This window comes from Lepidochelys olivacea, assembly GCF_965140295.1.
Source record: "Lepidochelys olivacea isolate rLepOli2 genome assembly, chromosome: 13".
Taxonomy (NCBI): domain Eukaryota; kingdom Metazoa; phylum Chordata; order Testudines; family Cheloniidae; genus Lepidochelys; species Lepidochelys olivacea.
The window spans coordinates 30,145,186-30,248,675 of NC_140423.1; the positions used below are offsets into that span (position 1 = coordinate 30,145,186).

General features: G+C 44.1%; 1 protein-coding gene across 6 annotated transcripts; it reads right to left on the reverse strand.

Annotated features, from left to right (window-relative positions):
- Window positions 1-21,661: 21,661 nt before the first annotated feature.
- On the reverse strand, window positions 21,662-102,658 carry RBL1 (RB transcriptional corepressor like 1). Of its 6 annotated transcripts, XM_084645911.1 has the most exons (22): window positions 102,320-102,651; window positions 93,155-93,288; window positions 92,043-92,243; window positions 81,190-81,251; window positions 80,971-81,099; window positions 80,722-80,882; window positions 79,006-79,055; window positions 78,203-78,389; window positions 71,952-72,118; window positions 69,710-69,822; window positions 67,733-67,836; window positions 65,004-65,141; window positions 59,237-59,401; window positions 58,882-59,017; window positions 57,233-57,499; window positions 44,599-44,816; window positions 41,207-41,383; window positions 38,843-38,914; window positions 38,573-38,663; window positions 24,380-24,546; window positions 23,603-23,767; window positions 21,663-23,084 (listed from the first exon to the last, which is right to left on the reverse strand). In XM_084645911.1, exons 1-22 carry the CDS (start codon window positions 102,467-102,469, stop codon window positions 22,914-22,916), a joined length of 3,225 nt encoding a protein of 1,074 aa, XP_084502037.1. In that variant the 5' UTR covers window positions 102,470-102,651; the 3' UTR covers window positions 21,663-22,913. The 6 variants fall into 6 exon arrangements, with proteins under 6 accessions (XP_084502038.1, XP_084502037.1, XP_084502041.1 ...); XM_084645912.1 differs by lacking the exon at window positions 41,207-41,383 and having other exon boundaries at window positions 21,662-23,084; window positions 102,320-102,653; XM_084645915.1 differs by lacking the exons at window positions 92,043-92,243; window positions 93,155-93,288 and having other exon boundaries at window positions 21,664-23,084; window positions 102,320-102,453.
- Between the last annotated feature and the right edge of the window lie 832 nt (window positions 102,659-103,490).

A 103,490-nucleotide genomic window follows, 5' to 3' on the forward strand; every position in this document is an offset into this window, starting at 1 on the left:
CTGCTCGGGAGGCGCCTTCTTTTCGCTGTGCGCCTCCTGAAGCCCAGGGCCTTACCTCTGCCCCTGCCCCCACCCCTATTCCGGTTCAGTCTCCCTCCTCCTGCAAGGCTACCGCCGCCCCTGGGGTTATTTCTTTTCCGCCTTTTGCAGATTCCCCCCAGGGAGCAGTCTTTATGTTTTCTAGTTGCGACTCCCCAGGAGTTGCACCTTTCCCCCTGCCATCCCCGTCCGCCCCAAGGCACGAGATGGAGTTAATAACCCCAGCCTGTCAGACACCCCGTCGGCGGTCCGCACCCTGCCTACCCGCCTTAGCGGACCACGAAGCTGCATCAAAAGCCCCACCAGGGACTGCTCTGGGAGTTGTAACCCTACCCCCCCATGAGCTGCAGCATGCATTACGGGAGTTCTTGAAACGATGCCGTGGTGCCCGCGATAGGGCACAGCTGGCTCTCCAGCAATGGGGGGACTTTGATCGACTCCTTCGGGCCGCGAGAGCCCTTATGAGGGAGGGTAGAGGGCAAGGGAGGGGCGGTGCCGCGGCCTACGAGCGGGCCCGCAGCTTCCGGAAAGAGTTATTTACTCACGGGATGGGACACGGGTTGCTACGCGACCCGCCGGGGGCCATGAGTACCCCCACCCCTGAGAACTCCCCACCCCCCCAGCCCTCCGCATGACACCTCTCATCATTGTAACCCTGAACACCAGGGGCTGTAGGATGGCTCTCCGCAGGTCCCAGGTGCTCTCCTACCTTCGGGAGGGGAGGTACTCTGTGGTTTTCCTGCAGGAGACCCACACGGACCCAACCGCCGAGGATAGGTGGCGGCTGGAATGGGGGGACGGGGTATACTTTAGCCACTGCACGGCTTGGCAAGCTGGAGTGGCGACCCTGTTCTCCCCCACCCTGCGGCCCGAGGTGCTCGGAGTCACTGAGGCCGTGCCGGGCCACTTGTTGCACCTCCGAGTTCGTTTGGAGGGGCTCGTGGTCAATTTTGTTAATATCTATGCCCCGCAAGTGAGCTCACAGCGGCCGCAATTTTACCAGCAGGTGTCCGAATTTCTCGACACCCTGGATTCACACGAGTGCCTGATCCTGGGAGGGGACTTTAACACCACCCTCGAGGAACGGGACCGCTCGGGGGCCGAGCCGAGCCCGGCCGCCGCGACCATTCTTCGAGACATAGTCGATTATCACTCCCTAGTGGACGTCTGGCGTGACCATCACCCAGATGATACTTCCACGTTTACCTTCGTTCGGGTGGAGGCCCGTCGGTCGCACCGCTCTCGGTTAGACCGTATTTATCTATCCCGTCTCCATCTTTCACAGGCCCACTCCTCCACCATTCGGCCGGCCCCTTTTTCCGACCATCATTTGGTTGCCGTCACGGTCTCCCTCCGTGCAGAGGGACCGGGGCCGGCTTACTGGCATTTTAATAACAGCCTGTTGGAGGACGAGAGCTTTGTGATGTCCTTCCGGGAGTTTTGGCTGGCCTGGCGGGAGCAGTGGCGTGCCTTTCCCTCGGTGCGGCGCTGGTGGGATTTAGGGAAGGTGCGCGCCAAGCTCTTCTGCCGCAACTACACTCGGGGCACCAGCCGACGGAGAAATGCGGCGATAGAGCAGTTGGAACGGGAGGTCTTAGAGCTGGAGAGGCGCCTGGCCGCCAGCCCCGGGGACCCGTCCCTCTGCGGAGCGTGCCGGGAGAAGCGGGAGGAACTTCGAGCCCTCGAGGACCACCGGGCCCGAGGTGCCTTTGTCCGGTCCCGCATCCGCCTCCTTCAGGAGATGGATCGCGGCTCCCGCTTCTTCTACGCCCTGGAGAAAACGAGGGGGGCCAAAAAACACGTCACCTGCCTTCTAGCGGAAGACGGCACCCCCCTCACGGATCCGGAGGAGATGTGTGGGAGGGCCCGTGACTTCTACGCAAACCTTTTCTCCCCGGATCCGACCGATCCTGGCGCTTGCGGGGTGCTCTGGGAGGAACTCCCCACGGTCAGCGTGGGCGACCGAGACCGGCTAGAGCTGCCTCTCACCCTGGCCGAGTTCTCGGAAGCCCTCCGTCGCATGCCCACCAATAAATCTCCGGGCATGGACGGGCTGACCGTGGAGTTTTACCGCGCGTTCTGGGACATCCTTGGCCCAGACCTAGTCACTGTCTGGGCTGAGTCCTTGCAGGGCGGGGTCCTCCCTCTCTCGTGCAGACGAGCGGTGCTCGCCTTGCTGCCGAAGAAGGGGGACCTCCGCGACTTACGAAACTGGCGTCCCCTCTCACTCCTTAGCACGGATTATAAAATCGTAGCGAAAGCAATCTCGCTGCGGCTAGGGTCCGTGATGGCGGACGTGATTCACCCAGACCAGACCTATACTGTCCCGGGTCGCAGCATTTTTGACAACCTCTTTTTAGTCCGAGACCTTTTGGAACTCGGGCGGAGAGACGGTCTGTTGTTCGCCCTCCTGTCTCTCGATCAGGAGAAAGCGTTCGATAGGGTAGATCATGGGTACCTCCTGAGCACCCTGCGAGCGTTTGGATTCGGACCTCAGTTTGTGAGTTTTCTCCGGGTGCTGTACGCCTCCGCGGAGTGTCTGGTTAGGCTCAACTGGACCCTGACCGAACCGGTCAGCTTCGGGCGAGGGGTGCGGCAGGGGTGTCCCCTCTCAGGCCAGCTGTACGCTCTGGCGATCGAGCCTTTCCTCTGTCTCCTCCGCAGGAGGTTGACGGGGTTGGTGCTGCGGGAGCCGGAGCTGCGGCTGGTCCTGTCGGCGTACGCCGATGACGTCCTCCTCGTGGTCCAGGACCCGGGCGACTTGGCGCGAGTGGAGGCATGCCAAGCCATCTTTTCGGCAGCCTCCTCCGCCCGAGTCAACTGGGTCAAGAGCTCTGGCTTGGCGGTGGGGGGCTGGCGGCAGGTAAGCCCCCTCCCACCCGCGCTTCAGACCATCCGGTGGAGTGCCGGCCCTCTGCTCTATCTCGGCGTTTATCTTTCTGCCACGCACCCTTCTCCGCCGGAGAACTGGCAAAATTTGGAAGGCGGCGTGATTGAGCGGATCAGGAAATGGACGAGGCTACTCCGATGTCTCTCCCTTCGGGGGAGAGCACTGGTGCTTAACCAACTAGTCCTGTCCACGCTCTGGTACCGGCTCAACACCCTAGCCCCGGCCCCGGGTTTCCTGTCCCACCTCCGGAGATTGATTCTGGAGTTCTTTTGGTCAGGATTGCACTGGGCCCCTGTCGGGGTTCTCCACTTGCCCCTGAAGGAAGGAGGGCAGGGCCTGAAGTGTCTGTACACTCAGGTCCGCGTTTTCCGCCTCCAGGCCCTGCAGAGGCTCCTTTATAGTGCAGGTAGTTCGCCGTGGAGCATATTGGCGCATGCCTTTTTACGCCGCTTCCATGGGCTCCGCTATGACCGACAGCTCTTTTATCTTTGTCCGAGAGGTTTTCCGCGAGACCTCTCCGGGCTGCCGGATTTCTACCAGGACCTCCTTCGGGCCTGGAAACTGTTTTCAACGACCAGGTCCGTGGCGGCCATCGTGGGGGCAGATCTCCTCACGGAGCCCCTGCTTCACAACCCCCAACTTTGTGTGCAAGCGGCGGAGTCCCGCACGGTGCGCCAGAGGTTGGTCCTGGCGGGAGTTACGAGGGTCGGGGACCTCCTGGACTACGACCGGGGGGACTGGCTGGATCCCCTGACGCTCGCTCGACGCATGGGGCTCTCCAGCCTTCGCACCCCCCGGCGCGTGCTTCAGGAGGTGGAGGCCGCTCTGACCCCCGCCGCTCGGGCTTATGTTAGCCGAGCCTTGTGCGAGGGCGCGCCCCGCCCATCCCTTACCCCAGGCCCGCCGGACCTTTCCATCGGGCCCCTACTCTGTCGATCCCAACACACCCCTCATCCTTTCACTGCGAGCCGGCTGCATGAACTGCAACCGGTCGGTTTTCAAGTTGCATCACGGAAATATCTATATACACTCACGCTCCATACCCTTCATGCCCGCACCCTGGTGTCCCGCCCCGATACAAAGTGGCGAGATCTCTTACCACCTTTGGAGGGTGAGCAACCTCGGTGGGCCAGCCTGTACTCCACCTTGGTCCCGAGGCCCGTCGGGGACATCAGTTGGCGGCTCCTTCACGGGGCTGTGAGCACGGGCGTGTTTTTGACACGTTTTACCTCCCTTCCGGAGACTTGCCCTTTTTGCAACGTGAGGGAAACCCTGGCGCACGTCTATTTAGAGTGTGCCAGATTGCAGCCTCTTTTTCGGCTCCTCACAAATATTCTTTTGCGCTTTTGGCTTCATTTTTCTCCCCACCTCTTTATCTATACACTCCCCATCCGTGGCCCCACCAAGTCGCGGGATCTCCTGGTTAGCCTCCTCCTAGCCTTGGCTAAAACAGCCATTTATAAGACCAGAGAGCGGAGGTTGGCTCATGAGGCGTCCTGCGATTGTGAGGCCGTTTTCCGACTCTCAGTACATTCACGTATCCGGGCGGAGTTCCTCTGGGCAGCGTCCACCGACTCCCTTGACACCTTCGAGGAGCGGTGGGCGCTGTCCGGGGTTCTCTGCTCGGTGACCCCGTCCGGTTCCCTCCATCTGACCCTCTGATTGAGGGAAAGAGCGAGAGCCGCCAGTCACAGCCGTTAGTTGCTGTGAATACCATCATTACTGTTTTCTAGGAGGGGTCCTATAATATATGGGTGTACCCCCCTCCCTCCCAACCACCCACCCCGCAGCCGTGCCCATCTTGTCGGGCACTCTCAGGAGAGGGAGGGTCGGTGACCCTGGGCGCGGCGCTAGGTAACTCGAGAGGGTGGAAGACCACGAGTGTCGAGGAAGCCCCCCCGCTCTAGGCCACCAGGTAACTCAGGAGGGTGGAAGACCACGAGTGTCGAGGAAGCCCCCCCGCTCTGGGCCTGGGCTAACCTGAACACCTCTCCCTCCTGAAAGCTGTTGTGTTATACCTTTTGATTGCGTTGTTTTGTTGCTAAGTTTTTTTTTTATCCCTTTGTATTCTTTGTAACTGTTACAAATAAATTTCCTTTCTGTTTCAAAAAAAAAAAAAAAAAAAAAAAAAAAAAAACCTTCCCTGTTACCTTACCCAGGGAAAAGGGACCTACTTAACCTGGGGCTAATATATCTGCCTTCTATCACTCTCCTGTAGCCATCTGGCCCAACCCTGTCACAGTATGCAAATAGAGGGTTCAAGATTGGGACAAATTATTAATATATTTCCTGTTTACTTATAGGGAGGTATCAAGAATCAACTGGGTTCTCTCCCATTTGTTCTCCTATACAGCCAGAAAGTCAGGGAACCCCTAGATCTCAGAGACTCCTGGGAAGGGGAAATTGAAGCAGATGAAGAGCCAGTAACTAAATATGTACAAAGGTTCAGAAACGAATTAAAAGACATGTTGGGTATTGTACAAACTAACCTCAAAGACAGTCAGTCCAGACAAAAGGCATGATACGATAAACATGCTTGTAAGCACCCTTTTGAAATAAGAATGGTATTGATATTATGGCCTGTGAAAAAGTGCAAAATGCAAAATTCTTAGACTACATTTAAAGTCTGATGCGTATCCTGTATGCAGTGTGGTTGTATCTATGTTGGTTGCAGGATATTAGAGAGAGAAGGTGGGTGAGTCCTGAAGAAGAGCTGTGTGGCTCGAAAGCTTGTCTCTCTCACCAACAGAAGTTGGTCCAATAAAAGATATTACTTCCCCCACCTTGTCTTTTTGGTATGTATCCTGCAGCTTTTAATTTTATTTCAATACTTTAACAATCAGAAGAAAATTGCAACATGGATAAAAAACGGTTACTTGTATAACACCACAAAAAAACCTATGCTGGATGACTTCCTTTCCCCTCTCAGTTAATTTATTTTTGTCCAACTCCTGTCTCTGACATCCTGATAACACCTTACTACATATTCACAAGACACTTGGAGAATTCTCATTGATTAGGATAATTATAATTGGTATGATCCAGCAGTTCTCAAACTGTGGGTCATGACCCCAAAGTGGGTCATGCGTTCATTTTAATGGGGTTGCCAGGGCTGGCATTAGACTCACTGGGGCCCAGGGCAGAAAGCTGAATCCTGAGTCATGCTGCCGCAGGCTGAAGCCAAACCCCAAACAACTTAGCTTCATGGGGCCCCTGTGGCGTGGGGCCTCAGGCAACTGCCATGCTTGCTACCTCCTAACACTGGCCCTGATTCTAGAATAAAACAGGGGCACTGGGGTCATGTAGTAATTCCTGTTGTCAGAAGGGAGGCACAATGCAATGAAGTCTGAGAACTGTTGTATAATCTACTGTTTTGTATGTGTCATTCTAAAGTGTAGAACAAACGGTTAGTAACCTTTCTGTAACTCTTGTTCTTTGAAATGTGCTGCATATGTCCATTTCACTGTAGAAGTGTGCATGCCCCAAGCACAGTTGCTGGAAATTTTCCCCTTAGTGGTACTCATTGGGTTGACTCTGGTGCTGCATACTGAGAGCATCAGTATAAAGGCCCAGTTGACCCTGCACCCCTCAGTTCCTTCTTTCTGGCCAACTCTGAAGAGGGTCCTGTAATGCTCTTATTGAGAGGTAGGGCCACTTTTGATGGACCCGCAGTGGCCGGGAGGTAGATAAGGATATGAGAGGACTCTTCTACTACCTCCGCTTGCAAGCCTAAGTTCATGATCACCCTCTTCAACAGCTCTTGGTAGGCCTTGAAGTCATCTTGAGGGGGTGACACGCCCACCCTCGACCACCTCATCTGGGAAGGTGCCCACACCGGCAGGGAGCCTCTCTCTCCTTCTGTACCAATGGGAGCCAGATCCTGAAGGTCAGCACCAGGCTTGATACCAGAGTGCTGGTCGGGCACTGCCCGATGGGACAGAAGAGCCCTTCTCTAATAGGCCCCAAAGTAAAAGAGTCTTGTGTGGGATCCTGGCATCGGGAAGAATCCTCACAGGTTCCAAAAGGGTCACTGCATTGGCATAGGCCCGTGACCACTGGGCCCAGCAATCAATGGCATTCTTGTGCCCAGGTCCATGGCAGGGTAGGGTTGACAGAATGGTTTACAAGGGTGACTCCTCAGACGGGAGTATGACCCAATGATGAGTCTTCCCCTAGGGACCACAGAGGTGTGGTTCCTATTGGTGCTGGGGCAGGGAAGTTTGTGTTGTGGCCAGCAAGGATGGTTTCCCTCTGGATGTTACCATGGGTCCTGGAACCAGATAAGAGCTGGTAATTATGTGCTCCCTCTGCCCACCACCACAGACGCTGCTCTCTGTATTGCTGGCAACAGCAGTACTGAGAGCGCTACCAGGTCTCTGGCCGCAGCAAATGCCTGCAGCGTGGACAGCCCCTGGTGCTGACGGTTCATCCAGGACCAGATTGAACAGTATCTGCAGATGGGCCGGAGTCAGCTGTGCTGCCTGCGATGTGGAGGCAGAGGAGTGGCCTGACTTCGTTTGCACTTTGCTCTGCTCTCCATTCCTGGCTTCTTCAGAATAGGGAAATGCCCCCTGTCAGCCAGCTGCTTCTTATGCTTCTTTCCCAGCACTAGGGATGATGAACGGTACTGGGCCTCCTGTATGGCAGGATGAGTGCTCCGCACCAACAATGAGATACTCAGGGCTGAGTTCAAATGGCTTGGCTCAGAGGAAGAGCTAAGCACTGTGTTCATCAAAAGGACTGTCAAGGTTCCTCCCCCACTCTGAACTCTAGGGTACAGACGTGGGGACCTGCATGAAAACCTCCTAAGCTTACTTTTACCAGCTTAGGTTAAAACTTCCCCAAGGTACAAATTAATTTTATCATTTGTCCTTGGAATATCCACTGCCACCACCAAACTCTAACTGGGTTTACTGGGAAACATAGTTTGGAAACGTCTTTCCCCCCAAAATCCTCCCAAATCTTGCACCCCACTTCCTGGGAAAGGTTTGGTAAAAATCCTCACCAATCTGCATAGGTGACCACAGACCCAAACCCTTGGATCTGAGAACAATGAAAAAGCATTCAGTTTTCTTACAAGAAGACTTTTAATAGAAATAGAAGTAAATAGAGGTAAATGAATCACCTCTGTAAAATCAGGATGGTAGATACCTTACAGGGTAATTAGATTCAAAACACAGAGAATCCCTCTAGGCAAAACCTTAAGTTACAAAAAAGACACACAGACAGAAATAATCATTCTATTCAGCACAATTCTTTTCTCAGCCATTTAAAGAAATCATAATCTAACACATACCTAGCTAGATTACTTACTAAAAGTTCTAAGACTCCATTCCTGGTCTATCCCCGGCAAAAGCTGCATACCAACAGACCCAGACCCTTTGTTTCTCTCCCTCCTCCCAGCTTTTGAAAGTATCTTGTCTCCTCCTTGGTCATTTTGGTTAGGTGCCAGCGAGGTTACCTTTAGCTTCTTAACCCTTTACAGGTGAGAGGATTTTTCCTCTGGCCAGGAGGGATTTTAAAGGGGTTTACCCTTCCCTTTATATTTATGACAAGGACCTTTAACCTGGCCTCCCAATCCTTCTTTGTACGAGGTTTAAACGCACGGCAGATCCAACAGTGATCCCCGATGAGAGCCTCACCTAAGCACTTTAAGAAACTAGAGTGCGCGTTGCTCAAAGGCATACCTTGTTGCAGGAGGCATGAGGCTTGAAGCCCGGTGACCAAGGCTTACCTCTGCACTGGGAGTGGATGAAACTCTGCTGATGGAGAAGCACCAACTAAACTATCAACTATTTACACTCTAACTATACAAAGTATTAAGAAAACAAAGATAAACAAAGACCACGGAGAACAGTTTGCTATAGCAAGGACAGCAGTTCCAGTGACTGTCATGGACAGTAAGAAGTAGCTGAGGGTCACAGGGTTGACCAGGCCCTTATACCAACGCTATGCGTGTGCAGCACCAGAGTCGACCCAACTGGTACCACAGAGGGAAAAGCTTCCATCAACCGTGCTTGCGGCATGCACACTCCTACAATGGAATGGACAGGTGCTATCACTTGAAGAACTGCAAGCTCTTTAGAGCAAGGACTATATCTTTTGTATTTTCACAGTGCCTAGTGAATCTGCCTCTCCAGTAAAGCGAACACTTAGAACATTTGTGGTGTTCTTCAGAAGTTAAAATGCATATTAATGGAGGAACAAGAGAAGGCTACTTACTGAGGTTCTTCGAGATGTGTGTCCCTGTGGATGCTCCACTCCAGGACACAACTCCAGGACACTCCAGACACAACTGCGCTCAGTTGCTGTCTCGCGGCATTGTTAGAGTCTGCCTGAGCATGCGCATCCCACACCCCGTCGGTTCCTTCTCTACCGTAGAGATATCAGAATAGTACTCCAAAGTAGAGGGGAGGAGGGTGGGTAGTAGAGCACTCACAGGGACACACATCTCGAAGAACCTGCTACTGCAAGGTGAGTAACCTTCTCTTCTTCTTCGAGTGCTGTCCCTGTGGGTGCTCCACTCCAGGTGAATGTGAAGCAGTACCCACTATGGATGGTGGGACTTTGGAGTTGCAGCAGTGACAACTGTAGACAGTACTGTGTGGCCTACTATGGTGTCTGCTATGGTATCCTGTGTGATAGTGTAATGTTTGGCAAATGTATGGTCAGATGTCCACGTGGCCACTTTGCAGATGTCAGTAATAGGTATGTTATGGAGGAAGGCAACAGATGTTGACATCACCCGAGTAGAATGAGTTCTGATGCCCTCGGGCGGTTGGCTATTCTGAGTTCAGTAACAGGATCTGATGCAGTCAGATATCAACTTGGAACGTCATTGCTTAGAGATGGCCGCCCCCTTCGATCTCTTGGTAGTGGAGACAAATAGCCGAGAGGATTTACAAAATCGTTTAGTCCTGTCTAGATAAAAAGCGATTGCTCGTCTGACATCGAGGATGTGCCGCTTCTTGCGAAGTCTTATGAGATTTGGGATAGAATGCAGGTAAGTATATTGGTTGATTAAGGTGGAAGGTAGACACCACCTTAGGGAGAAATTTAGGATGGGGTCACAAGATAACCTTATCTTTAGAAAAGGTTGTGTAGAAGGGTAGGCCATCAGGGCGCTTATTTCCCCTACTCTTCTCGTTGACGTTATGGCGACTAAGAAAGCTACCTTCATAGACATGTGGAGAAGGGATGAGGCAGCTAAGGGTTCAAAGGGAGGTTTCATAAGACAGCGTAGAACTAGATTGAGATTCCAGGCGGCTGTCAGTGGATGAAACTCAGGGTAGAGATTTTGCAGGCCCGTGAGAAAGCGTTTTATTGTGGGGTGGGCAAAAAAGTGAATATCCGTCCACTAACTCATGAAGGTGGTGAGGTCCGCGAGGTGTACTCTGATGGAGCTAAGCGAGAGCCCGTTGTGTTTTAGTTTCGGAAGGTAGTCTAAGATGTTAGGGAGGGTCACAGCATGGGGCGTTAAGCGTTATGGGAGCACCAGATGGAGAAGCGTTTCTACTTTTGCAAGTAAGTCTTAAGAGTGGAGTCTCTTCTACTGTGCAGGAGGATATACCGGACCTGCTCAGAACAGGCTAGTTCATGGGTTTGGAACCATGAAGGAACCATGCCATCAGATGGAGCTTCTGGAGCTGCGGATGAAGAAGTCGTCCCTTGTCCTGAGACAGCAGGTCTGGTCTGTTGGGGAGAGTCCTTGGAGGACGGGTGGAAATGAGCAGCAGTAAGGTACCATGTCTGTCTGGGCCAAGCTGGGGCAATAAGTATGACCTGGGCCTTGTCATCGTCTGATCTTGTGGAGAACCCTGTGTATCAGAGGGATCAGTGGAAAAGCATACATGAGGGAGTTGTTCCACAGGATGAGGAATGTGTCTCCTAGGGATGCAGTCCCAAGTCCCACTCTGGTGCAAAAGAGGTGACATTTGTGATTCTGGGTTGTGGCAAAGAGGTCAATCGATGGAGTGCCCCCAGAGGGAGAAGAGCTGTCATCGTATCATGGGATGTAATTCCCATTCGTGTTCCTCAAAGAAGTGTCTGCTGAGCGTGTCAGCAGTAGTGTTGTGACATCCAGGTAGGTAAGAAGTGGTAATTTCTATGTGGTGTTGTATGCACCAATTCCATAACCAGGTGGCCTCCATGCATAGGGAGTGCGATCGTGCTCCCCCCCCCCCCCGTGTTGATGTAAACCATACATTCTATATTGTCCATTAGGACCCAGACGGATTTGTTCTCTATTAGGGGGAGGAAGTGAAGGCAGGCATGTCTGACTGCCCTGAGCTCTAGGAGATTTATGTGCAGACGCGTCTCTGACAGGGACCAGTGACCCTGTGCCATGTGTCCCCCGAGGTGGCATACTTGACCACGAAGGTGGTGGCTGCCATGTGGCCAAGTAGCTGTAGGCAAATTCTTGCTTGTATCCTGGGGCGAATGGAGAGTGTGTGTATGAGATGTGTAATAGCTAGGAATCTGTTGTGTGGGAGCGAGGCTCTGGTTTGAATTGAGTCCAGGTGAGCACCGATGAATTTGATCTGTTGTGGGGTGTCAGGGTGAATTTTTGAAAGTTTATTTGTAGACCTAAATTACGGAAGAGAGAGATGGCAAAATGGGTAGCTTGTAATGTCTTGTCGTATGAGCCACCTTTGATGAGGCGGTCGTCCAGGTAGGGGAAAAGAATAATCCCATGCCTGCGAAGGTGGGCCACAACTACAGCTAGGGTCTTGGAGAATACTCTCGGTGCTGTGGAGAGTCCGAATGGGAGTACCCTGTATTGAAAATGATCGTGTCAGAGTGTGAATCACAGGAAGCGTCTTCGTGCTGGGTAAATGGATATGTGAAAATAGGCATCCTGTAGGTCGAGGGCTGTGAACCAGTCCCCTTGTTCCAGCGTGGGTATTATTGTGCCCAATGTGACCATCATGTGACCATGTGAATTTCTGGACATGTACGAATTTGTTCAGTTGGCATAGGTCTAATATAGGTCTCCATCCCCCGCCCTTCTTTTGGGTCGGAAAGTACTGGGAGTAGAACCCTTTCCCTCAGTATTGTGTCGGCACAGTTTTCACTGCACCTAGCTGTAGGAGACGAGCCACTTCTAGGCGAAGTAGGTCCTCGTGAGAGGGGTCCCTGAAGAGGGACGGGGAAGGGTGAGTGGGTAGGATAGAAAAGGGATGGAGTAACCTGACTGAACTATTTCCAGGACCCAACGGTCCTGTGTGACCTGTTGCCAGGCATGGTGGAAAACCTGGAGGTGGTGGCAAAATGGGCAAATAGGCGGTGGAGTCAAGGGTTGGTCACGCAGACCCTCAACCAACACTTCAAAATTGCTGTTTGTTTCCCGATGGGTGGGAGGTAGCTGGTTTCGCCTGGTTTTGTCTGTGCCTAGGGAGTCTAGCATGATTCCTGGCTATATCATATGGTCTGGGCTGGGGTCAGTGATATTGGCATTGGGGGAGGTTTAGATTGGATATTAGGAAAAACTTTTTCACTAAGAGGGTGGTGAAACACTGGAATGCGTTGCCTAGGGAGGTGGTAGAATCTCCTTCCTTAGAGGTTTTTAAGGTCAGGCTTGACAAAGCCCTGGCTGGGATGATTTAACTGGGAATTGGTCCTGCTTTGAGCAGGGGGTTGGACTAGATGACCTTCTGGGGTCCCTTCCAACCCTGATATTCTATGATTCTATGATTCTATGATATTGGTGTGTGCATGGCCTCTAATAAGGTTGATACCTTTCTCTCTTGGGGAGGGACGGGTATATGCCCAGCATGCGCAGGGTTGCTCTAAAGTCTTTCATCGTGTGAAGGACTTTGTCTGTGTTTTTGGAAAAAAGCTTATCTTTATCAAAGATAGGTCCTCCACTTCAGTCTGCAGGTCTTTGGGGATACTGGATGCAGAAAGCCAGGAAGATCTGCACATAATCACTGCAGTTGCGGTAGTGCGGGCTGCTGTGTCGGCCATGTCAATAGATGCTTGTAGGGCTGTTCTGGACATCAATTGGCCCTCGACCAGGACTGACTTAGTCTGCTCTCCTGTCCTCTGGGATATGGGAGGTAAAATCAAAGAGCTTATTGTAATTGTCCAAGTCGTAGCTTGCAAGTAGGGTGAAATAGTTTGCGATTCTGAATTGCGAAGTGTAGGAGGTATAAACCTTGCGGCCCAAGAGGTCAAGGCTTTTGAGGTCCTCGTCCTGCGGGGTGGGCCGACACTGTGGCTGTTTCATCCTGTGTGTCACCACATCCATTACAAGAGAATTAGGCTGTGGATGAGAAAATAAGGAGTTTTAAATAAGAAAGGAACTGATGGGCAGGATCCCCTGGGAGAATAACATGAGAGGGAAAGGAGTCCAGGAGAGCTGGCTGTATTTTAAAGAATCCTTATTGAGGTTACAGGGACAAACCATCCCGATGTGTAGAAAGAATAGTAAATATGGCAGGCGACCAGCTTGGCTTAACAGTGAAATCCTTGCTGATCTTAAACACAAAAAAGAAGCTTACAAGAAGTGGAAGATTGGACAAATGACCAGGGAAGAGTATAAAAATATTGCTCGGGCATGCAGGAGTGAAATCAGGAAGGCCAAATCACACCTGGAGTTGCAGCTAGCAAGAGATGTTAAGAGTAACAAGAAGGGTTTCTTCAGGTATGTTAGCAACAAGAAGAAAGTCAAGGTAAGTGTGGGCCTCTTACTGAATGAGGGAGGCAACCTAGTGACAGAGGATGTGGAAAAAGCTAATGTACTCAATGCTTTTTTTGCCTCTGTCTTCACAAACAAGGTCAGCTCCCAGACTACTGCACTGGGCAGCACAGCATGGGGAGGAGGTGACCAGCCCTCTGTGGAGAAAGAAGTGGTTCGGGACTATTTAGAAAAGCTGGATGAGCACAAATCCATGGGGCCGGATGCGCTGCATCCGAGAGTGCTAAAGGAGTTGGCGGATGTGATTGCAGAGCCATTGGCCATTATCTTTGAAAACTCATGGCGATCGGGGGAGGTCCTGGACGACTGGAAAAAGGCTAATGTAGTGCCCATCTTTAAAAAAGGGAAGGAGGAGGATCCTGGGAACTACAGGCCAGTCAGCCTCACCTCAGTCCCTGGAAAAATCATGGAGCAGGTCCTCAAGGAATCAGTTCTGAAGCACTTAGAGGAGAGGAAAGTGATCAGGAACAGTCACCATGGATTCACCAAGGGCAAATCATGCCTGACTAATCTAATTGCCTTCTATGACGAGATAACTGGCTTTGTGGATGAGGGGAAAATGGTGGATGTGTTGTTCCTTGACTTTAGCAAAGCTTTTGACACGGTCTCCCACAGTATTCTTGCCAGCAAGTTAAAGAAGTATGGGCTGGATGAATGGACTGTAAGTTGGATAGAAAGCTGGCTAGATTGTCGAGCTCAACGGGTAGTGATCAATGGCTCCATGTCTAGTTGGCAGCCGGTATCAAGTGGAGTGCCCCAAGGGTCGGTCCTCGGGCCGGTTTTGTTCAATATCTTCATAAATGATCTGAAGGATGGTGTGGATTGCACCCTCAGCAAGTTTGCAGATGACACTAAACTGGGAGGAGAGGTAGATATGCTGGAGGGTAGGGATAGGATACAGAGGGACCTAGACAAATTAGAGGATTGGGCCAAAAGAAATCTGATGAGGTTCAACAAGGACAAGTGCAGAGTCCTGCACTTAGGACGGAAGAATCCCATGCACCGCAACAGACTAGGAACCGAATGGCTCGGCAGCAGTTCAGCAGAAAAGGACCTAGGAGTAACAGTGCATGAGAAGCTGGATATGAGTCTACAGTGTGCCAAGAAGGCAATGGCATTTTGGGATGTATATGTAGGGGCATTGCCAGCAGATAGAGGGATGTGATCATTCCCCTCTATTCGACATTGGTGAGGCCTCATGTGGAGTACTGTGTCCAGTTTTGGGCCCCACACTACAAGGATGTGGAAGAATTGGAAAGAGTCCAGCAGAGGGCAACAAAAATGATTAGGGGAGTGGAACGCATGACTTATGAGGAGAGGCTGAGGGAACTGGGATTGTTTAGTCTGCAGAAGAGAAGAATGAGGGGGGATTTGATAGCTGCTTTCAACTACCTGAAAGGGGGTTCCAAAGAGGATGGATCTAGACTGTTTTCAGTGATAGCTGATGACAGAACAAGGAGTAATGGTCTCAAGTTGTAGTGGGGAAGGTTTAGGTTGGATATTAGGAAAAACTTTTTCACTAGGAGGGTGGTGAAACACTGGAGTGCGTTACCTAGGGAGGTGGTGGAATCTCCTTCCTTAGATATTTTTAAGGTCAGGTTTGACAAAGCCCTGGCTGGGATGATTTAGTTGGGGATTGGTCCTGCTTTGAGCAGGGGGTTGGACTAGATGACCTCCTGAGGTCCCTTCCATATTCTATATTGATATTCTATGATTCTATAAAGTCTACCTTCTTAGCAGGAACATAATATTTACGTTCAGCCTTTTTGCAAGTTGCTGGGATAGAGGCTGGGGTCTGCCAAAGGGTGTCAGCTGGTTCCAGGAGTGCTTCATTTATGGGGAGTGCGATCTTTGAGGGCGCAGAGGGTTGGAGGATTTTGAGGAGTCCGTGTTGTGACTCCTGGACCTCCTCTAAAGGGATGTCCTGACTGCCACCCTTTTGAAAAGTTCCTGAAATTGTTTAAATTCGTCCACGTTTTGTGGAGGCAGCGGCATGAGGGCTCCATCTGGAGCTGATGGATAGTTAGGAGTCAGTGAATTAGGGTATGGTTCATAGTCCATCTCTTCAGGGCGGGTTCAAGATGGAGCTGGAGATAGAGGCACAGAACAGGCTTGTGGTCTGGTGGAAGAACCACAAAAACGAGTGGCAGCAGGAGCTGGCCAAGGGTACCACTGAAGCCCAGGCATAGGATAAGAGAATTGAGGTCTCACCCACGGGGGATGAAGTAGGGAAACTGAGGCTGGTGCTTGTGAGCCGTGTCCTGAGGTGGAGGAGGAGAGGCAGGTGGGGAGAACTCTGCCTCATGCTGCATATCGGGCTTGCTGTCAGTGAAGGTAGAAAGGTCAGGTGGGGAGAGCGGCTGGTCAAACAGTGAGCGCTGTGTGTCAAGGAGCGGAGAATCAGGCTCAGGGGCCACTGAGATGTCGTCCTGATTTAAGAATTGTTGCTGCTCTCTGCGCTGCGATCCAGCCAAGCGGGGTTTGTGATCAAAGCATGTACTGACTTCTGCTTTGCTTTCGCGGGTGCCGCGGGCCGTTTGTAGGTGCCCTGCGGGAGGTCCACTGTTGCTGCTGGAGTGATAGGCAGGCTCAGCGCTGACATTCTTGTCGGCATCGGGTCTATTTTTGGTGCCAAGGAGACCTTCCCGCTATGGGAAGTTGAGTTCCTGCCTCTGCGCTGTGCGAGAGCCATGGCAGAGGTGCTGGGATGGTTGGAGGTGCCTGCCTTTGTCGCTGTCAGCACAGAGGGCAAGGATCTCGCAAGAGACCCTTTACTGTTTTGAAAGTCTCTGCACGGAGACTGTTGGGCTTCCTGCCTTTTCGCTTGAGAGGGTGAAGCTGTGCTCCCAACTGGTTCTGACCTGGCTGGGGAGCATGAGGGAGAGGGTTTGCTATTGCCCATCTCCATAAGCGGCTGTAGGTATTTCTCCATCAGGAGTATTTTCAACCGCAGGTCTCTGTAATGACGAGCCCTTGTTTTCAGGCTATTACAATGGACACACTTGGCAGGGACGTGTGTCTTGCCAAGGCACTTCACGCAGCGTGAGTGTCCGTTGGACCATGGCATAGGCTCCTGACAGGAGTCACATTTCTTGAATCCTGAAGACCCTGGCATTATTGTACGAGTAATGCCTGGGCAGAGTGTCTCAACAGGAGACAAAGTCTAGTCAACTATTCTAAAGGAAGGGAAATAACTGGGATGTTTCTAACTAACTATTTCTATGTCTTTGTACTTATTTCCTTCAGTTACCAGGGAAGAGGATCAGTACTGCCCCGAGTCCTGTCTTCAGCTGAGGATGGTTGAGAAGGAACTGAGGGAGGTCCGGGGGGCGTGTGCTCAGGCAGACTCTAACAATGCTGCGAGACAGCAGCTGAGTGCATTTCCCGACCAGGTACTGCTACTGAAGATCTCCGATCAACAGTGCTGGGACGCACTGTCACCTGGAGTGGAGCACCCTCAGGGACAGCACTCGAGTAAGAATCAGTCTTTTCCCTGTAAACCACATGTGTTTCACATACCTATGTCAAACAAAATGGAAGTGGCTAAAACTTAGTCTCCCTCAGTCTCTCTTATGGAAGCTGTTTCTCTGGCAGGGAGAGGTGACTTGAACGTGGCTATTTCACAATGCATGAGTGCTGTACCCTAGGGGTTGGAAGTTACAAGGTAGGCAGCACTACTTCTTCCCCCCAATCCCCTCGTTTGGGGGAGGTAGACATCTGCCTTATTATTCTTAAATAAATGCCAAGCCACCTGACTCCAGGAGGAGGGTTCTCACTCATGGGTTGCTAGCAGATACGCACCTCTCTGCAGCCTGTACCTATCTCAGAGAGGAGTGGGACTTAGGACACTCCCCTTTGGTCAGCCTCTCACAGGGCCAAGGCCCTTCCATTTTAGGTTTTTACCAAAACATTCCCAGGGTTTACAATAGCTATTACTTAGTTTTTAGCAATTTTCACCCACAATTTGGACCATTAAACTAAATGAAAATACTGATTGTTAAGCAAATCCAATAGATTACATTAGATAGGTGTTTGTTGTTAATAAATTAGTCTGACTGTAAATACAAGGCTAGCTGTTTAAAATAAGGCAATGTAGTGGAAGACACACACACACACACCAGTGCTTGAGTTCTAGAAAAAAGTAGCAGAACTCCCAAGACCCAGCTCCACACTCCAGGAGAGATGACAGCTATGTATCTTGGACAGACCCTCTGGAAGGAGATGGCAGCTTGGTAACCTGGGCTGCCAAGCCACCATTTCATCTTCCCGAATGGAGAGCCTGATCAGAAGTACTCTTTCCCCCCCCCCCCGCCCCCCGTATCCTCCCATCCCACAGTATTAGCCCTGATATTTACCCTGAAAAATGTGAAGTTAACTTTTTGCACCAATTCTCACCCTTTTAAAAAATGTTGTAATGAACACTGAGAAATTTACAGGAAATTTTAAACAAAATAAACTAAAACAAAGGGCCTTGACAATTGGCTACCTTGGTTTCCCCGTATCTAGCCTGCTGGCTTTTGTGTATCAATCTAAGATACCTATCTCTCCCCATTCATGGTATAAGGAGCGTAGGCGTCTAACTCAGGCTTTGTGAATTGCAATGTTGTTTCTGTGATTTTCTAAGTGCCTAAAAGTTAGGCATTGTGATGCCTACCATGGCAATGCCTAAATTCCTTTGTGAATTTGGGCCTAAGTACTCAAGGTATGACAGCCAAAGTATTGTCATGGATCAGAAACTGGCGACAAGCAGAAAAGAAGTAGGTCAGAAGAAATGGTCAATTTTCATCATGGCAGAAGGTTAACTGCAGCTGCTTCAAAGGTCTGTACTAGGCTATTCAATATATTTACTAACAATATGGAAGAGGATAGCCACATTTGCAGACGACAAAATTATTTGGGCTAGTCAAGACCGGAGAGGGGTGTGAAGAGCTTCACCAAGATCTAACTAAGCCAAGTGAATGGCAGCACGATGGGAGATTAAATTCAATTCTGATGCCAAGTAATGCACATTGTAGGGAATAATCGGAACCTCTTAAACACCTTATAGGATGTTCTAAATTAACTATCAGCTCAGTAAGAGACCTGGTCTGCTTAATGAAAACCTTTCTAAGTGTGCAATAGCAATCAACAGCAAACAAAATGTGAGGATGTATAAGAAATGAGAGACTACTGGCATGGTACACCTCACCTGGAACGTGTTCAATTCAGTATTAAGTGCTGTATCCATATAGAAACTGAATCTTGATAGTTTTGTCATATCTCTCAAATTGTTTAGAATGACTCTTGAGGAAGCTTGTGTGTAGTACATGTGACAATTCCACTGAGCAATATTTTAAAGATCAAGATAAATTATTTACATTCTAGTAACTTGATAATTGTAGGAAAGGAAATTAAGCAAAATAATCTGCTTGGCTTTTGTCTGTTGGGGGACAAAAATCTGTCAGTAAAATGAATTTAAACAGTTCTCAGAACTTAAACACTGCATCCTTTTCTCATTCTTATTCCCTGCTGCCATCTATTTGGCATTATTTTACTCACAGGCCCTGTCTACACAGGCAAATTGATCTGTGGTTGACAGATGTCAAACATAGTACCCAGGGTTTTAGTTGCTGAAGTAAATAAAGCCAATTTAAGCATAACATTACTTACAGAAAGCATGATTCAAAGGCAATTTTCCTAGTATATGCAAGGCCACTGAAAACTACAGGATTTTTTTTTTAATTCTAACATTTCACCTTTTTACTATTGTTCAAAGGCCAAAATCCATATGCTGTTTATGTATAGACTATGTCAGCTCTTTTTACAGGCCCAAAGTCCAGAGTTTGGTCAAGAGGCTGGAGGCCTAGCAAATAGTAAACAATATTAGCTAAGAGAAGCAGAACAAACAAAAGACAACCTTGCTTTTTGCTAAAATAAGCTTGGTCAGCAAAATGCCAGGTGGGGAGCCATAACTGGTGTCTTTATTTGAAGCTGCAAACAGACCAAAGGAATGAAAGGGGCCCTGTTTCTTCTGTAGGAAGAGATACCTTCCCACACATCAACCTTGAGTTTATGGAAAAGGTTCAAACATGTCAGGATGAGATATGACATCCTCCCTCTCACAGAGGCACACCCCTCCTCCCAAGCAACTACCAGTGCCTGCCTTAGAAACACAAATGAGCAACTGAAAAACAATTTCTATCACCATATACTTTTCACTGTTTTCCTGTTTTAACCCCCCAGGTATGTATCTGTTGGACAATTAGAGGAGATACTTCATTCCTGTGGACCCCAAATCAGAATTCAACATATATATTTTATACTAATACACTTATACATTGTTTGAAGTACTAATTGTACGTTACTTGTTAACTTGAAACCATGATTATATTATGTAATCTTTGACTATTGGCTACTGTGCTTATCTTGTCTTGCTGCTAGACCTAGTTACTTTTCTCCGCCCACGGAAAATCCATATAATCCACTGTAATCAATTGATTGGCAGTGTCTCTGAGCCCAATAAGCAAGGTGACACTCCACCAGTGCTGTGTGTAATAAACCCACGCGCTTGATTCTACACGGTGTCCATTTTGTTCCACCAACTGTCTTAAACTTAGTTTCTCTCTGTCACTCAGGCAGGAGCATTATACTTGCTCTTTGAGATGGTACATTTATTGACTGAAGTACAAGCAATCTGGAAAAATATGGAAAGAAAATCTGGAGAGATAACTGCATACAGAGGAACCTGAACATTTACCCATTTGTCAGAGAGATATAATTAGACTCTGGAAAGCAGGTGTAAATTACTAGACAGACAGACAATGTCAGTCATCACACAGTTTTAAAGAACTTTTTATGGTAAAATACATATTTACAAATGAAGGCACTTTTAAACCATAACAAAACTTTAAAACCTAACAGCTTGGCAAACTGTTCAAGTCGAAAATTTACTTTGCTCTATCAACATTAGCATCTATTCTGGGTCAAATTTATTATGAAAAGGAATTAAAAATCCAACTAATACTTTAAGTTTTAATAAAAAACATTAAACCTAATCATAACAAACAAATTTCAGAACCATTATTTTAATTCAAGATCAGAGAAACTGAAACAGTCTGCAGGGCATACCTCTTAAGAAATAAAATAGGTTTACACATGATGAGAAATTAAAACCAAGTGACTAAATTATTGCATCATCCAATACTGCTGAGTGACAGCTTTACTGTCCAACAGACTATCCTAGCCTAGTTTTCTTGAGGAATATAACCCTCATGCAGAGATTCAAGCACAACTGGCTCCATTTACGTGAAGTCTAATTCAAGATCTCTTTCCACAATAAGGTAGGTTTTCCAGGGCTGTGCTCAGGACCATGATTACCTATGCACAAATGCATCTTGTCAGTAACTCAAGACTGGAAGTTGGTATTATGTGTTTTTTCAACTGTTAATGTTATCACATATTTAAAAGGAGTTAACTGTAATCTGAGCTAAGATTAGTATATCTTTTGTTATGCCACTTTATAAGACTGCAGTCTTCATTTTCAAAAGGCAAAATACGTTTTTCAGAGCAGTCAAAACAATGGCAGCCTTCAAAAAGTTAATCAAAACCTTACGGGACTTGTGAACTTTCCCTTTACTGCTGATTACCAAGGTGAATATGTAAACCAAAGTGCTCTCCCTTATAATCAATTTCATCCACCAGATTTCCAGTTCTGTTACCAGATTAATTCAGTGAGACTGTAACATGTGACATAACTTCTTCCTTCCACTGAAAATTATGATGCATCAAATCCTGGCGTGCTCAATAACCAAGCTAATAAAAGCTAAGTAAAATAGTCAGAGCTCTAGAAAAGAGTTGTCCATTAAAAAGACAGTTCAAGTTTATAAGTATAAGATGCTTATAGCAACTTTGAACAGAAAAGTACAACACAGAATTACCTTATGGCTCTAAGCTTTAAAAAAAATCTCAACTGTTAAAATTAGACTACTGCTTATAAACAGTATTATATAAACATTAAGTTTTCTTCATCTTGATAAAACAATCCTATCAAAATTCTCTCTAACATTTAAGATGTAGGAGTTTTGCTGGAATTTTACACATTGCCATTGGAACAAATCTAAAGCTACACGTCTGTAATAGCTACAAAAAAAAAAAATGTACAAACATGCCTCATCTGTTCGGGCTTACAATCTGTGTAGATACTACACAACATAGGAGGGTACATGGGTCAGAAAAAAATATAAAAATCCTAAAAAAAAGAAATTTTTAAGTTCATTAAGTGAATCATCACACATTGTGACAGCAGTAACTGATGGCCAAAGCCCAGAACTGTTTAACCATTATTGATACACGCGAACCTTTTTCAGTTAAGATACAGTATCTATGAATATTTAGTGCTGCAGAGGCTGCGTGCAGAAGGAAGGAGTGCTTCAGATCTGCTGCCAGTGGCAGCATTCACTGCTCTGGAGGAAGCTGAATTCAGAAGAGGCTCCTAGAAACATATCCCCAACACTCTAGAATAAGTGTGCATTCAATTTATGCCTCTGCAGTTGTACTTGCTGATTTCTGTCCCAAACCATAAGAAACATACTTAATCCATGTCACAACATTCACTTTAGTTGACATCCTGAAAATAGCTGGAGAACAGCATTTTACCAGTTACACTAAGCTACAAAAGCCAAAAATTAACCCTGGTCGAATCACATTATCAAGTCTTTCATAAAAGGTGACTTTTTTCACGTAATATAGAATGCAGAACGAAGAACAGATGGGTTTATCTAACCCTTAATGTAGTAAAACAAAAGTTGTCTCCTGATCCATCCACATTAAAGTAATGCATAAGATTCTATAATCTTCATGTAAAAACAAAAAGGCACTTGAGGTGTTTCCCTGCAAACAGATCCGCAAACGCTGAGTATAGTGATTGCCCCTTCTGCTTTCCTACATCCAGTCAATTCAATTTCAAAAACAGAACCACTGAAACTAGGAGCTGGCCCTCATGCTCAAAGCAAAACCACTAAACTAGAAGATTAGAGGTGAATATCTGACATGGCTCAAAGAACCATTTCAACATGCTAATCAGCAGATAGTTTCATAGCACGCCTGACAGCAATAAAGTTAATGTGATCATTGCCTCTAATTCCCCACAGTTCAGTCCTTAACACTTCCTTTTTGCATTCCTACTGAAGTCAGGTGACAGTACAATTTTACACATTAGTAAACTGTCTGCACACACTACAGCTGGAAAGATGGAAAAACTGTGTCCCAGGTATGATGAACTCTGGAGGCTTCAGTCCCTTGTAGCTGTTAGTGATTTGCTCTTTCACTGACAACATCCTGAAGACGTTTTAGTAAGACATCATCATTTTCCTGGCAGAGTCGTTTTGCTGGAGACTCACTGTCACTGTCAATTGTAATTGCTCGCTTCTTACTCCTGTGTTCACCTTGTTTTATCATATTGTTGATGTCCTTCAAACTCTATCAATAAGAGGAGATTTATAATTAAAAACAAATATTCAAGCCACTATAATTACTCAGTATGACTCTCGGTTTTCAACATGGTCTGAAAACAGTATTCCTACTCTGGACGAACACAGCACCTTCCATCTGAGAAGCACTAAGTGTTTTATCCTTTACTTCAGGAACTGCAAGACCAGTTTGAAGAAAGTCTTTGCAGCACTCTCTTATGAAAAACCCCAAAGCCAGACAGAAATTTGGAAGAGGGAGAAATCTTTAAGCTTTGCAATCACTAAAAGTCTTATGTGAATGTCTTACCTTAGAAGAAAAGGAGTACTTGTGGCACCTTAGAGATGAACAAATTTATCTGAGCATGAGCTTTCGTGAGCTACAGCTCACTTCATCGGATGCATCTGATGAAGTGAGCTGTAGCTCACGAAAGCTTATGCTCAAATAAATTTGTTCGTCTCTAAGGTGCCACAAGTACTCCTTTTCTTTTTGTGAATACAGACTAACACGGCTGCTACTCTGAAACTTACCTTAGAAGGGCTCCCATTAAACTTGTATAGTAGAGCAGTCTGAGGTGTCAGGCAGGCACCATTCTTGTGTGGTGAAACATAAACAGAGTGTTGCTGGGATATCCGCCGAGGAGACACTGGCTGCTGTTTAACGTAGGGGAATGGGGAAAGTGGAGGGGCTTCCACCTTAAAAAAAAATGGTGCACACACAGTTTGCCTGTAGGAATTTACCAGATGCACATTAAAGAATTAACTTCATAAATAAATGAAACGCACATCCATTTTTATCAGTGTGTCCTTTTGGGCCTTCTGTTCCAGGTTACAGTTACATTCTAATATTCCAATTCAGTATTCAGCCTGGCAATCACAAAAGAAACTATTTTATTTTTCAACTGTTTCACATGGATGAACTGAGGGGCACTTAAATGTGACTCAGTTTCCCATATTAATATGGCACCCATTCATCAGTTTCTGCTCCATTTCAATGGATAGCCTATTAGCAGGACAGACATGCAATCTTGCTGCTGTAGTATGTTATAGCCCAGACTATGATTATTTTCTTTATGCAACCATGTAGAAACAAACACAATCAGATGATGAGGTGGATCCACTTCATGCTGAGTGTCAGAGGGTGGGTTTAGACATATATAAACTACAAAGTTTATGATCTACAGGGCAGTGATAGCAACAGTGTGAGTTTTTAAACGCTGACATTTTATGTCTAAAAGTCAAGAAAACTACCACTAAGCATCCATGCACACTATTAGACATATCCAAAATTAGAATTATGTTACTTACTACATGATCCTGGTTTGTGACATCATACTTGAGTGCAAATGATTTTACTCTTCCTACATAGACTGCATTGTAAAATTTTATCAGATCTCCTCTCTCCTCCTTTCCTGATTCACTGGAGTTCTCTGGTGTTGATCTTACAGGTGAAAGACACACTTTCCCAGGAGAGTCTATCACAGTAGGAAAAAACAGAAATGTCAGATTTAAAACCCTTAATGTCAGCAATCTAAATTAGATTTTTAAGATACAAGCTAATACAAAACCAGTCACACACACTATAGAAATTCCTCTTGTAAAGAGTTAATAAAATGATTAAGAGAAGGTTACTCATCTGGTGCAGTAACTGAGGTTCTTCGAGACGGTTATCCTTGTGGATGCTCCACTTTAGGTGTCTATGCGCCCTAGCTTGTAATTGGAGATTTGTGGCAGCAGTGCCTGGTTGGGTCGCACATGTGCCGTCACGTGCCACTCCAGGTGGTTACATAGCGCTGCATGATCAATCACCCCTTGGTTCCTTCTCTACTGCGGAGAATCTATGTGAAACTCCGAAGCAGAGGGAAGGAGTAAGGGTAGTGGAACACCCACAGAGACAACCATCTCAAAGAACTTCAGTTACTGCACCAGGTGAGTAACCTCTTCTTTGCGGAGTGTCCCTGTGGGTGCTCCATTTCAGGTGACTGTTGAGCACTGCCCCTCTGTGGAAGGGAGGGGCTTTGGAGATGCGTTACTGATGGTGGATAACATGAGTCTAAAGCAAGCATCCGATATTGGCTGTTGCTCTATAGCAGTATTTCATGAATATGTGGGTGTGACGGGTTCCCCACCTCCAGGGTGCCACCTGGGACTGGGATACCACTGAGCCCACCTGACCCACCAGCCTGGGCTCCCTTTCACCCTGTAATGCTGTGACCAACTGCAGACACGCTCCCAGTCTCACACTTTCACCAGCACAGAAGTAGAGACGCACCCAGCTGCAGAAACACACGAACACTGAAATTAGCTCTGCCTGAGAAGGCTCAGTTAAGGAATTGCCCAAGTGCACACCCCCTCTTCTAGGGGATAAACCCAGAATTATACGGTCTTGCACTGCACAGAGAACTGTACAGTGTAAGCTCATGAAATTCACCCCCTCCCTCACCGTGAAGAGGGATATACACAGCTTTCTGCCCCAAGTAAGAATTTTTACACACACTGGTTTTAGATAAAACAAACGTAAGTTTATTAACTACACAAGATAAATTAAGTGATTATAAGGGATAGCAAACAGATCAAAGCAGACTACCTGGCAAATAAAACCAACACACAATCTAAGCTTATAAGCAGAAAATTCTCACCCTAAATGTTGGTCTAGGCAGATTGCAGAGATTCTTGAAGGTAAGCTGCCCTTGCTTGCAGCTTAAAACTCCAGATATTCCTTTTACAGGCCAGACATCCTCTAGCCTGGGCTCAGCCCTCCCCACCCAACTTAGTCTCTTGCTTCTCAGGTGTTTCCAGCAGCCTTCTTTCTTGGGCAAGAGTTAGTGAAGAGTGGCCCACGATGATGTCACTCTCTTAAATAGTTCTTTGCATATGGTGGGAATCTTTTGTTTTCCAGCGATCCCCACCTCTGGTCAGTGGAAAAATACTAGTATTATCATGAGTCCAACACCAGGTGATTTGGTCAAATGACCCTACAGCCATAATTCAGAGGCTGTTTGTAATGTCCCCAGGAAGACTTCTCCGTGGGTGATTAGCATCTTCTAAGACCTACTGTTCTCCCTAATGGCCCTTCCCAGTGAGACACCTAGACGGATTGCATTCTGCCTAGTAGGCATTCCCCAGGTGTAAACGTATCTGTAATAGATGCATAGACAATATTCCTAACTTCAGATACAAAAATGATACATGCATACAAATAGGATAATCAATCAATCTTTCCAATGACATCTCATGACCCATCTTGCATAAAACACATCTTAGTTATGCCATAATCATAACATAACCATATCTCTGTGAAGAATGTGGAGTATAATGCCACAGTGGGCTGATGCCCAAGTTACTGCTCTGCAAATGTTGATAACAGGGACATCATTGAGAAAAGCTACGGATGCTGAAAGTGCTCTGGTATAGCGTATGTGGATGCCCACTGGGGCTTGTAAACGAAGTTTTTGATAAAGGTGGATGCATCTTGATATCCATTGAACGTTCTATTATAGAAGTGGCTCTTAAATTATTGTATTGGTGACGCCTTTCACATAGGAAGCCTCTGAGTGCGACCCCCCCATATAAATTAAAAACACTTGTTTATACATTTAACACCATTATAAATGCGGGAGGCAAAGTGGGGTTTGGAGTGGATGCTGACAGCTCGCGATCCCCCATATAATCTCACAACCCACTGATGGGTCCCGACCCCCAGTTTCAGAACTCCCGTATTATAGAGACAAATAGTTTTGGTGACTTTCTAAATGCTTTTGTTCTTTCAATGTAGAAAGCTGATGCTTTTCTAATGTCCAGTGTGTGGAGTGATGCCTCTCTTTTGTCTGCATGTGGTTTTGGAAAAAACATAGGTAAGTAAATGGGCTGATTCAGATGAAAGGGGGAGGCAACCTTGGGTAGGAATTTGGGATGTAGTCTTAAGGTAACTTTGTCTTTAAAAAAAGTTGTGTATGGGGGGCGGGGGAGGCATTAGGGTACCTAGTTCCTTCATCCATCTGGCGGATGTGATGGCGATGAGGAAAGCCACCTTCTTAGATAGGTGGAGTAGTGAGCAGGTGGCAAGCAGCTCAAACAGTTTTCCCATAAGTTCGCGAAAGATGAGGTTGAGCTACCACGTAGAAGGTGGGTTTCTTATTTCTGGATAAGTGTTCTCAATGCCCTTGAGGAAACGTTTAGTTGTTGGGTGGGTGAATATGGTGACCCCATCCACATTATGGAAAGCTGTGATCACCACCAAGTGTACCTTGATGGAGCTTGTGGACAGCCAGTTTTTATATGTAATCCAGTACTCTTGGTAAAGGGGAGGATGTTGATAAGATCTGTTTATCTTGGCACCAAGTGCTGAACCGTTTCCACTTATGCATATATGCGTCTTTCTCATGCTCTGTCAGGGTTCCTTTCCCACTCTGAACTCTGGGTTACAGATGTGGAGACCCGCATGAAAGACCCCCTAAGCTTATTTTTACCAACTTAGGTTAAAACTTCCCCAAGGCACAGATTCCTTTCTTGCCTTGGGATCGCTGCCACCACCAAGCGATCTAACAAATAATCAGGGAAAGGACCACTTGGAGTCCTATTCCCTCAAAATATTCTCCCAAGCCTACACCCCCTTTCCTGGGGAAGGCTTGAGTATATATCCTCACCAACTGGTTACAAAGGGACTACAGACCCAAACCCCTGGGTCTTAGAACAATGGAAAATTCAGTCAGGTTCTTAAAAAGAAGCATTTTATTTAAAGAGAAAAAGGTAAAAGAATCACCTCTGTAAACTTAGGCTGGTAGTTAACCTTACAGAGTAGCAGAAAATTCAAAGAGCACAAAGAAACCTCCTCTAGCCTTAGTTTCAAAGTTACAACAAATCAGGGATAAACCTCCCTCTAGCAAAGGGAAAATTCACAAGTTGAGAAAACAAAGATAAATTAATACACCTTGCCTGGCTGTTACTTACAAGTTTGAAATATGAGAGACTTGTTTAGAAAGATTTGGAGAATATGGATTGATGTCCAGTCTCTCTTAGTCCCAAGAGCGAACAGCCACAGAAACAAAGAACCCAAAACAAAACCTCTCCCCCCCACCAGATCTGAAAGTATCTTTTGTCCCCATTAGTTCCTTTGGTCAGGTACCAACCAGGTTACTTAAGCTTCTTAACCCCTTACAGGTAAGGAGGAATTTAGGCTACCCATATGCTTATGACACGTTCGTTCTATGGCTGTTCATAAGTATGTCTTTTACTTCCTTTACTTTACTTCTTTACATTTATGAACAGGGTGTCTCAACCCCTCTTTGCCTTGGAGAAAAGCCAGGCCTTGAGATGGAGTATTATGAGGTTAGGATGGTGAACATGCCCCGCATCTTGTGAGAAGAGGTGAGGTATTAGGGGAAGGGTTTGAAGTGAGCGTACCGCTATCTTTAACAGGAACGGAAACCATGTTTGTCTGGGTCATGTAGGTGCTATTAGAATGACTCTGGATTTGTCTCTTGATCTTGTGTATGAGTGAGTTTAGGAGTGCGGTCAGGGGGAATACATATATTAACGATGCATCCCATTTGATGAGGAGAGCATCTCGTAAGGAATGGATGTCCCAGTTCTGCTTTGGAGCAATATTGTGAGCACTTGGTGTCCTGTGCTGTTACAAAGAGGTCTATGAGGGAATCCCCATAGTTTGAGTATCATAAAATTCTGGGATCCATCTCCCATTCATGACTGTGATAACTCTGTGCTTACTGCATCTGCGGTTGTGTTTTGACATCTCGGAAGATAGGATGCCGATATGTTGATGTTGTTGCTGATGCACCAATTCCAGAGCTGCACTGCCTCTGTCCATAGGGAGTGTAACTGTGCCACCCCCTCCCCCCCGCCGTTTATGTAAATCGTGCATACTATATTGTCTGTGAGGATTCTGATGGCTTGGTTTATGATTATAGGTAGAAAGTGGTTGCATACGTTACGGACTACCCTTAGCTCCAGCAAGTTTATGTGCATGTTGGACTCTGATGGGGACCACTGGCCTTGGATTGTGTTGTTGAGTAGATGCACTCCCCAAACTATTAGGGAGGCATCCGTAGTGAATGTCATTGTTGCAGTCCTTTGTAGAAATGGGACTCCTGTTCAGATGTTCTTGGGTTATGTCCACCATTTTAGGGAGTCTTTTTTTACCCTGTGTGGCATCATAAGACATCTGCTTAGGCTATTCCTGTGTGGCATGTACACTGTTTGAAGCCAGGCCTGCAGGCATCTCACGTGAAGTCTGGTGTGCTTGACAACAAATGTCGTTGCCGACACTTGTCCCAGTAGTTGCACATACGTTCTGGCACATATTTGTGAGCTGTCCTTTACCATCAAAATTAAATTGACAAGTGTGATGAAGCATTGCTGATGAACAATCTAAACAAGCTCCTATGAATTCCAATTTCTGGACATGAATCAATGTGGGCTTTTGTGCGTTATTTGTAACCCTAAACTCATGAAAAGTGTTATTGTACTCTGTGTGGCACTTATTGCTTCTTGTTATGTTGATGCCCTTATGAAGCAATCATCCAAATATGGAAAGATCAAGACTCCGTGTCTATAGAGGTGTACTGCTACCACCACCAAAACTTTGGAGAAAACCATTGGGGTTGTTAACCAGTCAAAGGGCAGTACTTTGTATTAGAAGTGTTGTTCCCCTAGGGTGAACCTCAGGAATCTTCTGTGTAATGGATGAATGGTAATGTGGAAATACACATCCTGCAGTTCGAGGGCCGAGAACCAGTTCCACTTTTCTAACGCTGGAATTATGGTTGTTAGTATCACCACTTTGAAATGCTGGTTTTGACAAATTTGTTGAGTTTCCTTAGATCCAATGTGAGTCTCCATCCGCCTGTCTTTATGTGAGAAAATATTTTGAATAGAAACCTTTCCCTCTGTGCTTCATTGGTACAGGTTCCTCAGCGCCTAGATGAAGGAGATGGTTTACTTCCTGTTGCAGCAGTGACTCATGAGAGGGGTCCCTGAAGAGGAACAGAGAGGGAAGGTGGGATGGAGATAAAGGGGATGGAGTAACCAGTTTGGATAATTTCCAAAACTCACCTGTCTGTAGTAATATTGAGCCAGACTCGGTGAAACAGTGACAAGTAATATCTGAATGGTTGGGAAATAATCTGTTTCCAGCATTAGAATGTGCAGTTGTTTCATGTGCTTGACCACACCTTCAAAATTGCGTCTTGTGGTGGATTGTTGGGATGTCCAAGGTTGGTTTTGATTCTGTTGATGTCTGGTTTGCCTTTGCTTGCAGTGTTGGTCATACTGCCTGTATGTTTGTGCGTATGGCAGCAATCAGAATCTCTGGGTATAGCTGCCCTGTTTCTTTTTATTTGCAAATGTATAGATGCCCAGGGATTTTAATGTTGCTCTTGAGGATGTGGAGGGACTCATCCGTTTTGGCCACAAATAATTCTGGGCCTTTGAAGGGTAGGTCCTCGACTGTTGACTCAACCTCCCTGGGGAACCCAGAGAGATGAAGCCATGATGCACAGTGCATGACCACAGATGTTGCAATGGATCGTGCGGCCATTCTGCGGACTCAAGTGAGGCCTGCAGGGCTGTGCTGGCAATTAGATGGCCTTCAGCGATATTAGATTTAACTGTTTTTTTTTTTTTAATCTTCAGGTAAACCATCAATAAATTCTGACATTTTCGAAAAGATGGTGTGTGTGTGTATTTAGACAGTAGAGCCTCGTAATTAGCTATGCAGAACTGAAGTGTTGCAGATGAATAAGCCTTGCGGCCAAAGATGTCTAACCTTCTCCAATCTCTGTCACATGGGGTTGTTCTAGCCTGGTGTTGCTTTCCCCTCGTTTACAGCCTTCACCACTAGTGAGTTGGATGTGGAGTGTGTAAATAAGAACTTAATTCCTTTAGATGGCACATAGTCTGATGTTTTGCATGATGGGGGTGCTGTTCCTGATGTTTCTCAGATGGTTTTGGCAGGCTCCATAATGGCATCATTGATCGGTAATGCTATCTTCATTGAGGGATATGACTGAAGTATGTCTAGTAGTTTGTGCTGTGATTCAGGTACCTGTTCTAGAGAAATGTCCAAGGACTCTGCCACCCTTTTGAACTGTTCCTGAAATACCTTGAAGTCATCCCCTGTGGTCGGGGGTGAGGGGCTTTATAGTTTCATCTGGTGACAAAGATGAGAGGTTCACAGGTGGCAAGGCTTTCTGGTCAGATATGTCCTCCATTTTCTCAGTCACATCCTTTTGTGTTTCTGAGGGTGCTGGGATAGGTGGTGATAGAGATCATGGAGCTCTCAATCTTGATGGGCTAGGGGGCCTGCAATGTTGAGCCCTGTACATTCCCCATGGATCCCAGTAGGGCCAGTTTGGTGAGAATGGCATGGGGGATGGTGCCCATACCAAATACATGTGTCTGCAGATGAGTGATGGTCTGGTACGTGGGATGGTCCAGGTTTGGGTGAGGAGTGATGAGATGTATATATCACTCCTTCATCCTCGTCTTCATTATCACTAGACAGAGGGACAGCTGACCTAGCTGGAGTAGTCAAGCGGCTTGGTACTGATCAAGATGGAGTGCCATAAGTACTGAAGAGAGGAGATTCCAGTGTTGAGTAGATCAATAGGTCTCCATGTCTCAGGAATTGGTGTGGAACCATGAGCACTGTGAGCATTGCCAGTGGTATGGGAGTGTGAGTTGTAGCCGTTGGTGCCGAGGGTCTTGTACTGTGCTGCGTAGGTACCACAGGTGGCGCCACTGTGCCAAGCGTCTTTTCAGCTCCATGGGTACTCAGATGGAGGGTTTCACTTTGCTCTGTGAGCCTTTGCTCAAGCTTGTGCGCACAGGGTCTTTCGCTCTCCAGGAACTCTCGGTATCAGAAGATGCTGATGTCTTGCAATCCAACGTGCTTGGTACCAAGATAGACTTTGCAGTTGGGGATCACTTTTTCTTATCTGATTTCTGGTGTGGTGAAGTCTGGGACCGCTTTTTGGTAGCCTTCTTGGATAAAGGCTCTTTCATAGGCACTGCAGGGGTAGAACCTCTGCCAGAGGCTGTCAATGGTGAACGTTGGTCTGGAGGTGTCCTGGACTTGTGGTCCAAGGCCAGTCTGAGGGATTTCTCCATCATAAGGAGTTTAAGTTGGAGATCCCTAGCTTTTCTTGCTCTGGCCATGAGGTTATGGCAATGTGGACCAATATTCCCTCTAATTTTTTCCATCCATTTGCAAAAGGAATTTTGTTATGTGCACCAAATTATCCAGGTAATGTGTGGATGTGCGCCACCAGTAGAAACAAAAAACTTAAATATAATTTATATTTTTAAAAAGTTACAATAGGGATAATTACTTCAGCCACGACAGGTTAGGCATTTTAGAACTCACTACTCAAAGAATTTAATTGAAGCATAAGAGAGAAATACAAATTATGAAATGCATAGAACAGTCAAAAAACTCAAATAACAACACTTTGAAAGGATAAAATTACAGAGAATATATGTGCATTGCAGGAAGCATCAAGTAACAACAACAAGTGTGTGCTGGGAGGTGAATGTGAAAAACAAGAAATGTGTTGCCCCTTTAAGTACATTCACAGCCTGGCAGGACTCCCCAGTGGACTGCAGCTACCCTGGGGCATCCTTCAGGCAATCAATATTGCTAACTCTAACGCTATATGGTGCTTTTCCTTAAAGCGCTAGTGTGTACACAAAGGCACAGGAAGATGGTATCGAGAAAGAAGTGTGTATATACAGCATCTCCTTGAGATCTGAGAGAAGTGGAGCAGCTTTCTCCCATTCTGAGTTATAGTCAGGGGACTAAAACTTAAAAGTATCTGTATACCAAAGTGTGGTGTCCTGGCTGACAGCTCTGACATGGAGCTGCGTGCCAGGGTGGATTTGATAAATCAATTTGATTTAAATCATGATTTAAATCACTAGTCAGGAAGACTCAATTTAATCATGGATTTCTACATAAAAGTGCATTCTTGTTGGTTGTTATAACCTTAATACATATTCTTTACAACTCAGATATAGATGTAGGTTTCATTTTTAGAAGGTACACACTATACATTTTTAAAGTGATTTATTTTGAAAACTTTTCAGATTAGTTTTATAGCTATATCAGAAAAGAATGATTGTTTGCTTATTTAATTTACCAAAGGTAACTGAAGCAGATATTTATGAAGTCATTGGGAGGTGAACTATCTCCAATTCCACAGGTTAATCATTAATATTTGGAGGATTTTCTTGCCATGCTGAATTAAGAGGAGAACATCACCAGACAGACATTTGAATTGTTTTATTTAACTAAAACAACAACAACGTTATGTATTCTGGATTTTTTCTTCAACAGCAAACATATAATATTTTAACAAAACAAGCATATGCATGTTGTAATTCAGTTAAACATTCAAGTTTTTTAAATGAAATATTTTAAAAATATTTTTTAAACTTTTTTTTTAAAAAACCACCATTTTTGCTGTTAACAAGCATGTTATCTCTGGAGACACAAATCCACAGTTTGAGAACTGCAAAACTAAGCATCTCTGATGGTATCTTCTAGACTGAGCACTGAGTCCCATTGGGTAGACAGAAAGATTAACCTAAATAATCTATACAGAAGCCCCTGGACCCCATAAGATTGGGTCCCTAATCTATGAACTATTGGAACTCATTTACAAAACTTATTCTTAAACATTACATGAATATATTGTCTCATACTATAGAATTAAAATTTATAATCCCTATTCCATGAGGAAATATCTTTGAGCTACAATGTATCTTAATTAAAACTATCCGAGGATAGGTTTTTTCCTCAAAAATCATTTTATGAAAAAATCCATTTTTAATTTTTTTAAAAAAAATAATAATTGATTTTTATCCACCCTGCTGCGCGCTGATAGAGAAATCAGGCCATTGCCCCAATCTGGGCAACATGTCTCCAGCATGGGAGAACACATCTCCCAAGCTGCATTCTTCATTGAAAGGCCCCCCCCCCCCTTTTTTCCCCCTTTTCTTATTCTACAGAAGACCCAGCCCTCTTTCTCCACCAGGGGCAGCTCTGTGGAGGTTACTGTCATTCTAGTGTTTACACAGCAATTTACAGTGCTATGACTCTATATTCACAATGGAAAAAAGCTAGAAACTCAGGGATTGTTTTAATTAAAGTACAGAATTTCTAATGAGAGCAGCCCAAATGGTGTAGCCTCACTAAAATCCTGAGAGCTACTGTTTCTTTTTAGCCCTATGATTTGCTGCTGTATGTTGCCCTTTTAAGTAGATCGGCACTCAAAGCAGACATAGCAGCAGCAGCAACCAGCAAGCTCCCACTGTGCCATTCCTGAGCCCTATCACACTGTCCCGCTCTGCAGAGATAGGGTATGGAGCGGGGGAAGGGGGACATCCTGACATCAGCGCCCCCCTTCCCCCAGCTCTGCATAGCAAGCAGGAGGCTCCTGGGAGCAGCTCCAAGGCAGATGGCAGGAGCAGCATGGTAGTGAGAAACCTGAAGCGCGCAGTACTTGATAGCTTGCTGGGCAGTCACCCGGCTATGCAGCTTAGAGGGAACTTAGATGTGGACATTTTTGAGGAATGTGTGTGTGTCGCTGAGACAGTGGACACACTGTGTGTGTCCGTCAGAGACAGGGACTGACACTCTGCAAGTCAGGCAGCGTTTGAAACCCGGTGATCCAGGCATGCCGGAGAGAGGCTATCTCAAACAAGAAGGGAGCAGTAACTCTGTGGGAGCCAAAACTTATTTGCCTACTGAGGGGAATAAGGGTAGAAAAGCAAAAAAAAATTTTTTTAAATAAAATAAATAAAATAAGTATAAAAGGTAAACTATCTAACTACTGAGTATACTACCAACTATAAACTATCTTATCTAAAGGCTAATCTTATGTAAAGGTAAGTGAGGGTGCTGCTGATTGCTCCGACTCAAGCCAAAGGTGGTAGAGAAGGAATTGAGGGACAGTGCAAGACAGAGACGGAGCGTGAATGACCCAACTGGTCATGGCTACCACAAATCTCTGATTACAAGCGCAGAGTGCATAGACATCTAAAGCAGAGGACCCACGGGAACACTCCCTGAAGAAGAACAGATGTTACAAGTTTGTTATAGATATGAGTAGTGTGAATTACAAATGATTACAAGCACATTAGTAGAAGGTGTTGAACAACCTATTGACTTGTTGTACTCTGTAACAGGCTACAACAAAAACTTTCTTTTAAAAAAAACCCCCACCATCCACCATTTATCAAATCCTTATCAACTATTTATAAATGGAACCTTAAAATATAAGGAGTGACCACACTGCCTTTCCCACGAACATGTTATTTCTTCTTTTAATGAGTTACAATTCTTCTGAATGAGAGAGGAAAGACCGGCTTGCTTAGACACACATGTATATTGCTGAGGCTTCAGTCCAGAGACAGCAATAATAAAGCTACCATTGACCAAGATCACTCTTTTTATGGTGGTCAGAATCGCAAGGTTGTGATAAAGATCTGCTTTAATTACTGTAGCACACACCATGTTTTATGAAAACCCATGACAGACTATACAATTTGTGAAGCCTGATTTAACTGCCAATCTTTAGTTAAAAGGCACTTTTATACTGGATTAACTGACAGAGTAAGGCTCAATACTTGACTCATGCCTCCTCTGTAAAAAAAAATGATTCTGGAATATTGTACATTATGTATACAACGTAACATTCAATGGAAACCGTGGTAGTTACACAGCAAGCTTGGTTACTGCAACTGTTCTATCACTTGCTAACTCCAAAATTAACTTGGTTCACAGCTGAATACAGTCTCCTAATAGAAGTCATGTTACTCTCTAAATTGTTTGCTAACAAAAACTCTTTTCATGGAAGTAACTGGATGTTAGCCAAGCACCTTAATAAAACATAAACCTAGGGTCTGATACTAAGACACCTTATGCCGGAACAGGAGTGAGTACAAAAACTAGAGTCAGGACAAAGAAGCTCCATTCCCCGCTCTACCACTAACCTGCTTTGTGACAATTGGGAAGTCACGACTTCTCTTCCCATCAACAGGGGGTTAAGATTTAACTAATGCTGATATTAGATAAAAGGCACTGACGTGGTGATTTAAGTGAAAAATTCGTTCACATGCACTTGGACAGAAATACTGTCACACGGTTTGAAAACTGGCTAAAAGATCAAACAACTCTCCTGGCTTAGAACCTCTTGGTTGGCTGATGTCAGAACAAGGGCATTTGAACTTACTGTTAACAATTCAAGTTTGCTGTTCTGATATTGGAGGAAGACTGGGGTGGATAAAAATCGGTATTTAAAAAAAAATTAAAAAAGACTTTAAAATTTTTATAAAATTGATTTAATACATTTTTCTTTTTAAAAATAAACCAATCTGAAATCAAATTTGAAACTATGATAACCTATATTAAAGCTCAAATTTCCTATAATCTATTAAAATAATTCAAATAATAATATTCAAGCAGTATGTTTGCTGCCAAGGTTTTAAAGAAAGCCAAATGCCCTAAACTGATGAAAGTCACTGGCTAAACTCCTAGAACCAGAGCTTTGCAGATCAGTAGCCTCCTGTAGGTGCAGAGAAACTATTTTCTTAATTTCTGTTTATTCAAACTAATTCAGTTCAATGATTAGTTCATTCAGAGTTCAAAAACTTATTGGGAGTTGAAAAAAAGAAGGAAAGCTTGTTTCCCTCTTCCAATCTATAAATATAAATGAGGTATAAGAGGATGTGATCTACTAGTTCTAAGATCTTGAAGGACATGGTAACTAGAAGCAATCAGTTCAATTCTAACGATAGATAATACTTCCTCTGTTTAATATATCAGTTAGCTTTAAATACAAAACCTGTTTTGATAAATATTTTTCTTCTTATGTGTCCAACACTTTAAGGTAGGTTATATTTATTTAGAAAACATTTTTAAAATGCTGGTTTTGTGCACTTTAATTGAATTCCGGTTTCTATCCAAATGCAACTTGACACACATGACAAGCGAAAAAATCTAATCTAATAAAGAAATGCATCATTCACCATTTTCTAACAATAAAAAAGTAAAACTTAAGAATCTGAATGAACGTATATTAAGCTAAATAACTGCTTAAGTAAGTGTGTATAAATAGAACGTATCCTCCTGGTGAGTAAAAAGTACCATCAAATACAGAGTAAAGGCTATATTTAGTTGCAAATCAACATGTTTTAATGGGAATCAACCTTTCTTTAGGAAAGTAATTATAAAGTACAAATACAAAACAAGATTCAAATTGATTATTTAAAGATTTCCTGTTTACTGATTTAAATAATTTTGATTTAAATTAATCCACCATAGGGGCAAGAGAACCGAGATCACCTCGCTTTTTATTTAAATAATGTTAGAGACCCCATCTCTAACTTGCTGGGCTAATGTCAAGACATTGATCTCTTTGAAATTACTGGTCAACAGCTGTAGTATGCTGCTGTCATGTAAAGCCTAGGACTTCTATGAGGTAACTCTAGCTTGCTGAGCTGATGTTGAGAGAGAGTCCTCTGAGGTCAGTGGTTCAATGTCTCTCACTGACAAGATAACAGAGACCCCAAGATGATTATATGAGGTATAGACCAACTAAGGATAACTTTTCTGGATAAATTAGACTTCTGTTGATCACTTTTATGGTTTGTAATAGTTAATGCCTTATTTTGATCAACTGTGTAGCAGCAGAAACCAATTTACATAGCATCGCTTTGAAAAATCTATCTTGGATTTTGGAGAAAGAAAAATGCTTTAAGAAAAAATATAGACATTTACCCACACTCTTCGCAAAAATCAAAACAGCAGACATACTAAAGCCAATCCTGACTCCTATCTACGTCAGGACAGTAAGTATTTCAATGCAAGAGCTCCTCATTGAGCCTTCCCGAAGAAGTGAATCAAACCAATCTACCTTCTGACATTTTAAAAAGATGTTTCTAATCAGTCTTTAGAATATCCCATCACTCACTCTCTTTCCATTTATTAAGTGTTATCTCAAGAGAGCTGCACTTATATAGAATCATCATCAGTTGCTCATTTAAAAAAATTACGGTTCAACCAACCTTTTTGCAATTAAAGCATTTGTGAAGTTCTATCCTATTTGTTCCAATTGTGAAATGCATTTTCCATGTCCTAGCCTACACAGCATCTGACTATCAGTGTCTGTCGCCTTATGTCAGTACTGTTGCTTTTTAATCAGCTTATGATAAAATGAAATGCTAATTTTTCCTCTTTGCAATTAGATGCAACTATTCTAATGGATTTTATACTACACATTAGTTCTTTTAAATCCATTTGACTGTTATTTTAAAAACAGCAGGTTAACTTTATGAACTTACCACCATGGCATGCATCTGATGAAGTGATCTGTAGCTCACAAAAGCCTACGCTCAAATAAATTTGTTAGTCTCTAAGGTGCCACAAGTACTCCTTTTCTTTTTGTGGATACAGACTAACACGGCTGCTACTCTAAAACTTACCACCACCTGTCATCTCCACATCTTGGTTTGAATTTGTATTTTCTGATGTGACCTCTTTGGGACTATTTTTCAGCAAAACACTCCTGTAAACCTGCAATACATGGGGAAAAATGCAGTTGTCAAGTAATACAAGAAACTCAAACTTAGATTAAATCACAGTTCTCAGGTTAAATGCGTGTAACATTCATTCTCCAGTATTAGTATGAGCCTACTTGAAAGAGAGCTTGTATCAAACATTTATCTAAAGGGAAGACACTGTTATTTACTCACATTGCTGTTTGCTTGTGGCTGGTTTCTGTAGCTTTTCATTATGTCCTGAAAAGTTCTTTCCTCTTTGGTCACCTGGAAAAGAAAAAAGAAAAGGAGTACTTGTGGCACCTTAGAGACTAACAAATTTATTTGAGCATAAGCTTATGCTCAAATAAATTTGTTAATCTCTAAGATGCCACAAGTACTCCTTTTCTTTTTGCGAATACAGACTAACACGGCTGCTACTCTGAAACCTGGAAAAGAAAAAAAACCCAAGAGGAACTATTTAAGACAAAACATAGCAACTATGATTGTTATATTACAGCATATGAGTACTTATGCTTGTTTAAAAGGGAAATTTTCCGGAGTTTTCTTGATCTCATTTAGTCTGAAAAAAGTAATGAAGCTAAGAAAAGTAAATGATATATCAGAGTAGGAATAACTCATGTATTTTTTCTAGCCTACAACAAGGTGATCTTTAGTTTAATGAACAGCCTGCTCCAACTTTCCTTTCCATTACAGAGAAAGGGAAAACTGTGCCACATTCAAGAACTCTTAGCATGTTGAAAGACTTTGGGGTTATGTAGGGCTTCACAGTAGTGGGAACAGAAGCCAGCCCACCCTAAGCCCTCACTTTCCAGCCCATACACAATACAACTTCTAAATAGGGGAGGATGGGAAAGCAGATCCTACAAGAAATTAGCCTTACTTCAGCAGGAGAGAAAAAGATCAACATGTTTGATGCCAACATGCTTTATTCTTGTATAACTCAATTTGTGTAGTTTTGCTGTGATGTTGCATGTTTCAGAAATATGCTTTGTACATTTGATTTCAAATCCATACTGTACATTTTTCATGAGCATTATATATAGCTTGAACTTATACATTTAAAAATGTAGTATTCTGACATCTGAATATGACAACATGAGAACAGTTTTTTGTTAACAATTCCTGCTGCTCATCTACACTTGTAAAATTACTGCTCCCTTAAGCTGAAGCTTAAAAATTAATTCTTCCCCTTCCCCTTCAGAAGCTACCCCTGAATTGAAAAAGAGAACAATTATTAAGTCTTAGTGGGTAAGTAAAAATTTTAGTGATATTTGAAAATTGGATTTCTTATCCTTTGTTACAGGTATCTTCCTTATTTTCTGGAACAAGATGCAAGGTTACAAGGACACACACAGTCAGCTCTGTTTCAAGGTAAATGACATGAATCACCAATTGTAATAGCAAATGATCAACAGTTTTGCAGTGGAACTACAAGAAAAAATGTATCAAGGTCCACTTGCTGCAGTTGGGCTGTCCGGTCTCATTGCACTGGAGGCAACACTTCAGAGAAAGCCAGGAATCATGCAGCTGGCACACCTACTCAGTAAGACAAGGGAACACAGAGATCATTCAATGGTGGTATTTTTCTGCAAACCTTGTAGCAGTGTCTAAACTAAGATTTAAGGATTGCTTACAATTACTAAATGTATAAACAAGTAATTGTATTCCATAGCAGCTTCATTCTACAGGTAATACCTCTTCTTATTTTGTCTTTCCTATTAAGGGCTCATTGGGCAAATCAATTGAATATTCTCATCCCATTCAGCACAATGGAGTCCTGGTTCATACTACGGCTCCCAGGTGCTACAGTAATACAAATAATTGGCACTTTGCCTAGTTTGAGTTCTGTGTTTTGTTTTTTCCCTGAGTTTGCGTCAGTCAGAAGTAAGATTACAAAACTCCCATTTGTGTGATAAGTTGGGCTGTTTATAGCACCTCAAAACATAATGTGAACAAGCTTGCACATCCCTTTTTATTTCTTAGCAAAACATTATATTGCTAAGATAGATTCTTAGCTAGGTTCCTCAACCTTAATATCCTGTGTATGCAATTGCTAGAAGAATTGTTTTTCTGAAAAAAGTGAAGTGTGGATATATAAAGCAAATTATTCCATGGAGGTGCAAGCCCCAGCAGCCTTTTAGTTAGTGCTCTGCATAACTACACAGATGCACAAAACTATTTCTAGTCATCGTTTCTCACTTCATAGACCAGCAGGGGTGCAGGCAGAGCACCAAAGATAAGCAATGTGAGGCAATCCCTTCTGGAGACAGACTATAACTATGTCCTTTCTAGCTGACAACGGAACAGTGTGAAGGGGCTCAAAAAAAGGAGTACCATCCAGTCCTGAGTCAAAAGGATTGTTGATATAGGACCTTGAGGGAGGATATGTAAAGCAAAGGAAAAGAAGACTTCAGGGCTTCATCAACATCTTGGAAGCACCTCCCCTCCCCAGTAAGATATCAAAAGTAAAACAATTGGATAGTAGATTTGCAGTTTATTTTATTTACTTCCTGGAAATAGCTTAAGATATAATACTTCCTAAAATCTGTACGTTACCTTTGCCATAATGTAAAAGGCACAAAGGAGGAGCTGATCCAAATGTCTGTCTTTCATTAGATCAGTGCAATGAACTAATGTGAACTCAAAACATGTCCATATCTTCCTGCGCAACTCAATGGAAACATCCAGTTTTAAGCACAAATCACGCAAGCGCACACTTGCCAAATGATACACCTGGGATGGAAAACAGCACAACAGAGAGTGAAGCCAACTGAATCTTGAAATCTAGTTTTATCACAATTGTGAGTCTTAAAACAACAAAGCATGCTAGCAATTAAAGGGAAGAATTCCAGAAAGCAATTTTTTTTTTACCTGTGCATGTTTCTGCATCTCAGAAACAGCGATTTGAGATGGTTGGACTGTATGTACTCCAACTCCATGATTGTCTAGCTAGATAAGTGCTGCTACCTGTCAGTTAAGCACCTTTTGGATCCCAATTCCAGCTCTTTGTTTTCTAGTTCCAGACAAATCCTCCACAGCATCAAACACAAACATTCAAAATGTTAAAGCAAGGAAAACAACAAATCAGAATCCTACTTAGCAAAATACCATTTCCTTAACCAGAAGCAATTTGCCTTCACAACACAGAAGAGATGTCTAGCTCCCACTCCACTAGTTTTCTTGTCTCTTAGCAACCAGAAACTAGAATAGAAAACTTCCATTCCTATATTTGAAATTCAAAAATCTACAGGTAAAACCCTACTTTCTGCATGTTCAAATTCATAAGCCCAGAACTGACAGGATCTATGTAGCAATCCCTTCATACAGAGACCAAATTCGAGAGCGGTTAAAAATGAGAATCCATCAACTAAAAGCTACTCTAATAAAAAATGCTAAATGTACCGAAGCTGCCATCTTACCAATCTCTGCAAGGGGTTCTGCATGGGAGAATGTACTCAAATACTGAGTTGTCATCTCTGCCTTACAGGCTTCAGAAATACAAAGTCTGAGCCATCTGGCCAGTATAATTTGACAAGCATTGTACCTAACTACTCCATCTACCTGACCACACACCTTGGGACCCCTCAGATGAGCAGGAAGTTTGAAGAGGTCATATACTTTACTTACACCCAAGGAGATTAACCTACACAGTATTTATCAGGTTTCTTTTTAAAAACACCTCATTCAGATGAAAACCCGAGATGACCTTGACAAGTGCAACATGATTAACAGTCTTTCATTAACTGTAGAAGTTCTTTCCCCCCACTATGAGAACTAAGAACACATAGGCATTTATGTCTGGAAGTAAAAAAAGAAGCCTTTTAATGATCTGCTCTATTGAAAAGTTCCACAAGACAGGCAGAAGAGAAGAATATCCTTTTGTGCACAAGGGTTTGAGTTCATAACCTGTAACCAAAAGGTCAAAACTCCCTTAAAGATGGGGTTTCATCAGAAGCCTGGATTTTAACTTTCCTAGCAACAGGGAACAGTAGTTTTGCTTATTACAAAAATTTTCCAAGCACACAGTGAAAGCAGATAAAGATTCATAAAACCACTGTATGATTGAAAATTAAGCTTGCACGTTGGTTGGACATTAATTTGGACCAACTTAATTCTCATCCCTCCTCAGACAAGAGGTGGGGATAGCAGTTGTTTGATTGAAAGCAGAGAACCAAACTCCATTCTGCCTGTGAGATCTTAAGAGAAATCAGAATCTCTAAGAATAAGTTTTATTTTCTCTCTCTGTAACAAAGCACTCCAATGAATGAATCGCTCACTGCTAGTGTTGCTAGCTGAAACGATGGCCACCAGGAATACAATTAAATAAAGAAGCAAGAAAACTCCAACAGGGAAGCATACAAATAGTGCAGATACTATGATTTAAGTTTTTGGAAGGCAGATTAAGACTGATCTAATCAGGTATACTCAGGGGGTTTGCTCATGTTTATGGATAAAGAAATCTTCCCTCACCTTGTCTCTCTCTAAAATGAAAATGCAAGAGAAAGGCAGCAAAACTCCTATAAGTTATTCATGCTTATTCATCCCTCAAATTCCTTCCTTCCTCTGGTAAGCAAGCATGTTATTCCTCTTTCTGAATATTGTCCCAGAGGGCTTAAGTATCCAACACAGCTTTGTGAAGCCCCACATAAGCAGCCAATTCTGGATGGGTCAGTGGGTCCAGGAAACAGATGTTACTTCCAATAGAAGAGATGACAGAATGGAATTTTCAGAGACAGGAGAAGCTGAAATAAGAGTGTGTCTGAGGGTACGTCTACACTACGAAATTAGGTCGAATTTATAGAAGTCGGTTTTTTAGAAATCGGTTTTATATATTTGAGTGTGTGTGTCCCCACAGAAAATGCTCTAAGTGCATTAACTCGGCGGAGTGCTTCCACAGTACCGAGGCAAGCGTCGACTTCCGGAGTATTGCACTGTGGGTAGCTATCCCACAGTTCCCGCAGTCTCCGGAAATGAGATTCAAAAGTTCGTGGTTCTTTTCCTGTCTACCTGGCCAGTGCCTCTGAGTTGAGAGTGCTGTCCAGAGCGGTCACAATGGAGCACTCTGGGATAGCTCCCGGAGGCCAATACCGTCGAATTGTGTCCACAGTACCCCAAATTCGACCCGGCAAGGCCGATTTAAGCGCTAATCCACTTGTCAGGGGTAGAGTAAGGAAATCGATTTTAAGAGCCCTTTAAGTCGAAAAAAAAGAGCTTCATCGTGTGGACGGGTGCAGGTTTACATCGATTTAACACTGCTAAATTCGACCTAAAGCCCTAGTGTAGACCAGGGCTGAGCGTGTCTGAACACTAGTCAATTAAAGGAAGACAGTCTTCCCTTCAGCATGTCTAATCCATGCATCTAAGAGAGGGATGATGAAAGTTTCCCAAGTCCTAGTTCAAAACCCGTTAGAAAAGAAAGAGCTCAGAGAGATTTAGAAGAGAAAACACCCTCATTTGAGGCCTTACCCCAGCCTACAGGGTCTATGTGCGTTATCTCCTCTCTCTGAGAATTTCTGGCAAAGCACTAAGGAGTTGGAGCTAGTACAGCTATCTGCACCCTCAGCAGAGCTGGGAGAAAACAAGAGCAGGAATAAAGAACCAGAAAGCACTAACAATTTGTGGCTAGCTATTGGAGATGCTGCCTGTCAACCAAGGAGATTAGAGAACAACACATCTGGCCCAAATTAGTGGATCTGAAAAGCAATTTTTTAGTAATAGGATTTTAAAGCATTTTCTGGCACAGGTGCCTTTATTAGTGCCAGAGGAAAAGTAACTGAATAACACAGGAGTATAATGGAACAGTTTGCTGAGAGACAGACAAATTTAAATATAATCAAGCATTAACAAAACAGAGCACTTGGTCAATAAAAAGATTACCTCACCCACCTTGTCTCTCTAAAATAGAGAAAAACATTTAATACAAAGCAACTCTTAGCCAAGATATTTACCTTTCTGTAAAACAGTGCCATGGAGCCAGTTTTCTTTGGTTTGCTTCCTGTCGACTGATGTGCTTCCTGTGCTTGATTCATACGGGAATGGTTTGGAGATGCACCAGTTAAAGCTTGAGCAGTGAGAGGTACTTGTCCATGACTCTCCACTTTAGACTGCTGAGATAAATTCACTGAAACGGGAATCAAGGTAATCCCTCCAGTGTTGTTTGCAATACCTGAAGACATATATAGGAACATTATTTTGCAGCCAAGCTGCACAGTTGAATTGCAAATATAATCATAATTCACAGAAACAGTTAACGTTAAGATTGTTCTGCAGTGTTTGATGTCCAAGGAATCCTTGTTTCCCTGGCAGTGCATTCATAAAGGAACAACTTTATCATACTCTTGAAAACACTTAAAGGGAGGGACACTGTAAACGTGAAAGATCACACTTCCGTCTAAAAGCATTGTTGGTACAAAATTTATAAGAAACATTAAATAGTTCTATAACTGAAAGCTAGCAACATCTTGCTTATTTTTTTTCCAGTTTATTTTGTGCACAGTCAGTTTCACTGTTTCCCCTGTTATCAGTTTCTCTATCAAGCGCCAAAGGGGAGAGAAAGCACCCCTTTGAGAAAGAGAAAGCACTATATTTTAAAATCAATTTCAGAATAAACCCCAAGACCTACTGTTTAATTAGAAAGTGTAATCTATCAGAAACAAATATTCTGAAATTGACACATTTACAATAACCTAGAGCTGACGGTCCCTTTAAGAAAACAGTTACTTACTGCAGCTGTGGTTCTCCGAAACGTGATGCGGACATGTACTCTAGTTAGGTGTGTGCACTCCCAGTGCATTGAAGCCAGAGGTTTTTGCTAGCAGTACCTGTAGAGGGGCAGTGCTTGTGTCTTATGGCTCCTCCCCTGGCTATATGAGGTGGCGCCACCGTCACACCACTCAGTCCCTTCATAATGAAATCCCATGAGAGGCGACTCCAATGCAGAGGGTACAGAGGGTGGGTCATGGAATACATGTTCTCATCATACCTTGAAGAACCAGAGTTACGGTAAGTAACTGTTTCTTCTTCTTCGAATAGATGCAGATGTGTATTCCAGTTAGGTGACTCATAAGCAGTACCACAATCTGTAGGCAGGGCTCAAGAGTTTACTGGAATAGAGATCACAGGACCGTTCTTCTGAGGCCTGCATCTGCTCAGGAAGATGCGGTAATAGCATAATAGTCCATAATTGTACATGACCTTGTGGCCACTTTCCAAAAGTCCAGTGAGGACACGTCACTGAGGCATGCTATCGATGTTGCTTGCACCCTCGTGGAGTGAGCCTGTATCCACTGAGGAGGCATAGTCAAAGCTATCTCATACATAGTCTTGATACAGGACGTTATCCATCTAGAGATGGTCTGTGCAGAGACTGCTTGCCCCTTCATGCAGTCTGCATATGACACGAACAGGCGAGATGAAGCACAAATGGCTTAGTCCTGTCCAGGTAAAAGGCTAGATATGACCTGACATCCAGGGTATGGAGACGCTGTTTCTCCAGGGAAGCGTGTGGCTTATGGAAAAACATGGGTAACTGCACTGCCTAATTCAGAAGAAACAGAGACCACCTTGGACAAAAACTTTAGGTGTGGTCGCAGCACCACCTCATCCTTGGAGAACTGAGTGTAAGGTGGCTCAGCCATAAGGGCCTGTAACTCACACCCTTCTTGCAGAAGTGAAAGCTATCAGGAACACAGTTTGCTGAGACAGGAGGGGCAGTGGACAAGACGCAAGGGGTTCAAATGGAGAGCCCATTAGAACAATCAGAACCATAGTTAGGTCCCAAAGAGGAACCAGTACTTGGATCCGAGGATGTAAGCGGAGAAGCCCTTTCAGAAATCTCATCACCATGGCATTGGAAAAAAAAATGCTGATACTGCTGCCAAATGTACTTAGCGAACTGAGGGCAAGGCCGGATTTCTGACGATATAACAGGTACTCACAGATGCCCTGGATGGAAGCCCCTGTCAGTTGGGTCCTGCAGGCCAAGGACCACATCGAGAACCTCTTCCCTTTAAGTATGCCATCCTAGTGGAGGACTTCCTACTGTTGAGCAGGACTTGTTGGACAGCCTCTGAGCATTGCTCTTTCTCTTCATTCAGTATAGCAGGATGCAGGGTGCAGCCATGGTGCTAAGTGAGCAGGTTGGGATGGAAAGGAAGCAGTATGGGAGGCTGAATTGACAGAGCAAGGAGATCTGAGAACCAGGACTGTCTCTGCCATGCAGGAGCAATGAGGACGCTTGGCCCAATCTGCCTTGAGTTTGTGGATGACATGAGGAATGATCAGAATAGGTGGAACGGCATACAAAAGAGTTGACTGCCAGCTGCAGTGGAAGGCGTCAGAGAGGGAGCCCAGGCTGAGGCCCCCTCAAGAACAGAATAGTCGACACTTTCTGTTTTCCCTCATCACAAACAGGTCAATCGCGAGGATATCCCCTGTTCCAATGACAACCTGGAGGACAGTCTCCTTCATGGACCACTTGTGACTCAGGAAGAAAAGCCTGCTGAGATGGTCTGTGAGACTCCTATGCACCCCCTGCAAGCGGACTGCTACTGGAGTGATGTCTTCAATGCAAAATTGCCACAGGTTGATCGCCTCCAGGCAGAGTAACCTGGAATGTGCTTCCCCTTGTTTGTTTACACAGTACATCGCGGTGGTATTGTCAGTGAGCATGTGAACCATTGAGTGTCTGATGCAGTCCCAGAAGACAAGACATGCATTGTGGATGGCCCAAAGTTCCAACAAATTGACATAGAATCATAGAATATCAGGGTTGGAAGGGACCCCAGAAGGTCATCTAGTCCAACCCCCTGCTCGAAGCAGGACCAATTCCCAGTTAAATCATCCCAGCCAGGGCTTTGTCAAGCCTGACCTTAAAAACCTCTAAGGAAGGAGATTCTACCACCTCCCTAGGTAACGCATTCCAGTATTTCACCACCCTCTTAGTGAAAAAGTTTTTCCTAATATCCAATCTAAACCTCCCCCACTGCAACTTGAGACCATTACTCCTCGTTCTGTCATCTGCTACCATTGAGAACAGTCTAGAGCCATCCTCTTTGGAACCCCCTTTCAGGTAGTTGAAAGCAGCTATCAAATCCCCCCTCATTCTTCTCTTCTGCAGGCTAAACAATCCCAGCTCCCTCAGCCTCTCCTCATAAGTCATGTGTTCTAGACCCCTAATCATTTTTGTTGCCCTTCGCTGGACTCTCTCCAATTTATCCACATCCTTCTTGTAGTGTGGGGCCCAAAACTGGACACAGTACTCCAGATGAGGCCTCACCAATGTCGAATAGAGGGGAACGATCACGTCCCTCGATCTGCTCGCTATGCCCCTACTTATACATCCCAAAATGCCATTGGCCTTCTTGGCAACAAGGGCACACTGCTGACTCATATCCAGCTTCTTGTCCACTGTCACCCCTAGGTCCTTTTCCGCAGAACTGCTGCCTAGCCATTCGGTCCCTAGTCTGTAGCTGTGCATTGGGTTCTTCCGTCCTAAGTGCAGGACCCTGCACTTATCCTTATTGAACCTCATCAGATTTCTTTTGGCCCAATCCTCCAGTTTGTCTAGGTCCTTCTGTATCCTATCCCTCCCCTCCAGCGTATCTACCACTCCTCCCAGTTTAGTATCATCCGCAAATTTGCTGAGAGTGCAATCCACACCATCCTCCAGATCATTTATGAAGATATTGGACATGGAGTAAGGCTTCCTGTTCCAACCACTGGCACTGCACCCTCAATTAATCCAGATGTACTCCCCAATTCAGAAGGGAAGCGTTGGTAACCAATGACTTGGTCTGAGAGGGCCAAGTGAAAGGGACTCCTTGGCACACACTGTGTAGTGACTCCCAAGAGCACAAGAAATCTGGGACTGGTGGAGAAAGGCAAATCAATCTGTTCAGAGAACGCAAGGCAGGGTAGCAGACCATCCTTAGGTACATCTGAAGAGGGTGAAGGCACAGCTTACCCAACTGGATGAGTTGCATGTAAGCGGGCACATGACTCAACATGCTCAGACACACACAGACAGTCGTGGAAGGCCAAGATTATAGACTGAGGCAGAGCTGTTGAATTGCTTGGAAGCGGTAGGCCAGCAGGAACACCCTTTACCTCGTGGAAACTAACAGGGTCTAATTAACTCAATTTTTTTTTTTTTTTTTGAGTGGGAACTGTGATTGTCTTTGTGGTGTTTAAAGTCAGTCACGGACGGTCAAGCAAATGCAATGTGGTGTTGACATGGGTGAGAACCTCCTCTCTGGAGCCACCCTTCAGCAACCAGTCATCGAGGTACAGGAGGATGTGGATTCCCTTCCTCCTGAGAGAAGCCATGACACCACAATGCATTTGGTGAAGACTCAGGGGGCAGAAGCGAGGCCGAATGGGTCAATAGTGTAATGAAAGTGGCAGTCTCCTACCACACAATGCAGAAATTTCCTCTGTATCAGTCGAATCGCCACATGAATGTAAGTTCCAGAGTAACAAATCAGCCATTCTGAGACCATGTGAAGAGTTTAGCTGAGAGTGAGCATCCAAAATCTCATGTATCTGCTGTGGAAGTAGGAAGAGGGGAAAAAGAGGATTTGAGTGCAGCCATCTTAGTTTGTTAGAGACAGAGCAACAGTCAGGCTAACACAGAACCATAATAACGAAAGATTTGTAGAGGCAGGACTGGTGAAGCGTATGGGAAACTGCAAGCAAAGCTGTTTTTAACTTTGCCTTGAGATAACAATGGAATGTAATTGTTAGCAGGAAATGTTGAAAACAAATAAGATATCAGAAAGAAAAATGCATAAACAAGGCACAGCTTTATATAATGAAAAGGTATAAATACTGCTTTATATTGTTTTGTATTTTGAAGATTTGCATAAGGACAGACACTCTGTCCAATTGCTGTCTTCCCTGCAATTGCATGAATAAAATTGTCTCTGACTTGTTGCAAACAACCTAAGAGTGAAGACTGAGTTTTCTTCCACACTGATTCACTTGTTGAGGCTGTGAAAGTTGAGAATGGGTCTCATTCATCCTTGGATTTCGGTATCAGGAAGTACTGGAAGTAAACGCTGTGGCCCTGGTGCTCCAGGGGAACTTCCTCCACCACTCCCAATGTCAACAGAAAGCTGATCTGCTTGATGAGCAGAGTCTTGTGAGAGGGGTCCCTGAAGATGGATTTGGGGGTGGGGTACATAGTCTGATCTGACAGCGTCTAGGACCCAGCTGTTGGGAGACAACTGAGTCCCAAGCACTGCAGAAGCAGGGCAACCAGTCCCTAAAGAGACAAAGAGGGTGGAGTATTGACTGAATCAGTGCTCTGGACTAAGGAGTTAAAATGGGTGATTAGCTAGCACTGAGGGAAGGCGTGTGGACTGTCCAAAGCCAGAGCCTGACCGATTCCTCTTGTGGGATCTATCCCTCTTTCTATGGTAATCCTGCTGTTTCAGGGGGAAAGGCTGTGTGAAGAAATGCTGTGGGCGATATTGTTGCTGCTGCTGTGCCCGATAGTGGCATCTTTGTGCAGATGGCATGCACCCTCCCAAGGAACTCAAGGTAGCCCCAGAATCCTTAAAGGAATGCAAAGTGTCATCAGTCTTGTCCAAGAACCAGAGCTGGTGCTCAGAATAAGCAGTTTAAGCAATTGCTTAGGGCCTCAACCAGCTCAAGGGGGCCTCCTAGTAATTATTGGCATGTGTTGTGTGCCACCAATAAGCATTCTTCAAAAAATACCGGAAACTCCTCATGCAAGGCCTTGGGCAACTGGTTCTTGAATCTAGACACGGCTGACCAATTGAGGAAATCATACTTGGACAGCAAAGCTTGATTTGCGATCCTCATCTGTAGGAATGATGAGATATAGATCTTTCTGCCCAGAATATCCAATCGCTTGGAGTCTCTGTCCTTGGGGGCAGACTTCAACCTACCCTGGCCCTGTCATTTACTGCCATTATGGTCAGGGAATTTGGGGTCAGGTGTGAACAGAACCCCTCAAATCCCTGCCTGGGAACAAAGTAGTGCTTTTCCACGTGCTTAGCCCCTAGTGGTATCAAGACCAATGTACTCCACAGGGCTCTCACCGGCACGAGGTGCATATCATTGATCAGGAGAGCCACTCTCCCAGGGATGGCAGGCTGTAAAATGCCCACCAGTTTGTATATGTTCTCTTGGAGAAACTCCACCTGGACGCCCAGGGATGCAGCTACCTGGTATAAAAGGTCCTGATACATCTTAAAGACCTCCAGAATAGAAGGGGAAGACGAACAAGGCAGCATGGCATCATCTTGAGATAAGGATGAGGGTCTTGGCTAAGACACAACTGGCTCTTGCTCCCGGGAAGACATACCCAGGAGGGAGGCTCCGCAGGAAGATCACTGATGCCTGAGCTTGCAGCTGATCTGCAGTCATTTAAAAAGGGACAGAGAAAAAGACAGAGAATATCTTATTGCCCTCATGTAAATTCATGGTACGTCTACGTCTTGAATACTGCGTACAGATGTGGTCCCCTCATTTCAAAAATGATATACTGGCATTAGAAAAGGTTCAGAAAAGGGCAACTAAAATGATTAGGGGTTTGAAACAGGTCCCATATGAGGAGAGATTAAAGAGGCTAGGACTTTTCAGCTTGGAAAAGAGGAGACTAAGGGGGGGATGATAGAGGTATATAAAATCATGAGTGGTGTGGAGAAAGTGAATAAGGAAAAGTTATTTACTTGTTCCCGTAATATAAGAACTAGGGGCCACCAAATGAAATTAATGGGCAGCAGATTTAAAACAAATAAAAGGAAGTTATTCTTCACACAGTGCACAGTCAACCTGTGGAACTCCTTGCCTGAGGAGGTTGTGAAGGCTAGGACTACAACAGGGTTTAAAAGAGAACTGGATACATTCATGGAGGTTAAGTCCATTAATGGCTATTAGCCAGGATGGGTAAGGAATGATGTCCCTAGCCTCTGTTTGTCAGAGGGTGGAGAGGGATGGCAGGAGAGAGATCACTTGATCATTACCTGTTAGGTTCACTCCCTCTGGGGCACCTGGCATTGGCCACTGTCGGTAGACAGGACACTGTTCGTATGTTCTTATGTCCTAGCTGCAAGACCAATGCTTAGAGAAATTTTCTCACTTTCTGCCAGAGTGTTTCTAGCCTTGGAAGAACATAGGGCCAAGTCTACCCCTAAATATTAGGTGGACATAGCGACATGGCTCCCAGGCATGAAAAATTCACACCCAAAACATGCAGTTAAGCCAGCCTAAACCCTGGTATAGACACCACTAGATCAAGAGAAGAATTCTTCCATCAACCTAGCTAACATCTCTCAAGGTGGTGGATTAACTACAGCAACAGAGAAATCCCTTCTGTGGCTTCAGCAAACATCTGTGCTACGGCACTACAGTGGCTCTACTGCGGAGCTGTAGCTCTGCCAGTGTAGTGTAGACAAGACCTATGTTATAGGCCCCTAAAATCACATCTTGCTCAGCACATCTGGTCTCTCCTCCATTTAATTCCTAAGTGGTTTTAGAAGCAGGTATCCCACAAACTACTAAAGTTAAAAAGAATGGCTTTATGCCTCTTGAAAGCTTGAATTCCTAGATTTCAAGTGGTTATAAAGCATTTGTTTCTAGCCCTATGGAACTCTAAAAGTGAACTTGAAAAGCTAGTTCAGACTAGGTGGACACACTTGCGAGTCCCAAAATAAAGTGCATTTGGGCATCTGATTGTGCACAGGTCACCCCATTTACTCACTAAAATTCCTACTCAAGGCTAACCGTTTGCCAAGTCTGACATTGCAATTGCCAAGACTTACTGTCAGTATCTTCAGAATGTATAGTAATGATGCATCTTGTTTACGGGATTGTAGTCCAGCTCAGCTCAACTAACACCTCTAGTTTCATCATTTTATGAATGGGACCGATAACAGGATTTGTTTAAAATACATCTTTGTCAGTCCAATCATCTCCTTCTCGGAGAGCTTTTCCATGCTTCAGTCAGGTGGAGAAGTTTCTATGGGTCGCCCTTGGAAAATCATGGGCCCTTTGTATTTCCAAAACACAGATTTCCAGCTCGGCCACAGGACCAACTTGACAGTCTAGTGCAGGGGTTCTCAAACTGGGCGTTGTGACCCCTCAGGGGGTCGTGAGGTTATTACACGGGGGGTCGTGAGCTGTCAGCCTCCATCCTAAACCCCGCTTTGCCTCCGGCATTTATAATGGTGTTAAATATATTTAAAAGTGTTTTTAATTTATAAGAGGGGGTCACACTCAGAGTCTTGCTATGTGAAAGGGGTCACCAGTACAAAAGTTTGAGAACCACTGGTCTAGTGCAACTTAGCTGCACTACTGTCCACGACTATCTGACAGACAATGACACCATGATGCCCCATGCATTGTCCTCGCACGTTACTGTGGTATACAGAGCTAGAGAAACATGAAGCAGCAAGGGAGAAGCCTGGAGGACTAACAGAAGATTCACCCCCAAATCCAATTGCTTGGTCAAGAATTATGGCATTTTTATGCCGATACTATTATTGAGGTGATGAAAGTTGTCTTCTCAGCCTTAACTTCTGCAAAATCCAAATCAGAGGAAGCATTCTGAATTCTGGGCAATCTGATTAACCCAGATTGTCTCAGCAATGTAAAATCAAGTGTTTCTCACATGTATAGTAGTCAACGTACACATCAGATAATATAAACTGGAATTCAGTCAGAGCTGACCACTTCAATAGGAACAGTACAAGAGTGGGAGATAAAATATGCCACCTGTCCTGGTTTCAGAGTAACAGCCATGTTAGTCTGTATTCGCAAAAAGAAAAGGAGTACTTGTGGCACCTTAGAGACTAACCAATTAATTTGAGCATAAGCTTTCGTGAGCTACAGCTCACTTCATCGGATGCATACTGTGGAAAGTTTAGAAGATCTTATTATATACACACAAAGCATGAAAAAATACCTCCTCCCACCCCACTCTCCTGCTGGTAATAGCTTATCTAAAGTGATCACTCTCCTTACAATGTGTATGATAATCAAGGTGGGCCATTTCCAACACAAATCCAGGTTTTCTCACCCCCCCCCCCAACACACACACACACACAAACTCACTCTCCTGCTGGCAATAGCTTATCCAAAGTGACCACTCTCCTTACATTGTGTATGATAATCAAGGTGGGCCGTTTCCAGCACAAATCCAGGGTTTAACAAGAACGTCTGGGGGCGGGGGGGGTGGGTGGGTGGGGATGTGGTTGCTGGTGATTATACCACACAACAGAACCACTAACCCAGGAAACTATCCTTGCAGCAAAGCCCGTTGCCAACTGTGCCCACATATCTATTCAGGGGACACCATCACAGGGCCTAATAACATCAGCCACACTATCAGAGGCTCGTTCACCTGCACATCCACCAATGTGATATATGCCATCATGTGCCAGCAATACCCCTCTGCCATGTACATTGGTCAAACTGGACAGTCTCTACGTAAAAGAGTAAATGGACACAAATCAGATGTCAAGAATTATAACATTCATAAACCAGTCGGAGAACACTTCAATCACTCTGGTCACGCGATTACAGACATGAAAGTCGCTATTTTACAACAAAAAAACTTCAAATCCAGACTCCAGCGAGAAACTGCTGAATTGGAATTCATTTGCAAATTGGATACAATTAACTTAGGCTTGAATAGAGACTGGGAGTGGCTTAGTCATTATGCAAGGTAGCTTATTTCCCCTTGTTTTTTCCTCCCTCCCCCCCCCCCAGACGTTCTTGTTAAACCCTGGATTTGTGCTGGAAATGGCCCATCTTGATTATCATACACAATGTAAGGAGAGTGGTCACTTTGGATAAGCTATTACCAGCAGGAGAGTGAGTTTGTGTGTGTGTGTGTGTGTGTGTGTTGGGGGGGGGAGGGTGAGAAAACCTGGATTTGTGTTGGAAATGGCCCACCTTGATTATCATACACATTGTAAGGAGAGTGGTCACTTTAGATAAGCTACTACCAGCAGGAGAGTAGGGTGGGAGGAGGTATTTTTTTATGCTTTGTGTGTATATAATAAGATCTTCTAAACTTTCCACAGTATGCATCCGATGAAGTGAGCTGTAGCTCACGAAAGCTTATGCTCAAATAAATTGGTTAGTCTTTAAGGTGCCACAAGTACTCCTTCACCTGTACTGGGTGGCTCTCAGATGGTTTCTCTTGCTGAGGTTTTGGTTGTAACCCCAAGCAAATCACATCATGTATGGAAAGGGCCCTGTGTCCTTCATGGATGATGAAAGCAATGGAAAAGACAACAGGCCCATTATTGTCAAAGATTCCTAATGCCTCCATTAGGGATAGCAACATACCAATAACATTTAAATAAAGAGTGCTTAGGACCTTGCTCAAGACACCATATTTGATTAACACACAGTTTTGTCTTGCCTTGAATCTCCCCTTTTAAGAGAAGGTAATTGAAAAGATAGTGATGAGCTACCTCCAGTACTGATTATACAGATTTTGATGCCTAACTTCTGGGTTCAGGCTTGTTTATGGAAACATCTCTATTGATATGGATGATCTTCTAGTGATGATGTAAAAGGTAAAGTTCCCAAGCTGATTTTAATAGATTTATCAGCAGCTCTGGATAACATTGTGACTCTAAGGTCTGACTGACTTGCCTGCAAAATATTGCTGGAGTGGACTGAGGAATCTTTCAGTGGGTTTACTTCTTCTCAGAAACTTCTAAAAAGGGTAGTGCTCGGCAATCTCTTCTTCCCTTGGCCCTGCAAATGCCGGGTTCCATAGCATACCATTTTGTAATCCCTTCTGTCTGACATTCCTATTAAGCCACTTGGAAAGATCAAGACTTTGGACTACTGGGTCATCAGTATAACAATACTCAGGTCTTTGCCACCATCTCAAACACTATGACGTCTATAGTCTCTTTACTCTGCCAGCATACAATATAGAGAGATGGATGAAGATTTAAGCTGGGAAAACCTGCAGTTTTGTTTCCTGGTAAGGGGAAGGAGATGGGGGATTAAGCCAATGGTATGTCTGCATCAGCTAATAAGGGTGTAATATCTGACTTTCACCAAAATGGTTCACATCCTCAGGGTCTCATTGGATTTATCGCTGCTCTTTGACTTAACCTGCATTGGTGACCCATAGTGTGGGTGAGTCTGCCATTGATCATGGACCATTCTTCTTCGATCTGGATCTCACACAGTCATCCACACCTTTGTTACTACCAACTGGGACAAATGTGTTTTAGGACCAATTCCTCCAGCTACTTGAGAACCCTTCTGCCTTCCTCCTAACTGCTTCAGGATGCCTCAAACACAGGACCTGAGGTCAAGACTCTACACTGGCTTCCTGTTTTCTTCTGGCTGTAATTCAAAGATGTTGGTAATCATATTCAAAGCCTAAATGGTGTGGAGCCAAGGTATTGAGAGAATACCTCCCACCCTATACACCTGCACAGCAATTAATATCTATTAAGATCGGCTGGGAGACTGCTGAAGTTGAACACTCAGGGCATGACACTATACAATGCAGTTGTAGGGTGCTGCAAGTACAAGCATAGGTAATAAAGCAGTACAGGGAGTGCAGTGGAACGTACTCCTGAATGAGTGAGATAGACATTATGACTGCCAAGTCACTTCTGTCTAGGAGTCTTTAGAAAAGAAGGCAAAGGTAAGTGTCTCAGTTGTATTCCATGGATTGTTGTGTACTGCACTATAAATATCAAGAACATGGTTTCCCATGTTTGGCAGCATGGCTCTCAGTCAAAGGTACTACCCTTAGAATTTGCTCCTCTTGGTATCATGAACATATAACGGTTTCTGAATGAATTTAATTTAGAGAGCACTTGACTGACTATTATCTTAGTTTCTGTGGATGGCATATCTAATTTTATTTTGCTCCTTTAAAGGTCGCCCATGGCAATAGACCTTACAGAAATTTGTAAATATTAAACTTTAATATGCTTCTTTTTATATTAGAAATATTGGAAATTAGAGAGAGCTCCATTAAATCATCTAGTCCATTCCTCATGGACCAGAGCAGGATATGGGGAGCTGCCATACAGCCAACTTCAATCTGTCAGAGTCAAGTACTGTGAATCTTTCATGTATCAATTTGTTTCTAAAATCTATATCCCCTTATCCTTAAGTAAAATCATGATATACTGAGTAAACAGATAGGAAAACAGATAAGGATACAGCTGTACCTGAGGACCTAAGCATATTAAATCCCCAAGAATTACTTGTGTCATACATCTTCATAAGGCTTCATCTGTGACGAAGCAAAATTGACAAAGCAACTACTTCACAAACCCTGCCCCAGCCTGCAGTAGATGCATTACCAGGATAACCTGTAAGCAACAAGTCTTTGTCTAGACACTAGCCCACGCAATAATAAGCACTCAGGATGGCAAAGTATATTTTCTCTTAATTTTTCTTTTCAAAACAATTTTCTTTAGATGTTACTTGTTTAAAATGCAAAGCCCTCCAAACTGAATCTACATTGTGTTTGATAGTACAACCAAACCCCAGAAAATGGACATAATAAAACATTCAGCACCATTATAAAGTGCAGTGAAGTAAAATGAATGGATATCTTACCATGCAGTGGGATTGTAACTTTCTGTCCCATTGTCCCTGTTACAGTAGCTGTTGCCATGGTCAAAATTGTCTGTCCCGTTGAGAAAGAGACGTTTTCAGCGGCAACGCTTGAAGCTGGGGCAATTTTCAATTTAGTTCCTTCAGATAGAACCTTTTCTACCTGCATGTCTTTTGGGCTGTCATCGCCAAAGAGCCTTCTCTTAGCACTTCCAGCTGTAGGAGAACTGTAGCGCTCATGAACAGAGATCGGAGACAATGGCTGCATGTCTAATATGCAAGAAAGGAAAAAACATCACTACAATATGCAGCAGTTTAATAGAAATACAATTTCCAAACTGAGAGAACTGCTAGTCCCCAAGCTACAAAACAGAAGTCAGAATCACAAGAAACCTTCCACAGACAGAACAGTAGCACCATAATACACAGATCAAAGTCCTCTAGCCCTTCAATTGCTTCCCCTTATTCTCTACTATTCCCAAACAATTTCATTTGATTGACAATATACTTGGATTCTTAGTCGCTGGAAAGCGATGGAAACCTCATCCTCCTCCAGTCGCATCTTCCCTGTGCTCTAGCTGCTCGGACATCTTGTGTCTCTGTCTCTTCCTCTTTAATTCCCTCGCTACTATCCAGCTTGAATCCTCCCTCCCTCCCTTTGCTCATTCCCTTAACTCTACTGCTCACAAACTCTGCTCACTTTTGCTGCTGCCCAATAGCATGAGTGGAAGCAGTTAAACTGATCAGTACAATATCAGTTTCACTCTTTTCCTCCATGGAACCCTTCAGAAGCTCAAGATAACCGCCTGCTGCTTAAGATACTACATGGTGTGTGTCCCTCTCCATCCCACAAAGCAGAAGAGCTTCTGGGTAAACAGCAAAGTGAAACTGGCTAAAAACTTGGAAGTTTCACTCTGCCTCTAGCTCTCATCCACTCCCCGTGGACATTTCCTTGTCAGCAGAGGCAGGTGCATGTTTTCAAGCTCTGCTCTTCTCCCCTTCAGTATGCTTCTTTACTTTCTGTACATTTTTTTGAATGGTAACAACAGGTCATACAGTTCAGTGGACAGAAATGTTTGCCTTTTTGTGAAAAAATAGCAAGTCCAAGCTCTTGGTTGTGGGGTTTTTTGTTTTGCTTTGTTTGTTAAAAATAAGTGTCCATTTAAGAACTAATGAGATAGAGGATAGTATTTTTTAAAAAAGAAACTGACCAGTCAAATCTGAGAACGGAGGCATAAAGATAGAAAATACAGGACAGAACCAAACTGCATAGTGAACTACTGAATAGATTAGAACAGCAGGAGAAGCAGAGCTACCAGCTCTCAAGGATTACAGCTACACCATCTGAATCACTATAGACAACCCTAGAAAAGGCACAAAGGCAAATATTACTCTATTCAGGTTAGGCAATGTGGACATAAACACTGGTGTGCCACTCACTGCAATACAACTGATGGAAGAACAAGCAATTGAGTGTTACGGAGACAAAGCCATAGAGTTAGGGAGAAGATTTCCAAACAGAAAGTTTGAAAAGCCAAATGACTAAGATTCTAAGCAAACACAATTCAAAGACACCCAGGATTTCTCTATGTATTACTATGAATGGTTTGAAATACTATATACTACAAACACATCAGAAGCTCTCTACTCACCCCGTCGTAAACTCCCACCAAGATCTGTGCGAACCTCTTTCAACCGGGGGTGCACAATAGGAGATACTGGCATCAGAGGGAGGTGCCCTAGCCCACTTCCTCCATTACCGGCTTCAAAATTACTTGGGTATATTACCTGGGATATAAGAGATGCCAGTTTAAGAATAAATAATCTTCGCCTCTTCGTACCATCTACCATTATTAAAAAGGGTGTCAGAGAACACTGTGTCTTCGTTTTATAATTATTTCACTACTGGATAAATTGTTGCATTTGATTAATATCCTACACAAAATATCAGCCCTGGAAAAGGAGTACATTTGCATTTTCTGGTAATTTATTTTCCCTTCAACATACTTCTTCACAGGTTGGGACCTTGTTTTCTGAGGCTTGTAGAGCTTTCCATAGGGCAGAGTCACTGGTCCAGGCTAGACTCTCCAGAATCTGTTCTTCAATGTTGTTGAGGTGCTTTACCATGTCTCTGGAGAGTCCTTCCTCAGACCGAATCAATACTTCAATCACCTAAAGGGAAGCAAGGCAGTTTAATCAGCCATACTAAAAGCAAAACCACCTCACTCATCCTTAATCACACTCTGACAGAATGCTAGTCATAGCACCCTGGTCACTGACATTGCTGCAGCTCAGAAAAAGTTGCCGGCACAACTGGGAATAATTAGCTATTTTCTGTTGGTGGATTATGAGTACCTGGGTTGTAATTACTAGACTACTGATACAATTGGGAGAATATAAATGGAAGGAACAGGAAGCAGGAGGGGAAGCTCAGAAGGTGACCAGTACAAAGGAGAGAAGCAGTGTGGAAAGCTCCTGCTGCAATATGCCTGTGTCATGTTCTGTTTAAAAAAGAACTGTGGAATAAAAGATACATGTGATGAAAGGAAAATGACCTGGGTGTGTTTACGACTGTGAGACTATGGGATCAGGCTAGAAAGCATGGTACACTCATCAACTGACCATTCATTTCAGGTCCAGTTCAACCTTCCCTCCTTGTTTTTAAAAGCTCCAGCTTCTATTACATACCTTGCATGTTTCTGCTCCTCTTCCTGATACCTCTGCTCATCCCACACACTCCCCTCACCCCAAAACATACCATCTTGCCATAGCTGGTACAAAAGCATTCTATGCTGGAATCCTGTGGTCTGGAATAGCTTCCCTACATCAATTCTCCATCTGATTCCAAGTCCCAGAGGGCCTGTGTTATACAGGAGTTCAGACTAGATGATCATAATGGTCCCTTCTGGCCTTAGAATCTATGAAGACATTTCCTCCTTTCAGAGTAGCAGCCGTGTTAGTCTGTATTCGCAAAAAGAAAAGGAGTATTTGTGGCACCTTGAGACTAACCAATTTATTTGAGCATGAGCTTTCGTGAGCTCACGAAAGCTTATGCTCAAATAAATTTGTTAGTCTCTAAGGTGCCACAAGTACTCCTTTTCTATTTCCTCCTTTGTTATATATTTGTTTCTTTCTCCCTCTCCTTCATCTTCACTGAGCGAAAATGTAGTTTAGTTTAGAATTTTAAGACCCAGTATAAAAGGCTTCATGTGAAATGGTGATTTTATATATATGTATACACACCCCCCATCATTTCCAGTTTACAATTAGATTTAAATTTAGTTTTTAATAGATGCTCTACCACTTTATAACTAGGTGATGTTCACAAATACCATTACCCATCAATCTAAACCTTCATTTGAAAAAAGGTTAAAGCCCTTATGGTTGTGAAGTTAGCTTTACAAAGAACAATCTGACTCGACAGATATTAGTGACATCACTTAATGCACTGACACAGTACAGTGAGGAGTGTGGTTTAAGAGCCTATATCAAATAGAAAATGTGATTCAAGTATAAACCAATGCTGTGTAAGAGAAAGTTACTCACCTTGTGCAGTAATATAGGTTCTTCAAGATGTGTCCCCCTGCGGGTGCTCCACTTCAAGCATTTTTGCGCTCGTGCTCGTAATCAGACACATCTTGAAGAACTTCCGTTACTGCACAAGGTGAATAACTCTCTTCTTCTTCTTCGAGTGCTGTCCCTGTGGGTGCTCCACTTTAGGTGACTTCAGAGTAGTGCCCTCCAGTGGAAGGATGGGCTTTGGAGTTGAAATTGTGAGAGCAGACAGTACAGTGAGTCCAAAAGAGGCATCGGACGTTGTCAGTTGTCTTAATGCGTAGTGATGCGTAAAGGTATGGACTGAGGCCCAGGTTGCAGCCCTACAGATGTCTGTGACAGCCACCACCGCGAGGGACCCGGGAGGAGGATGAGAGAACAGAAACTCTCAGCCTTTGGCAGGCACCAAGTACTTCCTTTCTGTTCTCTTTGCTGTGGGTGGAACAGAGGCAGCAGTCTGCCAAATGGCCTTAATCGGTCCCAAAATGGCATTGTGGAGGGGCAGGACCACCTTAGCAGGGGCTGCGGCTGACAGAATGTCCAGGAACCCATCTGAAGTTTCCTTGATGACCTCTGCCTGCAATCTAGATGTCACCCTCTTTAACAAATCTTGGTAGGCCCTTAAGTTGTCCTGTGGCAGGGAAGACCCCTTGAGCATGAGCACGAGCACATCCTCTGGAGACAATGAGGAAGACGTGTGCGCTGCCATAGCATTCCTTGCCACCTTTTCCCTAGGTCCACTGACTTGGGTACCGGTATCAGTTCTGGTCTTGGTACAAGGGAGCATCCCCGCTTTGGCATCGGCAATGGTGCTGGGATCTGCTCCGGCGCTAGTCCCGGAGGTTGGCTCTGGGGTACCTCTGTGTGCCCCTTATGCTGCTACAGTCTCTGAGCGCACTGAGTAGGAGCAGCGTGAGCCCGTCCCTTGGCCTGGTGGAAGCCTCCACGGGTTCCAAAAAGGCCATTGCAGAGTACTTGACCCCACGGGCCCATAGGCCAGGTCCCTTGGGTCATTCCTGCTCCTGGTGCTCCCAGTGGCAGCATTGCCTATGGGGACTGGCATGGAGCTTCCCTTCAGTGCAGACATCTTGATTAATTGGATCCGGAGTTGGAGCTCGACGAAGACACCAAGGAGGAGGACCTAGGTGACCACAGTGGGCCCAATCCTCCTGGTGTCTGCAGTCAGTGCCATGGAGACATTTCTGGTGAGGCAATGAAGGGGAGCTTCCCCATGGAGGCTGGTCTTGACACTGGCTTAAAGGTGGTCAATGCCTCAGTGCCGCTGGTGCCGCCTTCTGTCTCCTATCCGGACTCGGCACTGACAGAGTCATTAGCTCCGAAGCAGCAGCGTAGGCTTCCAGGGTCGAAGGCACCGCAAACTGGTCCTCCAGGTGCTGACCTGTCAGTTGGTCAAGTGCTACTGGGGTCTGTGGTGCTGGCAGTGGTTGTTGTTGCGGTGCCAGGGAGGGAGAGCAGCCCGGCACAGGTCTCGCTCTATCCCGCTGGGCTCGCTTATCTGCCTTCGGTGCCGGCGAGCGTGTCTTCTCCTTTAGGCCCCAGTGCTTCTTCGGCACTGGTGAGGAGGACCAGTGCCAAGAGCCCCTAGCGGTGCACTTTGTACTGATGCTGAAGTACTCAGCGCGGAGTCTGACCTCAGCTCCGAGGCGGGTCTCAGCGCCACCTCCATAAGTAGGACTTTCAGCCTTGCTGCTCTGTCTCTCTGCGTGCGGGGTTTAAATTCCCAGATGTTACAGCGCTCTTTTCTAAGAGCCTCCCCCAAACACTTCAGACAACTCAAGTGAGGGTCACTAGTAGGCACAGGCTAGGTTTAAACCCGGCTCCCAAGGTATGTCCCAGTACCAGGGGAGGGACGGACCAACTCTCCGAGTATGAAGAGGAGTCGAAGTCCTAACCTATAACTAACTAACCTACTGGAACTACTAACACTATGAAACTAACTACTTACAATGCAAGAACAGTGGAAACCACTAAAAGCACTTTGCTCAAGGCAAAGGAGGAAGTTCCGACAGCTGGATGGGCGGTAAGAAGGAACAGAGGAGTGTGGACTTGGCAGGAGCCCCATATACTGGTGCTATGAGTGCACAATACCCGGGGGTGCCAGCGCCTAGCCTATGAATACTACTAGGGGAAAGTCTCCGACAGCTGTGCTTGGGGCATTCGCACACCTAAATCAGAATGGACATGTGCAATCACTCGAAGAACTGCGAGCAACAGCAGAGGCACACACACTGGGGCTATTGCCTGAGGAAAGGGACTCTAAAATGAAGGCTAGGGGAATGTTTCCACTACTCTACTCTTGCAGCTACCCAAAAGCTGAGGAAGTGGTAGAGTAGCAGACACACCCCAACCTCCAAACGTCAACAGCCAGGAGGCGATGGGAGGTCAGAAACAGAGGCTTTGGGAAGGGAAAAAGAGAGCGGGCAGGGAAATATACCTCATATACCATACTGACAAGAAAGGCTGGGGTCCCCAATGAGGGTCCAGGAACAGCACTGCGACTAGAGTCTCAACACCCTCTTGGTTTCTCAAAGGCTGGCTTCTATCTTGGGCATTGTTCCTGAAAAGCAGGGCCCCCACATCTTAACTGGCTGGCTAGACCTCCGACTATTAGGGCCTGGAAGTTTTCACTGGATGCCTAGGTATTGGTATGTCTGTGAGAGAGGCCAAAAGACAGAGAGACTGAGATAAGGTAAGTTAGTAAAGAAGAAAGGCACAGAATTTGTGGGGGAGAGACGGAAGAATAATGGTGACAAAAAGGTGGAAGTGGGGAACAAGAAGAGAAGACAGTGCTCTGTTGCAGGAAAGTCAGTTAAGTAAAGACAGGAAGGGAAAAAGATTTAACAAATGGGATGTAACAAGTAGGACTGATCAAACAGTACTCAACAAATATATTATTTTGAAGTATTTTATCAGTATTTGTGGTATGTGACCAGTTCTACTACTGGTGAAATATTTAGTAAATTTGAATACTGGTAGAAATACTGGTCAAATATAGTCTAAGAATATTTTATTCCACTATTTGACCAACCACAGTAGTAAGTCACGTTTACAAATCATTTGTTACATCAAAAATTAACTGACAGCATGTTACAATTAAATAAAGTATACAAACCATGCACAAGTGCTTTATTCCTTTACATTACAAGGGAAAGGGTGTCACAAGTATTACATATGTTGGATAATAGATGTCAATTCTTGGTAGCATATTCAAGGGCAGTGTGGTGGGGCACTGCCCCACCCCCATGCCAGATTGGGCTACAGCAGACCAGAGCAGCTGCGCAAGGTGGCAGCCAATCAGGGCGGGCCTGTTAGAAAGCCAATCAGGGCCAGTATTACAGCCAGCCAATCAGGGCTAGGCTAGGCCCTATACAAAGGCTGCCCAGGAAGGGAGCAGGCAGTCTGTCCCAGACCTTCATGGGGGAAGGTCTGTCTCCTGAGCCCGAGACAGACACCTCGGACAGAGCAGTGCTGGGCAGGGCAGGTTCGGGGGGTGCACAGAAGGGCTCTGGCCCAATACCTGCCAGACTGCAGGCCCTGACAGAAAGAGCCTAGAGGATGTGAAGGGCCAGAGGGGAAGTGGCCTAGGAACAGTTAGACAAGGGGAGAGGAGGAGGGCAGAGAGGCTGCCACTAAAGGGTCTTTGGATTGGGACCCAGAGTAGTGGGCAGGTCTGGGTCCCCCCCCCTTCTCCTTGTACAGCACCTGGCTGTGGAAGGGTGGCCGTGACAGACTGCAACTGGCCCTTGAACAGAGGGGCTACACTTGAGGGGTTGTGGTTGGCCACTGCGGCAGGAGTGAACTGGAAAAACTGCTGTTAACTCCCCCCTGGAAGGGGGCCAGTGTGGACTTAGGGACACTGCCGGAGGGCAGTGTCTGGAAGAGGATGCTGGGAGCAACGTGGGTTGAGATACCAATTGAGGGCAAGAGATGGATGGGACACCACTGGCAGGGGGTGCTTTGCATGAACTGACCTAATTCCCAGAGTAAACAGCAGGAGGCACTGCAGTGGTGAGTCCCAATCCTGTCACAGGCAGCCTTACACTAAAATAGCACACCTGTTACAGGTCAGCACTCGCCCCTCTGCTATACCTAACCTAGGAATAGAGGGCTTCTAGGACTGTCAATCTAATACTAAACAGAGGTACTTTACAAGTTTATAATTCAGATCCAAGTATTTGAACACAATGTTTATGCTTACCTTATAAAAATAGAATGGTCGGAGATCAAGAACCTCAATAATCCAAGGGAAAGTTCGCAGTGAGCTATATGCAAATAGCACAATCTCCAAACAACATGCCATCAGGGAACGATGGAAAATGTCTTGCTCCAAAAGAGCCTAGATGGGACACAGAAATGGTTTTCAGCCACATCATTGAGGAATTACTCATAAATATGTTTTCTTAAATGATACCAGAGAGACTGAACTACTGAGAAAGAACAGCATTCTCATCATCACACACACAAACTCTATCCACACTAGATGAAATATGATGATTTGATCTGCTAAGGCCTACACTAAAAAAAATCTAGAATAGGAATTTAAGTTTTGTTTTAAATCATACCCTGAATTTACTATTCATTAATTAAACCTTAACCGAATTAAGATTTGGGATATGGAAAAAGTTACAGAAGAGCAAGCACTGAAAAAGAAGTCAAGAGACAAAGGACATAGATTCCAAGGCCAGAAGGCCTTGTGATCATCTAGTCTGATCTTTTTTATAACAAAAGCCAGAGAACTTTGCCAAAATAATTCCTAGAGCAGATCTTTTAGAAAAACATCCCATCTTGATTTAAAAATTGTCAGGGATGGAGAATCCACCACGATGTTTGGTAAATTGTTCCAATGATTAATTATCCTCACTGTTAAAAATGTATCCCTTATTTCCAGTCTGAATTTGTCTAGCTTCAACTTCCAGACATTGGATCATGCTATACTTGTGTCTGTTAGACTGAAGATCCCATTATCAAATATTTGTTCCCCAATGTAGGTACTTCTAGACTAATCAAGTCACCCTTTAACCTTCTTTGTTAGACTCAAGGAGCTCAATCTATTTATTTTATCACTATAAAGGCACAAAAATGATTATAGGTCTAGAAAACATGACCTATGAGGGAAGATTTAAAAAATTGGGTTTGTTTAGTCTGGAAAAAAGAAGACTGAGGGGACATAAGTTTTCAAGTACATAAAAGGTTGTTAACAAGGAAGACGGAGAAAAATTGTTCTTCTTAATCTCTGAGGATAGGACAAGAAACAATGGGCTTAAATTGCAGCAAGGGAGGCGTAAGTTAGACATTAGGAAAAACTTCCTAACTGTCAGGGTGATTAAGCACTGGAATAAATTGCCTAGGGAGGTTGTGGAATCTCCATCATTGGAGATTTTTAAGAGCAAGTTAGACAAAAACCTGTCAGCGATGGTCTAATAATACTTAGTCCTGCCATGAGTGCAGGGGACTGGACTAGATGACCTCTCAAGGTCCCTTCCAGTCCTATGATTCTATGTTTTTTAATCTATTCATCATTCTTGTGGCTCTTCTGTGAACCCTGTCCAATTTATCATGTCATTTAGCATGCCTGTTCCACTCTTTACAGCCAGATTTGCTGTCTTATAAGCAGTATAGGTGCTGACACACTGGAGAAAGAATAGCAGCTAAATCAATTGTATTACAACTAGCACATTGCTAGATTATGACAGTTTAAGCTACAAAAAGGAAAATTCCAATGGCATACTTAAGTACTGTACTACATTCAACTACTTTACATATTTGTTCCCTGAAAGATTAATTACTGTTTCTTTGGCCCTTTCCATTACTTCCCGCTTTTCCAAAAGTTTAAATGGTAAAGGCTGGTTTTATACTTGTTTATCTACTAATAATACAAGTCGAAGGGGAAGCAGCCCCTCATGCCAATGACAGGAAAGCTGCTTTCATACTATGGGTAAAAGGATAAAAGCCTGCACACCAGGAGTTAAAGCAGAATGCAGAGTGTGCTATCTGCAGTTACTGCAAAGCAACAGATGTTTTGTTGAAGGATAAAGAGGAGAACAAAAATGCCTTGCCCAGCATCTATGTTCTAAAAGACAATATAGGCAAAGAATTAGCAGTTGTAGGCACCTTCATATATAGTTCTTTTTATTGTCAAACGCTAGTCTATTCAGGTATATATCACATATCAACACATACGAGTTAGGGGGGAAAAAAGGATATATCAGTATTAAACGCAGATGAAAGGAATCATTTCAGATGCAGGAGAGAAGGATAACATAAAGAAGAAAAACAATCTTGGAGAGAAATATTTGCAAGTCACTTTTCTTTATCAGTTCAAATTACTTGACAATCCAGTTTTTGATTTAAAATCAGGTAAGAATTCACCTTTGTTGTAGTTAGGGATGTAAAATATTAAACAGTTAACTGGTAAGCATTAGTCTTACCAGTTTACTCACTCTACCCATTAGCCCCCAGGCCCGAGCCAGACGGCCAGAGCAATCCCAGCCCCTCTCCCTTTAATCTGTTAATTGGTTAAATGATATAATTTTAATAATTTAAACAGTTAACTTTTAAAACAATATTTACATTCCCAGTTGTAGTACAGCAGAGTGTGTAGGATTTACTGCGCAGCCATAAGAAAATATAAGGAAGGAACTGTTAGTTGAGAGACTAGTAACACTGAAGAAACATTGAGCTCTCAGGAAACTATGACTGGGTCAAATGTCTTGAAATCTCATTTAAGGAATGAAATTAATATTAAACTGGAAAATTGAGCCCATCAATCCACTATTTAGCTAGTCAACAGACTGAGGAACCAATTCTGCCTTCAGACTGATTTAAATGGGAGCTCTGTGGATTGACCCAAACACGGAATTTTTCTGAAAGTATTCACAAGGTGAACTTAAAGAAGAGGAAGCTCTTCTGTTCCAGCTTTCTACTTACTGTCATGTCCTTCCCATGCAATCTTCGTGTTTCTTGTACTACTATCGTCTCCAAAATTTTGTAATACAAAATCTCTGCCAGTTTTAGTCTGTTAACAGCAAAATCTGCAATTGAAACCAAACATTGCTGAAAGCTTGTATTCCAAGTCAGCAGTTTGGGGGGGCGGGGTGGGGGGACAGGGGATGAATAAACAGCTTTGATTAAGTTAACCAGTATTTTACTTTCCATAACAGAAACACACGTGTGTTGTAAGCCAAGAGGACATACTACTCTGAACTCTTTAGTAATGTCATGTGATTCAAACCTTACATGCAATTAACGTATTTCATACTCTTTAGATGTTCAAACTTTAGGAATGCTTATGTGTAAGGTCTCCACTCCAGTTTTGTAAGACTTCTGAATTTCAAATATGCAATGTGTTGCATTAACACGCATACAGGAAAGTTAATTTAATTAAGAAACCTTTTTTCCCCACTTCTTATGTAGTTTTTGTGTATACTATTTCCTTTTAATTTGATCTCTTAAAAATAATTGTTAGATGAATGCAAATTTTCAGTCTTTTATTAAGAGTTTCAATATAATTTCTTTCAAGTCCCATCCATTTTTAACTACAGTAACTCCTTGCTTAACATTGTAGTTATGTTAAGCAAAACTATGTTAAGTGAATCCGATTTCCCCATAAGAATTAATGTAAATGGGGGGGCCACTGGTAGTAGGTTCTAGGGAATTTTTTTTCACCAGACAAAAGATTATGTGTATGTGTACACACACACACACACCGTATAAGTTTTAAACAAACAATTTAATACTGTACACAGCAATGATAATTGCGAAGCTTGGTTGAGGAGGTGGCGTCAGGGTGGAAGAGGGTGGGATATTTCCTAGGGAATGCCTTGCTTCTAAATGATGATCTAGCACTCAATTGAGCCCTCGAGGGTTAACACATTGTTGTTAATGTAGCCTCACACGCTACAAGGCAGCACGAATGGAGGGAGGAGACACAGTGGCTACAAACATTCCCTGTGGAAACTGAACATGATGATGAACCCACGCTATCCCACTGGAGCGCACCACTCCCTCCACTTTCCAAAGTCCTGGGGGTGCATGTGTGAGAGAGACACAGCAGTGGGGGGAGGGACACCTGACTGATAGCCTGCTGGGCAGCTGCCGCACAGGGAACTTAGGGGAGCTGATGGGGGAGGGCTGCCAGCCCACCCTGGTTCCAAGCCTCCAACAGCTAGCTCCAACAGGCCACTCTTCCTGCAAGCAGTGGACAAAGCAGGTGGCTGCCAAACAACGTTATAAGGAAGCATTACGCAACTTTAAACGAGCATGTTATCTAACAGATCAGAGACATAACAATGAAACAATGTTAACTGGGATGACCATAAGTGAGGAGTTACTGTATAACTTTGCATGGTTTCATTCAACTCTGTACAATGTCCTGTTTGGTAGTTATTGACCTGTTGCAATGAAAATATGCAACAAGTTCTGAACCAATGAGTAGAGGCTCAATATTTTAGTTATTGTTGCCTTTACTTTAATAAATAACGGATGCTTTAGTAAACTTTTTTAAAAGATACTCTTTAGTTTGATTGCTGACCTCCCCAATGCAATATTCTTACTATCTTATAAATGTCTCAATAGGAGTTGTACTGAAGGCACCTTCACCTCCATGGAGTTGGACTGATGTATGGATGAAATGTCCCAGAAAACACACTCTAAGGACATTTATCTCTTCAAAATTTTGATCAGCCTGTCCCAATCAGTGAGGAGTTGGAGTAATATTAGCACATTTCTATGCAGCAAGTTGTCCCTCCATTGAAAATTCAGTTTTCATCTACACCAATTGTTCATTTTATTTAGTACATGAAGAATCAGCCCAAGCATTTTTCTTCCCATAAACGTGTCGCCTTTGATACAAAAGCGATGCACTTCAATATGCTGAAACATTCTATGCATTTCACATATTCCTACCTATGTGAGATCCTGGCTGGTCATCTGTTGACTTAGTATAACTCCGACAGAAAGCCTCACCTATTTCTTTAACTCGATTCAAGATGCTTTCCATAGGGTTGCGTACGCAAGACCTACAGCAGGACCCAGAAAGAGAAACCTCATTTGTATATTACAGAAGCATAAAGCCCTGAGAAGATTAATTTCACCAAGCTTTCCTCTTGGCAACCAATGTCCCATCCTTTGATGTATTTTACACTCTGGACAACACACATTCAAACAGATTTACAAGCTAACCAGAAAAAGAGACAGTCCATGTTGGTTTTAATATTATTACTTGCAACTCCTATTCTGAACTGTAACCTTGCCTTATTTCATTCCGTTCTGTACAACATTCTGTTCAATGGTTACTGACCTGTTGTACGCAAAGAAAAGATGCAACATGTGTTCCAGAACAAAGAGTAGCAGTACAATATTTTTAAAAGGCCATATAGGATCTGATAGTTTGAGAAGACCTAGGGCTTGTCTACACAGTGGAGCAATGCACACTATGGAGGTAAGATTTCTAAAGGGAACTAATTATTGTGGATTAACTACTCTGAGTAGACACTGCTGGTGCACACTAAAGATTTCCTAGTGCACTTTAATGTAGTAAGTACTAGTGCTTACTATGTTAAAGTGTACTAAGAACTTTTAGTGAGCATCAGCAGGCACAGACCAATTAATCCATAACACATTAGGAATCTCACCCCCATAGTGTGCATTACTCCACTGTGTAGATAAGCCCTGACTAACTCCATTATCATTTTTGTACATGAGGCGTGCTTGATAAAGAATGTGCTTATATAAACTGAATTCTGTTCTCCAGAGCAGTGCACTAGTTCCCCTCTTTAGAAATAATAATGGACTTTTGTTTCTTTTAACCTTACCTTACTTCGACTTTTATATTATCTTAAAAGTATTAAATTACTATGTAATACTCTGAGCATCCGGACAGGAAGATTGTGGGAGGATTTTATAAATTATTTTAAATTATGCAAATTGCTACCACACAATTAAGACCAAAACAGATTGGTGTGTTTTTTTGTTTGTTTGTGTTTTTTTTTTTTTTTTATGCGGGGAGAAAGGAGGAAAGAAGAAGAAACCTATTGATTCAAATAAAAAAAAAAAGAGGAAATGGATGGAAAGTAATGCTAGTCAGAGTATAACACCTCAGTACTTTGATATCCATATAATATTTGCACCAGAGATAACGTGGGCTACCAATAATTTACCTTTCAGTAGCCCAATCTATTAAGATACAACTAGAATGTTCCCCTAGACCAGTGGTGGGCAAACTATGGCCCGTGGGCCGGATCCAGGATGTGGTGCCAGCCCCTTCTGGGAGTGGCGCGGAGCCTGCAATCGCTACCCCCGTGGCACTGTGGGTCCCGCGCTGCTCCCAGAAGCGGCTGGTACCACGTCCCTGCGGCCCCTGGGGGAGGAGGGGGCAGAGGGCTTCAGGCACTTCCCTCGCCTGCATGGACTGCACCCCGCTGCTCCCACTGGCCGGGAACGGGGAAACGCGGCCAATGGAAGCTTCGGGGGAGGTACCCGCAGGCGAGGACAGCGCACGGAGCCCTCTGCCTCCCCTCCCCCAGGGGCCGCAGGGACGTGGTGTCGTCTGCTTCTGGGAGTGGCGCGGGACCAGGGCAGGCAGGGAGCCCACCTTAGCCCTGCTGCATGCCGTTGCCACCCCGGAGCCACTCAAGGTAAGTGGCGCCAGACTGGAGCCCGCACCCTGAACCCCCTGCTGCACCCCACATACCTCCTGCACCCCAAACCCCTGCCTGGAGCCTCCTCCTGCACCCAACCCCCTCCCTGATCCCCCTCCTGCACTCTGCACCCCTCCCTGCACCCCAACACCTGCCCTGAGCCCCCTCCCACACTCTGTGTCAATAAAAAGCAGGTGCACAAATTATGTTTAGCTGATGAGTAAAAAAAATTTGGCCCTATTAATCTAACAGTAAGTAATGAAGTTTTTTTAAAAGCCATACTTTTCCAGAAGCACAGATTCATTAAGAAATAAAAGGTTTAGGTCCTCACAATAAGGTCTTTCAAATGGAAACACTAAGAAGACGGATTTTTTTTTTCCCCCAGCAACCCTCATAAAACCCTTTAAAGAGACTTGAGCATGGAGCAAAAATGTAGTAGCCTAACAAAACCAAGTCTGAAGAGAGGGGTCACCTTTTGTAATGAAAGTAGGGGTTAGTGACATGCTTACTCAAAGATAGCTATAAGCTGTTCACTTGGCGCATTTTTCAACCCAGCCACAATGCTCTGTAAACGGCTCACACTTTGTGTTGCTGAAGCAACAGGAGTGATTACTGCTTCCTTCTCTCTCAGGTATCTCCTTCCTGTCAGTGGTGTAGAAGGTGCAAATGATCTTTTCTGCCAAGTAAGATAGAAAATAAGTTAATCATCAAAAATTATGTTTCTACAGATGTTCTGAGACATGAACTACAAAGTCATTCCCAAAACTCACAGCTACACCACAAACCACAGAGAAAATGAGTATACCGTCACTACCACAAAATGGCTGAGATTTAAAATAAAGTGTTTTTAAGGGCAAGTTCTATAATAAATTACAAACTTAATAAAATCCCCAAACTAAAAGTCAGAAGTTTAAACAAAGAGAGAAATCAATAAAATACAAGACTTAAACGTCTTAAAAACATAGACAAGAGGTTTAAGATCACTTAAACACTGACAAATGGTAAAGGCAAGAGTACTCCAATGCATAGCCATAACTACCTCATGACACAGAACTACTGTATAATCAACCTCCCCTTTTAATCTTAATATATTTATCCTACATGCTGCAATTACAATTCAGTTCCAAAGCTCTTCTCTGCATGCAACACATTTGGGTTTAAACTATGTATATATTTTACAAAATGTACTAATATTTCAAGCGAAGCAATGATATCCAAAGAAAGCTGAAGCAGTATTTGTAAACATTGAAAGACTATATATAAACAACCAACCTTTTTTGCACTACCCACTTAAAGCCTCTACTCCCCTTTATGGAAAAACACTTCCCCCTAGTCTATCCTTGCCTCACTCCATTATCTACAGACCCCAGTTCACTCCTTAGCACAAAAGTTTCCCATTAAGAAGACTGAGCTTCCTTTAGAAGTGAATTAATGTAATTTTAAGAAACAAACTATTTGATATTAGCATTATTTCGGGACAGATTCCCAGCTGCAATCAAGGAGCATTTGACACAGATGAGGGGGATTCCCCATCCACTTCCAAAGGTGCCCAATTCACTACCAGTCACAGGACTGCTATGTACAAGTCTTCCGGTCCAAGTTAAACCAGCCTGAAGGCTGCTCTAGCCTGCACCATATGCCTGCAACCTCATTATAGCATGCTGTGGTGATTCACAGCTAAAGAAGCCCCACCTATGCCATCTTCCCCACCAGCCACTGAAATGGCACTGAAGCTGCTATACCACCCGAGGATCCCCTTACATGGGAAGAGATGCTCTGGGGGATGGATCCATCTATTTGAAAGCTACTTAATACCAATGGAGTGGCACAAAGTGGCTGGAGCACAATCCTGGACTGTATTGATTATATTTTCCATTTCCACAATTCAAGATATGAATAACGTAAGAAAATGTTACTTTTTGTAATATTAAGATGGCTACTTTTCAGAAAAGTTGGAAGGATCAAGGTTAGCCAGAGCCTTCAAAGTCACAATTTATAAGTAAGCAGAAAGCATAAGAAAGGATCTGCTGTGCTATGAAAATTTTAAAGTTCAAAATGGGCAAAATGAGTCAAAATCACTGCACATTCACTCATTAAACGTCAAATATAAAGCCCAATAGCTTTGCACTGTATTGAAGAATGATTTTACAAAACTGATCTGTACCAGTGCTAGCTTCTAGGAACAATTCTTTTTCAGCTGTATCCAACTTATTTTTGAAACTGTCTAAGCAGCATGAAACTAGTAACACTTGTCAACTGTAATTGACGCACCATCCTTCAGAGAGACAAGATGGGTGAGGTAATATCTTTTATTTAACCAACTTCTGTTGGTGATAAAGAGAAGCTTTTGACCACCACACAGCTCCTTCTTCAGGTCTGAGCATCACAGCTAAATGCAAGGTGGAACAGATTGTTTAGCATAAGTAGTTAGCATATATTAAGGCAGAGATTCTCAAACTGGTGGGTGCACCCCCCGAGGGGGGCTGCAAAATGTTTTCTAGGGGGGCAGGTATGAGATGCTCTAGGGAAAAAACAAAAACCCCTTAGTGCACACATTTTACCCACAGCAATTAATAACTAGCAAAGCTGATTCCTCCAGACATATCAAATCCTCAGATGGCGCTGTGCATTTTGACGGATTTCTGTTAAGCTTGCATAGCATTATATAAAGTTGTTGCCATCTGTACATTAAATCTGTTTGCTACAATGTGGTATGCTCATTTAATTGTAAGCATCAACCACAATCACAGTTTTGCTTTTGCTCTTATTACAGTGGATCATTGGCTCATTTGTGCAACAGAAAAAAAATACCCCAACTCAAGTGAAAACCAGAGAAGGCCAAAACTTTTCTGAACTACTTTACTGTACATTAAAAACTAACAATGATCTCATCTTCAGGTACAAGGAGATCTCCAGATAGCTGTCTCAAGCATCTAACCCAAGATGGAATTGCTCTGCTCCAAAAACAGGTGCACCCATCATACTAGTAACAACAGTGTGATGCCAGTAAGCAGTATATCACTAAAAATTTAAATTACTATATACTTAAATGGCTGTTTGAATAACTGCCTTACTGTTTTTAATATTTAGTAAGAGTTGTATGGTGATATTTTTTTAAATCGGTATAGGTACTGTGTAGTGGCGGGGGGAGGAACGTAAACTACTACAGACACAAAGAAGGGGAGCGTGGTCAAATAAGTTTGAGAACCAGTGTATTAAGGGACCATTCAAAGAGGAGTGGCCCCTCTGGAGTCATAGGACAAAAAGAGGGGGTTATTGGTTACAGATTGTTGTAATAAGTAGGGCCCTACCAAATTCACAGTCCATTTTCGTCAATTTCAGTCACAGGATTTTAAAGATTATAAATTATTGCAGCTATTTAAATCTGGTTTCAGAGTAACAGCCGTGTTAGTCTGTATTCGCAAAAAGAAAAGGAGTACTTGTGGCACCTTAGAGACTAACCAATTTATTTGAGCATAAGCTTTCGTGAGCTACAGCTCACTTCATCGGATGCATACTGTGGAAACTGCAGAAGACATTATATACACAGAGACCATGTTTCCACAGTATGCATCCGATGAAGTGAGCTGTAGCTCACGAAAGCTTATGCTCAAATAAATTGGTTAGTCTCTAAGGTGCCACAAGTACTTCTTTTCTTTTTATTTAAATCTGAAATTTCACGGTGTTGTAATTGTAGTGGTCCTAACCCAAAAAGGAATTGGGGGAGAATGGGGGGGGGGTTTGCAAGGTTGTTGTAGGTGGTACTGTTTCTGTTCTTTTATGCACAATTGCTGGTGGTGGTAGTTGGAGAGTGGTGGCTGCTGGCCGGGAGCCCAGCTCTGATGGCAGAGCTCCTGCCAGCAGCAGCGCAGAAGTAAGGATGGCCTGGTGTGGTATTGCCACCCTTACTTCTGTGCTGCTGCCTGCAGAGGTGGGCCCTCAGTCAGCAGCTGCCACTCTCCGGCCACCCAGCTCTGAAGGCAGCAGCACAGAAGTAAGGGTGGCCTGGTATGGTATTGCCACCCTTACTTCTGCGCTGCTGCTGGGGCGCCATTGTCAGAGCTGGATGCCCGGCCAACAGCCGCTGCTCTCTGGCCACCCAGCTCTGAAGGCAGCACAGAAGTAAGGGTGGCAATACCATGGCCCTCCTAAAATAATCTTGTGACACCCCCCCCCTCCCCTGGCAACTCCCTTTTGGGTCGGGGCCCCCAATTTGAGAAATGCTCGTCTCCCCCCATGAAATCTTTGCAGGATTGGGTCCACATCAAGTATGGGTTGTAACTGTTTGATGATACCCCATATAGATTCCAGTGGGATGGTAGGCAACAACTAGGGGTATGTAGTTGGAGGGGGTTTTATTTCTGCATTGAAGCAGGTTCTCTGAGCATTTCGGTGGCCTGTTCCACGATGCGATCTATTTCTATGGCGGAGTGTCCTTGTTTAGTGAAGATAGTTAAGTGTGTAAAGGTGTATACCCCAGACTTTCTCCTTGGAGCATATTCTTTGGTATCTGGCTGTAGATAACAGATTCTTTGGTGTGTTTTGGGTGGCTACTAAATCTATAAAGGTAGGTGTGGTGGGTTTCTTGTATATGTTTCTCTATAGGATTTCACTGCTGGATCTGATTGTGGTTCCCAGGAAGTTGATGCTAGTGTGGAAGTGTCCCAGAGAAAGTTTAATGGATGGTAGTGGTGGTGGAAGTTTTGGTGAAAATCTATGGACAGACGGCTTAAACTCTCTCAAAGGATGGAAATATTCTTGCTGTATCTCAGGTATATCATTGGTTTCACGGTGCATTTTTCCAGAAATTCTTCTTCATGAACAGGTTGGCATATTGGGGAGCCATCCTAATACCCACGGCTGCTCCCATGGTTTGGGCAAAATGTTTGTTGTTGAATGTAAATTGTTATGGGTATGGATGAAAAGGATGAGAGGGTTGTCTATTGTCTTGTAAATATTTGAAGCAGGCAGCTATGCTGTCATTGTGATAGATGTTGGTGTATAGAGAAGTGACATCCGTGGTGGCAAGAATGGTGTTCTGAGGGAGGTTGTTAATGCTGTAATGTTTGTGGAGTAAGTCATTGGTATCCTGGAGAAAGCTGGCCCTTTGTGCAGTGCGTGATTTGAGGATGATTTCTGAGAGTACCAATATTCCTTCAGTTAGAGTGCCTTGGCCAGATATGATGGGTCTGCCTGGGATCCCTTGTTTGTCTATCTTGGGAAGCATGTAGAAGGTCCCTGGGGTGGGTTCATGCTGATGAGTTTGTAGATTTTTCTCTTGGAGTTTTTTGGGAGGGGAGGATTTTGATGATATCCTTAAGTTCCTGGATAAACTTTGGCGTGTGGTTATCCTTGAGTTCCTTATAGTAAGTGGTGTTGGAGAGTTGTTGGTTGGCCTCGTTAACTAAAGTCATCACATTTGAGGACTACAATGCCACCCTTTTTGTCTGCTGGTTTGATCACTATCTTGTGGTTAGATTTCAGTGATTGTATGGCTCTCCTCTCGGCAGTGGAGAGATTATGGTGGATTTGATGTTTGTTAAGGATTTTATCATCAATTTTTTTCCTGAAGCAATCAATGTAATGATCAAGAGTGTGGGTTCATCTGCTCTGTGATGTCTAGTCAGAAGATTCTTTTTTCTTGTGATTTTCGGTGGAAATGTGGTAACTGTGAGTGGTGTCGTCACTGTTGTGGAAGAACTCTGATGCAGAAATGGTGGAACAACTCGTCTAGTTCTCCATGTTAGGATGGTATCCAGTACTGTGGTGGGGCAGAAGTTCAGTCCCTTAGAGAGTATAGATAATTCAGTGAGGGGTAGGCTTTACAAATTGATGATATTTGGGTGTCGTATAGTGTCCATGTGGTGGGCACTGGTGCCATGGTTTCTCCCACAGATGGTGTTCTGTGGGTTGAATGGTCTCTTAGAATATGTACTTACTACTTATGCTAAACAAACAATCTGTTCCATTTTGCATTTAGCTGTAACTCTCGGAATACCTTTCCCAGACCTGAAGAAGAGCTCTGTGTGGCTTGAAAGCTTCTCTCTGACTAACAGAAGTTGGTCCAATAAACGATATTACTTCACCCACCTTGTGTCTCTAATATCCTGGGACTGACATGGTTACGACTACCCAGTATACCCCATCTTTCTGACAGCTAATTCTTATTTTTCCCCTTAGTTTTTCTTTTAAAGTGACCACGGAAAATATTTTTCCCATGCTCATATCAAACACCAGTTTAAGATAATGAGAAATAAATAGATTTATGCCGCTGGCTTAATTTTTGCAGTTCACCCAGCATGGACAATGAAACTAGACAGATGAAGGGCACTTTGTTTCTAGTGTGTTTTGATTTCTGTTTTTCACAAAATAGCAAAATGTGTTGGGGTTAACTGCCTTGGAGAATGGTTAATTTTTTTTTTTTAATCAAAACATTTTAAGATTTCATAATACTCTTATTTGGTTATACCGGCTTAAAAAAACCCCCAGATACAAAGCCTATATTTTCAGACTAATCTCCTTAAAACACATTTTTTAATGCCGAAGTATATTACTTCACATGACAAAGCATCCTGTGAAGACTGAGTTCCTATTTCCAGATATTTGAAGTATTATCATCTACTGAAGCACAGAGAAAGAGATATAATGAACAATATTCTTGGGTTACATGTAAAATGTATTTTCCCCAATTTCTGACAAACAGTGGGCATTGAAACCTGCATATGTAAATAATAAGAGTGAAACAGACAGGTTACATTACCTTTTCAAAATGCTGCTGAAGATGACACTCCACATGAGCTCTTGTTGTTGTTTTCCCCATTGGCACGTCAGCAGCAAACTTTCGGGGAGTTCCAATTTCTTCTTCTGCATCTGCTCCTAAGAAAACCCTCTCATCAAAGTCACCCACTGATAAAACATACTCTTCATACTCCTTATTCAATGCTTTGCTGGAAAAGAAGCCATACTGCATTTATTAAGGGTTCAGCTGTTAAAGAAGCCAGATAAACTAGCCAATGGAATTAGTCTATACAGTTGAAAACAATGAATAGTCAAAACATTTATTAATTTTAGTAATAGCACTCCCTGTGATTGGAACCTAACCAATATCAGTAATAGTGCACATGCTAACAAATGCCTTGACTCCCTTTTTCTAACACCATATCCTAATGGTTCTCAACCTATTTACCATTATGGGCCACATATGCAGTTCTCTGTGTGTTATGTGGGCTGCACCCACACAATATATATACTACCTGTATGGCCCTGAGGATGTCACATGGGCTGCAGCTATGTGCTGATTGGGCCATAAGTGAACCATGGGCCACGGGTTGGGAACCACTGCCCTATTCTGATTCCCTTGGGCTCACTGCAGGGCCTGGTCTCCCTGGCCTCTCTTGCTGCTGGTGACCCTCCAAGACTTGGTTTCCAGTAAGTATTGAAGGAAGTGAGTTAAACTCTGCTCCCACTGGAAAATGAAACAGCCGTGGAGCAGAGCTGAGATGTTTCTTGCATGTATAAATGGCTTAACGTTATCATTGCTTAAGAGCATCATCCAGCACTTACTTGTTATCTGCAAAGCTGCAAAAATCCAAGAGGCAGTCTCCTTTTAAAATCTGGAAACAAGACAGTTGAAAAATAAGATTATATGTAATACAATTTTTAAAAGGTAGTAAATCCAAAACCTGTTCAATTCCAGAAGAGTGGATGCATGATAGTTTAATTGTAATGCAGATGACTAGGATCAAAATCATTCTCTGGATTTTTGCTGCACAAGACCAGTGAGGATGAATTTGTTGTACAGACGACATCTCAGCAGTATAAGCCTCCTCACTCTGACAATGTTTTGCTATATCCTAGCCAGAGAACTATGCTACCGACTATCCCCATAGGTAGTCTATAAAATTGCTTTATAACATAGTTCTCACATAATTCTCAGTCAGAAAATTCCTGTCCACACTTATCACAATGCTAGAATTCTGCTGGTATATTTAAACAGTGCTCTCACTAGCACTGGTCTGGTCCCAGTATAGACAGGGCCTTAGCCAGTCCACATAATGGAATCAAGAGGAGAAGGCAGGAGTTCTCTGCTAGCGTATAACTGGGGAAACCAAACAACAACAAAAACCCCACAACCCTAACTAATCTCTCTCCTTCACAGAAGAAAAATGTTTAAACAAAAATACCCACTTCTGCCAAAATGCCCAACTACCAAAACCTGTGCCAATCACTGTGTCCATTTGTTTCTATTTTACATCCCCACTTGCACTCCTTTGTTTATGTGTAAGGATCATTTCTTTATATGGATGCTACCATTATAAGCACATAAAAATGGCCATACTGGATCAGATCAAAGGTCCATCTAGTCCAGTATCCTGTTTTCTGATAGTAGCCAATGCCAGGTGCTTCAGAGGAAATGAGTAGAATAGGTAATCATCAAGTGATCCACCCCATCGCCCATTCCCAGCTTCTGGCGAACAGAGGCTCAAGACACCATCCCTGCTCATCCTGGCTAATAGCCACTGATACAGAAATTCATGGAGGATAGGTGTAGTTCTTTTTTGAACCCTGTTGTAGTCTTGGCCTTCACAACATCCTCTGGCAAAGAGTTCTACAGGTTGACTGTGCGATGTGTGAATACTTTCTTTTGTTTGTTTTAAACCTGTTCCCTATTCATTTCATTTGGTGACCCCTAGTTCTTGTGTTATGAGAAGGAGTAAATAACATTTCCTTATTTACTTTCTCCACACCAGTCATGATTTTATAGACGTCTGTCAGATCCCCCTTAGTCGTATCTTTTCCAGGCTGAAAAGTCCAGTCTTATTAATCTCTCCTCACATGGAAGCCGTTCCATACCCCTAATCATTTTTGTTGCCCTTTTTTCTGAATCTTTTCCAATATATCTTTTTTGAGATGGACTGACCACATCTACACGCAGTATTCAAGATGTGGACATACCATGGATTTATATAGAGGTAATATGACATTTTCTGTCTTATTATCTATCTATTTCTTAATGAGTCCCAACATTCTGTTAACTTTTCTGACTGCTGCTGCACATTGAGTGGATATTTTCAGAGAACTATCCACAATGACTCCAAGATCTTTCTTGAGTGGCAACAGCTAATTTAGACCCCATCATTTTATATGTATAATTGAGATTATGTTTTCCAATGTGCATTACTTTGCATTTATTACCACTGAATTTCATCTGCCATTTTGTTGCTCGATCACCCAGTTTTATGCTACCATTTTATAAACTCTTAAGTTATTAGTAAGTACCTTCCTATCAAAGAGCTTTGAAATGTATGGTTTAAAGTAGTGTTCCTTTATTCCTTTGGCTTCTACCATAAGTCCATCATGTAGTTCACAAAGTGTGGCAATGATGCAAGGAGGCTCTTCAGAGGCCTTGACTTCAGCAGTGTGAAAGTCTGCTGGTAAACCTGGAAAAAACAAAAAGGTCAGCTATCAATTATATTTCAAAAAGAACAAACAAGAAAAAATGTCTTTCAAATGCAAACACTAACATACCTTTGAATGATGGATTTAGCAACTCTCTCCTATCTGGGTACAAAAGGGCATTTGCAAAAATCAGGTCCAAGCAGCACAGAAGCAAATGATAGGAATTTACTAAATCATCTCCAATCATACGAAAATTACCTTTAAAAGACAGCAAATCACATCAAATAAAACCACAAAGTTAATCACTCAAAATGTGTACAATGCAGGCAGCTAATGAAAACAGCTTACCCTTGGTGTAAACAAAGAGCGTCCAGCAGAAGTTGAACAATTCTTTAACACTGCACTTTCTTCTACCAGAAAAAAAAACAAGAACAAAAAAAAAAACAGGAGAAAAGGTAAGACTTCAATCCCATAATACGGTGCCTTACTTGTTTGTTTTATGGCTAGAGTGCCATTATTTCCTCATGTAAAAAATATGGTCAGAACCTAAATTCCCTCTAAGCTGCGAGGCCGCACAGCAGCCTATTAAGCACCGCGCAGGCACTCAGGGCTCTGGCAGGGAGAGATGCCTCTCCCCGCTAGCGCCCATCCCAGCCCCGGACCTGCCGCGGCCAGGGGAGAGGCACCCCACCCCTGCCGCGGCCCGGACCTGCCACGGCTGGGGGAGAGGCGCCTATCCAATGGCCCCAACCTTGGAGCTTCACAGTGGGGAGAGGCACCTCTCTGCCCCAGCTCAGGTGCAGCTATGGGGAGAGAGAGAGCTGGGGGAGTCCTCTCTCCCCACCATAGCCCCAGGGCACCCCAAACCCTGCATTCCCTTCTTCACCCCAGAGCCTGCACCCACAGCTGGAGCCCTCACCCCCCCATACCTCAATGCTCTGCCCCAGCTCTGAGCCCCTCATCCCTGGCCCCACCCCACAGCCTGCACCCACACATATCACAACCTCTGTCCCAGCCCTGAACCCCTCCCACACTCCAAACCTTTTGGCCCCACCCCCACCACATGAATTTTGTTATGTGCACCAATATGGAGGTGATGTGTGACACATCACCTCCGTATTGGTGCACATAACAAAATTCATTCTGATGTGTGTGGGAAAAATTAGAGGGAACACTGGTCAGAACGACTTCTTGACTATTTTGCTTGACGTTGAAATGCAAATTAATTAGGCCTGTTGATTAATCGCAGTTAACTTACACGATTAACTCAAAAAATTGTGATTAAAAAAATTAATCATGATTAATCGCACTGTTAAACAATAGAATACCAATTGCAATTATTTTGGGATTTTTTTCTATATTTTCAAACATATTGATTTCTATTACAACACAGAATACAAAGTGTACGGTGCTCACTTTATTTTTTTTATTTTTGATTACAAACATTTGCACTGTAAAAATAAGAAATCGCATGTTTCAATTCCCCTCATACAAGTACTGTAATGCAAGCTCTTGATTGTGACAGCGTAACTTACAAATGTCAATTTTTTGTTACATAACTGCATTCAAAATTAAAACAATGTAAAACTTTAGAGCCTGCAAATCCACTCAGTCCTACTTCAGCCAATTGCTCAAACAAGTTCGGTTACAATTTTCAGGAGATATTGCTGCCTGCTTCTTATTTACAATGTCACCTGAAAGAGAGACCAGGCGTTCGCATAGCACTTTTGCAGCTGGCATTGCAAAGTATTTACATGCCACATATGCTAAACATTTGTATGCCCCTTCATGCTTTGGTCACCATTCCAATGGACATGCTTCCATGCTAATGATACTCCAAAAAAAAAAAAAAAAAAAAAGTTAATTAAATTTGTGACTGAACTCCTTGAGGGAGAATTATGTCTCCTCTTCTGTTTTATATAGCAGTCTCAGATGATGACCCAGCACATGTTCATTTTAAGAACACTTTCACAGCAGATTTGACAAAATGCAAAGAAGGTACCGGTGTGAGATTAGTAAAAACAGCTACAGCACTTGACCCAAGGTTTAAGAATCGTCCAAAATCTGAGAGGGACAAGGTGTGGAGCATGCTTTTAGAAGTCTTAAAAGAGCAACACTTGGATGCAGAAACTACAGAACCTGAACCACCAAAAAAGAAAATCAATCTTCTGCTGGTGGCATCTGACTCAGATGATGAAAATGAACATGCGTTGGTCCGCTCTGCTTTGGATTGTTATCGAGCAGAACCCGTCATTATTATGGATGCATGTCCTCTGGAATGGTGGTTGAACCATGAAGGGACAAATGAATATTTAGCACACCTGGCATGTAAATATCCTGCAACGCTGGCTACAGCAGTGCCATGCGAACACCTGTTCTCACTTTCAGGTGACATTGTAAACAAGAAGTGGGCAGTATTATCTCCTGAAAATTGTAACCAAATTTGTTTGAGCAATTGGCTGAAGTAGGACTCAGTGGATCTGTAGGATCTAAAGTTTTACATTGTTTTATTTTTGAATGCAGTTATTTTTTGTAGATAGTTCTACTTGTATTAGGTGAATTGAAAAATACTATTTTGTTTTTTATGGTGTAAATATTTGTAATAAAAATATAGTGAGCATGTACACTTTGTATTCTGCGTTGCAAATGAAATGAATATATTTGAAAATGTAGAAAATATCCAAAAATATTTAAATAAATGGTATTTTATTATTGTTTAATCGTGTGATTAATTTTTTTGATCGCTTGACAGCCCTAAAATTAATGAAAGTCAAAATTACACAAGTTATGTGATCAACACCTCCCTGGTCCACAATCTCTCTAATCCGGCACAGGACAACATTCTGCGACCCCACAAACTCTTCCTAATTCTTCTTTTGGATCTTCTGACCCCCTCCTCGATCAGATGAGCTCCTGTTCTGCTATGATTAAGGCTACATTTATGTCAGAGGTCATGGAAGTCACTTCCAGAGACCTCCATGACATTCTCTGCTTCAGCCCCAGGGGCTTTGGGACCCTGGAGCCAGCAGCCAGTGGGGCCCTGGCAGGGTTCCAGCTACAGAAGACAGGGGGCTCTCTGAAAGGTTCCAGTGACAGGTGACGGACTCCTGAGGGGGCTCTCCTCAGGGTTCCAGCTACGGATGACAGCCTTGGTTTGGGGGGGGGGGGGAGAACAGGACAGGATGCCTTGGGCAAGTGGCTCAGGGTGTCCCATTTTCTCTTTGGGAAATATGGTCACCCTGCAGCTCCCAGCTGTCATGGGTGGAGGGGGACCCCCCTGCAGCATCCAGCTGCCGTGGGCTGACGGGGTACCCCACAGCTCCTAGTCACCACGGTGGCGGGGGAAAACCATGAAGCCGCAGCAGCAAGTCATAGACCGGTCACAGCTTCCTTGAATTTTTGTTTATTGCCAGTGACCTGTCTGTGATGTTTACAAAAATAACCATGACAAAATCTTAGCCTTAGCTATGATACCCTAACATGCATCATGATGCTGATGTCACAACTGTGTCAGAACTCTCCTGGAATTGGTCCACAGTGGGACAACTAAGGGAATTTTAATTATATCAACTGTTTTTCTACGTGTTTTAATGCCTTAAAGTATTAAATATAGTTAAGCAACCTCACCATCAAAAAATATGAAGAGAAAAAAGTAAAACACAGAAGAATGGTTCAATGATATTAGGGGTTGAAGTAATTCAGATCCAGGGAATGGAAAGAACTACTAGGAAAGGTACTTATGAAGACTGCTATATTCTACACAAAAGAAAGTCTCTGGTTATGAAGGTTGTCTCCTCACTGTAAATCTATTAGGGGTCAACTGTCCATTCAGTGCACACGTGTAAACCTCACTAACAATAAGGAGATTTTGGTCACTGGAGAAAGCAGCAGGGGAAGTAAGGATAGCAGAATAAAAAAATAAGTGTGAAATTTTTTCATTCATTTTAATGAAGTGTTAATATCAAAAGTTATTTGTAATCACATATTACTCACAAATCAAAATTGCATCTTTAAGGATCTATACTATGTAAATACCTACTTCTAGGGCAGGGGTGGGCAAACTTTTTGGCCTGAGGGCCACATCTGGGTATAGGAATTGTATGGTGAGCCAAGAATGCTCACAAAATTGTGGTTGGGGTGCGGGCTCTGGGGTGGGGCCAGAAATGAGGAGTTCAGGGTTCATCGCTTGACAGCTCTAAAATTAATGAAAGTCAAAATGACACAAATTATGTGATGAACACTTCCCTCCACGCCTCCCGCCATGCAGGAGGTGGCTCCGGGCTGGGGCAGGGGGAGTGCGCTTGCGGTGGGGGCAGTGTGTGGAGTGGAGCCCCCGGCTGCCCCTATGCCTAGGAGCTGCGGGGTGGTGGGGGAGAGACATGCCTCTGCTTCTGGGAGCCACACGGCACAGCCCCCAACCTTGCTCCCTGGTGAAGCGCCGGAGCAGGGCAAGCCCCAAACCTAGCTCCCCAGTGGGAGCTCAAGGGCCGGACTAAAACAGCTGGCAGGCCGGATGTAGCCTGCAGTTTGCCCACCCCTGCTCTAGGGGAACACAAGTAGCTGTTTAAAGGTGACCTGAACTTGCAAAGAAAAAATAATGAATTTATAACTTTTATATTTAATAACGTTATTCTTTTCTGCATTAGAAGTTCAGATTTTGTCTATCCTGGAACTTTATAGACAAACTAATAGCATTCTCAGATGGAATAAGACTGAAAGTGAGAAAATGATTGTCAAGGTTCCTCCCCCATTCTGAACTCTAGGATACAGATGTGGGGACCTGCATGAAAACCTCCTAAGCTTACTTTTACCAGCTTAGGTTAAAACTTCCCCAAGGTACAAATTAATTTTATCCTTTGTCCTTGGAATATCCACTGCCACCACCAAACTCTAATTGGGTTTACTGGGAAACATAGTTTGGACACGTCTTTCCCCCCAAAATCCTCCCAACCCTTGCACCCCACTTCCTGGGAAAGGTTTGGTAAAAATCCTCACCAATTTGCATAGGTGATCACAGATCCAAACCCTTGGATCTGAGAACAATAAAAAGCATTCAGTTTTCTTATAAGACGACTTTTAATAGAAATAGAAGTAAGCAGAAGTAAAGGAATCACCTCTGTAAAATCAGGATGGTAGATACCTTACAGGGTAATTAGATTCAAAACACAGAGAATCCCTCTAGGCAAAACCTTAGGTTACAAAAAAGACACACAGACAGAAATAGTCATTCTATTCAGCACAATTCTTTTCTCAGCCATTTAAAGAAATCATAATCTAACACATACCTAGCTAGATTACTTACTAAAAGTTCTAAGACTCCATTCCTGGTCTATCCCCGGCAAAAGCTGCATACCAACAGACCCAGACCCTTTGTTTCTCTCCCTCCTCCCAGCTTTTGAAAGTATCTTGTCTCCTCCTTGGTCATTTTGGTTAGGTGCCAGCGAGGTTACCTTTAGCTTCTTAACCCTTTACAGGTGAGAGGATTTTTCCTCTGGCCAGGAGGGATTTTAAAGGGGTTTACCCTTCCCTTTATATTTATGACAATGATAGAGGGGAAAGGATTTTTAGCCAGGTTGATTAGAACTTTTGTTTTTTGTTTACACCAATTTCACAGCTACAACTAACACCTTTGAGAGAAAAAGTCAGCTGAATTCAATTACTCCTGGGGGAATACTGCGCCACTGCACACAAAATTAACAAGCTGTGCATATTTTTCATTTTTTGCATAGAAAAAAAGTTTCTTCCAGAGAGTTGCTTCAGTTCTGCCTTTTCCCCCACCGAGGGCACTATGGCACTAGAACAGAGCAGCAGCTCCCAGCCAGCTAGGAAAGAGAAAGAGCCTGCCTTCTTCACAGTGCCTGTTGGGCCAGATCAGGAGACAGGGGACATAGGGAGACTGCATGGGATTGCTGTGGGGGTCAGACAGTGGCTCGTAAGGGCTAGTAGGGGAGGACAGCCTGGGGCAGGGAAATGGGAATTGAAGTGCAGGGCTACAGGGGGGAGGGAGGTGCAGGGCCACCTGGAGACAGGGGGATATCTGAATGGAGGTACAGACACATGGGGACAGGGGGAGTGGGTGTCTGAAGGGGGGCGGAAGGACAGGTCGACAGAGGGTGCAAGGACACATGGGGATGGGGCCACATGTGCCTGACTGTATGGAAGAGGCTAGGGGTCGGCCAGAGTATGCATGGTGGAAACTCCCTAACAATCCCTTTCCATCACCCCAAAAAAACCTGTTCCATACTTTTCCCCAACCCTCCAAGTTCACGTCCAGGCTCCTTCCCAGCAATTACTTCCCTCTCCCTCAGCTACCCCTAACTCCCCCAGTCTTTGCACTACCTCTGAGGGGTGTGGGAAACATGGTTCTGTAGTGTACTTTAAATGAATTACTACTCAGCATTCTGTATTAAAAATGAATTACTCCAAATTCTGTATTAATATACCTAGTAAGGAATCTATTTGTCAAAAAACATTTCCTGAATCTTTTTGGTTGTCTGTATTGTTACAGACATACTTGCTGACAGGTACTTTGAAATAAATGACCAAAAATAATTGAAACTGGTGTGATTATATTGGGTTATTTTGACAAATAAAATATACAGAATTTTGCAGAATTTTAAAATATAGTGCGCAGAATTTTTAATTTTTTAGAGCAGAATTCCCCACAGAATATTCAATTCCCCCTTTAATTAAGATAACAGAAGCTTTCCAACAGATACATGCAGGGTGGATTTGATTTAAATCACTACTCAGGAAGACTCTATTTAATCATGGTTTTCTACAAAAACGTGCATTCTTGTTGGCTGTTATAAGCCTAATACGTATTCTTCACAACTCAGAGATAGATGTAGGTTTCATTTTTAGAAGGTACACACTATACATTTTTAAACAGTGATTTATTTTGAAAACTTTTCATATTAGTTTTACAGCTATATCTGAAAATGAATGATTGTTTGGTTATTTCGTTTACTAAAGGTAACTGAAGCAGATATTTATGAAGTCATTGGGAGGTGTACAATCTCCAGTTCAACAGGTTAATCATTAATATTTGGACGATTTTCTTGCTATGCTAAATTAGGAGGAGATCACCACCAGACAGACATTTAAGTTGTTTTATTTAACTAAAACAACATCATGTATTCTGGATTTTTTTCTTCAACAGCAAACACATAATATTTTAACAAAAGAGCATATGTCCCTCACTTCTCACATTTATCTCCAAACTTCTTCTCCTTGTCCAGATCTATTCCGCCCCCAACCATCTTCTATTCATTAAACCTTTTGAAAATTTGCACTTTTAGAGAGAGGTAAGGGATTGACTCTGTGTACACCAATTTGCAGAGGGACAGTAGAGTTGAGGTCTGTTATTTCTCACCTCTATATATTATTTAAAAACATTTTTGCTGTTAACAAGTACGTTACTTCTGGAGACACAAATCCACAGTTTGAGAACTGCAAAACTAAACATCTCTGATGGTATCTTCTAGACTGAGCACTGAGTCCCATTGGGTAGATAGAAAGGTTAACCTAAATAATCTATACAGAAGCCCCTGAAACCCCATAAAATTGGGTCCCTAATCCATGAACTATTGGAACTCATTTACAAAACTTTTCTTAAAAATTACATGAATATATTGTCTCTTTCTATAGAATTAGAATTTCTCATCCCTATTCCATGATATGATACCTTTGAGCTATAGTGTATATTAATTAAAACTTATCAAAAAAATCCTATTTAAATTTAAATTTTTTTAAAATCATTGATTTTTATCCACCCTGGATATGAGAGGACTCCCAACTCTCTCTCTCTCTCAAAAAACATCAAACAAAAAAACCCCACCAGAAAGAAACAAAAAACCCCCGACAGACTTGATCTCTCATATTTCTCATGTAAGACAATCAGAAAACTTTTTTTTAAAATGAATATTTTTTTGGACATCAGAAAGAAGCACACAAACCCAATTAAAAAAAGAACTATGTAGGATACTTGACAATGCATAACATTACGCACCCATTCAGAAAAGTAAAACAATATTGTAGCCTTCTGAACCTAAAGGAATCATTTCAGGAAAACTAATTACAAGAGCTAGTATCTGAACAGGACACTGAGGCCAATACCCCTACTCTTGAAAGAAGTGCTATAGGATTTTTGTTGAACACAAGTAATCAGAAATTTAGCTTGAGGTTTCATTTGAAGAACAGTATCTTCAGCATCACAGCAGGTGCTTAATGCTCACCCAAACGGGCACTAGTGCTAGCCAAAGTCCTGATATCTTGCAACCAATTGCATGCAGGATGACCAGGCACTTATGCAGAGCCCCACTGACATCAATGGAACTCCACAGGGGCATACATGCAACTAAGTGCATCTCATTGCAGAACTGAACCCAAAAGTGACATCTATCAAGTTAACACCTTTTCCTGATTTTCAAAGTATAAATCATGGCCTTACCGTTGCTTAAACAGAAGTTTTCAGTAGGGCTGTCAAGCGATTAAAAAAAATTTATAGCAATTAATCACACTGTTAAACAATAGAATACCATTTATTTAAATGTTTTTGGATGTTTACTACATTTTCAAATATATTTATTTTAATTACAACACAGAACACAAAGTGTACAGTGCCCACTTTATATTTATTTTTGATTATATACATTTGCACTGTAAAAAACAAAAGAAATAGTATTTTCAATTCACTTAATATAATAAGTACTGTAGTGCAATCTCTTTATCATGAAAGTTGAACTTACAAATGTCAAATTACGTACAAAAAAAACTGCATTCAAAAATAAAACAATATAAAACTTTAGAGCCTAAAAGTCCACTCAGTCCAATCGCTCAGACAAGCAAGTTTAGTTACATTTGCAGGAGATAATGCTGTTCGCTTCTTGTTTACAATGTCACCTGAGAGAGAGAACAGGCGTTCGCATTGCACTGTTGGAACCGTAACAACACTGCCTCTGGCAGGACACAACTGAGAATATCAATTCAGGATTGCTTAGAGCAGGGCAGTTACAGACAAAGCCTGGGTTTCCTTTACTATTAAGGCACACCAAACCAACCAAACACAGAAGACCTTGGTTTTACCCCACTGGCTAACCAGAAGTCATACAAGCAATTTCCCTTAGATACTCCAGTTCCCTTGTATCACCACCAGCACCGCTTCTTATGGGGATGAATGGTTATGAAAACCAATACCCCAGTAAAAGAAAAAAGGTTCTCCCGATCCCAAAGGACCAAGTCCCAGACCCAAGTCAGATCTTACCCACAAATCACGCTGTTGCCAATCCTTTAGAATCTAAAATCTAAAGGTTTATCCATAAAAAGAAATATAGATGAGAGTTAGAATTGGTTAAATGGAATCAAATACATACAACAATTGCAAAGTTCTTAGTTCAGGCTTGATGGGATTACTGCTCAATTAAACTGATCAAGTCTCTGGAATACAAACATCCCAGCTTGGATGGGTCTGTCAGTCCTTTGTTTGGAGCTTCAGTTTCAAGTGAAGTTCCTTCAGAATTAAGAAGCAGGAATGAAGACAAAATGGAGGGGTTTCCAGGGCCTTTTATATCCTCAGCCATGTGGAAGAAAACCCCTTTTTTCTCCTGTGCAAAATCACAGCAACAAGATGGAGTTTGTAGTCACCTGGGCACATCACATGTCCATGAATGATTCAGGTTTTTGCAGGCCGATGCCATTGTTTACATGTTAGTTTGAACGCTCCCAGGAAAGCTCAGATGTGGATTGGTGTCTCCCAAAGTCCATGGTCAGTTAAGTGTTTCGTGATTGGGAACTTACTGAGAATAGTCCTTTCCCAAGAAGCTGACCAAATGCTTTACTGGGGCTACTTAGAATCAAACACATTGAGATACAAGTACATAGCCAATATTCATAACTTCAAATATAAAAATGATACACACATACAGACAGCATAATCATAACCAGCAAACTACAACCTTTCCATAGACACCCCCTTGACCTCCTCTGCACAATATTTGCTGCAAATATATAACAGTGCTTGCAACAATGATCTATACAGTCACAGTTCTTGTCAATAACATCACACCGGCGTTGCAAGATATTTACGTGCCAGATGTGCTAACCACTATTCCAGAGGATATGCATGCATACTGATGACAGGTTCTGCTTGAAAACAATCCAAAGCAGAGCGGACTGATGTATGTTAATTTTCATCATCTGAGTCAGATGCCACCAGCAGAAGGTTGATTTTCTTTTTTGGTGGTTTGGGTTCTGTAGTTTCCGCATCCAAGTGTTGCTCTTTTAAGACTTCTAAAAGCATGCTCCACATCTCGTTCCTGTCAGATTTTGGACAGCACTTCAGATTCTTAAACCTTCAGTCGAGTACTGTAGCTATCTTTAGAAATCTCACATTGGTACCTTCTTTGCATTTTTTCAAATCTGCAGTGACAGTGTTTGTAAATTAAACAACATGTGCTGAGTCATCATCTGAGCTCTCCCGCAAGGAGTTCAGTCACAAATTTAATTAACGCACTATTTTTTTTTAAACAAACATCATCAGCATGGAAGCATGTCCTCCGGAATGGTAGATGAAGCATGAAGGGGCATACAAATGTTTAGCATATCTGGCATGTAAATATCTTGCAATGCCAACTACTAAAAGTGCCATGCGAATGCCTGTTCTCACTTTCAGGTGATACTGTAAATAAGAAGCAGGCAACAGTATCTCCCGTAAATGTAAACAAACTTGTTTGTCTTTGCAAATGGCTGAACAAGAAGTAGGACTGAGTGAATTTGTAGGCTCTAAAGTTTTACATAGTTTTGTTTTTGAGTGCAGTTATGTAACAAAACAAAATAAAAATCTACATTTGTAAGTTATACTTTTATGATAGAGATTGCACTACAGTACTTGTATGAGGTGAATTGAAAAACGCTTTCTTAAAATCATTTTTACAGTGCAAATATTTGTAATAAATAATATAAAGTGAGCACTGTACACTTTGTATTCTGTGTTGTAATAGAAATCAAAATATTTTAAAATGTAGAAAAACCATCCAAAATATTTAACAAACAATAGAATACTGATTGAAATTTTAACAGTGCAATTAATTGCGATTATTTTTTTTAATTGCAGTTAATTTTTTTGAGTTAATTGTGTGAGTTAACTGCAATTAATCGACAGCCCTGGTTTTCAGTAAAATCATTTAAATCTCTCAATATACCTCTGTTTCCTGCTCCTTTGTGGTTTAGGTGTTTCTTCATAAGGATTTTGAAATACATCCAAAAATATTGGTTCAAACTTTCTGAAAATCACAGTCGATACTTCAAAGTTTCTCTCCAGCCTCTCCATTCGTTCCCGAAATTCCTGTGGCAGGTCTGACATGTCCATCCACTTTTTCATTTTACTAAAAAACTGAATTAAACTTAAAAGAGCAACATTTAATTATAATTTAATCTCCAGCCATGAAACAGATTAAATAGTTTAGACTAAGATTTCCCCCCCCCCCCATTCTTAATCTTTTCTTAAAAAGATGGACTTTTGGTGAAAACCAAATCTGACTAATTTATTGCTTAGTAACTGCTTTAATTACAGAAAAGGATAAACACACTTTGCTAGACTCTAGTGCTGAGTATGTTCCACACAGTTGACTCTTACTTGGGGATTTCCTTTGGTTTCCACACCTTTATATGGATTCATTTAGATCAGAGAACGTGGCTCTCTTTGGTGGGGTCAGAAAAAACAGAAAAGTTATGGGGCAGGGAAAATGTAATTTTCACAACTGGGTGCTTAACCAAGACACCTGTATTGAAGAATTACGTGTTGAACTAACACTGAAGTGCATAAATACTTATGTAATTATATATCTCTAAGCACCCAAGCATTCATCTGAGTTTTAAAAGTTAACCGTTTTAAAATATTTAATTTAAACGGTTAACAAATTAAAGGGCTGGCTAAGGCCCAGCCAGAGCGGGGCCGGACTGGGGGGTTAACACTTACCGGTTAACCGGTAACACTAATGCTTACCAGTTAACTGGTTAACATCCCTACTCTGGCCTATGTTATGGAGGAAATAAGACTAGAGGATCTTAACAGTCCCCTCTGGCCTTAATATCTGTGAAAACTGGATAATGTGCTGGATTTTATATTTGTGCAATATCAATGATACCCTACTTCCACTGCTACGAGGAAAGTGCCATTCTGCTTTCAGTTAGAATGTAAGTAAAACAGCAGTCAAAAGGGGAGCAGATCTAGAATAAGGGAAAAAAGAAGCTGTGACTACACACAGACGTTTAGGTCTCCAGAAAAAAGCAAAAACCAAAAACACAAAAGTACCTTAGTTTGGCTGACCGTAGTATCCTAGTCAGTGAAACGCAGTTTCCTTCCATAAGACCACTTCCAACAGTGGGAAGTATGCTTTTACGACAAGCAACATATAGAGCACAAGCCAACCAATGCACCACTTCTCCCTGTCAAACCAGAAGTAAACAATCAATGGACAAACTTTTCCAGGGCAACAATGCTCAATTTGCAGTCTCAGCTTTTCATCTACTTCAAGTATCTCTAAAATCCTTTGGGACAGGAACAAGAACCAACATTTACTCAGGGTTGGATGATTTTTTCTTTTTAAATCTGGCCGGAACAAGGGAACCAAAACTGCCCAAATAGAACCACACCATAACTTCCTAGGAGTGGAAGATTATCCTTAATTTGCATGGAACAGAGTAGACAGCAGCTGATTGTTCCTTTAAAGACAGACAGACACTACAAGGCCTGCAATATGATTTGGCCACTTAGATCACAATAAACCACTGCATATTGCAGAGCCCTGAGGTCTCTGCTGACTGCACCTCTGTGTTAAAGATAATATACTGTAGTACTCCACGAGGCCACAATCTGGCTACTGATCAGCTGGAAACCCATTATCATTTCTGCAACATCAGTGAAGCCAGCCCTGTCTATTTTATCCCCCTACTGGCACCTTCACATGGAAGTTCTTCCATGTTTCCTTATAGTTAGAATGCCCTCTCCAAACTATTGTTAAAGCCCATGGGTGCCGGTTTGTATAATTTTTGGTGGTGCCCAGAACAGGTCCAAGCAGAGCCGGGGCAACCACCCCGAGCCCCAGGGGGACTCAAAAAGAATCCTTCTTTTTGTAGTTTACATTTACAACACACACTTTGCTTCTCTACAAAAGAAAAAGGACACTAAACTTTCTAAACTACTACGTGCTACAAGGGGCCACAGCAATGGTTCCCTCAACCCACCCAGCAATATTGTTAACCTATCCAACTATACTCTCAGACCAGCAGAAGCAGCTGTCCTATCTCGGGGCCTCTCCTTCTGCCCCTCCACCCCCACGAACATGATAAAGTTCTGTGGTGACCTAGAATCCTATTTTCGACGTCTCCGACTCAAGGAATATTTCCAAAATACCTCTGAACAACATACTAATCCACAGAGGCCTCCCTACCAACACTACAAAAAGAAGGATTCTAGGTGGACTCCTCCTGAAGGTCGAAACAGCAGACTGGACTTCTACACAGAGTGCTTCTGCCGACGTGCACGGGCTGAAATTGTGGAAAAGCAGCGTCACTTGCCCCATAACCTCAGCCGTGCAGAACACAATGCCATCCACAGCCTCAGAAACAACTCTGACATCATAATCAAAAAGGCTGACAAAGGAGGTGCTGTTGTCATCATGAATAGGTCGGAATATGAACAAGAGGCTGCTCGGCAGCTCTCCAGCACCACTTTCTACAAGCCATTACCCTATGATCCCACTGAGAGTTACCAAAAGAAACTACACCATTTGCTCAAGAAACTTCCTGAAAAAGCACAAGATCAAATCCGCACAGACACACCCCTGGAACTCCGACCTGGGATATTCTATCTACTACCCAAGATCCATAAACCTGGAAATCCTGGGCGCCCCATCATCTCAGGCATTGGCACCCTGACAGCAGGATTGTCTGGCTAGGTAGACTCCCTCCTCAGGCCCTACGCTACCAGCACTCCCAGCTACCTTCGAGACACCACTGACTTCCTGAGGAAACTTCAATCCATCAGTGATCTTCCTGATAACACCATCCTGGCCACTATGGATGTAGAAGCCCTCTACACCAACATTCCACACAAAGATGGACTACAAGCCGTCAAGAACACTATCCCCGATAATGTCACGGCCAACCTGGTGGCTGAACTTTGTGACTTTGTCCTTACCCATAACTATTTTACATTTGGGGACAATGTATACCTTCAGATCAGCGGCACTTCTATGGGTACCCGCATGGCCCCACAGTATGCCAACATTTTTATGGCTGATTTAGAACAACGCTTCCTCAGCTCTCGTCCCCTAAAGCCCCTACTCTACTTGCGCTATATTGATGACATCTTCATCATCTGGACCCATGGAAAAGAAGCCCTTGAGGAATTCCACCATGATTTCAACAATTTCCATCCCACCATCAACCTCAGCCTGGTCCAGTCCACACAAGAGATCCACTTCCTGGACACTACAGTGCTAATAAACAATGGTCACATAAACACCACCCCATACCGGAAACCTACTGACCGCTATTCCTACCTACATGCCTCCAGCTTTCACCCTGACCACACCACACGATCCATCGTCTACAGCCAAGCTCTGCGATACAACCGCATTTGCTCCAACCCCTCAGACAGAGACAAACACCTACAAGATCTCTGTCAAGCTTTCTTACAACTACAATACCCACCTGCGGAAGTGAAGAAACAGATTGATAGAGCCAGAAGAGTTCCCAGAAGTCACCTACTACAGGACAGGCCTAACAAAGAAAATAACAGAACGCCACTAGCCATCACCTTCAGGCCCCAACTAAAACCCCTCCAACGCATTATTAAGGATCTACAACCTATCCTGAAGGATGACCCAACACTCTCACAAATCTTGGGAGACAGGCCAGTCCTTGCCTACAGACAGCCCCACAACCTGAAGCAAATACTCACCAACAACCACATACCACACAACAGAACCACTAACCCAGGAACCTATCCTTGCAACAAAGCCCGTTGCCAACTGTGCCCACATATCTATTCAGGGGACACCATCAAAGGGCCTAATAACATCAGCCACACTATCAGAGGCTCGTTCACCTGCACATCCACCAATGTGATATATGCCATCATGTGCCAGCAATGCCCCTCTGCCATGTACATTGGTCAAACTGGACAGTCTCTACGTAAAAGAATAAATGGACACAAATCAGATGTCAAGAATTATAACATTCATAAACCAGTCGGAGAACACTTCAATCTCTCTGGTCATGCAATCACAGACATGAAGGTCGCTATCTTACAACAAAAGCACTTCAAATCCAGACTCCAGCGAGAAACTGCTGAATTGGAATTCATTTGCAAATTGGATACTATTAATTTAGGCTTAAATAGAGACTGGGAGTGGCTACGTCATTATGCAAGGTAGCCTATTTCCCCTTGTTTTTTCCTACCCCCCGCCGTTCTGGTTAAACTTGGATTTAAACTTGGAGAGTGGTCAGTTTGGATGAGCTATTGCCAGCAGGAGAGTGAGTTTTTGTGTGTGTGTGGGGGGGGGGGGGGGCGGAGGGTGAGAAAACCTGGATTTGTGCTGGAAAGGGCCCAACTTGATGATCACTTTAGATAAGCTATTACCAGCAGGACAGTGGGGTGGGAGGAGGTATTGTTTCATGGTCTCTGTGTGTATATAATGTCTTCTGCAGTTTCCACGGTATGCATCCGATGAAGTGAGCTGTAGCTCACGAAAGCTCATGCTCAAATAAATTGGTTAGTCTCTAAGGTGCCACAAGTACTCCTTTTCTTTTTGCGAATACAGACTAACACGGGTGCTACTCTGAAACCTGTTCAAGAACAAGGCAAAGTTTGTGCCTTGGGAAATTTTTTAACCTAAGCTGGTAAAAATAAGTTTAGGGGGTCTTTCATGCGGGTCCCCACATCTGTACCCTAGAGCTCAGAGTGGGGAGGGAACCTTGACGGGGTATGACAGGGACCAGCAGCAGTGCCATGTGAAAGCCAAGCAGCTGCAGCAGCATACCAGGTGGCCAGGGAGGCCAACAACCAATTTAGTGCCAAGCCACAGACCTGCCGCTTTTATAAAGAGCTGCATGCCACCCTCAGCAGAGATTGCAGCACCCCTCTCAAAAGCACCATGAATAGCTTGAAAGAGCTTAAGTCACACGCCCCTGCCACAAACAGCAAAGAGTAGGAGATATTGGACGAAGAGGAGGATGGGGGACAGGTGACCATGGGATCCAGCTATGCAGTGAGCCAGGACCTATTTTTGACTCCACTGCAGTCCAGCACGAGTGAGCCCAATGCAGGGGAAGGAACCTTAGCTAAGAGCGTACATAAATTTTCAATTACAAAGTTGTTCCCCCCCAAAGTAGTAGGACACAATCTTTTCACTTTTCATTAATTTACTCATGCTAGAAGAGGTAGTGGTACCATCAAGAGGTAGAGCTGCTATCTGATTTTCATCTCTAGAGCTAGGGATGGTGACCAAGCATAGCAGTTTGTTTATGTACACAGGGATGTCCCTTGAATCCTCCTGAGAGATCTCGATGAAGCTTTAATGGAAGTACTCTGCAATCCTCTGATGGTTTCTAGGGGGGGCTGCCTTGTTTCTTCCTCCAAAGTAGGACACTTTCCCTGCCACTCAGTGATAGCTTCAGCAGGCCCCATTACAGTACTCAGGCTAGCAGCACATGGGCCCAGGTGGCTTTGGGATGCCAGTAGCAGCTGCATGAGAACCTTTGATACCTTCAAGAGTGAGATATCAGCTAAAATCACTATCAACTGTGGAAAAGGGTACCAGTATTCATGGTCATTATCCTATATATTATTAGAATCATGCAACCAAGTAATTCCCTTCTCATTTTCCTTCACCTGCCACGATGAGTATGGCCTACTGGGGGGGGGGGGGGGGAGGGGGAGACAGTGATTGGTGCCATGCACAAGCAATCCCAAGCAGAAGTGAGAATGTAGTGCTTAAAACTTTTGGGGAGCAAGTTTAACATCTTAAGTTTCACTTTCTGTAGTGAATGTACCAACAATAGTACCGCTGTGTGATTTATCTTCAGCTGTTGCCACTGTGGCCTTTGGAGTTTCCCCCTCCACATTTGCAGAGCCACATAAGGTGGAGAAAGAAGAGGACTCAGAATAACATGTTCCAGGACATCCTGCAAGCCAGCGCTGCATTGGACCATAAGCACAGGGCCTGGAGGATGAACAATGCAGACAGCCTGGAAAAGGAAAGAATGGAGAGGAGAAAGGCCCAGGAGTCCCAGCAGGAAAAGGAGAGGAAGATCAACAGGGCACAGTGGAGCTTCTCAGGCAGCAAACACAGATGCAGCAGACTCTGGTGGACTTTCAGATTCAACAGTCCCAGGCTTGCTCCCTCTGCAGCCCATTGAGACCTCTCATAACCAGCACACCCCCAACATTCCAAATGGTTTAAGGAGTCGTTGCAGTACCCTTAATGTCCATCAGAGTAGAGTGATAAAGACAATCACAGCTTCACATACACAGGTCTGTGTAAGCCATAGTTGGTATCTGTGTAGCTGAAATGGACATGAAAATTCTTTCACCCTTCATAACTACATTTATTATGTTTTTAATGTATTTGTTGTGAAATTACAATTTTGTTGCACTGATTTTGTTCCAATAGAATTTTATTCTGTAACATAATTCATCTTTATTAGTTCACAACATATACTGCCCTTTATCTGTTACTTCATGTCACACAATCCACATAACAAATAGGTGAATTAATGTTATATTCCTACATGTACAGCAATCACCAAACGATTCCTACCAGGCCGCAAAAGAGCAGGGTCAGATAGAGCACACTACACCACCATACATTACTCACTATTAAAATGGTCATTCAAAGCCTTCCTGAGCCATTTCGCTCTGCCTTGAGCCCTTGTATTTGGATGTTCAAATTCATCAGACAGCCATGCCACCTCAGCAGAAACTTTCCCCCCTTTGCCATACATACATTATGCAGGCCAAAGCAGACAGCTATAACCATTGGGATATTTTTCTCACTGAGGTCCAATCTTGTGAGTTAACAATGCCAGCGACCCTTCATAATAAAAAGCACATTCAACTGTCATTCCACACTGGCTGAGCCAGTAGTTAAATTGTTCCTTGGTGCAGTCGAGGTGGTTGGTGTATGGCCAGGGAAAAAAGGGATAGGCTGGGTCCCCCAGCATCACTGTTGGCATTTCAACATCCCAATAGTAATCCGCCGGTTGGGAAAGAAAGTCCCTGCTCATAGCTCTATGAACAGTCCTCTGTTCTTAAAGATGCAAGCGTCATGCACATTTCCTGAACAGCCCACATTGATGTCAGTGAAGTGTCCCTGGTGATCCACCAATGTTTGCATAACCACAGAAATGTAGCCCTTTCTGTTGATGCACTCAGTAGCAAGGTGGTCTGGTGCCAAAATAGGGATGTGCGTGTTGTCCATTGCTCCACTGTAGTTTTGGAATCCCATTCCTGCAAATCCACCCACTATGTCCTGCACACTGCCAGAGCAGGAGGCAATTAATGGCCCCACACAGTCCCACACCACAACGGCCTCCGTGGTATATTTCCCAACTCCGAATTGATTCCCAACTGCCCAGTAGCAATCTGGGGTTGCAAGTCTCCACACTGTGATTCCCACTAACTTCTTCACTATCAGTAAAGCTCTCATTTTGGTGTCCCTGTGCTGGAGGGCAGGTGTGAGCTTGGCACATGAATCCAGGAATGTGGACTTGCACCAAAAGTAGGGATGTAAATATTGGTTAAAAAAAGTAAACCAGTTCAACGATTAAAATTTCGTGTAACCAGTTAACCGAGGTAGCTGGGGCGCCAATCCGGTCAGGGTCCAGCGCAGCCAGGGCTGGGGTCTGATGTGTTGCGGCCAGGGTCCACCCCACCGGCCCGATGTGGGGCCGCCAGGGTTAATGCTTACTGGTTAACCTTTTACATCCCTAGATGAAAGATCTGCAGCCACTGCTCTTCATTCCAAACCTACATTAGAATGAGATCCCACCAGTCAGAGCTTGTTTCTCAAACCCAGAAGCAGCACTCCAACATCTGCAGCTATTTCTGTGAATGCCACCAACAACCTTGAATTGGTTCTCATGATGTAGCACAGCAATGTGTCCAAGAAATCGTCATGTTCCCCACTGATTTGTTTTTTCAAGCACCTGTGCAAATACTCCAGGATTGCACACCCTGTGATTTCAATGTTTATGACAATAGTGCAAAGCTATGCAGTCTCCACGCTTTTGTCAGAGATGACGGACAGCGAGGAGGGCCACGTGGGTTTGTGGAGTTTTGAAATAAAGGCACAAAAATTATGGGATACAGATAACATTATGAGATGGAGACAGCTGCAAACTGGGAAGTAGACCCCATGCTCCCAGTCACCCCTGCATGACTCGTTTCGGCCCGATTATGCATTGCCAAAACTTCCCAAGACAGTGCGCTAGACAGGGGTAAGTTGCACAGTGGGATACCTACTCATGGTGCACTGCATTCTGCATTGATACAAGCATTCTTGGTGAGTATGAGCACCACCAGCATAAGCAGCTAAGTATGCACACACACAAGCAAAGTACTAACAGTGACGGCCGTATGCCAACGTAACTTGAGTCAATGTAAGTTTGTAGTGTAGGCATGGACAAAGTACCTCCTGCTCCATCCAACTATCAATCAAATTTGGGGGCTGCTCTAACTTGTGCAAGGGAACTAGGGATCATATGCCAGATGGATCTAGCTCAGAGGTGGGCAAACAATGGCCTGCAGGCCACATCCGGCCCACGGGACCATCCTGCCCTGCCCTTGAGCTCCTGACTGGTGAGGCTAGCCCCCGGCCCCTCCTCTTCTGTCTCCTGCGCGCCCCACCCCTGCAGCCATGCTGCTGCGCGGGCAGCGTGGCTTGTGCCCACCCACCTCCCAGGCTTTCCAATAAGCCAGTCCTGCCACTCTGAGCGGCATGGTAAGGGGGTGGGGAGTTGGATAAGGGGCAGAGGATCCCAGGGGGCAGTCAGGGAACCGGGGGGGTTGGGTGGGGTTGGATAGGCGTGGGAGTGCCAGGGGATCCCGGGAGGGGGCGGTCAGGGGACAAAGAGATGGGTCGGTTGGATGGGTTGGGAGTTCTGAGGGGGGCAGTCAGGGGGCGAATAGGCGGCGGGGGGCCAGGCTGATTGGGGAGGCACAGCCTTCCCTGCCTGGCCTTCCATACAGTTTTGCAACCCCAATGTGGCCCTCGGGCCAAAAAGTTTGCCCACCCCAATCTAGCTGGTACACAGCATGCTCTAGCCATTCCTACTTCTTACCCTCTGCACCACGGGCTGTAGTAAGCTATATTTGCATGTGGTTTCTGTTCTCCCTGCAAATAAGTGGTGAAAAGGGTGAAGGACTGGGCAAAACTCTGCCCCAAAACACTGACTCCTGATTTCTTTGAAAAAGTATGTTCAGCTTTTAGGCTGAAAAATTTGGATACCACCACTCTGACCTTTAAGGTCAAGATCATTCTAGCATCCTTTGAAAGCAAGATACATATACCCACTTACTCTTGAATAACTTTGACTGTGGACACTCTTGTTCCAGAACAAGGCACTTACTCCAGAATAAAAGTGTCACACGTAGACTCCAGCCCTGAATAGTTTGGCATGGTTTTAATGCTTATACTAGCATAACAATATCCTCCAAGAGTGTGATTAAATGACACCACCACCGAGCTATGCTGACTAAACCTCCAGGGTGGACACAGTTGTGAAGCCAGAAGAGGGCTTCCGAGGGCATAGCTAATATTGTTTGGGGAGGTGGTGATCTGGCACCAGAAGTCCTCCTCTCGGTGTACACTGCATCTCCACCGGGTGGGGGCATACATGGCACTCTGCAAAGGGACACAGCGCCTTCATGTGTAGACAGGCCCTTATGCATTTTCTCTAATAAGTCACCCTTTACCTGAAACGTGTTTGGCCAACCCCCATTGGCAGAGCACTGATCTCCTGCCAAGCAGAGTACCAGCCAAGGCAGTCAGACCCTGGGGCTGGAGTCCGATCCGCGCAGCCAGACAGGAGCCTTGGGAACACACGCACACACCTGAGCTGGTGTCTGCGCCAGACCTTCTGCGGGCGCCCCACGTCTGTCTACAGCCTGCAGCCCCTCCGGGCCGGCCGTTCCCCGCCGCGGCGCTCGCCTAGCCCAGCGCGGGCCGGGGCTCCCACGGAGCCGAGTCTGCCAGCACGAGCGCTCGCTCACGCCTCCGCCCCAGAGCCAGCGGCCGCCCAGGGGGGAAGCCTGGGCCCTGCAAGGCCGCGGGCAACCCAGGAGCTACCGCAGCAGCACGGCCCCAGGGAGCCCCTCCTGCGGGTGGATCCCGGGGCAGCGCCCGCTGGGCCCGGCGCCTGCCCCCTGACCCGTCGGGCTCCGGGCGGAGCCGGCCACGGCCCTGCCGCTCACCTCCAGGCTGTACGTGCCCCGCAGCGCCGTGAAGTCCCGCAGAGCCTCGGCGGCGCTGGCCGCGTCCAGGTTGAGGTCCTGGCAGAGGCGGTCGATGACGGCGCGGGCCGAGCCCTGGGCCTCCCCGGCCGGGGGCTCCTTCTGGGACATGGCGGCTCCACAGCCCCCAGCGCCGGCCCAGCGGCTCCGAGTCCAACCCACAAGGCCCTGCGCTCAGCGCGCCAAAACCGCTTCACCCGGCCGGCCCTCGTATCCCTCCGCCCAGCCGGGGCCCGCTGCCGCTCTTCCCTCGGGAGTGGCCCTGCAGGAGAAGGTCGGCCCCTAAGCTCTGCGGCCGTTGCCTCTCCCCGGACCCCGCTGCTAGCGGGCCGGCCGCGGAGGAATATGGAGCAGCGGAGCCGGCGCGTGAGAGGGCGGACGAGCTGGTCTTGTTGTGCCGGGCGTAGTGTGAACTGCTCTGACTTAGTTTGCCCCCGCCCCCGGTGCAGGGCTAGCCATTTGTAACCGGTAGCGGTGAATAAGAAGTGAGGTTTCAGGGTCGCAGCCGTCTTAGTCTGTATTCGCAAAAAGAAGAGGAGGACTTGGGGCACCTGAGAGACTCACACACTTATTTGAGCATAAGCTTTCGTGAGCTAGAGCTCGCTTCATCGGCTTATGCTCAATTAAATACGTGTGTGAGTCTCTCAGGTGCCACAAGTCCTCCTCTTCTTTTTGAGAGGTAAGGGTGTTCTTATGGGCTGCTGTCAAGGTTCCTCCCCCACTCTGAACTCTAGGGTACAGATGTGGGGACCTGCATGAAAAACCTCCTAAGCTTATCTTTACCAGCTTAGGTCAAAACTTCCCCAAGGTACAAAATATTACACCCGTTGTCCTTGGACTGGCCGCTACCACCACCAAACTAATACTGGTTACTGGGGAAGAGCTGTTTGGACGCGTCCTTCCCCCCAAAATACTTCCCAAAACCTTGCACCCCACTTCCTGGACAAGGTTTGGTAAAAAGCCTCACCAATTTGCCTAGGTGACTACAGACCCAGACCCTTGGATCTTAAGAACAATGAACAATCCTCCCAACACTTGCACCCCCCCTTTCCTGGGAAATGTTGGATAAAAAGCCTCACCAATTTGCATAGGTGACCACAAACCCAAACCCTTGGATCTGAGAACAATGAAA

Coding starts and splice junctions, on each gene's coding strand:
- RBL1 (XM_084645911.1), bottom strand. CDS start 102,469: ATGTCCCAGAAGGAGCCCCCGGCCGGGGAGGCCCAGGGCTCGGCCCGC. Junction 81,100..81,189: donor GCTCTTTGTTTACACCAAGG/GTAAGCTGTTTT, acceptor TGTCTTTTAAAG/GTAATTTTCGTATGATTGGA. Junction 67,837..69,709: donor CCAGCCAGGATCTCACATAG/GTAGGAATATGT, acceptor TTTCAATTGCAG/ATTTTGCTGTTAACAGACTA.